General features: G+C 35.6%; 12 protein-coding genes, 1 long non-coding RNA gene, 1 other non-coding gene and 4 pseudogenes across 34 annotated transcripts; 6 read left to right on the forward strand and 12 right to left on the reverse strand.

Moving 5' to 3' along the window:
• The first annotated feature begins 3,139 nt into the window (after positions 1–3,139).
• LOC125203171 (glutaredoxin-C11 pseudogene) lies at positions 3,140–3,647 on the forward strand (annotated as a pseudogene).
• Positions 3,648–9,434: 5,787 nt separating this feature from the next.
• LOC125208093 (glutaredoxin-C13 pseudogene) lies at positions 9,435–10,052 on the forward strand (annotated as a pseudogene).
• Positions 10,053–12,943: 2,891 nt separating this feature from the next.
• LOC125204241 (membrane-anchored ubiquitin-fold protein 3-like) lies at positions 12,944–15,217 on the forward strand. 2 transcript variants are annotated; one of them, XM_048102841.2, is made up of 5 exons: positions 12,944–13,134; positions 13,654–13,735; positions 13,887–14,107; positions 14,510–14,680; positions 14,897–15,217. In XM_048102841.2, the coding sequence occupies exons 3-5, from the start codon at positions 13,975–13,977 to the stop codon at positions 14,950–14,952; spliced, it is 360 nt and encodes a 119-aa protein (XP_047958798.1). In that variant the 5' UTR covers positions 12,944–13,134; positions 13,654–13,735; positions 13,887–13,974; the 3' UTR covers positions 14,953–15,217. The 2 variants fall into 2 exon arrangements, with proteins under 2 accessions (XP_047958798.1, XP_047958797.1); XM_048102840.2 differs by lacking the exon at positions 13,654–13,735.
• Positions 15,218–16,367: 1,150 nt separating this feature from the next.
• Positions 16,368–20,219, reverse strand: LOC125203682 (protein TRANSPORT INHIBITOR RESPONSE 1-like). The gene is made up of 3 exons (XM_048102086.2): positions 19,683–20,219; positions 17,915–18,407; positions 16,368–17,616 (listed from the first exon to the last, which is right to left on the reverse strand). The coding sequence occupies exons 1-3, from the start codon at positions 20,135–20,137 to the stop codon at positions 16,792–16,794; spliced, it is 1,773 nt and encodes a 590-aa protein (XP_047958043.1). The 5' UTR covers positions 20,138–20,219; the 3' UTR covers positions 16,368–16,791.
• A 20,247-nt stretch (positions 20,220–40,466) lies between these two features.
• Positions 40,467–44,315, reverse strand: LOC125206516 (tubby-like F-box protein 3). The gene is made up of 5 exons (XM_048105765.2): positions 43,246–44,315; positions 42,281–42,368; positions 41,989–42,118; positions 41,731–41,910; positions 40,467–41,189 (listed from the first exon to the last, which is right to left on the reverse strand). Exons 1-5 carry the CDS (start codon positions 43,585–43,587, stop codon positions 40,712–40,714), a joined length of 1,218 nt encoding a protein of 405 aa, XP_047961722.1. The 5' UTR covers positions 43,588–44,315; the 3' UTR covers positions 40,467–40,711.
• A 4,824-nt stretch (positions 44,316–49,139) lies between these two features.
• LOC125207253 (sodium/hydrogen exchanger 1-like) lies at positions 49,140–54,602 on the forward strand. 2 transcript variants are annotated; one of them, XM_089061923.1, is made up of 15 exons: positions 49,140–49,338; positions 49,884–50,090; positions 50,203–50,321; positions 50,454–50,551; positions 51,048–51,107; positions 51,614–51,660; positions 51,794–51,988; positions 52,363–52,409; positions 52,878–52,944; positions 53,066–53,166; positions 53,243–53,344; positions 53,480–53,618; positions 53,689–53,751; positions 53,834–53,917; positions 54,009–54,602. In XM_089061923.1, exons 2-15 carry the CDS (start codon positions 49,908–49,910, stop codon positions 54,339–54,341), a joined length of 1,638 nt encoding a protein of 545 aa, XP_088918049.1. In that variant the 5' UTR covers positions 49,140–49,338; positions 49,884–49,907; the 3' UTR covers positions 54,342–54,602. The 2 variants fall into 2 exon arrangements, with proteins under 2 accessions (XP_088918049.1, XP_047962474.1); XM_048106517.2 differs by having other exon boundaries at positions 49,142–49,338; positions 49,887–50,090.
• A 919-nt stretch (positions 54,603–55,521) lies between these two features.
• LOC125207256 (protein NETWORKED 3A-like) lies at positions 55,522–56,723 on the forward strand. Of its 3 annotated transcripts, none has more exons than XM_048106520.2 (3): positions 55,522–55,648; positions 55,723–55,858; positions 55,965–56,723. In XM_048106520.2, exons 2-3 carry the CDS (start codon positions 55,753–55,755, stop codon positions 56,504–56,506), a joined length of 648 nt encoding a protein of 215 aa, XP_047962477.1. In that variant the 5' UTR covers positions 55,522–55,648; positions 55,723–55,752; the 3' UTR covers positions 56,507–56,723. The 3 variants fall into 3 exon arrangements, with proteins under 3 accessions (XP_047962477.1, XP_047962479.1, XP_047962478.1); XM_048106522.2 differs by having other exon boundaries at positions 55,752–55,858; XM_048106521.2 differs by having other exon boundaries at positions 55,529–55,648; positions 55,729–55,858.
• Positions 56,724–58,198: 1,475 nt separating this feature from the next.
• Positions 58,199–66,821, reverse strand: LOC125207254 (protease Do-like 2, chloroplastic). The gene is made up of 21 exons (XM_089061922.1): positions 66,588–66,821; positions 65,760–65,939; positions 65,124–65,174; positions 64,527–64,600; positions 64,343–64,406; positions 64,212–64,256; positions 63,773–63,880; positions 63,375–63,452; positions 62,936–63,002; positions 62,734–62,792; positions 62,434–62,533; positions 61,319–61,398; positions 60,954–61,010; positions 60,303–60,406; positions 59,947–60,034; positions 59,768–59,853; positions 59,643–59,670; positions 59,474–59,545; positions 59,272–59,322; positions 59,141–59,201; positions 58,199–58,730 (listed from the first exon to the last, which is right to left on the reverse strand). The coding sequence occupies exons 1-21, from the start codon at positions 66,750–66,752 to the stop codon at positions 58,483–58,485; spliced, it is 1,866 nt and encodes a 621-aa protein (XP_088918048.1). The 5' UTR covers positions 66,753–66,821; the 3' UTR covers positions 58,199–58,482.
• A 535-nt stretch (positions 66,822–67,356) lies between these two features.
• Positions 67,357–67,428, reverse strand: TRNAP-AGG (transfer RNA proline (anticodon AGG)). Its single transcript has one exon. It is a non-coding gene; the product is annotated as a tRNA-Pro (tRNA).
• A 552-nt stretch (positions 67,429–67,980) lies between these two features.
• Positions 67,981–69,677, reverse strand: LOC125203120 (U1 small nuclear ribonucleoprotein C-1-like; annotated as a pseudogene). The gene is made up of 5 exons (XR_016132586.1): positions 69,523–69,677; positions 69,358–69,400; positions 68,936–68,977; positions 68,634–68,838; positions 67,981–68,352 (listed from the first exon to the last, which is right to left on the reverse strand). The product of XR_016132586.1 is annotated as a U1 small nuclear ribonucleoprotein C-1-like (transcript).
• Positions 69,678–74,031: 4,354 nt separating this feature from the next.
• On the reverse strand, positions 74,032–74,622 carry LOC148923309 (fasciclin-like arabinogalactan protein 10 pseudogene; annotated as a pseudogene).
• A 1,226-nt stretch (positions 74,623–75,848) lies between these two features.
• LOC125204460 (rho GTPase-activating protein 2-like) lies at positions 75,849–78,868 on the reverse strand. The gene is made up of 4 exons (XM_048103125.2): positions 78,333–78,868; positions 77,062–77,182; positions 76,574–76,924; positions 75,849–76,490 (listed from the first exon to the last, which is right to left on the reverse strand). The coding sequence occupies exons 1-4, from the start codon at positions 78,617–78,619 to the stop codon at positions 76,014–76,016; spliced, it is 1,236 nt and encodes a 411-aa protein (XP_047959082.1). The 5' UTR covers positions 78,620–78,868; the 3' UTR covers positions 75,849–76,013.
• A 10,030-nt stretch (positions 78,869–88,898) lies between these two features.
• Positions 88,899–90,809, reverse strand: LOC125203216 (protein SLOW WALKER 1-like). Its single transcript, XM_048101526.2, has one exon. It carries the CDS (start codon positions 90,750–90,752, stop codon positions 89,166–89,168), a length of 1,587 nt encoding a protein of 528 aa, XP_047957483.2. The 5' UTR covers positions 90,753–90,809; the 3' UTR covers positions 88,899–89,165.
• A 396-nt stretch (positions 90,810–91,205) lies between these two features.
• On the reverse strand, positions 91,206–98,430 carry LOC125203215 (serine/threonine-protein phosphatase BSL1-like). Its single transcript, XM_048101524.2, has 21 exons — positions 97,909–98,430; positions 97,752–97,812; positions 97,531–97,609; positions 97,376–97,455; positions 97,187–97,281; positions 96,679–96,778; positions 96,323–96,392; positions 95,769–95,870; positions 95,210–95,291; positions 94,939–95,106; positions 93,992–94,178; positions 93,679–93,877; positions 93,422–93,589; positions 93,079–93,317; positions 92,884–92,968; positions 92,692–92,790; positions 92,415–92,614; positions 92,267–92,342; positions 92,033–92,168; positions 91,737–91,876; positions 91,206–91,653 (listed from the first exon to the last, which is right to left on the reverse strand). Exons 1-21 carry the CDS (start codon positions 98,108–98,110, stop codon positions 91,570–91,572), a joined length of 2,652 nt encoding a protein of 883 aa, XP_047957481.1. The 5' UTR covers positions 98,111–98,430; the 3' UTR covers positions 91,206–91,569.
• Positions 98,431–100,192: 1,762 nt separating this feature from the next.
• On the reverse strand, positions 100,193–109,338 carry LOC125205509 (uncharacterized). Of its 16 annotated transcripts, none has more exons than XR_016132266.1 (13): positions 109,169–109,335; positions 108,998–109,097; positions 108,810–108,918; positions 108,061–108,149; positions 107,857–107,913; positions 107,623–107,731; positions 107,446–107,547; positions 107,252–107,316; positions 103,731–103,834; positions 103,591–103,655; positions 103,071–103,125; positions 100,613–100,747; positions 100,193–100,513 (listed from the first exon to the last, which is right to left on the reverse strand). XR_016132266.1 is itself a non-coding variant. In XM_089059915.1 (13 exons), exons 1-12 carry the CDS (start codon positions 109,224–109,226, stop codon positions 100,655–100,657), a joined length of 1,068 nt encoding a protein of 355 aa, XP_088916041.1. In that variant the 5' UTR covers positions 109,227–109,335; the 3' UTR covers positions 100,193–100,513; positions 100,613–100,654. The 16 variants fall into 16 exon arrangements, 11 of the variants coding, with proteins under 11 accessions (XP_088916041.1, XP_088916039.1, XP_088916040.1 ...); XR_016132265.1 differs by having other exon boundaries at positions 100,193–100,518; positions 109,169–109,331; XM_089059915.1 differs by having other exon boundaries at positions 100,613–100,809.
• LOC148923310 (uncharacterized) lies at positions 102,243–102,761 on the forward strand. Its single transcript, XR_016132270.1, has 2 exons — positions 102,243–102,380; positions 102,477–102,761. It is a non-coding gene; the product is annotated as an uncharacterized LOC148923310 (long non-coding RNA).
• A 441-nt stretch (positions 109,339–109,779) lies between the features above and the next one.
• Positions 109,780–110,703, reverse strand: LOC125203835 (histone H2AX). Its single transcript, XM_048102311.2, has 2 exons — positions 110,404–110,703; positions 109,780–110,095 (listed from the first exon to the last, which is right to left on the reverse strand). Exons 1-2 carry the CDS (start codon positions 110,605–110,607, stop codon positions 109,874–109,876), a joined length of 426 nt encoding a protein of 141 aa, XP_047958268.1. The 5' UTR covers positions 110,608–110,703; the 3' UTR covers positions 109,780–109,873.
• An 8,191-nt stretch (positions 110,704–118,894) lies between these two features.
• LOC125206324 (protein VAPYRIN-LIKE-like) lies at positions 118,895–120,631 on the reverse strand. Its single transcript, XM_048105595.2, has one exon. It carries the CDS (start codon positions 120,494–120,496, stop codon positions 119,096–119,098), a length of 1,401 nt encoding a protein of 466 aa, XP_047961552.2. The 5' UTR covers positions 120,497–120,631; the 3' UTR covers positions 118,895–119,095.
• Positions 120,632–142,513: the final 21,882 nt, after the last annotated feature.

The raw sequence follows: 142,513 nt of genomic DNA on the forward strand, positions 1-142,513 counted from the left end.
TTACTCACTTCCGTTCAACATATAACATTAATTATATACTACATATAAAATTAAAGGTATAAATTATACCCACCTTAATCCGACAGATAATTTAGCCGAGCTTCTGGTTCTACTCTCTACTACTTTCAAAATTATCTCCTTTCTCATTTATCATGTCACGTTTTTATCTGCCGAAGATATCTTCTCTTTTAAGTACAGCTAATCGTACTCTCGTGTGACCCTTCTCTCTCTCTCTCTCCCCCCTTTGTCTTACCATGCGAATATATATACAGGCGAAGTCGGCTAAACCGACTTTAATTTGAGATATTTTTATACACTATAATATTATATATACTTTGATACCATTTCTTAATTTTTAAGCATTTGGAATTATCTTATAACAATGACTCATCCTGCTTGTAACACATGTACAAATTCTAGCTTAACAGGTTCAATATACATATAATAGAGCATGTCTTCATTTCTCTTTCTTGTAAAGTTGTCGTGGAGTATAATGTATACTTATATACATTTCATGCACTAATATTCTATTTATATTTTCATGCATGTAAACCACTATATATATTCATATTTGATAATGACACTAATTTAATTACTAACTAAATATGTAACTATATTTCTTTTATATTTCGTTCATATATAGATAAAAATAATTCGAATACTAGCCATGGTTATGTCAACTCCACATAACTAAATAAAATAACGTCTTCTAGAATATCGGAAAAATATATTTATAGAGCCAAAGAGAAAATAACATGCAATAATAGCACAAAAACAAAATATATATTGTTACGCAAAATTTATATTTTAGGTTCGAGATGTTACGTAGGGCTGTAAAACTGCAATTCGAATATAAATTCGGACTATTCAGTTCGAGTTTCCATTCCTAACACTCCCTTCAGTCTCTTGACCCATTCTTCTGCCACTGCCAAAGTCATTAGTGTTCTAGTGCAAAAAATGTTGTCCAGTTGAAGTGCTCGCCGTCAAAGTGTTTTCCATCTAATAAAAGCTTTGTTGTACATTGCGGGTGAAGTATGTTAATATGATTATGCTGTAACGCAATGAAAGGGATAAAAGATACCCTCTCTGTCCCAAGGTAGATGTCGCACTTTCATTTTCTGTTGTCTGAGTAAAGATATCACATTTCTCTTTTTTGAAGGACATTTTTCTTTTTCGTCCGTCCTATAAAATTATCTCATTTCCATTTATGAAAAATTCTCCCAAACTCATTACCCATATCATATACATCAATTTATTTACTCCCTCCGTCCATGATTTAAAGTCTCACTTTGACCCGATGCTGGTTTAAAAAGTGTGAAGAAAATTGAGGTGAAAAAATTAGTGGAATGCGAATTTTATTTTATATTGGTTTTATATTAGTATGTGAGAATAATGAGTTACTGGAAACTGGGATCCACTTACTTAGAATGAAAAAAAAGTAAATATGGACATGATTTTGTGGAGGGATTAAAATGGTAAATGTAGTTATTATATATCAACATGTGGAATCAAGAGAAAACAATTGTGATAGTTAATTTTTTTGAAAGATGTTTGATCCGATAAGTCTGACAGGTTAGATTCAAACCAGAAGTATTAGGGTTATCTGGTTAGCGACGAAATTTTAAAACCCAAAAGGTTTGCAATCTGAATAGTCTAAAAATCTGAGAGGATTTGCGGGGAAGGTTTGCTATGTACAAATCCATCCCACATCAGGAGTCTGAGAAAAGTTGGAAGGTTTATATAATAATGTCCAACTAATCAGTTTGAGGACTTTTGGAGAGTGACCCAAAAAACAAATCCGTGCGAGTTTGACCCAAAGAGGACAATATCAAACGTCTGTTGCAGTCGGCAATCCGAACAAGTGGTATCAGAGCCAGTTCGAGTTGGGCCCAGGATGACTCAAGTTCAAGTCGGGCCCGTAATGTCTCGACATGTCGACGGCGTCAAATCTGTCTGCTCCCGATGTGATCTGGTTCCCAATGTGATTTTATTTGAGGGGAAGGTTTGTTATGTACAAACCCATCCCACATCGGGAGTCTGAGGGAAGTTGGAAGGTTTATATAATCATGTCCAACCCCTAATCAGCATGAGGACTTTTGGAGAGTGACCTAAAAACAAATACGTGCGGGCTTGACCTAAAGCGGACAATATCAAACGTTTGTTGTAGTCGGCAATCCGAACAATTGGTATCAGAGCCAAGTCGAGTTGGGTTCAGGGTGACTCAAGTTCGAGTCGAGCCCGTAATGTCTCGACATGTCGACTGCGTCAAATCTGTCTGCTCCCGATGTGGTCTGATTTGAGGGGAAGGTTTGTTATGTACAAACTCATCCCACATCGGGAGTTTGAGGGAAGTTGGAAGGTGTATATAATCCTCTCTAACCCTTACTCAGTTTGAAGCCTTTTGGGGACTGACCCAAAACAAATCCGTGCGGGCTTGATCCAGAGCGGACAATATTACGTCTGTTGAAGTCGACAATCCTAACAGTTAAGTATCCCTAATAGTAGAAGTTTGTATCTCAAAGTTTAGTATTCATATTTGTAAAAGTATGTCCTATTTTGAGTAAAAGCTTTTACTATGAAAAATCAGTCTCTATTAAAGTCTATAATTCTCCATTAATGTTTAAATCCCTCTTCTCGTCGAAAAGTTAGGGAAGAGTTGAAAACCGGTTTGTTAAAAATATCGGAAATTGAATCAGAAAATACAGATTCTATACTTATCCCGAAAAGTTATGATCAGAAAGTGTACATAAAAACAAGAGAATATTGTAACGTTTAATTTCAACTCCCCAACTATACTTGTTATCACTACATCACACATGCATAAATCATACAGAAGGTTGTTGGATGATAAAACTAATTCTCCTGACTTTGCCAATGTCAAAAACAGCGTTGCGATAAAGTGTTTGATAAAATGCGTGTTTGTGGCGTCAGATTCTAAAGTGGCATTGCAGTGGATAAGTTCTTATCCTTTTAAATTCCTACACATCAGCCACACTATCCCACAAAGGTAATCACAAGAAGAATAAAGGATTTTAATCCATAATTTACCTCTATTTGAATATAAATTACGAAATTATGCAGAGGGACTTTTGTTGGTATAAAATTTGTGGTGGAATCATAATGAGTAACAACTGTACTTGTAAATGATGAGAGACCATTTTTCTTATCCAAAAAATCCTAGTCTATCTATAAATAGAAGCATGGACAAGCCTTCTTTCAACAACAACGTAAGTAGAACTAAACACAAGTATTAAAGGGGATTAATGGAGATAGTGAGAGAGCTAGCAAGGAAGAATGCAGCAGTGATATTCACCAAGAGCTGGTGCTGCATGTGTCACAGTATGAAGGCCCTCTTGTACGAGCTAGGCGCCAGCCCGGCTGTGTACGAGCTCGACCAGCATGTGAATGGAGCCCAAATGGAGCGGGGCTTGAGGGCTCTTGGCTGCTGCCCCGTCGTCCCTGTTGTGTTCATAGGTGGCGCCTTGGTGGGCTCGGCCGAAGACATCATCTCTCTCCATGTTGATGGATCACTCAAGCACATGCTCATCAATGCCAAGGCTATTTGGTTATAATCAATCTATTTGGGAACCCCCTCCCTTGTAATTGTAAATTCATACTTACTATATAGATCACCAGTTTTATCTCCACTTTCGTTTCTAATTCAACTCACATTTCTCAAAATTCATGTCAAAATATAAGGGACTCCTAATTATTGAAGATAGAGGGAACATTAAATTTCTAAAATTTCAAGTATTCTTTATTCTCAAACTGAGTGTTGTTGAGCACGAGCATTGGCTCGACTAACTATGGACTTCATTATTTCGTCTGTGAATAAATGCTCTACTTAAGTGAGTGCAAAAAAGTAAGCAAAATTTAAGTCATACTTATAAGAAAATATAAGTGAAATGTATTTGTAATATTCATAGTTTATTTATTAAATATAGAAAAACTGAAACAAAACATTTGAAGGTAGAAAACTCAAAATGATAATAGTATGAGATATTTAATGGCGAACATGTGCATTCTATGACCGCTTAATTTAAGTAAACAGTGAGTCTACTCAACTCATTTACACTAATTACTCTGGACATTTATTAATTTAAATAGAAAACATTAATTTTTGTCTCTAGATGAATCATGACGCTTCGAAAAATGTCACGATTGTTAATATCCCAAATAAAATTAAGGACTCAAAAGAAGCATCATAAATTAATTATTGGACGCTTATAGTAGGACTGTTAGACAAAATGTAACTTAGAGATGTACACAAAAACTTTCTTTGATCTGATTGAAATTTAATCAAAATTTATCAAATAAACCAATTGAGTATATTATAGTAGTACATACTACCTCGTCCAGCGTCCAGAGTACATTATCAATAGTCATGTTGTTTTTATTTTGGACTATCCATGATAATTAGTTATCTTTATCTTTTATAAGTTTCAATCTCCAATGAAATTGACATTATTCTCTGTTAATAATATTTAAATTACTTTTTCGCTCTAAAATTATTGGTAAAAGATGCTGGATATGGAGGTAGTATGTACTGTATATAATATATTCCGACTTAATTGGTTTATTTGATAGATTTAGATTAAAATTCAAACAAATAGACGAAAAAAGTTTTTTGTGTACTGAAAGTTAATCAAAGAGGTATACTGCAAATTAATTGACGCAAATTGATTTGTTGGTGTAGCTATTTGCATTCGCAAGGGAAAAACACTAAAATTATTGTTACAACTCGAAATTCCAGTTTAATTTCTTCATAAATACTACTCCTATGAGAAAAGGTGCAGTAAAGAAAGGTAGATTCACTTGTAAGGTCACGGAATAAAGGCCTAAAGAGTCATATATATAAGGATTCATAATATTCCTAAAAGCTAACCTTTAACAGAAATCATTCTTGGGATGGCCTAGCTGATGAGTTGGCAACCAATTTCACTATACTATCCATGTCCTATGTTATTATGATAAGTATTACAACAACAAAAATACCACATGATCATATCGTATGTGAATCAACACTATATTCAGAATTTCAGATGGTCAACTTATATATAAGAGAATATAGTAATAGATCGAATTTGCTCTGCCCCGCAGCTACTTTGGTTACACCCTCTAAATACATGGTACAAATGAGGTTTAACTCAAAATTAGTCAAATCTCCATTCTCTATATCATCATCGCAAACATCAGTAGTACTAGTATATATATACATGTAACGTATGATACCAAAATTAAACTTGAAATGCATTTTCTAATTAATAATTTAATGTAATTCTGGTTATCATTAAGCTCGCCCCTGTCAACACCATGAAACTGTGGAACCTCTTCAATAAAGACGTTATGTTAGTACTAAAACACATAGATTCTACATCAATAAAACTATGCAGCTACCCACACAAAACTTTTTTTTTTTGTAGATATACAAAATTAAAATTTTTAAAATTACCCAAAAAAGCTTTGATTAGCATCGGATCAAGCAAAAATTAACTAACATATCAGGTCAGGCCAGATGGGCTTAGGCCTATAATCTTATTGGTTGTTCACTCTTTTTCTTTTTTTCTTGAGAAACATATAATCGTTACAACATCACTTTAAGCCCAAATAGTTCCAACAAAAATTCATACTACCTCCGTCCCCCAAATTTTAACTTTGACTCGGCACGAGTTTTAAGAAATGTAATGGAAAGTGAGTTGAAAAAGTTGGTGCGATGTGGGTCCTACTTTTAAAGTAGTAGTTTTATAATAAAATGTGAGTAGGAATGAGTTAGTGGAATATGAGATTCACTACCAAAAATGGTAAAAAGTGAAGTGTGTCAAATTTTCAGGGATGGACCGAAATAATAAAGTATGTCAAAATTTAGTGGACGGAGGTAGTAATTAAATACGTGATTGCAGTCTCTAGTTATGCCCCAATTAATTTCACTTAATACCTCAAAACTTGTAGTTTCCCGACGGAAATTATGTAAAAACAATAAAATTTAATAATAAAGAAAACTTAGTTAAGGTTTTAATCAATGACTCCAAATAAAAATAGAGTATTTTGTGAGCCTAAAATAAATGTTCATCCAAATTTCAACAAAAGTTAGGGGATAAAACAAAAAAATGTTTTCCCCACACATATAGTATATTGGGAAAGAGATTCAATTGAAGCAGATGCAAGTTGTTCAAAGATTCACAGCGCACCGAAGTTATTCGTGATCACTTCAAAGACCAAGAAAGAATATATTATTCTCTCTTGAAATTATTTTTCAAGAATCCTGTTTCATTACTAAATTGACCACTCCATTTTCATTATATTATTCTGCTTATTTTTCATAAAGTGCATTCCAATATTATTTCCTCAAATAAATTCAGTACCTAAATTTATGGAATAATTACTACTCCCTTATCTGTAATTCTGCATATCACACGGTCAAAGATGTTACTTTCACAAAGAATTTATTCATCATCATTAATTCAGTGGTCTAACTCTAACCACAACTACCTATCTCTCATTTTCTTCTTTTAATCGCGCTTTCGAATCTTCCTAAGCATCGGCCTCACAAACTTTAATTTTACATTAAATATATTATATTTGTCATAGTTACTCACTTTTTTCAAGCTTAATTTCGATTTTTTCAATTTATGTTGTCAAAATTTTACAACGGATCTAATTAATCATTTCTCCCTTAGGCCTTAAAAGCTGCCTTTAATTAAGAGTTCTTCACGTGTATATATATTCAGAATATATATGTATAGATATATTTTTAAAAAGGCCACTTATATTATTATTTGAGCATTTGCCTGCATTTTTTTTAATAATTTTATAGGCCTATATTTCGGAGAAAGTGATAAATTCGTATTGGGACGCGATATATATGATTGAATTTCACAAATATATGACTGATCAAGTCGGTTTGAACTGGGATTGCATAATTTGAATTTTGAACAAGTAAATTATTATGCAAGTGTAATCAATTTCATCTGGAACGCACCAATGGAGGAACGATTCCAACGAGAATTAGATTCAATGTCCCACTATCGTATATATATCGATTATTATGGTTCACCACTTTATTAATTACTTTTAAAATATCTATTTGTACTAATATAAGTATATAACACTTCGTTAATGTGCCGCGCTCAAATAACCACATTTTTTTGGACATATGTATTAAGCAAGGGCATCGGTAAAAGTGCTTAAACGCCACATTTCAATGGAACTCTGTGGGGCGGATGGAGCCGCACGTGGGAGTGAATGGGGCGGGTCGTTATGCCACATTACGTAACCCCCCTCTCTTGAGCCAATGGAGGTAGTGCAAATTGTCCACTCGCTAGGTATGCGAGTGGGTATTTTTGTTACCCTAATTTAAAATTTTAAAATATAAAAATCATTTTTAAAAATAAAAAATTACTAGTACTAAAATTTTACAATGAACATGCATAAAGTCAGAACCGTAAATTAATAGTATATTTTTTTTTGCATACGATCCTTTGCATTAGAGAAGTAATTAAGTTCTTTATTGCATGGATGCGGATGAAGCCTTTTATAGGTAGTTTTTCTGCTCAAACATTCCTTATGTAATTTTGCATTTAAGGGAAGCTTTTATTGCTTTGTAATCGTGTATGTAATTTTGCATTTAAGGGAAGCTTTTATCACTTTGTATAAAATATGTTAGATTTATATACAAAATCAGTACTTAGCTTAGTAATAGTTGTGCTTTATTAGTTAAAATCTAAAGATTTAGTGAAGGAACGGTGTAAGAAACATAATTGTAAATGGTCTGCGTGCAGGAAAATAAGAAATATACTAGTAATAAATACAAAATTTAACTAAAATATACCCAATTGAAAAAGTGAACAGTATATACAGTCTACATAGAATAAGACAGAGAAAAGTAAACCACATATATTGAATCTCATGTCGTCCAATGGTGGTTTATATACTGTAATAAATTACAAGAAAAGAAAATTATCATTTAAATCATAAGGAAATATTGAATTCATCTATTTATATTAACTAGAACTTAAACAAAAATGTATTGTCTTTTAACATGTGGATTTCTAATATATTTTTAATAAGACATATTCAATTCATCTATTCCTATTAACATTTAAATTGTACGTATTTTAAATAACTCAGTAGAGTATACTATAAGCACTCCTTAAATGCATCAAATTAGTAACTTCGGCCTTTTAAAAATGTACGAAATATGTCGGGTGATCATGAAATGGTATAATTATTTTTTATCCTCGATGCTATCCACAGAGTTATTAATTAATATTGACGGGATGTAAACTACTATGTACTATGGTGATGAAACATGCGTCTTGATGCTTTGATTAATTAAATAATCGCATTTATAAACGCGTGGTTTGCGGCATGGTTATGATACTCCAACTGGAATTTATAAAGATTATTAACAATTTGAGGTTTAGGTAATGATAAATTTTGCTCCATTTTTCAAATAATTGATCGGCTTGAAATTTTGACTATACACGTCGGAACAAAGCAGATCCTGTCCTCTTCCTACAACGATGAACCATGAGTTGCTATACATTTAAAACTAGTTTGGAAATTTCATTTAATATATTAGAACTCGATAACACTAACTGCAACGGCGGAAAACTTGCAACTTTACACGATTACTCTAATCCATCTCTACTTAACTTAATCACGTCAATTCTTTGCATCCTAAATTTTGATAATTTTTTTAAAAAAAATTCAATGCAAGTAATTGCATCTCCATTTTCGCATGAATTCTTTAATTAGAGGATAGTTGTTGTATTGCATGTACATAATTAAAAACAAAAAAAATACTTTTTTATATGTATATTTTTATATTTGGTCAAAACAACTAAAAAGTTTTATACTATAGTAAATTACTAAACCCTCATTAAAAGTTAAATTACAGTTCTCAATGAATGTTTTAAAGATTAATACACATATATTTATAGTAGTATAGATATGTAAGTTTCAAGATTCAATTGAATGAGAAGCAATGAAAGATCGATGTCGTCCTTTATATCTACATGTAATTGTCTCCTCTCAATAAAGGTTATAAAACAATTTTTTTGCAAAAAAAACTTAATTCCACACTTGTAAAATTTAACTATTTTCATGAAAAATCTTTTTCCTTCTTCTCCATAAACCATCGTCTGTTTTATCTTTAGGCGTGTACCGTTCTTTTTCCCATAGAGTCGTCGACAAAATAAATATTTTTATACGCAAAACAACGGAAAGAATTGAAGTATCAATATGGTTTTAAGTATCTTGAAAAAGTGCCATTCTAGCTGTTTTTTATAAGCATCAAAGAGGTGAAGCCCACACCCACTTTTCAATGTTCTTTTCTTTCCAAAAAGAAAAACAAATAAAAGTAGTCCATTCTTTTTGTACCCTTGTTTTAATATAAATAGAGCTACAAATCCACCTCAAATTCAAACAACAAACCAACCTTAATCTCCCAAACCCATTTTTCTTCTTCCCTCCAATACAAAAAAAAAAAAATCAATAACAAACAAACTCCTCACACTTTGTTGAATATACTAGTATTAATTTGGAAATGGAGAAAATAGTTAAACTTGCATCAGAAAATGGGATCTTGATATTCAGCAAGAGCACATGCTGCTTATGCTATGCAGTTCAGATTCTGTTCAAGGAGCTTAGGGTGCAGCCTCGCATCGTTGAGATCGACACCATTCCAGATGGCGTTGAGATCGAGAAGGCGCTCAAGAGGCTGGGCAGCAGCGGCCCTCTGCCATCGGTCTTCATCGGTGGTAAGCTTATCGGATCAACCAATGAGGTCATGTCGCTCCACCTCAGCGGCAAACTCGTACAACTTCTCAGACAGCATGGCAGTTTGATTTGAGGATTTTATCTTCAATTGTAGAATAAGGTGTTGCCATGGCATGATGTTCATTACTGTTGATTAATTATCTTTAAGTGTGATATACTTGGTTTAAATATAGGGTTAATTATTAGATGATCAAGAATTATACTATGTATATTTATGTCATAATGTGTTGCATTTGATTATTCTCTATTAAATGAAGTTAGTTTTTTAATTACTACTTTGGTCGTGTGAAGTGTGGTTTTCCAAAGCTAATTTACTTTTATGTATAGACGAGAGAATAAGCGACTAATGAATCTGGATATAAAGTCTCACTGATAGTTACTCCTACTAGCTAGTAAGACAATATGGCCATGCACCACTAATTATCTAGTAGTATTAGCTAAATAGGACAGACAGATAGTATAGAGGAGTAACTAATAATTAATGGAGCTAATATAAATTTATTGGCAACAAGTTAACTCAATAATATAACACAGATTTGTAAATTATGCACTAAAACTATTGAATTACTTTCTAATTGTGGTGTGTTTCTAAATATATAGGTATAAAATTATTTATCCACATTTTGTTTGTATAGACGTAAGTCTTATGCATTTTTATTCATATCTTGTAATTCTACTATATAAACGTTAATATATCTATTATTGAAAATGTGATTTGGTAATAACTTATTTGTTTTTTGTAACATTAATATCACAAATAATATTTCAAAACTTACAGAAACATAGTAAATGGAGTATTTTTATACCAACGATATATCGGGAGTATTATTTATAAATAAAATTAAATTATACCTCTCTAACATAATCTTTGGCCGATACCAAACCCATCTTCAAATCAATCATTTCACCTCAGGGACGGAGCCAGGATTTGACGATAGGAGGAGCAAAAATATATTTATAAACAAATTTTGTTGTAATGAGAAGGAGAGTTTAATGCCAGAATTTAAAATAAATTTTAAAATTTGAAAAAAAATATCATTAGCATAAACTTTTGTGGAGGGGCAAATATCCAACCAAACATTGTATTGTAGATCCGCCCATGTACCAACCAATAAGTTGGGCATATGTGCGAGTAAAATGTCCATAATTCGAATTACTGAACTAAATTGATTTTAATTGAAATATGAATTTTGTTTCTAATTTATGGGGGATGCAATTGAGTTAATAAGATGTAATTCCTCCAATTACTAATAAGTTAGGAGTACGCGCAAGTAAAATGAATTTTGTCTGAAATTTGAAATTCATTTTCATATTAGAACTAAGCGCAAGTAAAACATCCGTGAATTGAATCTATCTGAAAGAGTATGAAATTCCTCCAAATATAGTAGTATTTCTAATAGTATAATTGAATACTTTTAATCAATCCACCATTGTTTCTTAATAAAAATATGTTTACTAGTTCGAGTTTTATAACATTAATTAATTAGACCTATTTAATCCATAACAAGAACTCCAGTACTAATAAGGAGAGTAGGAGACCCTTTAATTTTTAATAGTCACAACCCACCCCATACGAATCTTGAATGCCAATTTTGTATATATTGTCATAAAATACCTTAATGCAAGAAAGTATGTTGGCAACATAACAAATTAATTGTAAAGTTTTGAATTGGAGACCTTATTTTGAAGAATGAACGGCACAAAAAAGCCCTAACTTTTTGAGTTGTTACACCGTTGACCCCTAACAAAAAAAATCCTACCACAGGGGTCTAACAAAATATAAAATCACAAACCTTGCATATTTTGCCATTTTTCGGACGAAATTGCCCAAATTGCTTGAAGGGCAATTTCGTCTCGTTATCCCTGAAACTTGCCACTCTGCACACCTATGTTGAGACTACAAGTTGGTGTGTAAGAGATGTCAAAAATCAAACAGGCTATTAGCTTCCACTTTTTTATGATGTTGAGTTAGACTATATTATCTCTCCCTCTCTGTTCAGTCCTCTTCCTTCTTCCTTCCTTCTTCCCCTTTCGTTTTTTTCTTCTCCGTCATCGTGTTGTGAACCCCACGAATCACCATCCCATACTCGAGTTAGTGTGCTTCTGTTTATTTTTTTGTAGAGTGAACTGCTTCCCGTTTAGGCTAATCGATTGGCAACGCGAATTAGGGGTTTAGGGATTTCAAATTTTAGGGTTACCGTACTCTGCAAATTTTGGGGGATTTCATTTGAGAGAGCAATATTAATTGCAAATAGTGAACTGTTATTGTTTTTTTTTAACATATGATTCATTTGTTGACTGAGAAATGAGTAGTCACTTATTCTTTGTTAACTGCTTTTATTTTCAGTATGAATGTTAATACACCTAGAGCTGAGACGAATGTGTGATAATTGATTAGAATTTAGTTGTCGGAATTAGTTGTCTCTTTAAATGGGAAAATTAGTTATGCTCTTTGATCTATTTTGGTAAGTAATTTGTGGAACAAGATTATTTGGTTAAATGATGAAGTTTCGTCAAATTAGTGTAATAAGTACTAATAATGAAATGTTTCATTGGATACAATATTTGTATCTTACGAAATCACGCACAATTAATAATGTGTATATGCGATAAGTAAACACTCATTTCCAAACGTAAAACAAAGGAATTAAAAAAATCATCTAAGAAATGAAGTTAATTAAACATTTCGTGATGATAAAAATCAATGTAGATAATTAAAAGGGAAAAAAGGGTAAAATGAAATGCATCAGTCAGTAGCCATGGATGATTTGGGAGCATTTATTTTTTATCCAACACAGACCGTTTCTGAAGGAAGCTTTAACCCTACCTTCAACACTGTACACTTTGTATTTAGCATTTATTTTGCAATTTTTGAGGGAGGAGAAGAAAGACATGACATTTCAGTCACATCATTGGGCATATGTCAACCAAACTGCATGCTACAGGAGGTGCATGCAGAGGCGGCGGGTAAATAGGCGAAAATGCCCTTTAAGGGCAAAAGGGTGTTATTGTCCGAAACTACCTGATTTGTGATTTCATATTTTGTTAGACCCCTATGATGGGATTTTTTTTTGTTAGCGGTCAACGGTACAACAACCCAAAAAGTTAGGGCCTTTTATGTAGTTCACTCTATTTTGAATTGTGTTATAACTTTCCCCTACAAATCTTCAATGGAAAATAAAACAGAAAAGGACTGATAAGCTGAAAACAATAAGATTCAAACACCACCGTTTTCGCTCTGTAATCTTTGGCGGTCGTTCCACTTCTTTGGAACTGTATCATAATCTCATTTCACCGGAATTCGTTTATTTCCCCCCCGATTTCTGATCTTCCTCTAAATGGGCTCTTGATCAGGTTATTCTACACTTTACTTTTCCTCTTCTTTTTTTTTGTCTCAAGATTTGATTTTTACGCCTTCTTGTTTATTGTAATCGGTCCAATTTCTATATGATTTTAGAATTTATTGCCACGATCAAGATTGTTTTTTCGGCTAATTCCGTAGGCTCTGAAAGAAATTTTTCGAACTAGGGCTTTGATCCTTAGAGAGGAGGTGTTGGATTGAGTATTAAGTTTCAATTTCTATACGAATTTCTGGTTGCTGTTGTGTGTGATTTATTTTGGGAAATGTTTTTGCTAATTACTTTTGAAGAGGAAATACTTGTGTAGGAAGGTACTTACTGTACAAATACAATTGTGGCAACCATGGTGCAAGTGAAGTTCATACGATTCATTGAGCTGAAGTTATGAAATTCTTGAAACTGGACATTATGTGTGTATGTATGTATGTGTGTGAACTGTGAGGAGACCTTCCACACACTAGTAGATTCCTTAGACGACCACTTTACATGTAGTGTGTGGTGGTTTGTGATGCAGGGGCCTCTTTTGAGTTTTGTGCTAATTGGATCATATGAGGTGGTTACTCGGTTCATTGGGCGATTCACATGTACAATTGCTGGTGTGTTTTTACTCTTCTTGAATTTGCGTGTGAACGGGATTTAGTTTTGTTGTCCTTCAACTGGAGTATATTACTTTCAAGCTTCAGCTTCAGTTTTGTTGTAAGGTTATGGATGATTTATCTTCTTTCTCAATTAATTCCTTTTTGACAGGTGGATTTTAGCGAATTGAATTCTTTTACGCATAAGCCTGTCAATTTATCACATTGGAATTCCAGTAATATAGCAGAGGGAGGCTACTATGGCCGAGGGACTCGAGCAGCTTAAACTTAAGTTCAGAATCTTTGATGGGACAGATATAGGTCATGGTTCCTATTCGCCATCCGTCACTGTTGCAACACTTAAACAAAGACTTCTTTCCGAGTGGCCTCAAGGTTGCGATTCTGCTCTTTATGTTTACGTTTGTTTACTTAACTTGTGTCAGTGAGGTTGTCTTGTTTCCTCTTGGTATGTGTTTTCTAATAAATTCTCTGATTTCATTGCGTTGCACAATAGTTTTGTGGTATGTTAGTTTATGTTTTACCTTTTCTTATTATTATTAGAAAAAAGTTGCTAGAATAGCCAGCTTGCTTATGTGAAGCAGCGGTAGAATTTCCATCCACAGTGATTTTATGTCTAGAGAAGCAACATGCATCGTAATAACTCCACCGTGAGAGCAATTAGGTGCTAGGACCAGTTTTTGATTGTTTAATAAGATGAGCTGTTTATAACTTATGTCTGTTTCACCAAATTTAATCTAAGATTTTGGTCGAGCCTCTTTCCGTCTTCATTGACAGATAAATCAGTAGTCCCAAAGTCGGTAAATGATATGAAAGTAATCCATGGGGGAAAAGTTTTGGAGAATGACAAAACACTTGCCGAATCTAGAGCGCACACCAGTGACCTTCCTGGTGGAGTTATTACAATGCATGTTGTTGTACAGCCAGCTGTTGTTAAGAAAAAGACAGGTTCGTTTCGCTGTACATTTTTGGCATGAAAATTTTCCAGTTTATTTGCTACTTAATCGAAATATCCCCACTTTCGTATCATCCCAAGTTTGATGTGATGACAGTAACTATCAAGCATACATAAGCCTGTTTCTTGATCACTATTTACTCGTTGCACAATAGGGTCTAATCTCGAGCAATTGCCTTCTAATTTTCTTGTTCTTCTGCTCAATTCAGGTAAAAATCTATCCGGGAATCAAATACAGTGCTCGTGTTCCTGCACTATCCTTTAGGGCCTGTCTGTAAAGAGCTTCACAATGGTGAGGCTATCTTTCCTTGCTTTTTTTTGTTACTTCCATTGAAATATAATAGTGCACGGGAGCATCAACGATGGAAAGGTCGTTGAGAAACGAAACAAATTGGCTTCTATAAGTTGAAACATTGCCTTCATACGTCACGATGTGGATCTAGATTTCTCCCCGCTCTTGTTTACTTATTCATTTATTTGTCTATTTATGGATGTAATTATCTTTCAATAAATTAATACCTTTACTTCTATTAGAAGTTTTTTTTTTTTTTACCACAAAAAGCCACTATAATTTCACTGTTCACATGCTAATCAAATATATTTTGATTTTAAAAAAGAGTGAATTACATAAAGTGCGAGAGCGAGAAATCAAATAACCATTGTCCATTGTTTTTGCTATATATTTTCCCCCCTCTAAAAATTCTTCGTCTCTTTCTCTCTTCAAACAAGAGAAATAATCCTTACTGATTTACTAACTGATTCACTAACTCTATTTGTGAAAGGAGCGTCGGATGGGTAAAAGGAGGCTCTGGCTTCACAATTGAATTTGTTCTTAATTAAATGTGATAAATTTTCTTTTATTATCTCTGTCATACTATATATTGTAAGTACATATTAATATCTATACATAGGTACTGTTCGGTTTCCTAAATATAATTTAGGATTAAGTTGTGAGAACATTTTAGTTGGGAGGGGTTGACTATGACTAATTATCTGAGTTGTGGGATTCAATCTCATAAACTAAACACAATACATAATTAATCTCAAGATACAATCTTGCAAATCGAACAACCTCATATAGTATTAATAATAAGCACAATTATATGGCTATAATAATATTTGTGTTGTAATGAAATTTTTAGGAATTTTTTTGGATAAAATTGCAACTTATAAATTGTGAATCCCAATTAACTGTAATACTTTAGCAATATGAAAATAATATAATTGGAAAAGATAAGTAACCGAAATTGCATAGCCACAACTTAGAGAGATAGTGCTGGCCCTGGGGAGTAAGCTTTTTCTTTTCTTTTTTTTTTTGTTAGTACTTTCTTTTTCGTTATTTCTTTTTCTTTATTTATATCTTTCGTTTTTTTCAGTGGTCACGTTACTCTGTCTACATATGCATCAGTTGTTGTCCCTCGTAACCTCTCTGGTTCACTGTCAAAAAATAGAAAGTTATATTCAATTATTCCTTTAATTAAAACTCAGTAAGGTTTCTTAAAATCTAAAGTTTTCTCATCTGAATCCTTCACATGTATTTTCTGTCTCTTTCTCTCATGGTAAAAGTGATAAAAATTGACCAAGCAAAGATATAGTGAGATTGTTATAAACAAGATATAGACCCAAAATACCTAACTTATCAACAACCATTTCAATATCAAAAAACAGCAAATCAGAATCTGAAATGAAATTTGAACGCTTTATTGCTGGGCATAGACATCTAATAATAATGGAACAAAATCAATAATACAAGTACAATAGTGGAAGTTTCTGTAAAAAAAAAGAAAACAATCAGCCTCCTAAAAGATTGAATAAGTAAGTCTACATTTTAGTACACGAGTTACTCGTACAAACAAACTCATACAACACAAGATACAACAGAGAGTTGGGCCTCAAATGGGAACTGAACGGGTGGTGAATAATATCTCCACCAAGCAAAACCCAATGCAGACGAGATGCCCATTTAGGCGTCTCCGACCATTATAACTCCAAAGCTCATTCCCACTTCCACTGGCAGTTCGGTCACATAAACCTTTTTTCTGACATAAAAAAACTTGAACAAGTGTAAATTAGGAGCAATACCTGCTTCAGCTGAAGGAATGTTTTATAGCTCAACAGCACCATTGCTCACAAACACCTCTGGGCTTCCTGCGTTTTTGTCCATCGTCCAGATGAAATCAGGCATGTCGACTCTCCGTCCTGCAACTGTCCGGTAGATGTAGAGTTTCTCAACAGGGCAATTTTCTGGCCGGGAATTAGGGTGACCTCTCTCATCTATAACTTCAACATTGAGCCTGGGCATCTTTTGAGCAAGCAGCTTACACGCTCCATAGCTCACCAAGCATGATGACATCCAAAGGGATCGCATTGTCTCTAGCTTTGCAGCATTTGCTAAGAGAGCTTTGTCCCCAAATGGACAGTCCCTGATCTCCAGTTTCCGCAGGCTATCACATCCAGACAAAACATGATGGAGGCCCATGTCACTATCCCCGGCAAAAGCTATGGACAGCATCTCCAATTTCTTAGCATGCTTTCCAATATATTCAAAAACTCGATCAGTAAGGAGGCCGGACATGGAAAGGCGTCGTAATTCCTTGCAGTTCTCTACTATGGCTCCAAAACCAGTATCAAGTGGTTCGAGAGTCAGGTAGTCAGGAGCTTGAGGCTCAATGATACAAAGTCGAAAGCGGACCATCTCTGGCCGGTTCCTTGCAATTGTAATCAAGGCAGCATTTGACATTTGACGACAAAAGTATAGAACAGACTGGAGCTTGGGGCAGCCTTCTGAAACGGAGACAAGCCCCTGTTCTGTCAAAGCAACGTTAGCTTCTGCCTCAAAAGGATCAGAAGGGAACACCCGAAGTTCTTGCAAATCCTTGCAAGATGCAGCCAGGGCTTCCAGACCAGCATCTTCAATGTAATCCAGAACCTGTTTGCAGTAACAGGGTTGATTAGCCAAAGGAAGTAATGCAACAAATGACACGCAACAAAACTGAATATTAAAACCGTAGAAACATAAAATATTTAGGCACAGAAGGCATAAATAAGTTATCATGAGCCAATGGAGCATCTAAATTCAGAGATGGGGTACAAACAGGTCTTCCAACCAGAGAAATGCTTTATTTTGCTGGTAGGTTCTTTACAGTATATTTAACAATAACTATCTACTACAGTCAATGGAAACTCTATGGAAGATAGCATTAAATACAGAAGGAAGAGTTGCATACCCAGAGACACTGTAAATGCGGACATAGGCTAATAATTTTTACAAGATCAGGACTTTGAATCGCTGCATAAATCAAGTCCAGAGAAGTGATTCTGGCACAGGCTGAATACATAGCAGGAAGATAAGCTGGAACGACATCCCAAAACCCGGACAAGCCTCTGAGTTGCTTACAGACTGAAAATGCTTCGGCCACGTTTGAGTATATATCAGGTCGGATTTCAGCTGAGTAGGCCCCGGTTCCAAATTCAACCAATTGGGGGGCCCGGTGAAGCAGGTTCGGAAGCTTCTCAAGGGGTACAGCGCGGTTTAGCTGAAGAGTCCTCAAATTAGGACACCGGCCAACCAGGCGCTCCAAGGCAGGGAAATTAACCTCTGAGCCTAAACAAGACATGTTAAGTGACACCAGTGAAGTGCAATTGTCGGGGAAATGGCTAAGCCAATGCCCACTTAGGTCCTCCACTTCACTCTCCCGCAAATCTATCTCTCTAAGGTTCCTGTATGCAAACAATACCCTGATTATCAAGAAAGTTGAATGCTATGAAAGAACAAAGTACCTAGAAAAAGTAATAGCTACAAGAGCACAATAGTGTGGCAGTTGAAACATTATTGTTGGTCCCAGAGAATCTTAGTCGAGCAACACTGCCTTTACTGCAGATAAAATATCATAACAAGCAATATCAAACATGCCAGTAACATTTTTCAAAGTCAAAATAATGCAGTGAAATTATTTGGACAGCCAGTAGAGCAGAGATCTATGCTCCATCCAGAGCCATCTTAAAAGAGCATTGAACCCTTACAGAGGAAAAGTAATTCCTTGTTATGCATGTGATAATGGGTTTACAACAGTAAATCAACTAGTCCCAGAATGGGCATTGGGCCAAAAAAAGAAAAAGGAAGTAAAAGGATGAACTTCATTTCTCATTCGCTGTATTTCCAAGGTAACTTTTCAGGTGCCCACACAAAGTATCTTATGTGGTACAAGATGACACAACAAATTACAGCATCCCATAATCCTTCCACTAAAGCAACTCTAATATTATGAGTAAACAATAAAGAAAAGAAATTATTGGTGTCCTAATTCAATCATTTTCGTAAAGAAGGAAAGGTAGAATATTAGAATCTACTCAATAATCCAAAAAACCACACATCCACCAAAGAATAATACAGGTCACAATATTCCATGGACAACTGACAAGGAATCTTCCTCAAATGAGAAAATCAGACAAGCCAATCAAACGGTTGTGTCATTCAAGGATCCCGTTTATTCAATAATCAATACACTGAACTTACAATTAAGAAGGGAAATCAGTTTGACACAATAAAATTCCCCCAACCAAAACTAACTATTCACCGCTACGGAAAGTATGTAAGTATGCCACGAGTGAGAAAAAAATCTAACTCACAACATTTTGTGATCTAATATACCACAGGAAAGAGAATGGAGCAATGAGTTGAAAATGAAATGAATTATAGAATCAAAAAGTAAGCTTTAACAACTTCACAGTCGCAGTTTGAATTTATCCAAATGCTGGACTTTCAACTAAATCCATATCAAAATCTCCAATTTATCACACAGACACAAGAACATTAACCAGATATCAAGCTTGGACGCCGATGACAGATCTATAAGATAAAATTAAAAAAAAAACACTGAACCCCATGGAAAAAATTACCTTCATTCGTCCATTAGAGAAGGGTAAAGTAAAATTTAAGAGAGAGAAAATAGTAAGAATTGAAGACATTATAACTCCAGTTTCAAATTGAATAACCTGCAATTAGCAGCAATCGAAGCGAGGCCGTCAGTAGTGAAGCCCTCACAGGAAGAGAGCACCAAAACCTTGAAATGTTTAAACGATCTGGCGATCAGGTCGAGGCTCTCGTCCGTGACGACCATCCGCTTGAGCCTGATCTCCTCGAGCGAGGGGTAGGAAGCCGCCATCGCCCTAATCCACGGCTGCACATAGCCGCCCCAGCCCTCCGGCACGAGGTTGAAATCCGCGAAATGCGGCTTCCCCTTCATCTCCACCGCCCGCACCTTGGGGAACCGCCGAATCACTATCTCCGGCGACACCGCGTAGCAGTTCCCGATGAAGACGCGGCGGCGGCACCAGCGCTCGATCTCGTACCACGAGCGGCACACCAGCGACACGGCGTTGCGGTCACGGTCGGACCTTAGGAAAGAGAAAACATGCTCGAGGACCTCCTCTGGAAACGAGTACGCCATGAGCTGGCGGTTTCAGCTCTGGATCTGAAAGATTCCTGCAATGGCGAGTGAGAGAGAGAGAGAAAGAGAGAGCTAAGATTGAAAAGATAAGGTTATTTGGGGTTTTTAACTTTGATGAGCTAATGACTGAACTAGGGTTTGAATTAACGGCTCGCGGTAGCAACACGTGGCAGTGGCAGATCTTGGCCGCCGATTTCGGAGTGGGCCCAGTTATCTATTTGAAACGAAGCGCGACCGTAGAAATTTGCAGTAAGTGTTGTCTGTGTGACGTGGCGCCCAGGACCATATAAATTGCGGTAATTTAATTTCACAATAATAACCACCATATTTTTAAATATTTTTTAATTATAATTTCAAAAAAGAATTAGGACTGTGGGTGACAGCTCCAAGTATGGGTTGATCTTACACAAAAGTTTTTGTGATTTACTTTACAAAAATGGAAGAAAATACTACTACTAATTTGTCATACTTTCTGAAATCACATATATTTTGAGTAAGTTATCACTTAACATTGAAATGTAAATCCAAATATGGGGCTAAATAACTACTCATAGTACTCCAATACTCCATATCTGATGCAAATACTTACATAGATAAATTTCACATAATTATTTTCAAAAGTTGAAAAACCTCTGTACTTGTTTCTAAGTACTAATACTAGTAATTAGTAGTACTAGAGGATCTTAAATAGTTATGTTATTTTTAATTTTTTTTGTAAAACTGGTATAAATGATGGGTAAAAGAAGTGAGGGAATCTCATGATTCTAAAATCGAGAATGTATCTAACTGATTTGATTGCGGATGAACAATGCGGAAATAAAGTGAATATAGAAATTGTAGTATTCAAATAAATTTTGTTGCATATATGTAAATTGCAATAATCCATGATGTACTAGTACATCTTTCTTTTTTAGATTATTTCAATCAAAATGTCATCTTTCTTTGTTTAATGGCGTACTATAAAATTTATTTTCTTCTCCCTCTTTATTTAAATATATTTAATTACATTTTTCTCTTTATTTCATTAATTCAATTTAATACTCTTGTGTCATTAGAATATGTGGTGTATTATTTGAATTTGATGAGTTTGAATTTTTGAAAAAAGTATCACAAATATTTAACTATTTTGTTTCAATAAAATCACATTCCACTTTTCATTGGAATTTACTTATACCGAAAATATTTTTTTTCGCTTGAATTCAGTTCCCTCCGTCTCTAATAATTCGTCACCGTTTGACCGGACACGAGTTTTAAGAAATGTAATAGAAAGTGAGTTGAAATGCGAGTCCTACTTTTATATATTAGTTTTATAATAAAATGCGAGTGTAAAATAGTTAGTGGAATGTAGGGTCCACCAAAAATTGTAAAAATGAAAGACAACAAATTTTTAGGGACGGACAAAAAAAGGAAATATGTGACAAATTTTCAGTGACGGAGTATTTACTTTTTACAATCAACGGAGTAAAGTTGGATATTGTAAGAACCCTATCAACGGAGTAAAGTTGGATATTGTAAGAACCCTAATAATACTTTGTTTGTGTGTGATTACCTAAAATGTCTATGTCAGCCAAACTTCAATTTTGTTTTTAGTTTTTCACTTACCATTAATTTGATTCTCAACAATCCAATCCCACTTTAGAATTACTAATTCCGTATATGCAGTGTTACTGTTACATGATTGGTATAAGATGCAACTACCATTATAGGATTATTGTGTTTCAATACTCAAAATGTTGAAAATTATAAGAGAATATTAATACACTTAGGGCGTGTTTGATTGGCAATATTAAATCCTATGATTAAATATGTATCATGTTTGGTTCATAAGATTGACCTTATAACATAATCCTAGATGGATAGTGGTCATGATAATTAGTCATAGACTCCCCTCCCAACTAAAATAATCTCACGACTTAATCTTAGATTGATAATCTCATGATATTAGTCATGTCAACCGAACACCACCTTACAAGTTAAACCCCCAAAAACTAATAATTGACTTATTAATGGTGTATAATGAAAAGGAGGTTGATAAGAGACATAATTAATGTAGTGGATCCTCATGAATTGTGACGAGTCCCATTTTCACGATTTGCAATCGACCATCAATTACTTACAATTTTTTTATAGCGTATACAGTATATAAAATGGAATGTTTATTTGTGATCCTTAATTGAAAGGAAAGCTACTTTGCATTTGAGGTGTCGTTGGAGATGGGTCATCACTCAATCATCTCCAGTGAGGAAATATTTGGATGATATAAACGCTCAAAAATATTCAAGAACGTAGTAATCAACAACAATTAAACTCGAATAACTTATTTTTTGCAAAAGCAATGTTATTTTGTATTTTTGTTGGAGTATTTGACTATATTAGTATAATTTTCTTTTTTAACCATTCTCGGACAGTAAAAAAAAATTATATGAGTAATTTTGTATTCCATTTTCAAATGTTATAAAATTGATTAGAAATCAACAAAATACTATAGATAACAATAATTCTTAATTAATTAATTTAGATTATTTACAATATGTTCATTTTTGGGTATATGTCATACTAAAACGTAATTTTACTCCAATCATTTACACCAAATTTATAATTTACACAATTTTTGAGTTTTTGTCTCACAAAATTTTTGCAATAACACCATATTTGATGTTGTTTAACAAAAAAACACCGAAAATGGGTTTGAGTTTGGTGCGTGGTTGGCGAAGATTTCTACATCAACTCATTTTTGGAGTATGGTTGGAGATGGTCTAAGGGCATAATGCCAAGAGAGAGATTAATGCCAACGGCAACACCAAACACTTAAACAGATCCAATCACATAACTTCTGATAAAAATCCATGGATTCCATCCTAAAACTAATTGGTGATAGGAGGAGTGGCCTATGAGATTTATATACTAGTTTCAGTTTGCTTTTGACACCGGTGTGGGATAGTTATATGTTATATTTTTAGTTTCAATTGCCAACACCCTCCTCCTTCAAACTCTTCAAGGTGAACCTTGGAGGGGTTGGACTTTTTCTGATTGATTGGACCACTTGGCCCAATTTTTTTTCAATCGGTTGGACCACCTGGCCCAAATTTAGTCCAGATATACTGTTGGATCAATCATTTTTTCGATTTCGGCCCAAATATACTGCCAGATCAGTTAAATTTGACCCACAATCGGCGATCCGCTCTGATACCATGATAAAAATCCATGAATTATCCTAAAACCAATTGGTGATATAGGAGGAATGGCCCATGAGATTTATATACTAGTTTCAGTTTGCTTTTGACACCGATGTGAGATAGTTATATGTTATATTTTTAGTTTCAATTGCCAACAACTTCAATGATAAGTATAAATTGAACGATTGTCATACTCACTAAAAACAAAAGTCATGACAAGCGCAGACTTGTAGTAGTATTCAGAACTTTAGAGAGCAAACTGCTATCGGTCAAGCGTGAGGTTATTAACTGAGAGTCACTCCATGTACCAAGTGCAACAAAGTGCACATTGGACTTTTGTATAGATCGGGATTTGTATTTGTTGCAAAAGCGGACATTTCAAAAGGAAGTACCTCGTTTAACCTTCATTGTTGGATGCAAAAACTGTTACGTGTTAAATTTTGCATCGAAATTGGATTACTTTTTCATTTGATGTTAAATTTTGTCAATTCTGTCCCACATCGACTTGGTGATGAGCCAATCTAATCTATATAAGTGTGGATAACCCTCTCCCTTATGAGGCCTTTTAAGGGGTGAGTGACTCATTAATATGGTATCAGAGCGGTCCCAAGTCGATGATGGATCTCTCTTTATTTCTTATCTACCTCACGAGTAGAAGACCGATGTCCTTTTCGGCCCACACGTGAGGGGGCTTGTTAAATTCTCTCAGTTCTGTCCCAAATCGACTTGGTGATGATCCAATCTAATCTATATAAATGTGGATAACTCTTTTCCTTATGAGGCCTTTTAAGGGGTGAGTGACTCATTTCTAATATTTGATTTGATGGATTACTTTTTCATTTGATTTGAACTAAGTACAGTCATATGAGTTGTAATGCACGTAAAATCGAATATTTAGCTTACAATTAGGAAAGAATAATCTCATACTATATGAATATTAAGCACACGCATGGCTCTCCGGAAATTTCTCTTTTACCTCTAGGCTCTAGTGATGGCTGAATACTGAAGTTCACCTATGATAAATTTGTTGTATGTATTAAATAAAGTCCAAAATTAAAAAATTTATTTGTTTCAAGCTGTCAATTTTTTATACTATCAGATTTTATCTGCAATATGAATAAATAGCAATCACTACATTGATATTTAATACTATAGTCCATAACGTTTGTGTGTATACTATGCGCGCCTCCCTTTGTTGATTTGAGTATTTAATTTGTTGAATGAAAACATATATAACTTGAAATTGAGCATTTTGTTGATTCGAAAAAATATAGAACTTGAATCTTGTGGTGAAAAATATGTTAATTATGATTAAATCAAAGTGATTTTTTTTCGTGATGCATCCGTAATTGCATTCGTGACATAAAATGATAAATAACTATCACGAATTAATTGTCGTTTGAATTATGAATTGACAAAACAAGATGTACTATATAATAGTTTTATTTTATTTTTATAATACCCGAGTAGATCGGACTGATGCTTTATTCTACTCCATTTCTTAGTAAATGGATTCATGTTTATGAGAATTCAATAATTGGAGTATTTTAATGATATTAAATTAGTAATTAAATACAAAAAAATTACAGACTTTGTATGCATTATTTTAATTGGCCGTTATTAAATGCTATTGTATTATGCTATGCAGTATTTTATTATGGACTATTTGCCCATTCTTGGAGGTTCATTGTTGTTTATGCACATGGACTACATGTTACTATAACTTGTACACTTGTTTGTCGTATATAGTACTTTATTTTCAAACTTGTTAGTAACAGATGATTAAAAAAACATTGAACTTTTAATTTTTATTTATTTTTCTTTGATATATCAACATTGGACTTTTAATGATTTATCAGTCCATCTCAAACCTCAAAACTTTAATTACAAGTAGATAGTGCAAGAAACTCAACTCGTATATTTTACCAATCCAAAATACTTAATAATTGACATGATTAGAGCATTGTTTCGGTTTTGAATTCGGATTAGGTAAGCTTTTTGTGGGCTACGAACCACTTATTGATCACACCGGAAAACTCAGTTTGCAACAAAAATTTATTAAGTGTCCTGTCAAATTATTATGTGGGACTTTAAAATTAGTGTCATTCATTTGAGTAACTTTTAGTATCCTTTTATTAAAATATGGTGTACAACCAATTAATATTAGTCGTCATTGATTTAATTTGTTATGTTATTTAATTAACATAGGTGTATATAGTATTTACAATATCTTCGGAATTTGCTAGAATCTCTATGACGAAGTATTGGTGTCAGACTGTATATAATTCCACCACTTAAATAGGTAATGGAGTAGTACATGACAAATAAAGGAAAATTGTACGAAAATCACTTGATTAACACCATTACTTAAATTTACTAGATTCGTCTTCCCTATACACGATAAAAATTAGTAAAATTACTAAGTAAAAAAATACAAATTAAATGTAATCAGATATCATAATTATATTAGTCAAACTAAAATATATCCTAAAAATAAAGTACTCAATTTTAATTTTTATAATAAAATATTAGTAAATAACAAGTGTAGAGAGTTGGAATTTTTTGAAAGAATAACTAAATGCTCCCTTGTTAACTCATTAAATGTGTGTCTATACAAAAATATACCCTCCGTCCCTCACTAAGTGAAGCATTTCTTTTTGGCGTGGAATATAAGAAAATTAGATTTTACTGTATTAGTTAAGTGGAAAGAAAAAATTAAGATGGATGAAAAAGTAGAGAGTAAAAAATAGGAGATGGAATGCCAAAAAAAAGGAATTACCCACTTAGCTTGTGACGTCCGAAAAATAAATATGAATCACAACAAGAGACTTCCACTAGGACTTCCCACAAAAACTCCATGTCACGTCATCACTAGGACTTCCCATTTTACTGCCGCATCACTAGGACTTCCCCTGCACTAGGACTTCCCACTAGAACTTCCCGCAATAAAATTAAAATTCACAATTATTTTATTTACGGAATTAAAATTTCAACACGAATACGAACGGGGAAATGCAAATATTTCATTAAAAAAAAAAACATACATTATTCGAAGAAAAAAAAATTACATAGTCAATAAAAAAAAAGCAACCACATCAACGTCCACCCCTCCGCGTCTAAACCTCTTCGATGATATCCTCCTGAAGTCAAACATGGGTATCTCTTTGCCGCATGTCGGCAAATGCGCGCAACCTCTCAACCTCTCCATTAGGTACCCCCATGTTCACATTCGCGCTGGCCACGCCGTGGCTTGGACCGGCACCCGTATCATCTTCGTTGGTCCACTGAGTCAGTTCGTCCCCTTCACTTTCGACAATCATGTTGTGCAAAATGATACATGCGTACATGATGTCGCCGATGTTGGGAATATACACTTGTCGTGCAGGACCCTTCACCATCCCCCATCGACTCTGGAGCACACCAAATGCCCGCTCAACATCCTTGCGCGCTGCCTCCTGACGGCTCCCAAAGTAGGACTTCTTTGGTCTGATCGCATGCTTGATCGTCTTCACAAAGACGGGCCAGTTTGGGTATATCCCACCCGCCAAATAGTATCCCATATTGTGCTGGTTGTCGTTGGCGACGAAACTGATGGCGGGACTAACGCCATTTCACTGATCGTTGAACAGGGGCGACGACTGGAGGACGTTGAGGTCGTTGTTCGACCTGGCGACTCCAAAATAAGCATGCCATATCCACAACCGGTAGTTAGCTATAGCTTCAAGGATCATCGTGGGATGCTTGGCTTTGAAGCCGGAAGTATGTATCCCCTTCCAGGCGGCGGGGCAGTTCTTCCACTCCCAATCATATAATCTATGCTGCCCAACATCTCAGGGAACCCGTGCATATTTATCAGCCGCTGGCAGTCTTCGGGCTCGGACTCCGAAGATAGTGATCCCCGAATATCGATCTAACGCCCGCGCAAAAATTCAGCAGACACTCGACGGCTGAAGACTCGCCAATATGGAGGTACTCGTCGAACATGTCGGTCGGGCCTCCGTACACCAGTTGCCTGATTGCGGCAGTGCACTTCTGTAAGGGCGTGTGTCCGAGTTTGCCAGCCGCATCCTCCCTGATCCTGAAAAACTCGTATCTTCTCTCTAAAGCACCCACGATATGCATAAACAGCGGACGATGCATCCTAAAACGTCGCCGGAATAAGACATCCCCAAAATGCGGCTGCGAAGTGAAGTAGTCCCGATACAACCGAATATGTGCAGCAATGTGGTCCCGGGGTACATGACATCGGCGATGGATCGGCCGAGGTACCGCCGCCGCCACCTGCTGCCACCGCTGTTGCCTCTGCCGTAGCAATCGATCAATCGCCCCTTCCACAGCGAAATCCAATTCACTATCACTATCACTATCACTAGCGCCTCCGCCACTACCACCCGCACGACTACTAGTCATTCTAGATATACTTGAAAATAGAGTTTAGAGAGAGAAACTTGTCAACACAAGTGGTGTGAATGAAATGAAGTTCAACGAGTCCTATTTTTAGAGTTTCTTTTTAAAAATAAAAAATATAAAACTCAGACGTCCGACCCTCGCCACAGTGGCGGACGTCCGTCCGCCCGTGGGTCGGACGTCCGAGCCCATCCGACGGGCATATGGGACGGGCGTGTCCGCCCTTCTTCCCTACGGCGGACGTCGGCGACGTCCTACCGCGACGTCCGCCGTTAGAGATGCTCTTAGTAAATAAAAAAAAAAAAAGTTTACTCCGTCCGTCCGTGTAATAATTCATATCAATACATTTTATTTTTTCTGAATTTAATTAAGTTTTCTTAACTTTTTCAAAACTGAATCGACCAAAAACACGTCTCTTTGATTCTTTTTATTCTAAGAGCAGCGATGTGAATCGTGAACCAGTCATGACCTGATAAACTAGAGTTAAGTTTAAAAAAATGATACTATATTAATAAGTAATAACCCCACTAAATACTGGCTTCATTTTCCACTCATTGAGACAAAACATGTTTCTTCCAGAAAAGTACAGATTAATTAATTTAGGACCTAGAATCCTATTCTTAGTTTTTATGATTAATTCCATTTTGTGCATGCAGCTGGTTTAGTAGGGTAGGATGGTAATTAAGAGTTTAGTATTATTGGACTTGCCACAAAAAGTCTACTCCTAACTCTCCTTAACCCAACGATTAGGCATGCTCATAATTCATTATTATGGGTCTTTATTTTTCTAATATTTTCCCAATATTTAACTTATGTATGGCCTTCATTTCAACGAGTGCAACTGAATAATAATTGTTACTCCACTTTTCTACCTATGAGACTCCGCCGTCATACATTTATTAAGACAAGGGGTTAAATGAAAGTTAAAGATCTTAAGGGAATTGATTATTAAACACTATTGTATTCCATATATGAGATGATAATTATATTTAATACTTATTTATTACATTGATTATATTTCTCACATACATGGGTGTTAATATATTGGAAGGAAAAACAAGAAAAAAGGGTAACGAGATTTTGGTATGGAGAAAATGTTTGGTCCTACCAAACTGCGTTATTTAAGTTTACTATAGAGATGTAAGAAGAAATATTAAATAATCGAAAGGGAAAGAAAAAGAAGTTAAATTATGAGGCATGGCCCCATCAATGAGTGAGTCAATAAATAAGGTGAAAATAATCTTCATCTACCAAACCTTTTTGGTACATTTTCATCATTTTGCATATATAATATTGGAGGGTCAATTTTCTTCTAACTTGCTTGAATTTTGGTGGATAACAATTCTGAAAAAGTTAGACTAAGAGCATAAAAATGATTAGGCACAAAATTTTTGCGAGGTTGTCGCACAGAACAATATGCAGTCTTAGTAAATGTATTTAACGTGTTGATATTTAATTTTAATTTGAAAATCTTGTTAGTTTGAAATACTTGTTAGTTTGAAATACTTGTTGCTCGTTATCTAAATGAAACAATGAATTGCAAGAAATAGATAAAAATGACTACAACAGGAGTATGAAGGATGAAAATGGAGTAAGTATTAGATTTTGGCTTAATAACTGAATTGGGAGTTATGACGATAGATTTAAGAACACTTTTCTCAAACTCTTCATGATTTTAACAAATTATGATAACTTTATCAGGAACATGTGATGAGCCAATGGGAAGATGATAGATGGATTTGGAAGTTTACATGGAGGAAGAATATGTTTGTCTAGGAGGAGAAATTATTGGGAAGTTTATATCTAGTCGTGGATCACAAGATTGATGTGAGAGTTTGGGCTATTGATAAATCAAACACTTTCTATATTTTTGGTTTCTATTTGCAAGTTAATCATATTATCGAAAAGAATCAACCATTTCTTTTATGATTAAATGAACATAAATTTAAAGGTCACGTTAAGGATAGAGACGGACATATGCGGTGCCATGGGGTTCCATGGAACTCCCAACTTTTGTATGTTTTACTATGTATATTTTAGGTTCACACAAAGCTAATATTCATGTGTTAGTGCTAGTGGTTGAGAATTCAGCCTTCAACTATAGAGGTTTAGAGCATCCGCAGATGTAAAGTTTTTGTCGTCCGTCCGTCTGTGCCGCTGAGCAGGCCTCGTCCGTCCGCCGCTGCAGCTCGTTCGTCCGTGCCAGCGTCACGACGCTGCTCTTAGCTAAGAGCACGTCCATGCCGCTGAGCAGCCCTACGTGGCACGATCTGATTGGCCAACGGCTTAGCTGTTGGCAAATTCAATTTTTCTTTTTTAAAAAAAAAATTCATAAATAATTCGAAATAATAACAAAAATAAAAATATATATATTTTTAGATTCCCAAAAAATAGAGCCGTTTAGAACATCCACAATAAGAATAGGACAACCATAGGCCATCCACTCTCTCTCTCTGCCACGTCATAAGCACTAAAAATCCACCTGCCACATCAGCATGTTACTCAAATAGGCTAGCCTTAGGCCAGCCATAGGCCAGCCGCAATAAAAATAATTCAAAACAACTACATTTACGAAATTAAATTTACGATTAAATTACGGAATTAAATTTACGAGACATATACGGGAAAATTCATTCATTTCATTAAAAAAAAGGTACATAGATAAAAAAAAATACATGATTTTTTTTATAAAAAAAATGGGCTTCTACACACGAGCCCCGCCACTCTCTACTCCTCGTCGTCGCCGCCGCCGTCCTTACCGTCGCCACCCGGGGTATCTGAGCCCGCGTCTGAACCCCCCACCAGTGCCCTCGAGGCATCCAAATCCACCTGCATGTTCTCGAGCATCGAGTGGAGAAACCTCTTCTCCATTGGGTCAGTTGCGGCCTTCCACTCTTGGAAGAACTTGTACATCCGTTCCTCCGTTTTTGCACGCGAGAATAAGGTGTACGCGCGTGGGGGGAGGGGGTGCCGAGATGATTGTTAGGTTTGGTATACTGAAAAACATGTTTCGAGCAAGTTTCGCTCGAATAGAATCTTGCTTGTATACGTAAAACTCTATAATCCACTTTTAACCCGATTCAGTATTATTCGAGCAGTCTCGCACGAATAGAATCACTATTATTATTACATTGTGTTTGCTTGTGCATTTATAAGATGTTTTACAAACATTTAAATGTATAAGAAGTAAACAAAGTCTAAGTCTTTTGTTTAGTAGACCGGTTGTGGGCGTCGTCCACTTTAAGGTAACACGGTCAGATCTATGCAATGCTTTGCAAAAGAAAAAGAAGAATTTCACAACCTAGATAGGCTTTGGCTACCTATCGTGAAAGGTTGCAATGTCAATCCGCATATTTCTAAGCCTTACTGAAATAAGATGACATTGGTGTGGTATAGCACTGAACGGATCTAACAGCAAGACGTGTCTTTATGCTATCTACTGAAAGACTAGGTCTTGATAAAATGTTATTTCTTAATCTACATATGTTAGCATTGAGCATACGGTATTGATTATGCACTACTTTGACTTATCAAATGGTGCGAGTTTTTCGCAACCCAATAATCCTGATATATTGGGTAGTGGTGTTTAATATCTAGCGGTGCTAGGATTGCTATTATGTTGAAACGTGCACGAGGTGAGTCTCGTTTGATAATGTCCTCAAGAGGAGCTCGAACAAGGTTTTATTATTCGGAAAACTGGCCAGTTGGAGTATTATTACTCTATGGATAATAAATAAATGTTTCTTGCTAAGTCCACTCTTGGAATTACTAAGATATTAATTAATTAAGTCCATAACAGACATTAATTAATTAATGGACATTTATATCTTAAGCGCGGGAAATAAATAATAAACAACGGAAACCCGGATTACTTATAATTTTGGATTTGGATGGGGAGAGTTCAATATTACTTCTGTAGTGGCTGCTCGTAATATTCCAATATAAGCTTGTATTAAATTGTGGGTTCAATTTAATTAGTAAAAAGCTAATTGGGCGAGCCCATATCCAAAATCTTCCATAGATCCCTGTCTGGGCCCAAAAGGAACTTAATATAAATAGGAGAATAAAGGAGACAGAAAAAACACAATTTTCATACATAAAATTTTCGAAATTTTCGTTCCCCAGCTGAAGGAGATTTCGATTTCTACTCCTTTTCCCAAAAGGATTTCTTTTGTCTTCTTTATTCGAGTCCTAGTATTTTGATAAGATCAGCCCACCCTGATATCGAGATATAGTTCGGGAACCAGAGAGAAGATCCGTGGTCTAGTATCGAAGATCATCACGTGGAGAAGGCGCGAGCAATCGTCGATTCTTTGGAGAATCAAATCGGTAACTCTAAACCGTAGAATTCATGTTTTAGGATTTACTTTTCATGAGCCTGAATTATTTGCGTTCTAGCATGCAATTATCTGTTTAACATGTGAATTGATTAATCGCATAATCGGTCAAATAGATCCGTGTCTGATTTATTTGTTTTATACAAGTCTTCCGCTGTGCAAGGGGCTCCTAACCCCAGCAATGACCTCCTGAGGCGATAGGGGGGGATCCTCCCCTCGCTGCCCGTTGCGCCCGCTTTTGGCCAACCGGGCGAGGGCGACGAGTAACGGATGGAGGGGACGGAAACTCATCAGCATCCGGGGGGAGGTCATGGGATCCGCCGCTGCTGCCGCTTTAGTCACCAGAATAGTTCAGCCTCTGCTTCTTCGGCCACCCAGCGTCGCACCCCGCCCGGAACTTCTCGGAGTCCTTCAGCAACATATAGCATTCCCAGAAGGTGAACTCCTTATACTTCCCCGGCAAGGGGAACTGACTCTCTGCTATCCTCCGGACGTCCTCCTCATTCTCCCCACTAGTCAGCTGGCGGAGGGCGTTGGCGTACAACCCCGAAAATCGGCCGACCGCAGCCCTGATGCGTTCCCATCCCTCCGGCACTCCTCCCCGCTGTAGTCCTTTCCGTGCGGGCCGTTCCTCCTGTAGGTTGCTCTAATCTTCGTCCACATGTTGACGACCTGCTGGTTGTTCGCAACCAGCGGATCGTCGCAAACCGACAACCACGCCTTGGCCACGCCAGCGTACTCATCCACCATCCACTTCCTCCGCGTGGGGGTGTCATGAACAGTGGGTTGCGACGACTCGCCGACCACCTTGCCCTTCCCCTTGGCCTTGTTCTTCTTCGGCGCGGCCCGACCCGCGGTCACGGGAGTGTCCGACTCCCGAGATCGATCCCCATATCATGCAATGACAAAAGGTCATCGCCAGTGAACTGCGTCTCCACTTGGGTCGACGTGTGAGACGAAGCCGTCAAAAAATCAAGAGAGGGACGATAGACCGTGCCCCCCTTCCCGGTGACCCCTGTATCCCGGGATGTATACCGGGCCGCATCCCTCCCTGCCATACCGGCATCATCTGTTAGAGTTTGTATACTAGAAATCACCTTTCGAGTGATTGAATACTGTTAAAACTCTTATTTTATTTTCCAAATGAATAAACAGATTATTTTTGTCATAATGTTGTTATGTTTTACATTTAATGGACGTTTATTGCATATTTAAATGTATAAGTAACTTAACAAAGTCTAAGTCTTTGTTTTAGTAGACCAGTTGTGGGCGTCGTTCACTTTAAGGTAACACGGTCAGTTCTAAACAAAGAAAAAGAATAATTTCACAACCTAGATAGGCTTAGACTACCTATCGTGAAAGGTTGCAATGTCAGTCCGATTATTTCTAAGCCTTACTGAAATAAGATGACGTTGGTGTGGTATAGCACTGAATGGATCTAACAGCGAGACAGTCTTTATGCTATCTACTGAAAGACGAGGTCTCGTAAATTATTTCTCAATCAATGTACGTTAGCATTGAACATACGGTATTGATCATGCACTACTTTGACTTACCAAATGGTGCGGGGTTTTCGCAACCCAATAAGCCTGGTATATTGGGTAGTGGTGATTAATATCTAGCGGTGCTAGGATTGCTATTATGTTGAATCGTGCGCGAGGTGAGTCTCGTTTGATAACATCCTCAAGAGAAGCTTGAAATAAGGTTTTATTATTCGGAACCTAGCTAGTTGGAGTTTAATTACTCTATGAATAATAAATAAGATTTTCTTGCCGAGTCAACTCTTGGAATAAATAAGATATTAATTAATTAAGTCCATAGCAGACAATAATTGATTAATGGATGTTACTATCTTAAGCGCGGGAAATAAATATAAAGTATTGGAAACCCGAAGTACTTATAATTTCGGATTTGGATGGGGAGTGCAATATTACTTCTGTAGTGGCTGCTCGTAATATTCCAATTTCAAGCTTATATTAAATTGAGTTTAATTTAATTAATAAAAAGCTAATTGGAGGAACCCATATCAAAGCCTTCCATAGATCCCTGTCTGTACCCAATATGTGACTTATTATAAATAGGAGAATAAAGGAGACAGAAAATACACTTAATTTTTCTCTAAAATTTTCGGCCCCCCTACTCCTAGTGGTGGTCGAATTTTCTCTCCTCCGAGGGAAAGGATTTCTGTCTTCTCTATTTAAGTCCTAGTGCACTGGTGAGATCAGCCCACCCTGATATCAGTTCACAGTTCGGGAACCAGTCAGAAGATCTGTGGTTTTGTACTAAAGATCTTCACGTGGAGAAGGCGCTAGCTATCTTCGATTCTTTGGAGAATCATCAAGGTATAATGGCTGAACCCTAGAAAAGCATGTTTTAGGTTTCAATTAATTTAAAGCATGTGATTATTTGAGTTATGAGCATGATACGTGAGATAATTACGCGAATAGAATTTTTCTAAATAATCCGCTAAATAGATCTGAATTATTTGTAATTGATTTATGTGAGCGCTTGCGCTGCCAACCCCTTCATCATCCCCATCATCTGCTGCATCATCTGCTAATGCATCTGGGGCATACCTCCCCACCCCGGCGTTGCCTGCCCGCCGTTGGCCTGCACCCCGCCCGGCATCCCCCACGGCATCACCCCTTGGTTCCCCCCTGCATCCCCCCTGCGCTCCAGCCATCATCCCCATCAACTGTTGCCAAGGGACGTTAAACCCTGGGCCCATCTGCACGCCCATCTGACCCCATCTAGATCCCTCGGGTACCGTGGGAGTCTGAGATCCGCTCGTCGTCGGACATGACTTGTTGTTGTCCATCGCTCGATATTGCTCTTGTACAGAAAATTAGAGAGAGAGAAAACTCGTTAAAACAAGTGGTGCAAATGAAAATGAAACTAAAATCGCGTATATATAGGTTTTCAAATTTTTTTTTAAAAAAAACGAAAATTGGCGCTGGCCGATCGGCACGCCACAATGGCGGCCAGCGCCCTCAAATCGGCTAGCTCACGCCGATTTTTTTGCCTATTCGCCGCTGGCCGATTACAATAGTTCGGCTAGCCGACCGGCTAGCGACGCGAATCGGCTAGCCGCTATTGTGGATGCTCTTATGGACATTTTTTTTGGATTTTTGTGATTTTTTTTAATCCCAAAATCATCTATAAATACACACATTCATCATCCACTTTTCACATCAAATTATCTCTCATTCATAATTTTTCATACTAAATCACCTACATCTTCCTCTCTCACCCAAACTCTCTCTAAAAAATTCAAAAATGGATTTCACCGATCTCATTGCAGAAGCGGAGTGCGAAGAACAAGAATATTATGAACAATATCGTGCCGCCTATGAAGCTTATGTCGCCGCCAATACCCCAGCCCCTCCTCCTCAACCAACTAGATCAAAACGTCGCTACATCCCTAGTGATTGGGAAGGAGCCCACGAAAGGCTCGTTGCCGACTATTTTTCCGACCAGCCGTGGTATCCAGAAGATTACTTTCGGCGCCGTTTTCGCATGTCAAAACGGTTTTTTATGCATATTGTCAACACATTGTCCACCCGTGTTGAATACTTTCAATCAGGTGTAGACGCAACTGGTCGGCAAAGTCTCTCGGCGTTGCAAAAGTGTACTTGTGCCATCCGACAACTTGCTACTGGGCAAACGGCTGACCTCTTCGACGAGTATTTGCATGTCGGTGAGTCAATTGGAATCCTATGCCTCAAGAGTTTTTGCGACGGCGTTCGTTCTGCTTTCGACGAGGAATTCCTTCGGGCACCCACCATCGACGAATGTCAACGGTTGCTTCATCTTCACGAAACAGTCCACGGTTTTCCCGGTATGCTAGGCAGCATTGACTGCATGCATTGGAAGTGGAAGAATTGCCCGACTGCTTGGAGGGGGCAATACTTAAGCGGCCACAAAAGGCAGCGGCCCAACGCTTATCCCTGAGGCGGTCGCCGACTACCGCCTATGGATTTGGAATGCATATTTCGGTGTTGCCGGATCCAACAACGACTTGAACGTGCTATATTCTTCACCACTCTTCGATGATGTTTTGAATGGTTACTATCTCGCCGATGGTATCTACCCAAGGTGGTCGACTTTCGTGAAGTCGTTCAGCAATCCACAAGAGCCGAGACGGATTTTTTTGCGTAGCGTCAAGAGTCTGCTCGGAAAGACGTCGAAAGAGCTTTTGGGGTCCTTCAAGGCCGATTCAACATTGTGAAGTCCCCTTCTCGGCTTTGGTACGTTAAGAAGATCGCCGACATCATGTACACGTGTATTATCTTGCACAACATGATTATAGCTGACGAAGGACCGATGGCGGCTAACTTTTATGACAAGGATGAAGCCGGAAGCTCAACCGCGAGGTCTCCCCCACGCCGAGGTGTGCATACGACGGTGAACGAGAGGATCGAAAGAAGACACACAATGCGCGATACAAGAGCCCACACTGAGCTACAAAAAGATCTAATCAATCACATTTGAGCGAAATTCGGCAACGAGTAGTGGGTCTTTTTAATTTTATGGATTTTAATTATGTAATTTTTAATTTTTAGGATTTTAATTATGCAATTTTTAATTTTTAGGATTTGAATTATGTAATTTTTAATTATTTTGTAATTTGTAATAATATTCCGGATATTTTTAATGCATTTTAATATTGTGGAAATGTTTTTATTTAAATTGAATAATAGAATGGTGGGACCCTTGAGCTTGTCCTTAGCTAAGAGCACGAATGTGGGTGTTGTGCTCTTAGCTAAGGACAAGAAGTAAAAGTGGGTCCGGACCCACTTTCGTGCTCTTAGCTAAGAGCACGGATGGAGATGCTCTTAGGGTCTAATCTTGTTAGGGCCATAGTTTTATTACTATGTTTTCCATTAGCTTTTTTTTTTTAATCTTGTCAACTCTATCTTTTTCTTCAAATAGACAAGCTATTAATTTTAAATTATACACACTATGCAATAATTTTTTTTATTTTATTAACACTTTCCATTTTTCAACTACTTTTAACGATTACATGTATAAGTAGTTATTGTCATCACCCTTTTAATACTCTACAACTGTTAATACTCACTTCGTTCAATAGCAGTGGATGTATTTTTTTCAAGCACGAAGATTAAAAAAGATTGTGTTGAATGAGTTAAATAAACGAATAATATAGTACGAAATGAAAAAGGTTGAAAGATGAAGAGAGAATAAAGTAAGAGAAAGTACACTAAGTGAGAAAAAATATATGACTTTTACTAAAAAGATAAATGATTCTACTATTATGGAATGTACCAAAATGGCAAAATGACTGCACTACTATGGAACTGAGGAAATAATAATTTGGACCCCCCAGAATCGAAATTCTGCGTCCGCCACTGAACTTAAGGAGGACTCGAACCCTAGACTTTTGGCCTCGGACATTGTTAACTAATTTTGTAATGAAAGAAATAGAGGCCCTAGATTCGGACCACGTGGAATTGCATATGATCATTGTGCATTTTTCAAGAAAGAGCAAGAAATTTTCGATCACATTATTTACAAATTTCAAGGACCGGTTCACCTACCTTTTTAGACGAGGGAAGATGAGAATTAAAATTGAATACTCCTTTTGTCCTATAATAAGTCAATAAGAATCATATTTTATCATTTCAGTCCGTCCCACAATAAGAGTCACATTTCACTTTTATCATAAATGTTAAGTAAGTTTCGCATTCCACTAACTTTTTCAACGCATTATTCTTTACATTTCTTAAAACTCGTGCTCACATCAAATGCGACTCCTATTATTGGACGAAGGAGGTATGATTTGTGGATGAGGGCCCCACTTAAATAAAACTCAAATCAGATGTTCACTGAAAAAGATATAGCCAAGTTTTACGTTCTGAAAATAGTAATCATTAGGCTTTCAATTACGGAATGACCATAAAGCCCCTCCGATGTCCACTAATTATTGGAACTGAAGAGGGACGTGAAAATGATGAGGGTAGAGGTGTAATCTTCCTCCCATTTCTTGGTCTGAATTTCAACGCCAGGTTAATAAACCAACCTCGCTTGATTTCATTTCTTATTATCTCACTCTTCAATAGTGTGGGCCGACATTTATTCTAGAGATGACTAGATATAAAAATAATACACTGAGGGCGGATGCAGATAAGAACAAGGGGTAGAGTGTACCCCCAAAAGCTGCAAGTAGCTTAATGGTATTATGCTCATCTTTCACGGTAGCAATCTGGGTTTCAACCCCAGCAGGCGTTTTGTAGTACGTTTGATTAAAGATTATTTTTATTATTTATGATTTTTAATTATACTCATAATACTAGTTTGAGATTATATAGAAATATGATGTGTTTTATTTTAGTTTAAATATTAAAACTTTCTCCAAACTAAAATAAACTTTTTGTTATATAAATATTTAAGAACTTCTATTTTTTATATTTAAATTTTTTTAGTAAATAATGCCTAAAAAAGTATCTTTCATACACAATGAAGGACTCATTGCAAAAGAAAAATTAATGGAGATAACCAAAGAAAAAAGTTTGATTAAACTTAAAAATTTTAAGTAAATGTAATTATTTATCGTACCCCCAATATGAAATTTCTGGATCCGCCACTGAATACTACAGTAGTCGAACAATGCAAATATGACGTTCTTCTTGCTTCTTTTGCCCCTAATGTGGGTGTTGTGTTTTCTTTCAGCCTTTGGTGACCATATGGTTGGCTACTTCTTTTTCTTCGTGCTTTTTTTTGTGTGTGGTGGTGGTAGGTATGCTTACTTGTTTTTGTATTTTGTTAATGTTTGTTGGTTTTTCATTTACCAAGTTAAGTGGATATTGTACTAGTGTTTATGTTTTTTACAATAATGAGTTAATTGCACATACATAACTCTTGCTTCATCAACGACTCCATTTTTTGGAGCAAGCAAGAAATTAATGCGTGATGTGTATCTTTTCGAACTCTTATCACAGGTAGCAGACAAGCAACCCTAACATGAAACTACGAGAAAAACAAATCTTGTATAAGAATAAAATGAAAACAGAAGATAATTATTGTTATGAAATTAACAAACACCCTAATAAATACAGAGACCCCAAGATTAATTGTTTTGGACCTACAAATCGTACGTTATTTACGTTTTGTAATTCGCTTTTTTTTCTATTAACAAATACTCTACTAAGTCTAAAAATAAGTAAATGAGTTCAAAACTGCCGACTTTTCCCCCAATTTTAATACTCCTCATCGTTTTCTTTTCGATTTTGGCCCAAAGATTCCAAACCGTAACTATCATAAAAATAGTACATTAAATATAAGTGATAAAGTAATTTTTAAGAAACATCCATTTATACATGTATAATGTATTGACAAACTTTTTAATTTCTAGAACAAGAGTTTCGACTGTTCATATATTTTTCTGCAATTGATCGCACTTTACTATGATCAACGCAGCCATACCATTGAAATATGATTCTCTATCATAAATTAAGTGCACCCATTATATTCATTGATCAAATGAAGAATAAAACATTATACTACTAAGAAAACATTTAAAAAAAATAAATTCAACAGCTTAATGCGTCGATATGAATTGCAAGCCTAGTAGAGTAGAATTAATAAAAATGAATGAATTGAACCTAGCCAGTATGCAAATAGAGTTAAAAAGGTGATAAATGTTAGTACAAAGTGTGACAAAACTATTCTATAATTGAGTTGCAATGAAAAGAATTTATAGAGGCAATAAGAGGAAATAGGTGAGAAAATGAATGTGGGGGGTCGCTATCAAGAAGGAGGGCCTAATTATTTTTATTTCCCTTCCACCAATTAGGAATGTGGTCCTCAACCACAATATCCACACTCTTAAATTCAATGATTGATATTCATTTGACAATTTATAGCTCAACTCTTAATTATATCATGGTGGACCACTTATGTAATATGGAGTACTACACAAAATGGTAAAAAATAATAATAAGTGGGTCACAAAAGTTATTGCAAGTAAAATTTACCATGTTGAAAAGTGAGGGGAAAGGGTGAAGATATGTGCTACTCCATAAGCAAAATATTTGTCACGCTTAGATCATAAAATTTTTATTAGTTCTGATATTTGGACTGATGCAAATTTTAAAAGTTACTATACTTAAATAGTTAAATTACATGTCCTTTTATAAATATTAGCTCGACTCTTAACAAACGTAAGATGTTTTTATTTTAACTATTCTTATTTCAAATGGATATCAACTAGTTAGATATTTGAGAGGTCATTACAATGCATCTACTAGTACGCCATGTTATCTTTGGAGTCTGTTTTTGCTACATGTATTGTTTCTCACTAGTTATAGGCCTAGGCAAATGGGGAACATATCAGTTATACTATTATTAATTTCACAGAATTCAGATATATATATTTTAAAAAAGAAGAAATAAACTCAATATCAACATATATGAATTATCAGCTGTTGCTGCAAAGTAGTAACAAGATCGGCTCATTTCCTATAAATTCAAGTTGATGATGCTCAAATTCAAATTCATGACAAAAAAGAAACATTTCTTTTCTGTTTTCTGTTTCTTCTGCTAAATTAAGGAACAATTCAGATATGTTTTTCACTGTGGTCAGATTCACACACCCCTTGTTAAGTCCAAAGACTAGGAAACTCACACCTGGTTCGTCATTCGCACGCAATCTTGGTGTCAAAGCTGCTGAGGCAGATGGCAAACGCCTGGAAAGCAGAAATCGGGTACTGATAGTCCATGGTGAAGATGTCCTTCCCGACCTTCCCGAATTGGAGGACAACATTCTCCTGCTGCTGCTCTTGCCCTCCAGCTCCATTCTCCAGGGATGCAACGAGCTGGAAGTTCTTCACTGAGGCGACAGTGACACGCCCGTTAAAGTTGAGGCACCAGCATTGGAGTTGGTCATGCCATCTAGGAGTCTTATTTTTTAATACTAGCATTTCTTCTTTGGGTGTTGATAGGGGTCCAGATTGGAAGCTATCCGAGCGCATCGATTTTGACCTAAAAAATGGGAGAGAGGGAAACGAATCGAAGTTTCCTGGTATGAATGCCGTTTGTGTTGGAGCACTACCTCCTGTCTCAATTGCAGCAAAAGGGATAGTATCCATGACACACTGCATCCGCCTTGGTCCCCTATATGATGAAGCTTATGTGAATTAGCAAGAAGAGAATATTATATTACAGTCATGGCATGTTTTGTGCAGGCATAATAACACCCAACACAATTTATCCAAGCACAAACACGACCAGAAACAAATTATGTTAAATAATAGTACAATAGTAAATATTATACACATTGAGGCACCGTATTATATAACAAGAGAACTATAAAAGCCTGTAATAAATGTAAACACAAAAATAATTCATACAAATTTGAGGAAATGAAATCTATATCATTCCAATAAAATTGCTAAATAAAATGATAACTTGGTGTCCCCAATCGTTTGAACAATGATACTGGCATACTCAATACGTTTGGCACTAATCCATTTTATTGTACTGAGTCAAGAAATGACAACCCTAACTATAGTGGTACCAGAGATTCAACAAAGGTAAATCATTTTTGGAAGCATTAGCAATAACACAATTATGATCAATCCAAAGTACTAGTATCATTTTATTTTTAGTTATAACTCGAATATGACAATTCTAACTGAGGGGTTTTAGTTTTCACCTCGAACCTAAAACATTCAACTCGTAAGCAATGTGGGCCACCGGAAAGTTGCCAGCAGGGACCCTAGGAGCAATTTGTCTCATTCCTACTAACCTCGTTGAACGAGATTTAGTAACTTTAGCTCCAGCATTTGGGGGCTGAGCATCAAAGACTGTGAACTTGGTTCCCAAAAAATTAGACCTGTCATGACCGGAACAAGATGAAAGCTTAGTCTTTTAAAGCTTTGAAATAAAAAATAATCTAGTCCAGAAGATTCACCTCAACTTCCCGATGTAGTTGCTGCTGGTCTTAGATATGTCTCCAGCATTCAGAGATATTATGTAGTCAGTGTAAGTTGGCCGTCGACATCTTCGAGCAGCAAGAAGAAACTTCCCATTATCATTAGAAGCTGTAGCAAGATGAAGACATGAATATAAATACGACTTAAAGCTAAATTTGTAATCAATCATTTCATGGAAATAACTCTAGACTGAAGTAGGTTAGTATTATTATCAATAAACAATGGTGGGCAGGAAAAAAGAGGGGCGGGGAAATCAATTTAAGCAGTTACCTTGACTATAGTTAAGGTATAGGAGATATGTTTGAGAGCTTCGATTCCGCTTAATGAAACACTGAATTAGGGTGTTTCTTGGACCAGGCTGCGATGGAAGAACAGCAAAAAAATATTTCAGCACTCACTTGAGAGAGGAGATAAGGGTTAACAAGGATCCAGGCTCTACCAAAACAGGTGAAACAGACACAGTTTTGATTAAAATCAAGTACTATTAGATTTTCTCAAAAAGCTATAATTCCTATACATACTAAAAAATTCAAATATATGTCAACTCTCATTACAGAAGGTCAGCTGGATTAGTTATCTTTTGATTTCAACATTAGCAACCATCAGCTACATCTGGACTCTGAATTTCTTTTAATTTGTGAATATTAGAAATAAGAAATGACATTCACTTTCCATCAGAATGGGCTAAATTGAACAATTTTGTTATATAAAACATTTGGAAGACATAGAGATATAGAGAGGGGGTTAGATACATTATATTCCGTAAGACTTTCTTTTTAAATTGATGGGCACTTTGTCGTCCATACAAATTTCAAATATGGCAATGATTATATTAGCACCATTTCAAATTAAACAAGGGAGTCGACATGGATTTTGATTTTGAATGAGGACTAAACAGTGATCCTAAATCCCAACAAGTTGTACAAATCCACTGACCTTCCTTCCTCATTTCGAATGCATTTCACTTCTCGAACATCTAATTTTTAAACTAATTAGCTAGTGCATCTCCAAAGAGTATGTTATGATTCAAGATGGCATTTATAAACTATACCATAGATTAAAAAAAAAAAATTAAAGGTTTTGAGCAATATTATGAGATTAATCTTTGAAGGGAACTAAAGAGAGAGCTCTAAAATGATTACAGGCTGTAAACATCACATAAATGGGAATGGAAGACAAACAAAATATTAATTCACACCACATGAAAAAAGGACATGAAGCATCCAAACACGAACCTGCTTCACAGAAATAGGAAAGGTAATCTTTCCAGACACTTCCAAGTTTCTAACAATCTCCTTCATGTTATCCCTCCAGCTTCTACAGACACCAGCACAAGCAACAACATTCTGCCTCGAGGGCCAATCACAATCTGATTCCTCAATACGCATAAGCACGTCCCTCAAGAGCTCTGGTGGCATATTCGCCCAGCAGCTCTGCCTCAGAGCATCCACAGCAGTCACCGTAGACTCCTCGACTACCCGGTGAGACCTAGACCTCCCAAATCTCCCTTCAAACCCCTTCCTAGATATGCTCCCGAATTCACCCTTCATATCCTGAAGTATACTCTTGAATGACATAATTGACAAAAAATGATGTATCAACTCAAGAAACTGATTCTCTCTCCTGCTTCAGCAATCAGCTAATACCAAATATCATAACCCTGTAAGGCTAACGCCTAAAATTCCCAACTTTTGATGAAAAGTATCATCAAAACCCACCAAAATTACTCCAGGAATGCTGTAGTTAACAAAGATGCCTGGCCCCATAAATCATGCTAAAAAAGCATTTCTACTAAAACCCCGACAAAATCAATCTTTATAACAAATCAAAAATATTCCAACAACGGCAACTAGTAACAAGAAATTTCGGCACACAATAACCAAACTCGATCTTCAAATCGAGACAAAATTAGGTTCGGCACAAGACAAAAAAACCAAAATTTACATATAAAAGTAAATGCAAAACAAGCCCAAATCACAAAAATATCAGCATTTAGGCGTGGAATCCTCTGACGAGCAAGAGCCACACAGATCTGTACAGAAACTATTCCTTCAAAAACTCAATCTTTTTCTACATGGCTTAATTCAAGATAAATAATTACAAAAGGGGGGGTTCACGCGAGAAGGAAACGGTTACAGGAGACCCATTTGATGCTTAATTAGAGCTTGATGAAGAGTTTATGAAGAAGATTGGAGTGGAAGTGAAGATCAGAGAGATTAGGGTTGGTGAGCCTTTTTGATACTATGGGTTTCTCCGCGGAAATGATTATGTTTTTGTTTATGGCGACTACGCTCTCATACTCCATTTCAACTAATTACACATAAAAATAGAAACAAAATTAAAGCATGATGGATAACGTTACTAAATTTATTGAAATACTTTTACCAAAAATACAAATAGACCATTTTTTATGGGGTGCAGATAATATTTAATAAATCTATTTTTTATAATAATAATAAGGGTAAATTGTCTGTAAAGTCATGAACTTTCAACATAGTTTGGTTTTTCCCGTGAACTTTAAATATTGCATGAAAAGTCATGAACTTTACCGTTCTATGTATATTTCTCATCTGACACAAACTTATCCTACGTGACGCGCCGGAGGCGTGATTTGGCAAATGACAAATTTAATGTTCAATTCGAATTGTTGAATTAATGCTACTTTTATGTTGAATTCGACTTGTATATTTATGTCGATTTTTATGTCGAATTCGATTTGTATGTTTTCATTATTCTATTTGTATTTTTGTGATAAGTCTAGGGTCAGATATTGCAAAGATAGAAAAGAAATAATCGGAATTAGTGGAGTTTTGTCAAGTTACGCCTCTGGCGGGCCACATAGGATGTGTCGGAAATCTATCGGGTCAGGTCAGATGGGAAATTTACACAATCCGATAAAGTTCATGACTTTTCATGCAACATTTAAAATTCACGGAAAAAATAAACTATTTTGAAAGTTTGTGACTTTATAGGCAATTTACCCTAAGGGCTCGTTTGGTAGGTCGTAGAAACTCATATTATCACATAAAAGCCCATAAAAGACACTATTATCCCATCTTCTCCGGTATTTGGTAGCGGCTGATTTTATCGGCATACCCGGAACAAAAGTTCCGGATCTCTGTGATATCCGTAATAAAATCGGTGGCTCTAGGATAACACTATGGGAGGAAAGTGGTGGTATAAGCTTTTCTCGGTTTCGCCTACTTCGCAGTCTCTTGTTTTATGCCCAAATTGCCCTCGTTGTTTTCGAGCTCTACCCAGCATAATACCTATCCATCACAAGTCGCTCATTGGCGGGGCAAAATTCAGGTTTCCGACCTGCACAAGGTAAGCCGGTACACAGAAACCCTCAAGTTTCAATTTTTGGGACTTACACAGTAGTATAGAGTCGATTATTTCAGATCCCCAAAAATTGAAGTATCAATTGTTATTGTGTCTGTTATTGCTGATTTCTGGAGAGAATTTGTTTGTTCAATTTCATTTTTTAGTATAATGATTTGCACTACCCAGCAGATCGAGGTGACCAAGTATGCTTTAGTGTGCTTCTGCAACATCTGTAATGTCAAATTCAAGGGATTCTTTCCTACTTTAATGACAAGTTTACTCTTTACGACGACCTCCCAATTCTGTTCCGAAACATAAAAATTCGTCGTCTAAATTGGCTGTAAATCGACCCTGTTGTGTATAAAGTTGATGTTCGCATGGTTCTGTGTTTGATTGCTGGTGTTTGTGGTGATCGGATGTTGTCTTTACCATAACCTTTTTGCTGTGTGGTTGTTTGTCGATTGCCCCTGATGTGTTTGCATTGTTGTTTTCGAAATGGCATTTTATTGGCTGGTGTGGAGTATGCTACTTCGTGATGATCTTTTGGTGCACACGATAACCATGTGCTTGTGTGATTGAATGCCGGTTGGTTGTGATGTGGCTGTGTGTTTGATTAGGCTAGCCCTTGCCATTGCTTCTAATTTCATAACCTCTCCTTATAGGATGGTTTATATAGGCTTTCTTATGTTGTGAATGCAGCAAAAGGTGTATGTAAAAGATGAGGAGGAGCAAGCGGTGGAACTGGACGTGTACAATCAAGGTATGTTGAAGTGAGCTGTGCAACAAATGGCAACAAACTGGAGAATGTTCCGAAACATTGCTCATGGCATTGCAGAGCTCCGGATAGTCATCTGCCACCCTCGTTACAAGCTGAGGTCTGTCGCATGGTCTTGCACGACGTCCCTTGCCCTTATGGCCACCGCTACCACTTCCGCCACACTCTCACTGAGGAGATGGAGGATGAGGAATTCCAACTCTCTTCAACCTATGAGCTGCCGGTAACTGCTCTTTAAAGTAGAATGGGATTCGGTGCTGTAAGTAAATAAGCATCAAACAGAGAGGCTTTCTTTCCATAGAATGTTGAATGGCTTAGGATCTGAAAAAGAGAATTATTGTGTGCTTTCAGCATTTTGTGACGTTTCTTTACGTTTAAAATGTCATTAGTCGTAATAATGCATTGCCACGCTGATTATTAGTGCATTTTCAGTTGTGTAATCATTTGTGGCCAATGTTTGTTGCGTCTTGTTTATATTGTCACACATTGCTATTGATGTCAATTAAACGTCAGTTGAGTATTTACTTTGCCGAACTATTCAAAAAGTGAGGGCATATTTGTCATGACAGTGTTTAATATAATTATCCGGTATAATGACTAATGCCTACCAAATGATGGATTAAGACACAAAACATTTCTACCAAACGCCATTATAAGTATGATTAGCTATTTCAAATATTGGGAAAAACCATTATCCGGGAACTTAGTAAAACCCCATAAGATGAACCAAACACACCCTAATAATAATAATACTATATTTTATGTGCATGTCGAGGGAAAGTTATACAACACACTGCTGTTTGGAGGGTCGAAAATTCATATGCATGTCTTTTTACTAACAAAAGAAATTGAGGTATTGAGGTATTTGACAAGTTGAGATTTATCAATGGGCTAAAATTGAAATCAAAATATTAGTCAAACATCTGTCAAATAATATTAGAAGTATTCAAATTATAGCTAATTACATGTTGTTAACTAAAAATCAATCTTAATCACGCGATTTCAAAATCGGACTGCTGCAAGTGGCAAACATGTAGTTTTGCCAAAAGTAGGAAGAAAAAAGCATATGAGTTTTTTTGTCAATACAACATTAATAATTATCTCAATTTTTTTCGTACATATTATATATACATTATTTTGCATACCATATAATCACATTTATGAATTTTTATTTTTTAAAAAAAAATTGAACACGATAGTAAAAGAATATAATCAATGATATATCTACAATTTGCATCTATATATACGACATGGATGAAGAAGAGTCGTACGAAGTTTTGTTTGTCAATTAAGGCAGGCATGCATCGAAGAGATGTGAATGCAAATGAAGCGTTTCATGAGTTCAAACTGCAATATCAGCGAGATTTATAAAAAAGAGTAGTATAATGGATTTTGGGAATGCCGATATTAGACCCACTTATTCATTTAAAGTGATGAGTGAGTTATTAGATGAAAATGTTTCAATTGGATGTGAAGTAATGGATGTCAGAAAGTATGAATGTACGTTGAAGGTGATTATGTTCATAGGGTGTTAAATAAAATGCATAAAAATAAGAAAACATGTGAGACATTCATGTTTTAATTTGAAGTAGACGAACTCGTCAAATTATACGGTGTGATGACACTTTAAGGAGAGATTGTCATATGTTTGATCACATAGTAGCTTTTGACTTAAATATTCGACAAACATGTAAAAAATTAATATGTACTACTATATACACATTATGATATTACCTATATTGATCGGAAATGTAATATTTTAAAAAGATGTGGTATTTGACATATATTCCATCATTCTAAAATTAGTGAAAGTATTTCTTCTGGATATTAAATTTAAAAAATTAATGTTTAAAGATTAAAAAAATAATAATAATAAAATAAGAGAGAAAAAATAAAATTTGAAAGATAAAAAAAAAAAAAAGTAGAGTATAATATAATAACTGTTTCATAAAAAAATGACCTGATTATCTTGGAATATCTTGGAACAGTCCAAAAGAAAAATACTCCAAAACTTGACTATCTTGGAAGGAATATTACTCCATATTTTATTGACAACATAAAAATTTTTGTGACCAACGTCATAAAATTTGAGTGAATCTCCACGGTGAAAATATGATGAGTTTTTCTGTGCATGATTATATTTTTTTTCATTGTGTAAAATATCATAATTATAGAATCATTAATATAATAACATAAGAAAAATAACATTTGGTTGGTTAAATTCATTGGTCTAATATATGGCCTGTGTTATTTGAGAATTAAAGTAATACTATTAGACAGATCACATTTGCTCTAAAAAGTTACATGTGGAATTAGGTAAGTATGTTATTAATACAGGATGAAAAATGTGACTAATGATGAAAAATAAATAAATAAGTTGAGGGAAAAAAATGAATGAACGAAGATCCATAAACATGCCAACCTAACTCCTAAGAATGACTATAGAACCATCAATTCTAGTACTATGACATATACACTTGTCAATTGTCATAAATACAACTATAACAAAAAAATTTAAAACTTGCAAAACACAGAGACCGCAATATATTTTGCTTCCAATTTCCTAAGCGGTTGAAATAGCATGTAGTTTCATAGGCAAGCCAATTTTTAAAAAATTTTAATTGCAATATTTTAATTACAATCTGAAATTATTTTGAAATATACCCACGTCAATCCAAAATTGCGACAATATTTCATCTATTCCAATATTTTGAGACATCTTTAATAAATTTTTACTTTTTAAAACAAAACTGTTTAATCTATCTTTGACCATTAGGTAAGGATATAGAGTACTAATAAGGCTTCTGCATATATATCTTTGTCGTAGTATATTTTAAATGCATATTTTTAATCCGTGAAACTCGGTCAAATTTTATTTATTATTCTTAAAATACTGTTATTATAATAATTTATTGTTGATTCAGTTTTTAATGGAAATCTTATTTGAGTTTTTTCAGGGAGATTTGATTGTTCTACTCATCAACACCCTTCCAAAAAAGTAGTACTACTAATATAAAAATTCGTTTATTTCGTTATTTAAAATAGTGTTATAGAAAAACCGGGTAGCTGAGTTATATACTGTTGTGGTTCAAAATCAACTGATATTTTACTTGAACTGGAGTTCTTCGCCAACTCACTCTTACGCATTAAGAAACCCAAATACATCACGAATCCAATTGGAAACTTTTTATTCTGTTAGACTTCAAGTTTTAGGAAATTCTCGGTTGAGGTAATTCTTTTTTTCTTTCTTCTTTTTTCGTGGGGTTGCTTTTGATCAAATTGACATGTTTTTATAGAATTATGAATTATCCTTGCGAAGTTTTATGTATATTGCTTAGTTTTTTTTTTTTTTTTTGAATTCTGAACCGATTTTTGGGGGTAAAATCGTGGTTGATGCCAATGTTTTCCATGAATAATCATTTTTATTTATTTGTATTTAATTTTTGTAATTTGTAGCTGCAGATTTTAAGTACTCCATTTTTTATGCCTGCAGATTTTAAGTTAAATTGGATTTTGTTGAGATTTTCTGCATTTAGAAACTATTAATACAATCTTAGTTTATTTTTTAGCTTTTTTTATTTCGATTAGCGCATAATGCACGTGAATTCTGAATTTTCCATGGTTTTGTGTTTCTGACTTTACTAGGTGGATTGAATTTGAATTTATATTTATAGGTTGCATTAGCATATTTTTGTTGGATAGTAAAGATCGTTTTTAGTTCGGCATTCTGCAGTTTTATGTGTCTCTAAATTGGTGTATAATTTTTTTCTGAAGCAGAAAGCTCAAAAGGGAAAAACTATGGGTGTTGGTCTAGGTTCTGTGTCGACGGCCATTTTAGGGAAATTGGCCTCTAGTGATCCTGATGAGGTTTCAGTTAGTTCCATTACGCTCTTCGTCACGCTCCTCTGCATCTGCGTTGTGCTCGGCCATCTACTCGAAGAAAATCGGTGGATTAATGAGTCTGTTAATGCACTTTTCATTGTGAGTTACACTCATTTGAATTTGGAGAATAATTGCCTTGTTTATGTTTTTTTTTTAATTACTTGGTGTAGTTATGCTGTCTTAAGAGATTAACTAGATGGTTTGATTGCAGGGTTTGGGTACTGGAACCATTCTATTGCTTGCTACTAAAGGAGTGAGCTCGCGGATCCTGGAATTTAACGAGGAGCTCTTTTTCATATACCTCTTACCGCCTATTATTTTTAATGCTGGGTAAGCTCTTGGTCAAACCTCGAGTTCTTGATCAATGAAGATGATTGTTTACTTTATGAGTTAAAAGGTCAAACCTTGGATGATCCAGATGTTCAGAGTGTTTAGTAATAGTGTCATTTTATGGGTTTTCAGGTTCCAGGTGAAAAAGAAGCAATTTTTCAGGAATTTCATGACCATTACTTTGTTTGGAGCTGTTGGGACGATGATATCCTTCTGCATTATCTCATTCGGTACTTGATTCACTTTGAACTAACGGATTAGGAATAAGCTGAATTAAATGCTGTTAATGTTCCAATTATCTTACAACCGATAAGAGTATACAATTCCGTAAGATCTTCGCTTTCAACAGTCGAGTACCTATCAATCATCATAATGATAATTTTCACCATGTGTTGGATCTCATCCTGTATTGCTTCTTAATGTATTTTCCCCAGAGCAGGCGCTCTTTATGCAGTTTTAATGGTTTAGTTGACTTTTTGAGTATAAATATGACTAGATCTCATCCAACTTGCACGTATTACCTTAGACATTACAGGATTGCATGGCTGGATTTTTGTTCCACCCAACTCAGGAGCTGTAAATAGTAGCACTTCAGTATAAATAGAAAGTTTGTATTGTATGCATTACAGCCTCTCTTTGTCTATTACATTTAATCGAGCTTTTTGTTCTTGTATCTCATCTATGGTGTCTGATGTGGCATATTCACGAACTCTTTTACTGTATCAGGTGCAAAAATGCTTTTCGACCAATTGAATTTGGGCTATTTGGAACTTCAGGACTATCTTGGTGAGCTTCATCCTCTCTGCTTTACTTTTGTCTAGTATTTTACTGTCCACCGTCCTCGTGTTACAAATACTTTTTTGATATTCCAAAATACCATTGTCTGTTTCTCTTCCATTTAGTTACCCCCTTGACTGCCAAAATCACAGAATACCAGATTATTACTAATCCTAATTATCTGTCTTTAATGCTAATGGTTACTTGCTACTGAATCACTGATCTATATGATAAGTTGGAAAGTTGAAACCTTTCAGTTATTTATGCAGTTTCACTTTTTATGTTAATTTCCTCAAAAGGTTTGCAAGTTTCTGCGACAGACTGGTTTCCATGCTGTTACTGATTTCGTTCAAACAAAGTTCAAACCCTGCCTATTTACTGAACAAGACATGTCCTATAGTTTTTCAATTGTGTAATTCGTTGTTGTCTGCATATTGTATTTGTGTTGTGTTGTAACTTGCAAAGCACAGGCTTGAGTCTGGACAGCTAATAATTTATATACATCATTTGTGCAGCTATTGGAGCAATCTTTTCAGCTACGGATTCTGTATGCACACTGCAGGTATTGATACACAACTTATTGTGGTTCCTCTTCCAAAAAAGTTGAAGGAAGACTTCGTGTCAAGGATAAGGATAGCAGACCTAGACTCCTGGGAATTAATGACTGACATTTTTTTGTGTGTGGTGACTGGCAGGTTCTTAATCAGGATGAGACGCCATTTCTCCACAGTCTAGTTTTTGGGGAAGGTGTGGTCAATGATGCCACGTCTGTGGTGTTATTTAACGCAATTCAGAAATTTGACCTCTCAGAGATTAATTCCACAATGGCCTTTACGTTTGTCGGAAACTTCTTCTATTTGTTCGTAACTAGTACGCTGCTTGGTGTCTTGGTGAGTTTTGATCTGATTCGTTCATCATGATTAATCTCTCTGTAATAAAACTCTTCGTTTTTCATTTATCAAAATTTGTCACTTAACTATTGCTAAGGCTTCAATTGAAAAAATAGGCACTTGGTATGACATAGGAATTCGTTTTTATCTGCGAACTTCCAATTGGTTAGGAGTTAGCGTTTTCCACACATCAATGCATCTGTGTTGGATAAGAAGTTTCTATGCACCACTTGTTCTGGAAAAGCATAAATGTTAGTACTTCATATTCAGAGGCAAAAGTTGTTTTTAAGCATCCCTTGTTCTGGGTTTCTTTCATGACAGTCATTGTCTCAATTTTTTCTAACCATTTGGATTTCCTAACTGCTTAATTTCAGATGGGATTGCTGAGTGCTTATATAATTAGAAAGTTGTACTTTGGAAGGTATGTAATTCAAGCCAATTATCTTCAGCTCATCTTTGATTACTACGTGGTGTCACAATTTCTCATTCACTGTTGAAGCAAATCACCAATTTTCATAATCAGGATTCAGGAATTCATTCAGTAATAGGATAAATAAGAATGGGACTTATCATGGTTTATTGTCACTGCTTTGGTTCTGAGGGTCGAAATATGCTCTATAGGCTTGGACTAATTTTGTTCTTAAGAAAATATGTAATAAAAAATTTTAGTTCTCATCTAACTATAAATATCTATGCCATTAGTCTCCTGTTTTATGTTCCAGAATCTGTGTGAAATGTGCTGTTGTAAGATTCACACGCCATCTAATGAAATTTACCAAGTGGATTTGCTTTCTTAGTTCTTATAACTGTACTTATCATTTATGTCAAAATTAGATATATGTGTGGTTTCATGTGCAAATTGTTGAAGATATTTGTTCCAAATTTTCAGGCACTCAACGGATCGTGAAGTTGCTTTAATGATTCTCATGGCTTACTTATCTTATATAATGGCCGAGGTACTATGTTTTAGCCTTTTCTCATGATCCCATTTCTATGCCATGTACAGTGATGTTTTTCTATCAGACAATTCAATAGTTTCTTTGATTGCTAATCATATGATCCACTTCCATCTTGCAGCTCTTTGATATGAGTGGGATCCTGACAGTGTTCTTCTGTGGAATTGTTATGTCGCACTATACCTGGCATAATGTTACAGAAAGTTCTAGAGTTACGACCAAGTAAGCAACTCTTTAGGAAACATTCCATGCTGCTCTCAGTCTCAGAACACTGTCTCATGTACCAGCTTCTTTGCAGGCATGCTTTTGCAACTTTGTCCTTCATTGCAGAGACATTTATCTTCCTCTACGTTGGTATGGATGCATTGGATCTTGAAAAATGGAAATTCGCAAGCAGCAGGTATCCCATTTACACAGCTAAAGAAGTAAACCATGTTATAGTAGTAGTATTACTTGATTTCAAAAATTGAAATGATAGTTTCAATCTTCCATCAATGGTCATGTTTGACACCATTCGTTCTAAAAACGTTTGCAGCCCTATAAAATCTGTTGGAGCTAGTGCAGCTTTATTTGGTTTAGTTGTTGTTGGGAGAGCGGCTTTTATCTTTCCGCTGTCCTTTCTATTTAACTTTACGAAGAAATCTGAGAGCAGCAAACTCAACCTCAAGCAGCAGGTGAACTTCTTGAAGAGCTTACAAAATCTGTTCGGTTGCAATAAACGTATACTGATTATGACTTACACAGATCACAATTTGGTGGGCTGGTCTAATGAGAGGCGCTGTTTCGATGGCGTTAGCTTATAATCAGGTAAAAGGAAAGAAGAGAAAATCGAATAGTTTATGTTTCAATGGTGTAGCACTCGTGTTGAACTCGTTGATACAATTTGCAGTTTGCCAAATCTGGCCATACCAAGCAGCCGGGCAACGCGATCATGATCACCTGTACCATAACTGTGGTCCTCTTCACTACTGTGGCAAGACACTAATTCTCCTCTCAAACGAACATCGATTTTTTTCTAGGTCATATTTTTTTGTCACCCGTGTCTCATTTTTTTGTTCTTTTAGGTGTTCGGATTGTTGACAAAGCATTTTGTGAGGTTTATGTTTCCTCCATCGGACCACATTAACGATGCCGATCTTTCGGAACCTTCAAGTCCGACGTCGGCTCTGTCATTACCACTTCTGAGCAATGGGGAAGGATCGGAAGTGAATGGAGAGAAGAGGAACATTCGGCGTCCGTGTAGTTTGCAGATGCTTTTTAGTGCTCCAACCAACACTGTCCACTATTACTGGAGAAAATTCGATGACTCGTTCATGCGGCCGGTGTTTGGTGGTCGGGGATTTACGGAGTTCGTGCCGGGCACACCAAGAGTAGACAGTGACAACCAATTAGTATGAGATGAGATGATGAAACAACTGAAGACCAATCTTTGTGTATAGTTGTTGACATCTAACTCGTTAGGGAGAAAGATTTTCTGGATCTGAGCGGATATTATTTAATACTCCATGTGTTATGTTTAATGTGAAGACGTTAAATGTTACATTAGGTAGATTCTTGAATCTTGATAGTGAATAGTGAGAGTGGATATCTATATAGAATCTACCGATTTTGTACATATCTGTAACGGCTTTTGTAGATATAAATTCTCATTCACTTTACTTGGATTCGGATAAAAGAAATATACTGTTCCTATGCTCAAGGTAAATTATGAGACAAGCAATTAATGAGGAATTTGTTGTCACCTTAGATATCGTTTTCATCAAGTGTCGGAGTTTGTATTTTTGACAAAAGAAAAATTATACGTATTGACTAAAAAAAGTACTAGTACTATTGATTTTCATGGGATATTTCTGCTCTTTCATTAAAACATTAAACATTGACCCTAAGTTTAATGTTTTTTTGTTTGGTTGCTCCAAGTTTGTTGTATATATGCCCATGGATCTAATTTTTTTTAGAGTATTTTATTTTGGATGTTACACAAATATACTGGGTGACTTGGTCGATTGGATTGATTTTCTTAGAAAATCTATTTTTGGTATGGAAAACTTACCCATTCATACTGCAAATCCACTTATTTTTGCGTTTTTCTACAAAACAACACTAAATATGGGTGTTTACTATAGCCACCGTAAAAATTTTATGAGACATATAGTATTAAAAAATGATGTAAAATTTGAGTTAGGTGTAAATAGTTAAAGTAAAATTACTTTTTGTTAAGACATATGCTTGAAAATGAGTAAGTTTAGCGTAAATAAATCAAGATGACCTGAGCAATTGTATGACTTGAGTATGGATTGAAATCTTACGAATCAATATCATAATAAATTAAAGTAAAAATTAAATGAGATGTTCTTTAATGTTTAGACAAAAAACAGTCGAGTCAATTCAGTATAGAATAATAAAATACTATAAAGAACGCAAGACACTAACAAATGTGGAGTATAAAAAAGGAGTAGGGTGGCGCCGAATTTGAATTGTAGATACATAGCATAATCATTAACAATGACGCTCCTCATCACTTCTATAAAGTTAGGTACTAAGTAATTCAGAGCTCCATGCAACTCATTTTCAAAATGTTTGATTTCTCCTTCTTTATTTAAAGGGAGGCAATCTAATAGCATTCATTGACTCTCAAACATGAATGTTTCCTAGAGAGAGTAAGCAATAATACGACGCCGTTCCTCATAGAATTATCAATCCCCAGGTAAATAATGGTGTGGCTTTAGGTCAATAATCTTATTTGCTAGCTAAATTGATGTGATTTTTGAATGTTGTAAGTAATAGGAGCAAGTTTGATTTGATACAAGGATGTTGGAGGGAGAAGACAAGTGGAGATCATCACAGTGGTGGTGGCTACACATAAACAATAAGGCTCGTTCCAATCGATCCCTTTCACTCAATTCAATTCTTGCAGGTACTTCAAATCAATTATTACTACTCACATATAAATAATGCAGTTATTTTTGTAGTGATATTCAAATCATAAATGTTTTTAGTAAACTGAGCGATTTGGTTGACAGAGCTAGATGAGAAGACTAGTTCAACACGGAAGCTCATCGAGCAAGATGTAGAGTCATTTTCAAAACGTGCGGAGGCGTATTACAACATGAGGCCTAAGCTAATCAGCATGGTTCATGATTTCCACCGAATGCATACTTCATTAGCTGAGAGTTATGATCAACTCATCAAGTTTGAAATTGGGAAACACCTTTTAACATCTTCTTTCGGTCCACTTTATGTTGCTAAAAACCGACTGAGGAAGTCGGTGAGCTTGCAAGAAAATGTGCTGCATAGCTACTCCAATGGCTGTAAGTTGGTGGAGTTTGACGAGCCTGAAGTTGATGATCCGGAGGAAAAAGGAGGAGGAGAATTAGAAAAAGAGTCGAGTGATTGTGAATGGAAGAGGTTGAAGGAAGAGTTGGAGAGACTTCGAAAAGAAAATAAGGTTCAAAGGGAGGAATTGATGCAGAAGGATGAAGACAAGAGAGATGTTATTCGACAGCTGAGTTTGGCCATGGATTTGTTGATGGAAGAGAATTTGATTTTGGAAAAGAGTCTCTAACATTTTTTTCTAGACTATGTATCATCTTTTGGATAATCTAGTACCTCACTGGCGAGATGATACAACCTATTCATTTCATCTAGTTATTGATTCTCTTCCGTGTTTTAGTCTCTCCATGTATGTTGGATTTTTGAAGGAAATGTACTAAACTGAAATTGTTCCAACATGGGGTACAATAGAGAATCTATACTTTAATTTGTAGTATGTACTTCTGATTTAAAGTACAAAGATATATATCAAAGAAAAATAATTGACAATTTAAGACTAAAACTTATGGTTTTTTAATATATTCTCTTCCCAAAATTCTAATTATTTTACTTAATTGGGATAAAATAACTAAAACAAAAGGAAGTATATGATATTTCCAACTTCCAAAATTTGATGGTTTCAACTTTCAACTTTCCATTCTTCCTAAAGAATATAAGTTCTTTAATTGGGAGAATTCTTTCCCAACGAGAAGAATCTCTGTCTTAGCTCATGGCACTTTAGTGCCCTGAATCATGATGTAATTTGTGGTTGAGAAACAAATATGTGTGTGTGTGTTGAGAGAGAGAGAGAGAGAGAGAGAGTGAAAAGCATTCTTTTCCTCGAAGGCCATTATTGCAGTACCAGAATTAGTTACATGTTCCACACCACTCTTTTCCAACACACTTACCTCAAATATATCTATAATATCCATAATATGGAGTACTTAGTAGTAATAACTAAACATGAACACAACAAATTTATTCACATTCTACGCAATGCAGAAAGCAAGTATATGGCAAACAACACTAAGCTGATCAAAGCTGCAGAAGAGCAAATGGAAGCAAAAGCACGAGTGAGGTGGCGCATCCCCGGCAAGTTAGTAGCCTGAGAGAGGAAGAATCCGGCAAGAATCCAGACGGCGCAGCCAAAACCGGGGCTTCAGCTGCCATTGCATCATCATCGGGCTTTGGAGGGCTAGGAGTTGAGGGAATTACGGGGAGAGATGATTCAGTTGGAGAGAGCTGAGGTGTGGGGAAAAGAGGAGAGATATCAGGAGGTAATGAAGGTGAGAGAGGAAGAGAAGAGGGCGCAGCAGCAATGGTGGAGGCACTGCTGTCTGAAGCTAAGAATGATAGAGAGATTGTTGTAAGAAGAATCATGAATGCTGATATTGATTGAGCCATCAATACTCTTTTCACAAGAGAGGACTTTTTGATCAAGATATAGATGCAGCCTTCTTTTTTGTGAGGAGTGAATGGTTAGAGACATGAGTTGTATGTATAAGGGATTGGGGTGAAAGTGTGAGAGGGGTGGGGCATGTAAGTGGTGCATCTTGTGACATGCATTGAATGCATTATTTAGCATCTATGGTCCATCCCTTCATATTTCAAACTTCTCATTTTATTATTGTTTTCAGTGTCAATTTTTTAGTTAGTAGACTTTTTTATGTAAAGGCATATTTGAGGTAGGGGACATGAATTGATAAATAGGACTATGTTGTGGAAACATATCAAGTGAATTGGTTGGTGCTATCGTTTTCTAAATTGGCTGTTTTCTTCTGACATAAAGCCACTACACTCATTTAGTGCAGAATTAGTGCCTCATTCTTAAAAAACACACACACTCTCTCACTCACACACACAACAGTTTTTGGACCTTTTGGTTCACCAGTGTCTGAGATTCATGAATAAAGATAATATTAAGAATTGAGGAAAAATCACCATCGCCAAGCAAAAATCACTGTTTCAAAATTTGGGAAATCTTATTTGGTAGTACAGAACATAAGGAATTGAATACACTATTCTATTCAGCCAGAGCACAGATACAAATAGGATACAAATAAAAGAGGAAAAAACCTAATGTTCTAACAATTGGTTAGAGAATGTGACTATGGAGAACAATACCTACAATCTCCAAAAGAATAGTTTTCCATAATAATGAATCGAGGTAAAAACATGAATAATAACTCATATAAACTTGTAATGCAAGTGAACAGATTCTAAGAATGTTTATGCCCAAAGAAGGCCCTCGTACCCGAACTCTGAGCTTGAAATGGGACTGTCACCAAACTCCCGTTGATCTGCAGCTTCATTCTGTCCTACTGAGTCCAAATATGGTTCCATTAGATCAGGAGATCTTTGGGATGGAATTCCATAGGCTTTGAGGATGCTGGGAGAGGCCGCTTGAGCTGATTCACGCTCCAAAACAACCAAAAAGTTGTCTTCGAATTCAAAGACTAGATATTTGTCCTTGCAAGCTGATACAATTGAAATGCATGCCATAGTTATCATTCGTAGAACTATTCCGTTTCTAAGGAAATGAGCAAATGTCGATTGAGAGCTACTCTAACAATGTATCAACAGTTGATAAATCATACTCAACTTGATACTCAACCTTTCAACATTTTGACAATTATACCCTACACTTGAAATGTCACATGATACACTTGTGGAAATACATGCTCAAATACACTTGTGGGTCCCAAATGACAGCATGTCACTTGACATTTTAGGTATTGGGAAAAATAATTGTGAAAATATCCAAAAACTGAGTATCAGTTTATAATAATTTATTAAAAATTATGACTTTACTAGGAAATGTACAAAGGTGGGGACAAAATTGATGTGTTTCACAAGGAAATAAATCGCATGAGATGTTACAACTTACAGTCAACTAGATGAGCCAGGTGGTGAATATTTTTAATCCAAGTGCCATTTAACTTCAAGACCTGATTCAGATTTTATATCAGTAAACTGCAGAATGAGGGGAATTTTTAAATTTAGATGCATTTGACTTGCCTGCTCATTGCATATTTCTTCGTATCCAATGTTTTCTTCATTTGCAAACACCTGTGAATAGTACAAAATCACAGATGGGCCGACAATATTTTGTGAGCAGAATCACGATATTGAAAGAATACACTGTTGTAATTACTATTAAGCAGTCTACCAATCTGAAGGAGAAAATGTGTATTTTGAACTAATATAAACTCATATGTACCTGTGATAGAATCACAATCTGTTCTCCTTTGAACCTCGCCATAGAGTATCGTGCTTTAGCCAACAATTTCATCTGATCATAAAACGAAGCAGTCAACCACATAATTAAGCAAAAAATGCAAAATGATCTGGTGAAGGCCTACAAACAAAAAAAAAAGGGAAAAAATTACCCCGATGCTATCATCTTCACATTCTTCCCTTTAAAATAGGACCAAAACTGATCATGGTTAGTCTTGAACATCACCAAAAATAATAGGAGGATAACTGGAGTCAAATAAACATGTATATCACATACTCTATCAGTGGCTCTGAAAGGGATGTAAAGACTAAACCAGCTATGATTAAGTATGATGGCTGATCTCCTTCAATGTGGTATTGAACCTTCAGATAGTAAGGAAAAAGTTGATGACAGCGATTTAGATCATATTTTGTAAAGTAAACAGTTAATCCCCACAATAAAATCCTTCTAGTTACCAGGTGCACTCGTGGAATCAAAACAACTTGAACTTTCATAGATTGCCCTCCCCTGATAATGCCAAGTTCAGCTTCATCACCACTAAACCTGACATTAAAAATCAGTATCAGAGATATGGCCATCAGCTTGCATAAAACTCAAGGCACTCTAATGCAAACTCAGGGATGCATGCTCTTTTTTGAATTATAGTTGTTTTCATTACAACAGGATAAATTAGGTGAAAAACTAAACTTGAGGATTTAAAGGTGTTAATGCAGCCACAAGTCCATTGTACATTTGAGTGAATAGTGATCGATGCTGGACAGCAAAAATAAGAGAAAGAAAAGCAAAAATGAAACTGATAAGATATTATTACATTTGACTGATAAGATAGCGAAACGCAATGCGCTCAGTTGACCGGAAAGGTACTGTCCCTTCACAGCCAACACGGATATTACCAAAGCTCACAATGACATCACCCTGAAAAGGTAATCAGAGAAATAATGATTATGTGCTCTACAACAAACCCATCTTCTGATTGTTCCCAACTTGCAGATAACTAGAAATGGTGTGCACAATGTTAGGGAATCACCTGATCATGCAAATAATCAGTATCCATTAAACAAAAACCTGATCAGGAAAAGTTTAACTCTAAATTAAGAAAATGCTCCATAGATTTATTAACTTAAATCTTTTACCGTGAAAAACTAAATCTAATTGCAACAAATCAATTTCATGTAATGTAGCTTCACATTTTTTGTGCACAATAAGCATGGAAAAGGGTACATAATCCTGTCAAGAAGATGACATGTAAGTTTTTTTCCAGCTTACTGCATACTAGAATTTATCCATTTCTTGAAGATCACAATGCTCCAGTAGTAGCAAAGAAAAACTGTCCAATATTTTCTTCCAATTTTGGTAGCAATAATAGCCAAGGAATAAGGACACATGTGTGATTATCTAGGCTTGATACGAGTCCAAATTTAAATAATAAATAATTATATGAACCTATTAAATTATAGATTACCTCCTTCAAGACATGACTGGCAGGGGAAGTAGGCTCAACTTTCCTCACAAGTACACCCTGCGATGCAATGTAAGGTCAGACCTCAAAGTTAAAAGGAGTAAGGAGTCAATAAAAAAATGAGCCATTCATCTACCTATTAATGACTTGGCAATTAAAAACACCATGTCTAAAAATAACTTTCTTTCTCCAGAGCCCAAACCAGCCCCAATGTTTTACTACTAGGGGTGATATAAATGTGATAAGGAAAATTGTTTTCAAACAATGACCCACAGACTACAACATTTAAGCATATAATATCAGCATATAATGAGTGCTCCAAGGCACACAATTTGGATCTAACAAGAACATATAAGTTTGAGAGTAACCTCATTGGTTGGAACATTTAAGCACGCCCTCAGAGCTGGATTCTCCAATTTTTGCAATAGCACTCCAAGACAAGGGAAACCTGATTTTATGAAGATGTGATTACTAATATGCTTCCATCAGTATCATAAATTATATTCTTCAGGTTGTATTAATTGCTGTCTCTAACACAGATAGAGATCATATTACAAGAAGATGAAGTAAATATATCAGAACAATCAAATTATATTGCATGAAGAGAGCACATGAAACATCTCCACCATATCAATCTGCTAACTGAAAATCCCTAGTAACTAGCCAATTAAGTCATTAACTAACTCATCAGATTGCAAAAAGTTGTTATATATGTGGTCGTTTAAGGTCAATCACTACCGCACCCCTAACTAATTTTGAGTGAAATGCCTTGTCTTAAAAGGCAAACATATTATGGACCGCTGGAATGTATAAGAGCAAGCAATAAAGATATAACCATAAAAGCACATCATATATTCTATGGAAATTTACAAGAACGTCAACAAATAAGATTGAAAAGGCCCCAGAAAGGCTTTGGTATTTTAAGGAATTCCAAAAAAAGATGTTTGATATTTTAAGGAATTCCAAAAAGATGTTCACGGTCATCTTCCTGCTTCTGTCTCAATATCCATGCTTTAGGAAATATTATACTCCCTCCGTCCCATAAAAGTTGAGTCGTATTCCTTTTTAGTGCGTCCCAACAAAGTTGAGTCAGTTCCTTTTTTAACAAAAGACAAAACATCTAATCACTCTACTTTATTCCATCATTTACTTTACTCTCTTTTATCTTTCCTACTTTTTTCATCTCTCCTATTTATTCAATATAAATTCTTAATCTCCGTGCCCAAAAGTTTTGTCTAAACTTTTATGGGACGGAGGGAGTACCAGCTAAAGTACACAGCCCTTTCTCATTGAACTCCTCAACTCAATGAATAGTTGTCTAAGAGACTAGATTGTGTGACACACTATTTACTTCTAAGAGATCGCATGAATTTAAGCAACCATGTAGTACTAATAATTCTAAATTAAGTAATTACACATGCGGTAATTATTGGAATTAAATTTTGAACATCACAATCATTTCTTCAGAAGAAAGAAGCCTCACCAGTGTATTTCCCATTTTTTTGGTAGTCTTCAAGAAAATGGGACACGACTGTCGTTGGAATTACATATCCTATATTCTCAACATCATTAGATCTGTATACCTAGAGGAAAGATCCACTGAGAATATGATATTCATAAGAAAACAGCTGATGATGGCCCCAAAAAAAGAGCTGGCGTTGCAAATCAGGGCCAGGAGAATAGCTTAAGGAAATATGCAAGAAGTCACAAGGCATCGTGACTTTGTAAAAGAGGAGCAGCATATAACATTTAACCTCTATGCTCATGTAACAAAAAAACCTACCTGGAAGGCGACTCCGATGCATTCTCCTTGGTCATTGAATGCAGGCCCACCACTATTACCTATAAATGATTAGAAAAAAGATTCAGAAGTACAGCATACAAATCAATATAACTAGATATATGCATCTCGAGACGTTAGCAATAGAAACAAAGAGTTCATCACTCATCTACATATACAAGCTGACCATTGCCTAGTTACTCACCAGGATTTATAGCTGCATCAATTTGAATACCAAGTAACTCTGAAGACCCATGAGCATATGATGTCACCTGAGATTTATGGCAAGATTGGCACATACATATGAGACAGTAAACTGAAGTACCAAACTGCGAAGCTGTATTACAGCTACACTATTTAGGACAGCCACTACAGTGACAGTAAATATCGTGTGCGGCTATTCAAACAAATAGATTGGTTGCATGAGTTATATAGTTTCACATTGGACAGATCAAAAGTAAGGAAATACCAATATAGATACAACAAGTTAATCTTTTCAAAAACTATATTGGTAGTCAACAAGGGAAGGAAACCTTTGCTTAAAAGGTTCAATCCTCAAACAGAACAATGACTAGCACATTATACAATACTTGCAGTTGCCATAACTACAAAGTCAAATGTTACACAGATATTTTTGAACAAACCTCAATTCTTGATATCACACCTTTAGACACAGATATCGTTTCTCCTCCAAGTGGATATCCGACAACAGTGACAGCATCCTTAAAAATCGACCAGAAAAAAGAGAAAATACATAGAGATAAGTGAGAAATAGGTCTCCAAGTCCAACTGTATACAAGTGAATAGATGCTATCAATTTTTAAAAAAATGTAACTTTCTTCTGCCTCTTTGTGAGCCAGATCCTCATGAAGGAAAGGAATTATTGTTCTAAAATAAGTCCTTTCACTTGCAGTTGCTGGCACGGAACATCAGACTATGGCTACCCGCTAAGTTTGATACTCAAATATGAATACAAATTATAAAAAAAACAAGCCCAAAGGACATCAAGCTGAAAGTTATGAAAAAGATAAATCAAGCGAACCTGTAGATTAGGCAAGTTTCCAAGCTGAATTGGCTCAGCCCCTTCCCAGAATTCCTTGCTTTCAACAGAAAGCAGAGCTAAGTCACATTCAACTCCTCTTGCTAGAACCTATAATAATAACTTGCTTCAGGGTAAGCTCCCATGAAAGATTCAGAATAAATCTATATCATTAGCATGGGAACAGGGTGATGTGAGAGGAGCTTGTGTGTTTGCTCAAAACTAGTCTTTTGAGAACAATATAAAGGTCATATGCCTTTTGGTTGGCAAAGGTGGTTTTAAATAACATTTGTGCCTTTCAGCCATTATAGAAAAGACATGTAACTGAGGTTCATTACTCTTAGGAAATAATAGAGTATTGTGAGGGCCAAATGACATTCCATGTAACAAAAAAAACAAAGGGCATAGTGGTAGACAAACATTCAAACTTAAAGATAGCTACCTTTGCAACATATTTTGTGTCATCTCCTCTTCTTTTCACTTTCACCTGCAATCGCAAAATAACACAAGAAATAACTAACAATTATTTGCACATGATGCCACTATTGCAGTGGAAAGATTTTCAGTGATTACCTGTGTATCATGTTCCACGCAGTGAGCATTTGTCAAAATCTTCCCTTCCCCAATCATAAAAGCACTGTCCACAAGTAATTTTTAAGAGGGGGGAAAGAACATTGAACCTTGACACATAATTAATATTAAACTGTAATGTTCCTGCAAAGGAAAAAAAATATGTAGGCCATACACTTGTAGATACCTTCCAGTACTTGCATACTGTCTTTGCTTCTGCCATGGTAGGGAATAGTCTGGTGCAGTATGGGTGCAGTAAACCTAAAAGAAGAACAGAATTAGCAATAGCTCAAAACATATTATTAGACCTAGCAAGAAATTTAGACAAGTATTTAATCATGACATTTCTGGAAATTGCAATTATTGTTGAGATAGACATTGGCAAATGATGATTAGCAAAAGGAAAATGATACTTACAGTCTTACCATTGATCATTTTACATGTAATTTGGATAACTCAGTGTTTACACAAATAATTATCTCATGTGACATTCAAGAGTAATACACACGGTGAATAGAAATTCAGAATTAAATCATTGTAACCCATAATTGGTGAATAAAAGTGTTATCATGGGAGATCTCAGGATCAGCCCACTTTTAACCATGTTCTTAAAAGTTCTTTGAAATGCAATGCAATGTATAAATATGTGCATATGAAGCTATTGTTCAAACCTTGATTGACTCTTCTGCAAGACAAAACAAAGAATTTAATTTTATAATAGCAAGCAAATCCTAGAAGTCACAAACCGTTCTTACTAAGACAGGAGAAAATACAAGATATTTACCTTGACAACAGCATTGAGGAAAGCAGCACCTTGAAGGTTTCCTGTCTCTACCTGGGACAGATAATTAGTTAAGCTAAGTAAAAAAATGCAATGATACAAACAGCTGCAGCAGAAAAAAATGAACAAGGTTCTAATTCAGAAATATAACATGAAACCAAGGGTATATAGTTTCCATTTATTACATGATATCATAAATAGAACGTAAATGAAATAATTGGCAGAGTATATTAAAAATATTAACGTATAATGACAGATTTAAGATAAACCGTAGGTTCAATTTTGTACATACCACATAATAATATGACTAAAAATACAAATGACTATGTATTCATTGGTTTTTATGTATATCTGAATAAAAAATGTAATTACGCATTATTATGAACTTCATCATAGAGTATCAATTATGCAAGGGCTTAAAGAAAAAGGAAAATGAATACTGGATATGTTTCTTGCAATCCATTTCCACCAAAATTATGAAAAGTGTCGCCAGATTTCATCTCTCCAATTCAGAATTTTAACCAGCTGCCTGAAAAATTATTCCTTGTATAATGGAATCTATACGTCCGATGATTCAAAACAGCAACTTTTGATAAAAACATGCCTACAGCCAATAGATTCACTTGGGGTTCCATTTACCTGTTTTTCTACTGAGTCAACCACATTGCCCTTCTTTCCTTTCTTCTTCTGTATGCCAAATGACGCAAGGGATGAAGGCTGGGTTCTTCCTGTTGTAGCCTTGGTACTTCTTCCTCCAGCATTTGAATGAGGATATTCATCACTTTGACTTTGTTGAAATTTCAGTAACTTAGCTTCATCCTGAGTTCAAGAGACCGATGTGTAGATGCTACATTGGCATTAATATCCTCTTTTTTAAGGTTAGGGGGATAGATTGTGCTAAGTTTTGCCTCTTTCAAAGAAATGTATGTAATAGTAGGACATGTAATGCAAAAACCTCACACATTTGCTTTACGAATAACCTCTACAAGAACGAAGATGGATGATTGCTTGGTCTAATCCAGTGTTTCTAGAGTAATGTTATCTATAACAACTTAACAGGCAGCTTATATCGGGGATAGGATACACCTCTTCAAGCATAAAAGAGTGTTCCACGTAATTCTTTCTTCCATGTCGTTGGAAATTCATGAGTCTTACCTACTTACTTGCTCTTTAAAAGCAATACTACTACCCATTCGAATATTAGAACACATTGAATAAAAATTAAACATCCCAATTCCTCAGCCCCCCCCCCCCCAAATAATTTAATCTTTCGCTATCACAATTCAATTAACTTCATAAATTAACACTTAATTACATTAATAAGAAATACTTGTAATTCAAAAACTATATATGCTGAGCTAAATAAATCATAATTCAAGTTACCTGACTCCCGTAAATTTGTTTCATAAATAGTACTACTACAATTACTAACTAGGAAGAAATAGAGCAAATGAAACATGGCATTACCTCGGGGCCGGATTTAGGCAGTAATTTGGTGGTTTTCCCTCTAATAGGATAATGATTCGGATGGTGAGATGATTTGAAAACGATAAATGAATGAGGTGCAGAGCGGCGTGAGTTAGATGTTAAGGAGAGGGCAGAAAGCCAGCAGCTTGCAGCTGCGAGTGACATTGAGAGAAGAAGGGAGAAAAGAGAGAGAGATGGTCTCCTTATCCTGGTTTCAAGTTTATTGGGTAACGTATTAAATTATCTCTGTTTTTTTAATGATATTTTAGTTGATGAGAGAATAAAATATTTAATTTAAAAATATGCTATTTTATGTCAAATATCTTGAAAATTAAAATAAATGGCTTTAAATACAGCATATTCTAAAAAGAGAGGTTTTGCAGTTGAAAATGCGGGAAAACTGTGGTGATTAAAAATAAATAAATTGAAGTAGAAAACTTAATGCTCAATTTCTCATAGCAATGGTCGAATGGAGATTGGAGACGACGGTGCGCCCTTCTATACCAATGACCCATCTAATTATTTTAGAGTTCTTGTTGGATCAAGCAATATATGCAAAGGTGAATCGAATGTGTAAAAATGATTTCTTCACATCAATTTTCAATGCTTCTACTCTACCGAATTAAAATCCATCGTAAATAGGTTTTCATGATATATGTCATTCTTCAACCTAATAAGAGTAGTAGTACAAAAGTTTTAATCCAAATTAAATCAGAAAATATATATAGGGACTAGAAATAATATTGGTTAAAAAAGGGTATCACGTATTGGGGCATTCCGAGAATTGAACTCGGGACCTCTCGCACCCTAAGCGAGAATCATACCACTAGACCAAATGCCCATTCGATATTAACGTTTTGCATTAAATAAACAAGTTATACCAGAGTGAATATTATCAAAACGATAGTAATAGTATTATGTTTTTAACAATCTCCAATCATTATCAAATTCAAGCCTCATAAGGGATCAACCTGAAAGGAAAATTGAAAAAGTAAGAAAAAAGGGAGTGACCATTTTCATTTTTCAGAAATACTTCGAATTTCTTTCCATCTTTACTGATTGAGTTGGCATCACTGATTTTCTAATATCTTTAAATTTGTTCCTTTTCTTTTGGGGTTGGGAAGAAGTTCAGTACAATCGAACTCGAATTCTCTCGTATTAATACTATTAGTTCCACCATGTCATAATTCAGAGATTCCAAATGAATGGTACTCAAGCAAAACTATTGCAGAGGCAAGTGTAAAGTGTTAGTACTTCTCAATTTTTTTATATGTTGCGGAGTATTGCATGGCATTAGTATTAGTTAATTGTCCAACTGTCCAAGACCCAACAATTTTTCATACTAGTATATTTTTTTATCAATGCTCCTAAATAGTACATTTGAAGGCCAAGCTTCTCGGAAACAGAACACAGCCTTTCTTCTACAAATCAAAAATTCTTTGTACAAATTCTCATCAGCATGACAACATCTTAACATAAAAAAATTACCAAAGAAGAATACAGAACAAACACAGGACTACTGATTAGCCTCAATCCGGAGCGCTAGGCGCAGAACCATCACTGCCTCCACTGGTAGGTAATGACGACATGTTACCTTGATATGGCGGAGGAGGAAACATTGGTGGGGCACCGCTTGTGGGGATTCCACCACTTCCAGGAACCATTGGATGAGGAGGAGCTGTCACGGGTCTTTGGAGCCCGTTCATTTGACCAGGAACAGGCGCACCAGGTGGAGGCAGCATGTGTGGTGGCATTGGTGCGTATCCTGTTGGCAGTTGAACATGAAAAGTTAGACTACATTTCACGCTAACTATCATACCACACAGCACAGAGGGTTTCTGTCGTTCATTAGTTAACTTGGGACTGTCAAGTCACACATATGCATGCATATGAACTAACCCCACAGCATTGATGATCCAAAACGGTTTCCCGGAACTGGTGTATTAACTCAAACATTCATGAATCGGGATGCAAGCAAGTTATTATGCAACAAAGGATAATGAGAAAGAAATAAAATGGTAGCATCCTGAGAGAAATGCAGCATACCAGGAGGTAAAGGCATTGGTCTTGGCAACACCGGAGGTCTAAAAGGGAACTGCCCCGGAAGTGGCGTAGGCAGAACTGGAAGACCGGGCCTTGGATAAGGAGCAACGGGAGGCCTGAATGCCCCAAGATGCTCCTTCACTTTTTGGTCTATCAAACTTTGATTCAGTTGTGCTTCGTACTGTTGATAATAGCTACGTACATTTGCCTGCTCCAGTCAGAATATAGAACCATATGTCCGTCATATAACATAAAATTGCTGAACGCAAAATAAAAAGTAAGCGAGGGATGGGGGCAGATTATACCTTGTGCTTGTATCCTGAATTATGTTGTTTCCTAACAGAAGGCTGCAATGACAGCCAACAATTTCAAAATCAGAATTCGCAAAATAAATCAAGCATCATCATAGCAGCGCTACCACGAATAAGAGATACTGTCACTCAATAACCCTGATTATAAATATTTACTCCTATAGTAGAAGAAATGAAAAGAGCCACTGTTTTTCTCAAAAAATTCAAATCCCGAGCAAAGAAACATCAAAAGTAATCGAACAACCATACATTTCTACATTGGTCAAGTACCAATTCCAAACATTTTCAATTTCAGCTCAAGAATTCAAAAAACATCACTGAAACCTAATGCACCTCAACTAATAAACAATAAGACAAACGAAAATTCACAAGCCAGAAAATAGTGGGATTAAAAAAAAGTTACAAGAGAAACTTACGGAATCGTGCGTGAGATAAGTGTCGCAGTAATCGCAGTAGTATCTGAAGAAGGAGAAGAAGACAATGGGGGAAAGATCAAACTTAATCCAGACGAAGAAGAACGAACATCTTAGCACTAATAAAATCAATGGTCGTTAAATTAAAGAAAGAAACAAAAACAATACCTCGGCATCTCGGAATTGGAGCTGAGCGAAATCGGAATTCGCGAAGCTTCCGATCAAAATTTGAGCTCGTCACTGAGTAAGTAGTAGAACCCTAGATGAGAGAGAGAGTGAGAACTGAGAAGCGCTTTCACTGTTAAATTTCAAGCTTAATTTCATAGACGGTCAAGATTTCCAGCGCTTTTATTGTTTAGAATTAATCAGGAAACAACTTTTTCTATAAATATTTATAATAATTGAATGAGTATGTTATTTAATATTATTAATAATGCTATAACATTATGATTGATTTTTATTTCGTGAAAACAAATTGACATCACTTCGTATATATAGCTAATTACCATAATTGTGGTATTATCAGTAAGATGAAGTTTGGTAATATTAATAAAAATTATATTATTCCAAACAAATCACATTCTTTTCATATTATTATATACTACAAATTTATATAAATTTGGTACATGTGATAGAGATTGACCTTACCTTTGTTGAAGCATGCAACATCAATTAAAATTGATGTCATTTATGGGGGAATATTCTTCCTTAAAATTTTCTAATAAAACATGTAAAGCATTTTTTTGAAGTTTAATTATCATAGGGGAATAATAACCCTTCTAGTGTACACTCGTGCTATAAACGGATCATTAATTTATTTTTATATTTGTTCAAATTTTAAAAAATTAATGATCATCTACATTACATTTACATATCTGCACAATAGTTTATGTAAAAATATTGCATAAGTTTTTCTATTTCTTATAATTTTATAATGAAATTGGCTGATAAACTAAAAAAATGATTATTAGTGCAAGAAAGAGATAAAACAATTTGGAGGAAATTGTTAGTTAAATTTGGTTAAATTACCTTCAGTTTTACTCCTTCCGTCCCACATTTGTAGTAAGTAGTACTACTAACATTTAGTTATGGCACGGGTTTTAAGGAATTTGTGGAGTGTGTAATTAATGAAGTGAGAGGTGGAGTGTGTAATAAATGAAATGAGACGGTGGAGTGAGATGATGGAGTGTGTAATAAATGAAGTGAGTTGATTGAAGGTGGGTCCCTCTTTGACTTTTTGGTTTTTTATTTTTGTTTTGATTTATTTTAATATAGATAATGACATTTGGGTGTAATTTTAGTGAATATTGGGGTAAAATTTTATGTGCAAATAAATTCTAAATGTTACTCCAAATGTGAGACGGACTTTTATGGCAAAATATTACTATAAATCTGGGACGGAGGGAGTAATTACTAATGATTCTTACCGATTTGATTCCTACTCATTGGGGATACAAAACAATTCCCTTCAATTTTAATTTCTACAAATTCCTATTGATTTCCACATTAATTTCGACTAATTCCTCGGCTCAACATTAAAAAAATACCTACTATGAATTACATTGCTAAAATATTAAATATAATATATTTACGGATTGTAGTCAAAATGTTTTATGTAAAAATATTGTATAAGTTCTTCTATTTCTTACCGATTTTGATTCCTACTCATAGATTTTATTTAGTTGAATGTTATAAATTCAAAGTTCCAGTTAAGACCTGCTAAATAAATTCTAGCAGTAGTATGTTTTGTAGACTCAGACTTATCGGAACAAAATCCCTTTTTTATTTATTTTTAAATCATTTTATTTTCCTCTTTCTTCTATTTAGAGTGCTTTTGAGCACAATTTATCCTAGTATGCTATTGGTATTAGACTTGAAGATATTGATATCGACATGGATTTCCCACTTTCTATGTTCTCCCTTGAAGGCTATCTAGTTTCTTATTCTCCATATCTTCTACTGCTATCATCTACTATTTCCATTAGCTTTTGTTGGTAACTGCTTCGTTCTTGTCTTTCTTTTCTTTTCTCGGTTCTCCACTTCTGTTATCCATCAAATCTGCTAAAAATGAGCAAAAAATAGAGACAATTTATATCTTGAAATAAAGAATATATATGTGAAAACTACCCAGTGAAAATTAGACCGTGAAAACAATATAAAAAGTAAAACTCACTTTTTCACAAACCTTTATTTTTGGTATTATCAGTAGATACTTGTTATTTCCTCATTTTCTCATCTCAATCTCCCATTCTTATTTCCTCCTTTTTCCTTTGTGCAGTGTGGTTTTACAGATATATGCAAGAAGAGTGAAGATATATTAAGAATAGAATGAACTACAAAAATGGTCTCTGGATTATGGGTTTATCTCGCCCATAGTCTCTGGACTTTAAAAATATCGCCAGTAGTCCCTGGACTAAGGGTTTATCTCGAAATTGGTCCTTTTGGCTTTTTTTGATACGAAAATACCCTTTGATATTATTTTGGGGGATTTGGGCAATTTGGTCTTTTTACAGTTTTAACATTTTAAATCTGATATTATTTTAGTTATGTACTAACTTTGATATTATTTCAAAATTATCATTCTTCTTTCATTTTGTTATCCTTCACTGAATTTTTTTTTATTTCAATATTAGATTTAATTTTATAAAATTAAATTTAATATTTAGATTTTTAAATATCAATAAATTTTTTAATGAAAACTATTAATTCATGGACACTATAAATATTGATTAAAGCTATTAATTTTTGTTATTTAATATAATATTCAATTGAATTGAAGAAGTACAGAAAAATAATATTAATCATGATGGAAAAATAAGAGTTATTCTATTTAGCCTCCGTTCGGTTGTTATAATTGCTTGTGATTAAATATTATGAAGTTGACTAAAAATTTGATCCTACTTAAAATTTTTATATAGGAGTATTTTTGTTAAAATTTTCTAGTAAATTTTGATTGTTTTCAAATTAATAAAAAAAAATTATATTAGTCTTACATTAGATGCATATTTATTTCAGAATAAATTGTGTTATATAATCTATTTATGATTAAAGCTATTTAAATATTGATTAAAACTAAGGCGTTGTCATACCTTATTGATTACATAGTACTATACACTATCAAATATTGATTATAACTATTAATTTTTGCTATTTAATAATTTTTATAATTAAAAAAATTTATTGATATTTAAAAAATAAAATTTAAAATTTTGTAAAATTAAATCTAATATTGAAATTAAAAAAACAAATTCAGTGAAGGATAACAAAATGGAAGAAGAATGATAATTTTGAAATAATATCAAAGTTAGTACATAACTAAAATAATATCAGATTTAAAATGTTAAAAGTGTAAAAAGACCAAATTGCCCAAACCCCCCAAAATAATATCAAAGGGTATTTTCGTACAAAAAAAAGTCAAAAGGACCAATTTCGAGATAAACCCTTAGTCCAGGGACTACTGGCGATATTTTTAAAGTCCAGGGACTATAGGCGAGATAAACCCATAGTCCAGGGACCATCTGTGTAGTTCACTCTTAAGAATAATTCATCATTTTTTATTTTTATGCAGTACCATATATGTAATTGTTAGGGTCATAAACAAATACAATAGCAAAAAAACTAAAAACCAAAAATAAAAAGGTACAAGAAAGAGTAAAGAAGTGCAAAATATAAAATGCTCAGTACTTATATTAAAGATTTTATTAGAGGGAGAATAAAATTTACTGAAATAAAAATGTAACAGTAAGATCGTACTTATATTAAAGATTTTATTAGAGGGAGAATAAAATTTACTGAAATAAAAATGTAACAGTAAGATCGCATAGAGAGAAGTACTAACCCGAGGAAAATGAATGTTTGTTGTTGGAACTGTTATATATAGGGCAACTTGTAGTTAAGTTTTGGGCCTTTTGGCTTTTAAAATTCAAATTTCAAAGTGAGATATGGCTCTTGAAACCTTGTTAAACGTTGTTGCTTTTGGCACTCCCTATACATGACTCCCTCCGTATCAAGATAAGTGACTTGTATTCTTATTTTGGGTGTTTCACTATAAATGACCTATTTCTATTTTTAGCAAAAAGTCATCTCTCTTACTTTATTTTTCACCTACTTTATTTTCTTTTCTCTCCTCTACTTTTTTCTCTCTCATACTTTACTCTCTCCACTTTAACTTATTTAAATACCATTCCTTAAATTCCGTGCCAAAAAAAAGTAGGTCACTTATCTTTGGTTAGGGTGATTGATTGATATTAAAGTCAGCTTTTGTGGGTAAAGAATGACCCAAGAATCTTTTGATTTAGCATGTTATAGAAGTTCTTTAAAAGCTAATTGTATTGACCGTTGGTTTTAAAACATTTTTGTTGCTTCTTGCTGAATTCTTTAAATAAAAAATTTTAAATGACAATAGAGTGAAGAATTGCAAGATGGCGTGAAATAGAGTAAATGCCAAAATTGATCCTGATCATTTTACCTTTTTGGTCCTAAACATTATTTTTTGGATTTTCTGGTCCTAAACAATATATGAAAATTTGATCATTTTGGTCCTAGACTAACTGTTCCGTTAAAAAACTAACGGTCAACGGGCTTAATCCTGATTTTGACCAAATTAGACTTTTAATTCTGATTTTTTACTCCCTAATTAATTTAATAATTATTTTAGTAAATTTTCATTTACAGTTATTAATAAGGCGACGGCGCGGCGGCAGGCTTCGGAGCAGACGCAGGGGTAGGAGCCTCTGCCGGAGAAGGAGATTGAGATGTCTCCGGCGCCGGTCCAGGCGTCGGAGAAGGAGCTTTCCCGAAGAGCTCGACGAGGAAGAGCAAAACTGTCGACGGTGAAAATGCAGAGAGGAGTGGAATCAATGACAGTGGAAGCAATCCTGGAATCGTCGACTTCGGTGACGAGACTGACCGAATCGCCGGCGGTTTTCACGTCGAGGTCGTATTTCCCGGCGCCGTTGGTGGCGAGCGTGGAGATCCTCCCTTTGGTCTGCTTGAGAGTTCCGACGGGGCTGTACGCGGCGAACGCGTGGTACTGGAGGAGAGAAACGACCTCCGCATTGGTGAGCTTGCTCAGATCCGGCCCGTCCGCCGCCTTAAACGCCTCATCGTTGGGGCAAAAACGGTCAAACCCTTCCCCGCGGCGGAGGCGTAAACTTTGACAACTCCGGTTGAAACAATGAGAGAGACGAACGTCTTGCAGCCTGCCTTGTCTACGAGCGCGGTGATGTTGACGTCGGGGGGAGGGGGAGAGGACGGATTGTATTCCATTTTGTTTTTTTTTTAAATTATTTATTTAATTCTAATTTTAAAATAATATTTAAATAAATAATTAGGGAATAATTAGTGACTTAAAATTATAATTCTCGGTTAAATTTGGTCAAAATCGGATTAAATCCGTTGACCGTTAAGTTTTTAACAGAACTATTGACGGAGGACCAAAATGATCAAATTCTCATATATGCAGGACCAAAAAATCCAAAAGATAAAATTTATGACCAAAAAGGTAAAATTGTCATATGTTCAAAACCAATTTTAGCCTTTACTCCGTAAAATATTACTGAACCAATTAACCATGTCATGTTTGCTCACAAATTCCCTCTCTCTTTAATTTGAAAATTGGCTCCATTCCTTGAAACTTCCCCCCTAAAAAACCTTGCTTTTAAGGTAGTAGATTAGTCTATTTGTCAAATACGGAGTAAATATAGAGAATAACAAAATACTCCTATACTATTAAGCTAAATTATGTTAAATAGAAAAAACACCTTCAATGTTCACTAGAAAGGTAAATAAGTCTATATCAGTTAATATTATGTGTGATTAAATTGCGGCCTGTAATAAAATACTTTAATGGCATGAATTAATCCTTACAAAATTCGAAGTAAGTGATCTATTGCATAACACTCCTTTTCATCCATGAAAATAAGTCTTTTTTAAAAGATATTGATTTTAATGCACAATAAAAGAAAGTAAAAAAGAAAACAATGACTGAGCAAGAAATGAAAAGAGAATATTTGGTGAGAAAATTTCTATAAATAAAAATGAGACTAGTTTTAGTAAAGCGATTAAAATTGACTATTTTTAATAGATAGAGATAATACTAAAAGGGAGTACTACTACACAATATAAATAGTTATACCACGTTCTTAATAATCATTGTTCTCATTTTTTTCATTCAAGATGAAAATTGATTTAATACTAACAATCAATGTATATTTTGATATGGGTGAACTATTTCTATGGTATGGCAAGAAAATAGAATTAGTGTTTATATTAATGAGATGAATGGAGTATTAATTGCCATATTATGTAAGCCACCCTCTCTTGGGTAGCCTCGTGCAGATGAATGTTGGCCTAATGGGAAAACAAAACCAACATATCAACTGATTCTTAGCATTCATAAAGTTTAATTGCTCAACTAATGTTTAGTACTCCTTATAAAGGTAGTTTAGAAGATCCTACACCTAAATTGGGTGAAAATGATAGATTGTAAATAATGGCAACTAACGAGTTAGCTCTCCTTTGTTTCAAAGTTGAATATCTAAGAAGTTAGAATCCAACACAAACAACCAATGTCTGAAACTATACAATCTTACTAGGAAGAGACTTTCTTCACTGATGTTACAAACAACCCACACCCTAAGTTGATGAGATGCACCGCCTCACTTCAGGTGAAACATCGGCTTCTCAGCTTTTGATCTCGATCTTGAGCATTCTTCATCACTCGTGCTAGTGCTAGAACTCCCTATTCGGCTCCCAGAAAATGAGACACCTGAATCAGCCTGCAAGGCTGAACCATATATGGGGCTTGACTGATCTCTGCACAGAATCCTTTCAAGCTGTTTGCGGAAGCCATCTTTAGCACCATCATGCTCGCCTAGCTGTCTCGAGAAGCAGTACTCAATGTCACTCAATGAATCAGACTCGTATTCATATTCATCATCAGAGGCTAGATCTGCAGAGTACCACTCATTTTGATCATTAAGATTCTTGTGTTTTCTCCCATGAGAGGAACGAGGAGGGATGGGCGCATCTCCTGTAGCTGCCTCTGCACGCTCTCGTACTCTTCTGTCAATCAATGTCCTCAGCAAGTTGGTTACTTGCACAGCATGCATCAGAGCTGTCAATGGGTCAGGCATCTACCAAGAGAAAACTTGTTATGATTCTTGAAATGCCAAATCAGTTAAAAAGTGTGGATTTTTTCATGATTAAATCAATTCACCTTTGTCATGTTAGGAGCAAAGACCATGGCAATGTTTCTTACACTCATCTTGTTAGAATCCTCATTCTCAGCGACGTCTGCCATGAGATCAACGGCCCATCTCAGGAGACAGCTCTCAGTCGGCCTAAGCTGATCAACTAGTTCGACACAATCATCTTCTGCTTGACACTGCAAGACCTGCTGAGGTGAGAGGCCATCAAGGACACCGGATGGAAGCTCCCGGAACCATGCCTTGATCAGGCTTGCCAAACAATGGACATCAATTTCATCGGGCACAATGCCCTTGTTGAGGTGCTCTCTCACATGCCCCTCTTTGCTGTTATCTGGATTTATCCGGAATATCCCTTCTGCCTGTTGCGAGATTTAATCATTTAAGCAAAAATTATATGAGAGGGCCTTGAATTAGTGCATCCAAAGTGGTGTAGTGAAGCAGTAGTACTCAATATGTCCATATGTTTGTATACAAAGAAATTTGAAATGTGGATTACCTTTAGACCACCTAGTGCATATAACTTCTCCTGCATCAGCAGCAGAATAGTCGGGACACTGTTGCGTCTCGCGTCATAAGACCATTTCATTGATTCAGCCGAAACACCACACACGCTAATACTGCAACATCAAGTAGATTATAGAGGTTATAACAGCAAACATGTGATAAAATCTTGTACACATGAAATGGGAGACCATATCTATCTGTCAACATCCATAAATGATAGTAGTACGTGAAGCCTAAGAGCAACTCCAAGGGAAGAAGGTAAATGAAAAGGGTATATCATGCTTATACCTTCTCAAAAAGTGCAATATTACCTTTCTAAAAAGCAATCAACTCCAAGGATAAAAGGTATATAGAAAGGTATATCATTTAAAAAAAATAAAATAATAGTACAAGATGCATTAAAAAACATAAAGTGTAATACCTTCTCAAATACCTACCCCCTTGGAGAATGATATTTTATGAAAAGAAGGTAAATATGGTGGTTATATGATTTTACCTCTCCATTGATGGAGAGGTAAAGATACCTCTTCAAAATGGGAAAAGGTATAATACCTTCTCAAACCCTTGGAGAATGATTTTTCATGAATGAAAGGTAAATATAGTAGTTATATGACTATACCCCTTCATTTACCTCTCCCCTTGGAGATGCTCTAATTGAATATCATAAACTATATATGAACACCCATAAATGCTTGAAATAACTCTCCATGTGACCAAGAGCAGGTTTTAACTCAAATTTGACTGACTTTATTTATTTCAATACTGAAAAATCAGTTTTTCAGGTCTAGGTAGATGCTCGAAAATCCCAATGTGCAAGAGCAGATTTTGCACAAATCCATATATTCCATTTGAGAAATCCTGAAGCATCAACTGATTATAAATCAGATCTAAAGTATGGTGCAAACAAAACCAGAGAAAATAAGGAAGACACTTCACTTTCAATGAACTCCCTAAACTTTAGTTGAAACAAAGTTACAGCAACAAAAAACAGTCTAAAATTCCAGCAAGAAAAGCATCCCTTTTACCTTTAGGATTAGTTTCTTTTCAATTCTGTAACATTTACATTCACTACGTGCAAAATTCCAGCAAGAAAAAGCAAAAAAACTTTCCTATTTTAGAAATCCAAGAACAAGGGCTAAAAAAGGACAGCAGTTAAACTTTAGACCAACTCTGATTTGTTACCCCTTTACCAATAAAGATTAGATTTTTTCAACTTCTTTAACATATACTCCTAGTACAAATATAACGAGAAAGAGATACTACCTTGCACTAGGAGCTTTACATGGAATCTCGACCTCAAACTCAAGAGGCAGCCCCAAAAAGCCATTGAATCTATCGAAAGTTACATGAGTTATGTGCTTGACGTTGGTGGGCCACCCGATTTCCATGTCATGGGCGGCTGAGACGGCCTCTTTTTCATCGACGGCGCACATGGATTTTCTCAAAGCAGCTAAAATGGAGGGCAAGTAACACAGCTGCTGCTTCTTCTTCTCAGCCGCACCGGATTTTGAGCTCCTCCCCCTTCCACACCCACCACCCCTTCTCACCATCTTCTCTCTCTTGCTGTCACTGAGTTGCAAATTGCATTCAAGAAAGTGGGCTTTGGAGATTGAGCTTTATTAAAACGGCATAAATTTCAAATTTTGAGACCACCACTCTGGAAAAATCGCTTTCGGCAAGTATTTATGTTTTGGAAAAGCTCCCTTAAAAAGGGATATTGCATTAAACGAGATTTTCTTTTAAAAATAGTACTCTCAACCTATGTAATCCTAGTGATTACTCCACAATTTTTATGGAATTACTATCATTAAAATAGAGTAACATTCAAGAAAATAAACATAAAAAAATACTCAATCACTTCAAAATTTATTTGAACTTAACTTTTCAAACTTAGTAAACAAAATAGAAAAGATGAATTTGTAACAAATGGAAAGATTGACACATCATTAAAATATTTTAAAACGATGGAGCCTTATCAATAATAAGTTTAAAGTTTGCGATTCAATTGTTAACTATATGTCTATATCTATACTAAAATAGGGACTTGCATTGCATTATTATTTATTTATAGATATTAATAGTAGAAAAGTTCAGACAGATGCAACTGTTGAGCTATCTTTGTCATGGTGAGGTAGTTTGGTCACCTGATTTCGTTATGATTATTACACAATTTGTTGAATTTAACTTTCTGGTTTCTTTATGGTGTCTTACTGTTGACTTTCTACATTTTAGAGAGGGTTTTAGTTGACAATTTCATGTCAATTCTGAATTTTGGAGCACAAATGTTACTATTAAACTATGAAAATAACAAATTGGGACACATTATGTTAATTCAATTAGCATGAAAATGTAACTACTATCAGTTGACTATTACTCGAAACTAAACATTGCTTGATTGGTGCCTAAACTCTTGAAAATAAAATTTTGGAATGCACACGTAAGTTTTAAACAACTTTTGCATATTAAAATAATAATAAAACTATAGTCACAATCACACAAGATTTTTTAAAAGATATACATAAATTCATAATTTGATCAGCTCAAATATTATGTAATTGTTCTATTTTAATCATTTATCCATAGTTTAAACTAACATTTTAAATTTTACTTTACAATTTTTTTAAAACACAACCCAAGATAAACTGGACAATTTAGACTCCCCATACTCCATAGAGTTGACATTGAGCCCAAAAATCCCGTCCCGAAAAAATAAAGTCCATTATATGCCTAATTTAATTTATTTGGATAAATGTGTACAGTACATAATAACAATAACAATCAAAATTTCTATTTATTTTTGGCCAATCCGGGAATTATGGCGGAAGGGGGGCATATTGGGTGTGGTATTTTTTGTTAGTGAATCAAATAATGGAGTATCAAGAACACCTTGCAAAGTTGACTTTCTTTATCAAATTTGTTGAAGAGAAAAATCATATTTAAGGCACATATAAGTTTCCTAATGGTAGGTTAAGTATATTCATAAGGAAGTTTGACTTCTTTAGGACGAAAAGTTAATAAAGTACCACAAGCCGTAACTCACACATGAATACAAAGAATGACTTTAAGATATACACAAAAATATTAACTTAGGCATCATTGATTTATTTGAATTATATTCGAAGCAAATTAAAACCTAAATGCTTTGAATGTACTTTTTTATTATTTAAGTTAGATAACATGAATCTTTTGACACTATAAGCGGGTAACAATTTTATAATGATATAGTGCTTTGTATTGGGTAGCTCAATACTCAATAGTAAGAGACATTGCAAATTGGCAACTTTGTAATGATATAATAGGTCCTCGTGAAATCATACGCTCATACTTTAAGCGAGTTTACTTAATACTACAAAATAAATTAGATTTACAATCATTCCATACATTACGAATCATAGAACTCTAAACTTTAGTTTCGTAATGAATAGGTTTAAAGTGAATCGAATTTTTATATCTAAACGGGATGAAATGTGGTTCATTAGTTAAGAATGTGCATAGCTCATTCAGTTTAAAGTTTAAACAAAGTTTTCATCACACTACAATCCTGCTTGACTAGAGATAATTAATGATAGTGAGAGGAGGGAATAACTTCAAGATCCCACACATGAACAGAGACATGCATGTAAGGAATGATGCTCTTGTTGATTCACTAGATGTGAGTGAGGTATTGATCAAAGAATCTCCGAGAAGGAGTCCTCTAAAACCTTCTCGCCGCGCCGACCACCGTCTCCAAAAACTTCGACGGTCCAATATTCTTCCTTCGTCGCGGGAAACAAGAAGACAGAAAGTTGGAGAAGTTGGTTTCGAATGAAAGAAACGAGAGAAACAAAGATAGATAAGGATTCTTATTATTGATTATTGAATTCAGATAACAAGATTCCTAAATATATTAACTAAGGACCCTAGGTTGGTCCGACTCTCTTTTGCATACTGGGAATGAACCAACGAAGAAAACCAGACATGAAGCTTATAAGTAGGCTCGATTCTCTAATCCTATTACATTGGATAACTGACTAAATTACTAAATACATAACTAACGACCTACATAGTCGAGGAAGCATGATGGTGGACGTCTTGTGCGTTGAGGCCTGTTTGGTGCTGGTTTAACAGGTCTGGTGTGTATCAGATCATGAGTTTGCTAGAGTTTGTGTTTGGGGGGGAGGAGAATGACGACACCAATTAGGGTTTGTGGGTGAGGGAGCTTGACGGGGTTTGTGGAGAGGGTAAAAAGAGAAGTTGGAGAAATGAGGTGGTCGTGGAACCGGTCACCCAAATTTTTCCTTTTTTTTAACAAATTTAGTAATGACATTGAGTGTAATTATTGTATAAGGGAGGGACAATTTTTTTTCCTAAAATGGAAAGGATGAAAGTGGACAACATTTCGTGGAGGGACCAAAATTACTAAAGTGGACAATATTTTGTGGACAAAGGGAGTGTCATTTTTCATTGCACTTTCACGGCTACGAAAACACTGCACCATTTAACATATTACAACATTTTACTATTTTTCATTGTACCAATTACCAACTAACTACTCTTCAACTCTAGCAAAAACACTTAACGATTTGTTGACAACAAAATCAAGAATCACACACAGTGAAATTCCACTAAAAAAATATAGCTGAGTTCCTGAGCAAGTAAAAGGGATAGAAATAGATGAAATTTGGGGATAATAGTGGGAAACAAGCAGATTTTGTTCAGGGATACATTATAGGAGTTTGGAATCAGACATGGAGTTAAATATTGGGTAACGAGATCAAGCTAGAAGATACCTTAACGATTGTTTCCAATCTACACATGCTTGTTGACAACCTCTAGGATGGTTGCTACTAGCCATATTAGCACGGGGCTAATAGCTGCTAATTGCATACATTCTTAGTGTCAATCTTGGAAATTGCAAGGAGCTGGTGCCACTTTTGATCCTTTTATGATTCAGAAAAATGAAAATTATAAAAATGTCTCCATAGACTGGTTTCTTACTTTCCTCGATGCAGTGTCTAATTCTTTTGATTCTTGGTATATCATTCCATTATCATTTTTCAGTGATAATATTGGATTATTGCTATGTTGCCAAGGGTGAGGTGTGTTAAAGCCCCAAGCACGAGAATAGAAACACATGAATCTTACCTTGCTATCGACTATTTCTACTACTTTTTGTTCATCCATATGGTCCCAAAGGCCATGTGATGCAAATATAAAAAATTTATTATCCCTTTCCATTATCTTCGCGCGTGTCCATGGTATTTGAGAAATAGGCGGGAAAAGAAGATGATCATCGGCAAAGCCGGACATTTATTAAATTTGCACGTTTTCAAGAAGGCATCTCCTATACTTCAATACATATGACCATTTTACCCTAGGTATATCAAATGTAAAGCAGTAATGCCTAAATCAAATTAAATTCTCACCCGAATGCACACGATATATTCATTCGTATCCATTATCTACGTGTTGTGTTTAAAAATCTTGGTCCCCAACCGTTACACTTATGTTGCGGTTTATAGATTAAGGAATGACTTGGATGCATTTTTTTGGGAATCGGGATGATATATATTAATATTTTAAATATTGTTAGATTATATATTTGATTGATTTATAAGATATATCAAAAAAATTATTAAAGTAATTAACTATTAAAGTCTTTTATTAGTTAAATGTTGGAGTTCATATACAGTTAGGAATTGCATTAATATTAATACATGGATTAATTAGAGTGTTATTTTTTTATATTCATATGAAATTAATTATATCTTCTTTATTAAATAGTAGTGCACGAAGTATCCAATGGTGTTATTTTTTAAATCCAATTGGTGTCTTGGAATTATAAGAGAAATAAGAACTAGTAATATTATAGTGCCATTTGGCCCAAAAGATAGTTATATATGCGTGTGTGTTTTCAACGAGATATAAAACAAAAATAAGATCTTCTAGAAGTTGGAGAGAAACAAAAAGGTTGTAAAGATGAGATGATAGGTTTGTGTTAAAATGACGACCCCTCTTAAAGTGACACTGTGGCATCACTTATACAGCAATATTATAAACACTACATAGCAATAGATTGTTGTATATCGTGTTAGATATTGCTGGCCGAGAAAAATTGATATATAGTGTACAACATATTGCTGGCCATCTTTTTAAGTTTTTTTTTTGTCATGTGGCAGCTTATTATTCGTCCACGTGTACAAATGATTGGCTAGGAATGGTGGTATGTTGTTATTTTAAGAGGTGGTGGCACCCTAACACTCCCTCGAGATGATATTCTACAAATATAAAGATAGATATATATGAATAGATTTTAATAAATTTAGTAGGAGTAGTAAGCAAAGAAAATTATAGAAAATGGGATATCCCTGTAAATATATCCAAGCCTTTCATTTTAGGGGGGGCTTCGGCACTAAGAGTATCCACAATAGGGCGGACGTCCCGACGGACAAGCACAAGGACATCACAAAAACACCCGCTGCCACGTCATAAGGATATCTCACTGCACTGTCACATCATAAAGACATCCCACCTCACAATAGTGGAAAAACACTAGGACATCCCAAAAAAACAAATTTAGAAATACGGAATTAAAATTTCAAATATGGGCGAAGAAAATGCAATCATGATTTCATTAAATAAAAAAAAAATTAAAAGTACAATTCAACAAAAAAAATCGATTTCCACAAATTACATTATAAATATCAATGTGCACTCCTTCGCGCTCACAACTCTTCAATTAGGTTCTGTCAAGGTCGATATGAGCTTCTTGTTGGCGCATGTCGGCGAATGCACGGACCCGATCGGCGTCCCCATGAGGTATACTCATTCGTACATTGGCGGTGGCCACGCCATGGCTTGGACCGACAGCATCAGCATCTTCATTGGCCCAATTAGTCAGTCTGGACCTTCTTGTTCAACGATCATGTTACGCATGATAATACACGTGTACATGACATCAGCAATGCAGTCGTCATACCAAAAACGTGTTGGACCCTTCACCACCGCTCATCGAGCCTGGAGTACACCAAATGCCCGCTCCACATCCTAGCACGTTGACTCTTATCGTTGCGAAAATTTGATCTTCTTTGGATCTATTGGGCAGCTGACCGTCTTCATAAAGACGTGCCACCTAGAGTATATCTCATCCGCCAAATAATAGCCCATATCGTGCTGGTTGCCGTTGGCAACGAAACAGATGGTCGGACCACCGCCCATGCATTGCTTGTTGAAAATGAGCGACGACTGGAGGACGTTGACGTCGTTGTTCGACTCGGCTACCCCAAAATACGCATGCCAAATCCACAGTCGGTAGTCAGCTACGGTTTCGAGGATCATCGTGCGATTTTTGCCTTTGAAGCCGGTCGTGTACATCTCTTTCCAGGCGGTGGGGCAGTTCTCCCACTCCCAATGCGTACAATCTATGTTGTCCAACATCCTGAGAAACCCATGCACCGACCTATGCATAGCCATTAGATCATGGCAGTCTTCGGGAGTAGGCTTACGAAGATACCTCTCCCTGACGCCCTGAAAAAAATACTTGAGACATTCGCGGGCAGTCATCTCGCCGATGTGGAGGTACTCGTCGAACATTTTGGTTGCGCCTACGTAGGCCAACTGCCTGATTGCGGGTGCACTTCTGTATAGGCGAGCGACCGGGGCTGCCGCTCGCATCCAACCTGAATCGGAAATACTAGTATTGGCGCTCTAAAGCGTTCACGATACCTATAAATAAATCCCGGTGCATCCTAAAACGCCGCCTGAAAAAGTTGTCCCCAAACCGCAGCTGCTCAGCGAAATAGTCTTCAAACAACCATTGGTGTGTAGCGACGTGGTCCCGGGGTACTACAACTCGATGTTGGATGGGGCGAGGTACCGCCGGCTGCTGCTGGTGCAAGGCCGTTTGTATCAGGCGATTTATCTCCGCAGACATATAGGCCGACAACTCTTTGTTAATTCGCCGGTCTACGTCATCAGCATCCCCACCACTACCACTAGCCATTTCGGGATGTAGAGAGAAATGTAGAGAAAAAAAGAGAAACTCGTAAATACAAGTGGTGCAAATGAAAATGAAGTGCAATGAGCCGTATATATAGAGTTTTGAATTTTTTTTGGAAAAAGGTCTCGTCCGTCGGGAACCCACAATAGTGGACGAGCGGACTGACGAGCGCCTTATCCGACGGACGACCTTTCGTCCGTCTGGCTCGTCCTATCTCTGCTTGCCGGTCTCGCAGTAGTGGACGAGCGCGACGGACTAGCGGGTCGATCGTCCGCGCGCTTGTCCACTATTGTGGATGCTCTCGTAGTAGGAAGGAGTACGTGCAGAATAAAGTAAATGAATTATAGGTGCATGTGGCATCCCATTTGGCAGTAAAAGGAAGGGTGCGTGTGCTCGTGACGGAGGGGAATGGACGTTGGTTGTTTACTAACAGACGTAAGGAATTGCAGACGGCAAACGAGATATAAAAGATGGGGGACCACCACCTTTTCACTCATGTTAAGTGTTACGGCCTTAATTCCCACATCGATTGTGAGAACAACAGGTGTAGGGTAAATAGACTAAATGAGTTCTCTCTCCTAATAGACTAGTCTTTTTGGGCTGAGTTCTCCTATTTGATCCGTACCGTTAATTGTGTGATTACTCTTAGCCTAAGGATCTGCGATCCGAACGAGTAGTTATCGTTTTTCTCACTATTTTATTGTCATTTTTATTTCGTTCAGTTATCAATATATTATCATTCCCCTTAGCTCTCGTTACGATTACTTTTTCATCATTATAATCGTGGTGTTGTGTGTTTTGCGTGGGTGTAAGTGCATATTCTAGCTCGAGATTGGCTTATACCCTATCAGCCTCTTCCAAATCCAACCCCGTCATTTCTAAACATGAATCTTGCAATTCAAGTGGAGAAGAGTACGAAGGGGGAAACTGTCATTTGTGGGTTGACATCGGAACTATGGGCAGAGAGGGATCGCGAGTCGGCTAGGGTTTGTGGAGGGGAATGGCGGCGCCGGTTAGGATTTTTGGTGGTGATTTTCGGTGTCGATTAGGATTTATGGATAACGTAAAGAGAGAAGTTGGAGAAATGACGTGGTTACTAGAATTGGTCACCCAAATTTTACCTTTTAAAAAAAATTAGTAATGACATTAAGTGTAAATACTGTATAAGCAAGGGGCAAATTTTTTGTCCTAAAATGGAAATGATGACATTTCATGGATGGAAAATGAACAATATTTCCTGAACGAAGAGAAAAGAGTGGATGGCATAATTCTTGTGGTTAATCACCATAATCTAAAGTATCTAGTTTGACTTTAGTTTGTTTCCATAGAAGAGGTTTTATTTTGATCCATACCGTGATTGTTTAAATACAATTTAGGAGCCGTTTGGTTTCTTGTAATAGGTATTTTGTACTCTTTACGTTCTACAATATATGACACACTTGGATAATGACACGAGATTTTAGGAGATGTTAATTTATATAATAAGTGGAGAGAGAAAATGTTATATTTATATTAATGTGTGAAACACTTTTTCCGAAAAGGAAAATGTGACATCTTTTAGAGCATCAACAACGCCGGACGTCCCGGTTGGCGTCGGACCGGCGTGCCGGACGTCCGTCGGCGACGTCCGCATTGGGCGTGAGGGAGGCGGACACAGACGTCCGATGCGGACAAGGGATATCCGCGGCGTTAACGGGACGTCCGTCGCGACGGCGAGCGGACGTCCGCCATTGTGGCATACCGGTGGACGTCCCGAATTTTTGATTTGTTTTTAAACTCTCTATATACGGCTCGTTGCAAACTCTAAATATACGGCTCGTTGCGTTGCAAACTCTAAATATACGACTCGTTGCAAACTCTATATAAACGATTTTTTTAAAACTGTAACGCATGTATAATCGTTGAAAATAAAGGCCTAAAACAAAAACATATCATACCGTCAGGTAAACTATATAGATTCAACGCATATGTATGCTTTTTAAAAATAAAAATAAAATCATTGCATTTTCCCTATATTTGTCGCTTTTTTTTAATCTAATGAAATTATTTTGCACTTTGTTTAATTCCGTATGCGATACGAAATTTTAGTTCCGTACATTGTTTATTAATTCCGTAAATTGTTTAATTTGGTGAATTTGTGAGTTTTTTTTATTGCAGGATGTCCGCACGGGAAGGGCGAGGGATGTCCGTCACTGTGCAGTGGGAAGTCCTTATGACGTGGCAGTGCTGTGGGAAGTCCTTATGACATGGCAGGAGGTGTTTTTGGGAAGTCCTTCCGGAAGGCTATGGGACATCCGCCCCCACTGGGGATGCTCTTATGGGACAAACTAAAGAGGATAGTGTGACATATGAAACACACGAAGTAAATTTTATCTATGCATTACATATGTTTGGTTTCGCTTAGAGTTGGCAATAGTGTGGATTGAGTTATTATAAGATCAACCTGATAATGATCCAACTAGGGGTGAGCATTCGGGTTTTGGTTCGGTTTTTTGCCCAAACCGAACCGAACCTGAAAAACCGAATTTAGGCTAAAATCAAAATCGAACCGAAACCAAAATTCAAAAAACCGAAATCCAAAAAACCGAAAACCAAACTTTAAAAACCGAACTAAACCGAAAAACCAAAATTTTATACTCCGTCTGTCCCATTAAAAATGAAACGTTTTTCTTTTTTGGCTGTCCCATTAAAAATGAAACGTTTCCTAAAATGGAAACAACTCTATCTCTACTTTTTCATCTTTCTTACTTTACTCTCTCTTCTTTCACTCACAAAACAACACTACATAAAATATCGTGTCGATTCTCAAATGTTGCATTTTAAGTGGGAGAGAATATATAAATGTATAAGAAAATGATACTGAACAGTAGAAAATTAGAGAAAAAAAAAAGTTTGAATCTTGGACAGCAGATCTGGATGATTAGGGGCATCCAATTTTTAAATATCACAACACTTAATTTAAGCATATGAATTCAGCTTCAATACTTGCAATAATCATCTTTAAATATCAAAGTTTACAGATCCAAATACTTATCCTCTGAAGAACACATTAATGCCTAAACACAAAAACTTAGGTATTTTAATTTTGACCACTAGTTTGAGAGCTGTGAAGAAAATAGACGAGTCTGAGTTTTTACCTTCTTCTGAAGGCGGTGTAGATGGCTGGAGAGCACGGCTGCACTGCTGGAGGGCGGAGACGGCGTGGATGGCTTGAGGCGATGGGCTAGAACAGAGATAGGAGACAGGTTGGAGGCTTAGAGTTAGTGAAATTCAGCCTTTAGGGTTACAGATTTAGAGTGGAAAACGGAATTGAGAACGGAGGCGGAGAGATTGAGAAAGGAGGCGGAGAGGCAGAATTCTATTAGGGTTAGAGTTATATATAAATAATATTTAAATATATTTATATTAAATATAATTCGGTTTTTCGGTTTTTTTTTCCGTCCGAACCGAACCGAACCGAACCGAAAAATCGAAATTTTTGCAATTTTAAAACCGAACCAAACCGAAAAACCGAAAAAACCGAACCGAATTTCAAAATTTCGGTTCGGTTCGGTTCAGATATTCGGTTTTCGGTTTTTTTTTCTCACCCATATATCCAACCCAATAAGGCCTAACCCGAATCCGACCTGTTAAATAAATTGTTAATCCAAACACAAACCCGACCTGCTATCTTCAAACCCGAACACGACCCAAACCCCTTAACAACAATATGTGATAAAAACCGGAACCCAATATTACACGATTAAATCTAATTTAATTTAAACTTAATTTACATTATAAAAACCACTCAAAAATTGAAAATGGACTAATTTATTATTGAAGAACAAAAGTCAATTTATTAATGGCAGGAATAATAGTGGAGAAGAAGACTTAATTTATTAGCAAGTGGACTATTTTTGGCAACCGAGAGAGAATACAACGGTATCGGGTAAAATGGAGTTCTGATGAAACAAAGCAGTTTTCATTGCAACCTATGTGAACCAAAAATGATTCTATTTCAACAAAAAAATTGGCCTTAGACAACAATAGAACAGAGATCAATCCTACAAAAAACATAACGAGTCTTTCTCCCAATTCCAATAAAATCTTGGTAGATCAAACACATAATCTCACTAACTTCAGCTTCTAGCAGCAATCCTCAGCATCGGTGAAATAATCCCCTGTATTTCTAGCAAAGATTGTTGTATTCTGATCTCCTCTTCAACATCCCTCTTCAGATTTCTAATATAACTTCTTAGTTGATCGGAAGATTTTATATCCTCGGCTCTCAACTCAACAACCTTATTCGCCAGCCTCGTCAGCAGCCCTGCATATCTTGGCATGGTCGAGTACTTCTGTAGAAACGCCAGCAGCAACGCCAGCTCCTCCGTGTCCAAATTGGACACACATTTCATCAACTTCTTACGCGCCACCAACTCCTCCATCACAGCCACAACACTCTCTGGATTTCTCCGATTCAAAGCAGCCACCAGCGCCTCCCTGTGCCTAAACTTCTTCAAGAGCTTATCAAACTCAGCCATCTTCAGTTTCTTAGGCCTCTTGATCAAGTAATCGCCTTCCGAGGGCTTCAAGTTTTGCCCTCGTTGGAAGTACCTAAAATAGGAAGGCCTTAGAACCTTCCTGCCAGGATCATCCTCCACAATTTTCCACTGAAAACCACCAACCACTTCCTCACTCTCCACCTTCGCCTTCCTTCTACCGATATACAAATTCCCTTTGGATGTCCCTATAACACGAGTCGAGCAATCAGGCGAAAATCTAACAGATAGAAGTGGCTCCGGGAACCTCATGGAATGGGTGATCTTCAACTTTGCATAATCAAAAACCTTCATATATCCATCTAATGCAACACTCAAAATCCTATTCTCCTCGGCCTCCTCTCCACTCCCTCGTGCAACCTTGCCCATACAAAGTGCAGTCACAGTCTTGATATGGCTCTCCATCGAATACAGCAACTTCCCACCACCAATCACATCCCATATCTTAACAAAATTACCACCCGCGGTGGCGATTAGGCCACCGGAGGGAAGGTACAGCACACTCTCCACGGGCTTCTCATGATTCAATTCCATCACAGAGCTCGCATTCGACACTCTCACATCCCAAACCCTAACCCTATGATCGTACGATCCAGAAACGAACATTTCATCGCTAATAGGCGAAGCATCGCCGCAGCGCACATAATCCTTGTGGCCTAAGAGATTAAGCACGCATTTCTCAGTCGTAACATCCCAATACTTAACAACAGAATCATCTCCACCTGAAAAGAGGTGGAGTTTATCGGCGGCGCGAGGGTAACTTACTGACCGGACAGCGGCAGCGTGGCCCTTCAGACGGCGGAGGTGGCTGCGGGACTTAGCGTCGAACACGTGGACGGTGCCGGTCAAGTCTCCGGCAGCGAGGAGCTTCCCGTCGCAGCGGAAGGATACGGCGGCGGCGGTGTCGGAGAAAGAGGAGATTGTGGGTTTAGGCTCTAGCGTTTTGCCGGAGAAGATGGAGACGCTGGCGGAATGCGTGGCAACGAAATCGTGAGGGGCTAGCGGCGAAAATGCGATGGAATTAATTGGGAAAGTGAAGGATTTTGATGGTGTGGTTTCGATATCTTTAGGGATTTTGAATGATCTCCAGTACTTGGCCTCCGGCGTGGGAGTGAGTTTGCTGGAGGTTGGACGGAGCTTCGGCTTAACCGGGAAGGCTTCCGCCATTGTTGAACGGCGAAAAAGGAGTGCTAGGGTTTAGGGGATTGGGGGATGATTGCTTCTAAAAGACGACTATATATACATACATACACAAAATTACAACACTACTTTATTTTCTTGGTATTTTTGTTATGGAGTATACAAATTTAAATTTTTCCTTGTTTATTTTGCTTCTTTCAATTGAATCTTAAAAAAAGTTTGGGACAATTACACCACATATATAAAATATTTCACCAATATTTTAAATTGATGCAATAAGTTAAGAAATTTTTTGTAATAACAAATATATTAACTTAAAAATATTTATGCAACTTTTTTTATATGTGGTGTAACTATCCAAAGAAAGTTTAGGTTTATCTTTTACATGTATCTAAATATTTTACTACTATGAAATAACGAGTCAATTGAACTTTAAGAAAAGGATCATATTTTTGTGGACGATGAAACTCACATACCCCATAATTCAACTCATGCCTCAAATCGAAACCAATTTGAATCTGCTAATTACATTCTCTCTATAGAAAATATCGAAATCAGCCGCACAGCACACACCCATCTATTCTACACACACAGATTTTTCGTTTCTATCCTTAACTTACAGTAAATGTTTCTGTATTTTACCACACTCAGACAAAATGTAATCCATTTTCTTGTCATACCCCATCACCATGTATATGTATTTCTCTTCTATACACCAATAATCCTATTCTTCTCTGAGTGAAATACAACAGAGCCGTCCGCACCATGAAAGCAGGGCCGACTGCTCCGTCCCGTGCCAGCCCAGCAGCATTGGGATGCGTGCAAATACCAACGTGCCGCAACATCATATATAGGCAAGTGAGCCTCGGTCGAGGTCAGGCTGCGGGCGTCCTCTAGTAGGAGTTGGAGGTCTTTGGATGTTAAGCTCCTAAAGAAACCAAAATTCAAGATTATCTTCTACTAAACGAGAACTGCACGCACCTCAACAGGGATAATCTGAAACCGACATACCTGCATCCATGTCTCCTCTGTCATACGTTCTGGGGACGTTTCCGGGGAGTGGAAAGGTGGTGGAAGTGGATGAATCAATTTCGGGACAATAACCAATCCTCTGCCAACGACCAATATTGCACCAGCATTGTTTGCCGTTCCTGAAGGTGTTTGCGTAAATCAGATTAGTATTCACTACGAGAGTGTGTAAAAGATAACATAGATGCTACAATCAATCTTGAGCTCGTTTTATCATGCAATCCTACAACATAATCTGGAATGCTAGCATGATGAGTTCAAATTACTCAAAGTAATACCGCAATAGTTGGTTGCAGAAAAAAGGGTGATCAACTGGCCCTGGGCGAATCGTTCGAATCCATCCATAACACACTCGTGGGCTCTTATGATCATTTGCAGCTTGTTCTTCTTACAGAAATCTGTGACTCGATCAGGCTGCAGGCAGGAAATTAATCGGTAAACAGACAGTATGTCATTAATCGTGACAAGAAACAGAATATTGTGATGACAACATGAAATCATCAGATGCATACCCCGAATGTCACAAGTCCGGGTCCTCTTGCATTCGGTCTCAAGCCCTCAACGCTATCATTTTCAGTGGGATCCGACCTGAGGAAGGCACGTGATAAGCACAACATGGAATCGGATGTAGGCAGAATAAGGCTGTGAAGCAAAATATACCATAACAAATCCATTAGCACTATCGACCCAGCATCCATCGTTATGGGTCTCTCCAGTTTCTCTATCTGTTCAACTGAATTAATCGACCTCCCTATGCCACCATGCATGCAGATGATCTTTTTCTCTATCAGTGCAGCAAGTGGGAGATAATTAAATAACTGGTTGAATCGCGTCCAAGCCCAAATTCCATCGCTTTCCCCCTGCAAGAAATGTCAAGCAGCCTTTATCAGACACCACATATTGATCGGGGATATTACTGTAGACTCGAGACGTATACCATTCTTTCGATACATTCGATGCGAAAACCAAAAAGTGCATTGATGTCAGCAGCTTCATGGTTTCCTCGTATCAGGTGAACATTCTCCGGGTATTCGATCTATGGCCCACACAAGTCAATAGTTAAAATAGGCAAAAATGTAAATATGCAATTCACAAAGCAAATGTTCAGCTATCAGTTCATAATTCTTGCCTTGAGAGCAAGAAGCAAAGTTATAGTTTCCAAGCTGTGCTGTCCGCGATCGACATAATCTCCCAAAAATAAATAGTCTATGTAACTGAAATAGGAAAGCTACAAATTAATGTCACGAGTAAATTAAGAACTTGTCATTTGCAGAGTGAAAGAGGTAATCATGTCAGCCACCACAAGCTATAACATAAAACTTACGTAATGTCTCCAGCAGTCGAAGGAAATCCATATTCGTCAAATAGCCGCATCAGATCACCAAATTGTCCGTGTAGGTCACCGAAAACTTTTACAGGAGCTTTTAATTGAAGCACCGTCTGCTCTTGCATGAAAATCTGCTCGGCAGCATAACAAAGCTCACCAACTTCATAAGAGTCCAAAAAGAATTTTCTGTTTACAGGAGGCTTCCAATTTCGAGGCCTGAGCAAAGTTGATATGATCTGCAGCATAAATAATAATCAAATACCCACATAAGCATCAGACTGACATTTTTCTGCGTCAAGAATTTTGCTTTTAACAGACAGAAGAAGACAGTAAAGCTTGCCTTTTTATGCAAGCCTTGAGGTGACTTCTGCCTTGCAAACTTTTTAGTAGGATTTGATAGGTCATTATGTGATGGTAGCATTCGTCTACTTTCATTTTCAAATTGGTCCAAGGATAACTGCCGAACCATACCCCCCAAGTTTCCAACAGTTTCTTTTGCAACTACAACCTGCAATATTTGAACAATATATGGTTTCATGGTTCCCAGGCATCCATATACAATATATTGATGCACAATAAAACGAGCTCAAAACATACCGCTCTAGGATGAAGGCGGACATCAACTTCTGTGTCACTACCTTCAGAAGTGGTCTCCACAGACTGTGAATTGACATCTGACAACGAAGCTTCCTCAGGGGTAGCTGACGCTGCCTGAGCAGATTGCCAGACAGCACTCGCAACCTCAGCTTCTGCAGCAGATGCCTCTGCGAGTTTCTCCAAGGAGTGCTTGTCCATTCTACGGAAACCAAGGCAAGAGAGAGAGAGATTGAGAGACATACATGTTATAGATTACTAAAGTAGCCTGTCTGGACTACAGAAAAAACCACCATAATGGACAACAATAACAGACCCATATTTTCCAGATGAAGGTGTTTCAAACCCGTCATCTGGGGTTGATCCAGGGGAAAATGGTGCAAAAGTAGCATTATTTGACCTTGGGCTAGAAGTCATCGAGGCTCTGTCTGGGGATAATGGTGGATTGATTTCAGATTGATACTGAGAGTTCTCTGCCACCAGCAAATCATCTAGCAAATTATCTGCAACACAATAAACTAAATATCTTAAAGCAGGTCACAAATACGAAAAATGAGCCATCTTGTGTGCATAGACATTCACTTTTAGCTTTTAAAAGCACAAAGAACTATTGGAATCATTACCAATATATGCGAAACATTTCAGCCTATACTCACTAGTAAAGATCATACTGACAGTGAATCATCAACAAAGACACTGTAAGATGGAAACCTCAGCACTAGATTTAGAAACCATTAATTCTGCCATTTGCCTAAAAATTTAATTTGGGATACAGAGTAAAGCTGTCAGCTCAAAACTCCATTGACTGTAATTCCTATAGCCAGAGTTAATTCCCATTTTTCAATTCTAGTAGTACTAAAATATTATCCAGATGAAATGCAAAATGAGTTTTTCATGTACACTTCTAGTTTCATGGGATCATATGTAAAAAGAGTAAGAGAGCAACTCAAATTATCTAGATGAATGCATACAGCATATAGCTGGAGTTAATGCCCTTTTCTGGATATCTAGATGAAATGCAAAAATGAGTTTTTCATGTATTCTTTAGTTTTATGGGTTCACATGCAATAGGAGCATGTAAGAGCCAAGACAGAGCATCTCATATTAGATCCATAATCACATTCACGTCCCAAAAGTGTGAGAAATTTTCCTATCGGAAAAAGGTGAAATTTCTTTATATTGTGGGTCTTGATGATACATTATTCCAGATAAGAAAAGGGCATGCAGCCAAGAAAATAAGATATGTCTAAAGGCAGACTTCACCTCCTTTCAGACCACCATGAACATATATTCGGAAACCGACAGATGCAGCTGCATGGCGACATCGACGCATAATCTCCAGAGAAGGATCAGGATCACTCTGTGCTTTGTTTCCCCGTGCAGTGACCAGACCATTTCTGTCAAGCCAAACTCCCGCGGCGGTATCCAATACTTCATACAGAACAACAACAACATCATGATATTCTTAATGGAACAAGTCCCAAAACTTGCAACAATTTCCAGTCAACAACTAAAAACAACATTAAAAGGTCACCTGCAATTACAGCATCACCTTCTACTGATCGCCCACCTCTAAGAACACCTCCAGTTACATGCAATCTAGCACCTACAAAGACCTGGAAAAGAGCAGCATTCTCAAATCATAAAGTGGAGCTAACATATAGATAAGGCATATTGCCACTGACAAGTGATCCAACAACACTAAGCTTCTCAGTTCTCATAATAATTGTATGACCTCCAACTCTTAACAGTCTTACCAACAAAATAAGAATTTAAGATCAAGCTGCTTATGGTGTAGAATCTGGAATGGTACAAAGAATATTGACATCTACAAGTCTTCTACAGTCAACCCATTTCTTATTGTTAAGGCCATACAAATGAGATTATTTAGAAAAAGATAACCAACCTTATTCAATAGTAGTATTTATTAACAAAAGAAACTCTAGTCAATATATTATAAGTGATCAGATAAAACTGCAGGTGTTATAGATTCAAAACCATTTTTCTTATGATCGCATAAAATGACAAGAATAGATAAGAAGTCATCTCATTTTGACAGTAGCAAAGAACAAATAACTGGATCAATGACTTACCGCGGCATGCTGATACCTGGGCGAAGGCGACACTCCCGGAGCAAGCGTCCATTCCCACAGGCCATTGCGATGCATAAGTAATCCATAGGCATCTGCCAGTGGCTGTATAGGTCACATGCAACTAATTCATTAGTCACATAAAGCCTTGGTAATAGACCACATTTATAAAACTACCTCAACTAATTTTGGAGAATAAGCAAATTATCAGTAAAAAGTTGAGCAATCAAGCACCTCATCAGAGCAAATTAACAATAGGCTAATTGTTTTCTAAAATTGGTACTAAGTGCCCAAAAAATGTCTCTTGCCATAAGTTTACAGAGATTAGTATTCCACTCTTTTCCCAAAATAAATGCATGAAGATATCAGATGAGTTTATCCAAAGGCATGCAAGCAAATTGAAGCCATCTTCGTTAAATTGGAGTTGGAAACACCTTGTGGTTTGACAATGGAGGGATTCATTTATTAACTTCATGAAAATGAGGGAGCTATTTTCGTTGTGAAGCCATTTACATGACAAATGAATGCCTTCTATCATCACAAGAAACAAGCCATACCGTGCCTGATGCATCTCTTCCGCCACAAAGCAGAAACATTCCATCTGACCGAGCACTAGCCGTTGCATACCTATAAACATGGTAAATTGGTATGGTAAAATACTTATTGTGCAAGGTAATGAACGTGTAAACAATTAGTAGAATCTAAGGAGTCAGATGAGAAAACAGAAGCCATTTAAACTTGTTAATTAAATACATCGAAGGGTCCCTTAGTGAACTAGTTCAGATATAGAAGCAGACTAAACAATCTGCATCAGGAAAAAGGCATTCATTAAAAGAAAATTCCAACTTTAATGTTCATAATTTGTATTTATGCCAATAATGCCACAAATTAAAAGATTAGCAAAACTACTCACATTCTTGCAGAAGGTCTGTCACCTTCTGGATTAAGCCTCTGCCACGCATATGGTTTCTGTGCAGTATCCAAGGCCCAAGCATCTGATAGCACTCTTTTACCTGCAAAATCTTGTACAGTTAGTGCCAGCATAAGAAGAACAAGATATTGAAAGCCATTGGTAAATAAATGATGGACAGTTTAAGGATACATTATAAACAAAAGATTCAAATTATTCCAAACCAGATCAATCGAACAGGTGAGCATAGCAAAACAGCAAAAGTGGTAGAATGTGCCACTGTTTGCCTACAGCAGCTAAGGTATAAGTTCCCTTAATTAACAGAAATATTTCAATTGAAGCTTTCAATAACAGCCAGTATCATTTTAGATTATTAGAAAACATTAGTACATTGATAAAGTTCTTCACTGCTATACATGCAGTAATTTCCTTTGTTTAAAGTGATATTAACTGCCAACATATTTTTCTAAATGTGTATTTTTTGGATAAGAAAAGGCTTGCTAGCTCTCACCATCATTGCCACTAACAGAGACAAGATATCGTTGAGCGACCAAGTCCATGACATGTCCGTATCTAGGCCCGGGCCCCTGTCCCTGAACTACAACTCTGGCCTCGGCAAAAAAGAGTTACAAGTCAAATAAAGCTCATTTACTGCAACACCAAATAAAGTAATAAGCAACAATATCCCATAGAAGCTTACCGATGCCACTTGAACTTGTCATTTGTCAAATCAAGCACATAAAGGTCATCCGTCGAATGCCCAGCCGGACCAATCCCACCCTGGCAAAGAACAGACCCTTAGTAATTTTACAGAGCACAATTTTTCAGCCATTACAAACTCCAAACTCCAATCACCTGAAACACAACCATGGTGCCAACAGCTGCAGCTGCGTGCGCAGCTCTAGGTGATGGTGGCTCCCCAGCTGGCCGAAGCCTAATCAAATCAGTCACAAACTAATGAGCACTAATTCCCCTCTGGACCAAATTTCACCAATCAAGTAGAAACTAAAATCCAAAAACTGAAATCAAGATTTCAACTTAAACCACAACACAGAGAGAGAGAAAGGAAGAGAAACCTGGTCCATTTCCTAGTAAGTACGTCGTAAGAATGAATAGAATTCGTCACTCCATCCAACCCTAAAAAACACCCGAGCTTAGAACTTCAACAACTAATCAGTTCAGTACCAAACAACAGCAAAGCCAGCAAGCACAAATCAAAAGAGAGAGCATTACGAATGCCAGGGGCGCCACCGTTGCCACCGCCAATTGCGGTGGCGCCTCCGAACAAAATGAGGCGGGGGCCGTGGGTTTTAGTCGCCGCGACGGCGGTGAGCGTGTGACCACAGCGGGGACCCGGCGCGTCCTCATCGGTGTCCCAATAGCTCTCCAAATGTCGATATTCCGGCGCCGGATGCAGCCACGGCTTCGATCCCATCCACAAATCGAATCAATCAACTCAGCAGAAAAGCTGAATAACAAAGGAAATCCACGAAACTGGAACCCTAGAGCTGATTGAAGCACAAAGGAACAGTGGGATCCAGAGCAGCAAACTGGACCCTTCACTGAGAGTTGATGCCAGATAATTCCAGTTCAATTTTTCCCAAAGTAAAAAAAAAACGGTTTTTTACTCGTGGATTACCAAAAAATTGTGTAATTAGAAAAAGAGGGTTTCATTTCATGGATTGAGATGAATGAAGTTGCGATTGACAGCTGATAATTGAAAGATTTTTTAGGCAAGAAATGAAGAAAGCCAACTCGTCTACAGTCAACCGTTATTTTACGCTTTTCAAAAAAAGTTTCAATTTTTTTTCCTTTTTCATTTTCTTAAGTAATGGAAATATCTGGATTTCACAAATATTGCAAAGACAACTTCTAAATATGACTATTTCAAACGAACTGAGTACATCTACTTTTCCAATTTGATTCACAAATGTTGGATATATGTAATTGATGTGAACAAATCACACACGTTCATCTATAATGTTTTACTACTTAGTAAGTTAGTATAATAAGTTCGTTGTTCCATATTTCCCTAATTGGCAACTCACAATAACTTATAATTTTGGTAAAATAAATTGACCCTGGACTTGATCGAAGAAGTACAGAAATCCAATACAGATGTTGTATAGAGGATATCGACGAGTTTAAGATTTTATTAAAAAATTGCATGTGGGAATGGCATACTTCCATTTATTTACTTTATTTAATTTGAGTCCATATTTTCTTATAAAATGAGTTTATGTTTTAAGTTATTTTTCCTATTTTTAAGTCATGTTTGTGATGCATCGAAAATCTGATGTTAGATAAATGAAAGTAAAAGGAGTTGAAGTAGAATTAGACTACCCAATAGAAAATGAAAATATCTAGATTCTAGACTCATTTCAAATTAAATTTGATTGTGTTGGAACTCGGGTTTAAGACAGAGGGGGCCTATTAAAAGAATAAAGTACTAACTTGATATGATTTATTCATATTATACATGAGTGTTTCCTCTTATTTAGAAAAAAATAGTGATGAAAAGATATAGATCGATTCAAATTTATATGTGCTCAATATGAATCAAATGTTTTTTTTCCATTAAGGGGTTGTGATAACAAAGTCCTATTCCTGTAATGTATCAGTCATTTACATGAATATATATTAATTATAATTAGAGTTGGTGATTGTTTTAGACCTCCAAAGAATCAGTCCACGTACATAGGTACATAGATTCATAGACCTTAAATTGATTATTAGAGGAAATTTTACTGCAGCTGTTCTTTGAGTATTAAAATTATAGAAACGATCACTAATTGGTAAGAGGGGAAGTAATTAAATATTTACTCATACCTAAAAGGACGGCAATTTCTGTATCTGTGATATTGATTATCAACATGCTGCATTATTTATTGGATTGTGATAATAAGCTGGGAATGTTGTAAATCTTGGTCAGATTTATTATAGTAGATCACATTTGTTCATGATGATGCACCATAACTCGTACATTATTACCTAGTAATGACATTGAATCTTTTTTTTGGAATAAATAGTAAAATCATAGGTAGCGTGGAGAGTGTGAAATAATTTGTTCCAACATCTAGCAATAGATTATACAAACATTTTCAAATGATTCAATTTGGGGCAGCTTTTACTCTCTGACCAATGTCTTTCCAATACTTGTTCAACAAAAAGAAAAGATCGCTAGTGAATTCACCTAGTCAACTCCACTCATTTCTTTATTTCTTTTCCTTTTTGGCTTTTTCTTAATGTAGTCACATTTTGGACTTGGCTTTTTTAATTGCTGTAAGATTTTTAGGTTCTAGAGTTCCTCCTAAATTAATAGTGACATTTAACAACAATCACGAGCAACTATTAAGATCAATTAAAATTTGTGGCCCAACCCACCAACACAAACACACTAACTTTATTCCAAATGGAACTAAAATTCATGGGTCTACACGTGAAAGGTGTACCTAATTACAATAACTCCAATAGTCCTAGCTAGTGTTTTTCGATAAAAGGAAAGCACAAATGCAAATCTCAGGAGAGAAAGCCAGAAACTTTATTGAGTCGAGTTCAAAATAGTATAAATTCATTTCACAATATTCTTAGCATCGACACATAAATGTATGAACGCATGTACAAAACTAACACCCTTCAAACACCTTCTACATCAAGAATTCCTCTTCCAATATAACCAAATGGAAAATACCCTTATACTATAATTTCCAAGCGATGGCAAAGGGAAGACTATGATGAATGGATTAACTAGCAGCCGATCTTTCTGGTTATACTACGAAAGTATTGAGAATGCCCTTCACTCTTCTAAGCATGGAGACTACTGTGTTACAGCATTTATCTGAACTGTTCCCAGTATAACTTCTCAGCATATAAAACAAAGAAGAGTATTGATTTTTTAGCTTCTCTACGTATGGGAAAACAAAGGCGGAAGACTGACCTTTTCTAGGGACAGGGATTGGGAAATGCTGAATGCACCTCATTAATTTCTGCAATTATCTCTGGAGTAAGCTCGACTCTGCAGCCATCGAGCACCTCTTGGAGCTGCCACAGCTTTGTAGCTCCAAAAACAGCACTGGCCACAAGAGGGTGTCTCAAAACAAAAGCTGCCAAATAGTTTCATAGGGCACAACAAAGCTGATTTGAACATCAAACAGGAATGTAGTACAGTGATAGAGAACACTTTATTAAGCTTAATGCACAACAAATCATAATAGGAAATGAACAAACAGCTGAGATTCTTAGTTTGAACATTGTTAGCATCTCCACATCTTGGAATGTTGTGCACATAAAATTACAGTTACGGGTAGAAGTGCAAACAAATTGAATCAAGTCAAAAGCATAATCATCCAATTTGTCCGAACTTGAGCTTGAACAACTTTGATGAAGAGCATCGACCTAAGTTATAACTTATGAGTAAATAATGTGTAAATTGAATTAAAAATAATGTGTAAATTGGAATTACTACTACTACCAAATATGAGTATCTAAATAAAAAATGAGGTTTCTGATAATGTTTGGCTAAGCTTAAAAAAGAGCTTCTAAAACATGAATAAGATGAATACAAGTCTATACAAGCTTAAAAAATCCACAAAATAAGCTCTATAATATCCACAAATCAGATTATGGTCTTTTAAGTAACTCATCTAAAATTAGAATGTTTGATTGAATGTATTAAACATGCATTTAACCATACATACATTGAATTTCTTGTTTGGTTGGATGTATTAAACTGCACTATCATATTGCACTTACTAAAACTCATTTGTACTAGTATGAGAGCAAGAAGATGGATAGTTTATCAAGTTAGTTACACTTATCTTTCGTAATACGTAACACGTTTAGGAATACAATACTTTATCAAGGGCTTTTATTTTTGAATCAAACAAGATATTAAATTGTCATAGATATTTATCACCCTCTTCTCATGCATAGAAAACAAGGCCTTGCGGTTTTAAAACAATAAATGAAGACCTTACTGCGATCTCAAGATAGCACATCCCAAAAGTGCAAGAACTTATCAATGTAATAATCTAATCAAAGACAATCTTTTACTAAAAGAATATTGGGAAACACAGGTTCGAATCTAATTGATATAACTCCGTACTTGGAAGGTCTCCCCCATCCTAACAAAACACACAAACATGAGGATTTTAAAATATCCGAGAAGAAAGTTAGTATTTTAGCTTTTAGCACGAAAAAAAAATCATTAGCTACAAGACGCACAATGTGCACTGAGAAATTTTATTTTCTTTGACTAGCTTCATAGCAAATCAAAATAAGTTCACACTAGGAAAGGAGGTCCTCTTTAATCTTATTGCACAAATGCTAAAAGGATTCTCCAATTCAAAATTAAAAAGCTTTTCTTTTACGCTATATTAATTGCCTGACTACGTGGCAATTTGTGCCACGTACCTTTAACCAATCAAATCCACCATCCATCGAACACTTACCGTATAAATCCCGCTTCATGCACTCCGCTGCCTAACTTAGGGTTTCTGACTACCTAAAGTCAAATTGAAAAAATGAAATCCTCTTCCAGAGCCGCCTCCAACAGTACGAAGAGCAAGTCCAAGGCCAAAAGATCTCCCCTATATTTCTCCATTAGCAGAGTTTACCGATTTCTCAAGAAAGGGAATTATTCCAAGCGTGTTGCTCCTCAAGCACCAGTTTATTTAGCTGCAGTCCTTCAATGCATGGCTGCTGAGGTGATATAATAAATGTGCTTTTCATTTGCTTCCATTATTATTTCTATATTCATTCTCGAATTTGCCTAATCTGTTTAAATAAGTTTCTTGATTTAGGTTTTGGAGCTCTCTGGGAAAGAGGCTAAGAATGAAGGAAGGAGCAGAATTGAGCCTCGGCACATAGAGCTGGCAATTAGGAGTGATGAGGACCGAAGCAAATTGCTGCCCCATGTTACCATTCCGGGTTCAGGTTCAGGAAGGAAGATCCACTTTCATGAAGCTCTCCTGCCAAAAAGAGCAGGAAAGAAGAACAGAGACATTGGTCCCAGCTCTAAATGAAACTGAATGTTAAGGTTGAATAAATGTTTCTCATCCAAATAAATAAATCTTTCCTGGGCCCAAGATTATTTGTTTTAATTTTCATGCCATTCTAGTTAAGATCTCCTTGGTCACTATGCTAATCAGTAATCACAATATGGTCATATATACCTAATAACCAAATCCACATCAAATGAAATTGCTTGAATGAAATTCCAATGATCTACTGATTAGGGTAAGCCAATAGTTCAAAGCATAATTCCATTGAGTTAATGCCTATTACCTACTAAGGTTCCTAGCATAAAAATTAATACGTAGTACCAATTTTAAGCAGATTTGATGCATCAGATATAAGATTCTAACAATCTAAATACGCTAAGAAAATGCTCTCACCTATAGCAAGTGATACAGGATGAACATCATACTTCTTTGCAATGGAAAAATATAACTGCAAAACAGTGAGAAGTGACATTAGCAAAGCCATTATATTCTCATTGATGCAACTAAGCAGTGATAATATATAACTTTACTGCTTACATTGCATTTCAAATTATGGATTTGATTTGAGGGACTTCTGATAAGAACTCAAAAGGTCTTCATACAATGTCATACACAGATCTACCAAAACCACTCATAAAATACTCACAACAGTGAACTCACCCTAGAAAACTCAACAAATATATTCTTCAGGATTTCAGATTTATACTTAAATAATGCATTATATAGTTAATAACTAAGAGATATGGGACCATATTTTACATGGGAATAACACTGTGGTCTGTGAAGACCACTAAGTATGCTTATTTAAAGTAGTACAAAAACATGGAAAGTGAAATATTCAAAACCAAAACAGAACACATATTCTTAGTACTTTGTAGTATAATCAAGTAATGAGAAAAACACTCTCACTTACCTTGGCAGCTTTTCCAGTGATACCATCTGACAGATTGTATCTTGATTCCCCTTCAGCATACCTCCCTGAAAATGATACAAGTAAATTGTCTGATAAAAAACCAATCGCAGTTGCTCAAACCAAAAGGCCTGGACAAAAACCTTTGAACAAATTCAAACGAGCATCACTTGGACCTCCATCGAGAGAGAGATATTTCCCGGAGAGAATACCCATTGCCAAAGGGCTATATGCTAGTAAGCTTACCCTAGAGAAAAGTAAGACACGTGAGAATTGATGGCCAAACTATTATGAACCAAACACCAAGAAGGCTTGTAAAGATACAATCGTATCAGTTCACATTAGGTGGCCAATGTACAAAGGAAGGGCCAATAACATTCAAGAATTAAAGAGAAAACTAATCCCCTTACTTTTTGACAATTTAGAACATACAAATGCTTAAGAAATTCATATTTCAACAAAGTTTACATAAAAACACAAGCTGAAAAAATATCTCGTTCCAAGACCGGAAGAAGAGATCAATGAATGCCGAAGAGATCAATGAATGCCGAACATCAATAAAACCCCTTACCATACAACATATAAAATTTAGTTGATGAAACACAAAAATAATGGAAAAAGCAGTCTATTATCAAATATGGTGATTTACAAGAGACACCATAAATAGCATACACTCATTGAAGTACATGGCAAGTTCATTTAGTGTAATATTCATAATTAGGGAGTGAGGGAATGCCTGCACTGTGGTTGGGATATGATATACTCCTCATATATGATACTATTGTATTACTGTCTTTACATTACAGTGTAGATTTATGCCATATCTTTTAAGTATCTTCATCCACAGTTATAGTTTTTTATTTATTTTGATGCTATACATGTCTTGAAGAAAGGTATAAATATCGTAAGAACATTTCTTGAAATTTTGAGCGGATCAAAATATCCCTTTGAGTTTTAGCAAAACCATATAATTCCATATGAAATTAAATAAAATTATTGTAATTGACCCTAGAGAATTTCTATGCAATGCAACTTCAAAACTATATAGAGCACATTTAGTTGTGCTTAGACTGAGGAATTTGACAGTAATGAATTCATTTGAATCCCTAGTTTAAGTTTGAGTGAATTTGTCCAAACAAATCAAGTTTACATAGTGTGCGCATGTCAGAGTGCATGAGTGACTATGTTAGTGATTTTTGTGTGTAAAAGGAAGGGCATGGAATGGCTAGGTTTTGAGATCCAAACCCATGGATGCAAAATTCGTTGATTTGGGTTTTTTGTCAATTCTATTGAGTGGATTTGATTGTGGGTTTCAAATACCTCCATCCAAACACAACCTTAGTTGTGATGCTCACTCAATTTTTAGTTGGCTAAATATTGGTCAATGATTTATCTCTTTTATCACCCACACAAGACAATGTTCAGTGCCTTCTCATGTATATATGATCCCCATATAACAAATAGAAGGCAAATAGCTAAGGAATCAAGGCTGAATAAATACCCTTTGACATTGTCTACTTGAAACAAAATACAACTTAAAGAGAAATGTTGTACTCCCTTCGTCCCAACTACGTTGAGTCAAAACTTTTGGGCATGGAGATTAAGAAATTGTGTTGAAAAGTAGTAGAGAGGAATCAAGTAGTTAAAAAAAAGAGAGTAAAGATGTGATGGAATTAAATAAGAGTGATTGGGCATCCCAAAAAGGAATATGACTCAACTTAGTTTGGACGGAGGGGGTATGATTTTTTCGAAATACAAAATTAGCCCTTAGATACTTCAACCAACTTACTTTTGATATTTCACGATCTATGTTACTCATACAAGATATTGATCTAAATCCACAAGGCCCTGAGTGCAAGCATGAGTCATCTTATTATAGAGCAATTATCTTTGTCCAGAGGTATAAGGTCATGCATCAAACATGTGTTGTCCAACTACTTGACAAGTTGACATATATTATCTCTTGCCTATTTTAGCTCTTTCATGTCCAGTCCTTCAGTATGGTAATTTTGGAAATTGAACAACATGCTTGAAAGAATCTTACACAGAAAGATGGCATGCTAAATGCTATAGAGAAGAATAAGACTTGAGGATGAAGTACAAGGCCCAGTTTGAGAAGTTTAAAGAGTTTGAGAACAAGTCGCATAAATGTTTGTAAGATTTACCCAAAGGGAAGGTAGCCATATAACCGTGTGCACCACAGCACACAAAGTAGAGATTACTAGCTTGAGCCTATTGAAGATGTATCTCAATAGGGTTTGAGAATTGACACTAAGGACTTAAGTTATTTAAGCATATCCTTGATCCATAAATAAATTGATAGACAGGTACATATTCAATCAACCCTATCAAAATTTTGGAGATAACAGGAGTGACCTTGTAGAAACATCTTTATTTCCAACATTGTTTACTAAATTCAGGGCCATATATTGCAGTGGGACAAACATGTAAAACAATAAAAAGCAGTATTTCAAGTACTTGGAAAAGTCCTTCAAAGTCCTTCACCTGCCAGTGCAGATTGAGTTGGTTTGACTACTGAATGATTAGGATATTCTAGTATCTATTTGGGGTGACATGTCACTTGATAAAGTAGGAAGCAAGCATGATGAAAATGAAGCCAAATCTTCATAAGCTGCTTTAAATCACATATGTGATGTCATTGCGTGAAATGGGTATTTTAGTAGAGCTAAAGATACTAATCAAGATGCAAATAGAGTTCCATTGCCATAATAAGGCTCCAACCAGTTTTAACCTTAGTGCATATGTCATTTGCTCTGGAAACTCAATTAATAGCTAATACACTAGCCAAATGGTTTTTCTTACACGACTTTTAACTTCTTCTCAACAACTTTTGCATGATTAACATCTATGGAACAACTTAAGGTTGACGCTGATGATTTTGGTAGTTAAAGCAATAGAGCATTTTGAATTATTTTCTTCAAATGCTTTTATAAGTTAGGTTGTTTCCAATTTCTAATTTTCTAACCAGTAACCATGCAATGAATCTTGTCCTAATGTTGCACAGGAGTATGGAATTATTATTACTTGTCTAATTTCTGTCTAAATTTGATACACATATACTGATTCTTGAGCACATAGATGTTGTGCATGTACTTTTTAACAAGTATTGAAGATCGAAGCAAAGTTTATAAAATCCATAAATGCAGGACATTGTCATCCATCAGAGTTACACATGCCCAAAAAAAAGAATCAGCTAGACCAAGTGGTAAGTTGCATATATTTTCTTAGCCATGTCACAGCTTAGGTTATGAATGCTAAATAATTTCAATTCTTATCAAATTTTACTCAATCATTTCTTACTGCTAGTATTTATTAATAGATCACAACTATCAACAGGAGGTTTATCTGAAAAACGAGTGCTTTCTCATTTGAAACTAAACCACAATGATACAAGCACCAAGTGAAATATACTGCTTCTCGGATTTATTACCATATTTACTTGTATTAGTAGTATACAAATCCATGTATTATGAATGTATATTTTACACGTAGTGGAACCAAATTGCATTTCAAACTATGACATTGTCAACTCTAACTACCTATTAATAAGTTCTACTGTTCTAGACAATTTACATTATCATGATTGTAACTCACAAAAGATGCATTCTCTATTAATACAGCCAAAGAGGTTTCATATAGGTACCTCTCATGGTGACAGCATTCTGCCATTCCGGAATCAAAATTTCGGCAGAGGAGGTTATAAGCATTCTGAAAACAAGAAAAAAAATGTAGATCCATATCTAATTATCAATAAATCATGTAACACACACAAGCATACACAGAAGGTTTTATAGGACAAGCCTCACTATTTTTAAAAAGGGTTGAGACACAAACCACCTGCACAGAGACTACTCTAGAATTGCGAGAGAGACCTTCAGCAGCATGAAGGAACTTCATAAGACCATACGGTGTCTCATTACTTAGTCCGATATATCTTATCTGCAGTAATATGTCATTCCCCCATTAAAAAGTACAGCTCCAAATATGTTAGTAACAAGGTGCAGAACCACTGACCTTACCAGAACAAATAGCCTTCTCTAGAGCAATAAGTTGTTCCTCAAAACTAATATAGGGAAAGTTCCGGTGAGAATCGAACTCAGTTTCTCCAAACATAGGTACATAGCTGCAAGAAAACCATGGTTGTGACAACTAGCTTCAATGTCCCGCAGCTCTAAAGTCATCTTTTAATGTGACACATTATAGTGATCTTTACAGACAGAGGCTACAAGAAAGAAACAACGCACGAACCGGTCTGGCCAATGAACTTGATACAAGTCAATGTAATCACTTTGTAGGCGCAGCAAACTGTAAAAGCACAAATCTCATTGAGTGTTAAGGCCAGACAATCAAGGGCAGATCACAGAGGAATTGGCGAATGACAACAGAATTATTACGAGTTAACAACCAAGAGAGCAAAAGAACTTGATATATGCTAGTACAGCGCAGATCAACCTATTGTCAAGTGCCTCTGCTATATTCCTGGAATCAACACTTTCTGGTCCATTTCGTATCCAAGTCATTTTCCCTGATGGCCCACAAACCTATCTCCTAGCAATTAAGCAATTCAGCAAAAGTGTATCAAGGTTGAAAAATCAGGGTTAGCCTGGGAGACTATATTCTAGTCTTCTAGAACAAATAAATAACCACAGTACACTTCTGAATTATACTGAGACATGTCAATGACATTTGTTTACTTGGATACCGGTACTACAAGTTAGAAAATAAAAAACCTATTTTGAGATTACATGGCAAGGAGCACTGATACAACATGGATAGGCAAAGAAGTTCGAAAGCTAATGCCTGTGGCACTATCTTCTAGATAGTCCTAGCTGGACTAGCATCTACAAATAGAACCAAGTGAAGCAGAGTCAAGCGCTCGATTCTCAAGCACTAACCTCAGGATCAAAATTGAACATGAATGCCAAAACCTTACACAGTGAAAAATAGATAAATAATGGCTAATGTTGCCATGTGACTCTTAACCATATGCTTCAAGCAATAGCTTCAGCAGAAGTTCTAGAAACTTGATTTTAGAATAAAATTTTACTACTCGATTCTACAAAATTATAGGCGATTTCATTCTGACACCTAAAAGAAACACTAGTTTGGGCAGGAAAATGGTGACAAAAAATCGTGTAAATCCAAATGAAACACTACGAGGTACACTAACTGTGTTTAAAACTAGACTGAGTTAGTAAGACCTTCGTAGCAAGCACCAAACGATCCCGTGGAATATTGCGGGAGCGAATCCAATTTCCGAGATACTCCTCGCTCTTTCCTTGTGTCTCTGCACACTGTGGCACCGGATACCTACAGCGAGTAGCGCAGCAGGAAATCAAAACCATGGACGGCGAATGAAACTGAAATAGTATTAAGTAAGTAAGTATACATTTCGGCGGAATCGAAGAAATTGATTCCGGATTGGAAGGCTTTGTCGAGGAGCTGGAAGGACTGAGACATAGAGTTCTGCTCGCCGAACGTCATGGTTCCTGAGAAGAACGAGCAATAATGTTGCTAGAGAGAGATATGAGGTTGCAGAGAGAGAGAGAGGGAGACCGACCTAGGCAGAGTCTTGAGACAGCCATATCGGGAGCGAGATTGAAAAGCGGCACCGTCATGGTTGAGCGCAGGTAGTGGAACACCACCGCCGGAGGGTTTTAGATAATGTCAGGCATGAAAGGACGTTTTTCAAGAAGCGTGTGCGAGAAAGACGGTTGAGCAATTTTCGAATTCTTTTCCCATTTAAATTGCGTGGGAAATTTATTTTTTGACCCGCCAAATATAATTTCGGGTATACTCTATTTCGTTCCAAAGAAGTGACAATTTAAGGTTGTAATTTAATTTCTTAAATAATTTTCAATATAACCTTTAATTCTTAAAAATCGACCAATTTTAATTTACACAATTCATGTAAATTCCATGCTGGATTCAAAAAACTCAAAATTTATATTTGCATAACACCAAATACAATAGTATAGGAATCATTTTTAAAATAAAAAGGATGAAAAATGATTTATTCATTAAATAAAATTAGATATTTTTTAAAATTATTTGCATATTAGCAAGAGAAATGAATAAAAAAACGCATTAATCGCATTAACCCTAAACAAAATAAAAAAAATGTAAAAGGCGAGCACAGCAGAATAGAAATGTTGAAATGAATAGGATCTGTTTAATAAAACGTCTATTTATATATTCCAGCCAGAACAAAATTAGGGCCCTTCCAACTTAGCCCATCAGCAGCAATTTAATTCACAACAAAACCCTAAAATTCCTGCGATGCAGAACCGATCTCCTTGTCCCTTCCGCCAGCCTTCTTTGGCAACAAAGTCTGGTGAATGTTTGGCAGAACACCACCATTAGCTATTGTGACATGGCCCAACAGCTTACTCAACTCTTCGTCGTTCCTCACTGCCAGCTGTATGTGACGCGGAACAATCCTGTTCTTCTTGTTGTCTCTAGCAGCATTTCCAGCAAGTTCCAATACCTAGAAAAGGGCAATAGATTCAATTTATCAAAAATTGCAAAATTTAGGGGAATAGACAAAAGACCGATCAAAAATAAAATAGAAGTCACAATCTGAGATGATTAAAATCGACTGAACATACTTTGCGTTATTTTTCCAGTTTACACTTAATTTTAAAACAGAATCTCAATAATGTGAGGGTATGCTCTTTCCAACAAATCAAATTTAGAATCAGAAATTCAGAGAAAACGGATCGCATTCGGTCTACATACAGACACTCAGGGCAAGCAATCATGGATGAAAATGCGGCGAATCTAAAACCTAATTACCTCGGCGGCGAGGTACTCGAGGACGGCGGAGAGATAGACAGGGGCGCCTGCTCCAACGCGCTCAGCGTATTTACCGGCCTTAAGAAAACGAGCAATTCTGCCGACGGGAAACTGGAGACCAGCCTTCGATGAACGGGAGACAGATTTGGACGCCTTAGGCTTGCCCCTTCCGCCCTTGGTGGTAGCTGCGGCGTTGGAACTCATTCTTCTGGAGGCGGCGATCGGTGAGTCGGAAACCCTAGAGGATGATTTGAATTGAGTGGATTTTAGAGAGATTTTGGCTAGTGATGAATGAGAGAGAGATTGAGAGTAATGGGGATTATATAGGAAATAATGGTGAATTTTGATTGGCTGGATGAGGTGGGGTGCGGATTGCCGCGCTGGCAGCGGGAATGAATAAATCGAAAAGGGAAAAAAAATTGAATTGGATGCGTAGAATAATTTTGGCGGGTGCGAATTCGCTGAATTCACTATCCTTTCTATTTTTACCAAAGTAATGGCGTATAGGACCAGAAGCCCATCACAGGCCCATTTATTTTAATTAAGAGTAACTCAAAATTTGAATTTCTCAGTTTAGCATCACGTGAAATCGAAAACATTGGGAAAACATTTATTTCTTCAACCCCATATCAGGCCCATCTATTTGATTTGTTACTATTTCTTTTATAATTTTACTTTGTGAATCATTTACAAGGAACATTAATTTAATGAAGTGTGCACGATTACTACAAGTGGAGACCATATCATACCACAAATGGTCAAACTAGACATTTACCAATTTTACAAAAAATAATCACTAATTATCTAATTTATGCATTGATCAACTTAAAAGTATTAATTATTGTATAAAAATTATTAGAATACAAAAATCTTGTTTCTTTGACGATTATACATCGATAATGTAGAGTAGGAACGAAAGTTGGCAGTAGAGATCTGATATGTCAATTAGAAGAGTCATCGTTCAACAGATAAAAGTTACCACAAGGTTTATTATTAATTCGTCCGGCCATATAATAAATATTTTTTGGATCCGTCGTAGAACATAGATACGTATGTGAAAAATGAGTAGACAACTAACGGAGTTGTATTATTTATCAGTTTATATTTGTAATTGACATACTTGGATTTTACATGGTTTTAGAGGGTGGTTTTGTATGAATTTGATCATATTTTGTGTATTATTGAGCGTGTTTATATCTACTTCTCTATTGTGTTGGTATGTTGACCATTTTGGTAAGAATGTGTAGAAAAAGATACTCCCTCCGTCCCAAGATAAGTGACTTGTATTCCTTTTTGGGGTGTCCCACTATAAGTGACCTATTTCCATTTTTAGCAAAAAGTCATCTCTCTTACTTTATTCTCTACCTACTTTATTCTCTCTTCTCTCCTCTACTTTTCCCTCGCTCATACTTTACTCTCTCCACTTTAACTTATTTAAATATCATTCCTTAAATCCCGTGCCCAAAAGAAGTAGGTCACTTATCTTGGGACGGAGGGAGTACAAATATGTGGATGTGCAGCAATCTTGGGTTGAGACAATTTTTACTGAAGATTTTGAAGTCCAATCGACGCCTAATGCATATCAATCTCTTCGTCTTTGAAAGAGCTTCGCATGGGTATCTCGCACGCCTCAATCGAAATTCTGTAGAAGAAGTTATGGCCGTTATAAGAACACTGCGCAGTCCAGAAACTTCCACGCGGCCGGGTGAATTATTACCCTGTAAATTCACCCGGTCGGGTACAGCGATTCTGCGCGAATCAGACAGTGGTCGAAAATGACCACCTGGCCGGGTGAATTTTACTGTTTATAATTCCACCCGGCCGGGTACGCTATTTTGGCGTAATCTTTTGCCAAAAATGCGATTTATTTTATGGGAGATTAAAGGGAAAAACGCCTAGGGTTCACACATTCTGTTAGAGTTTGTATACTAGAAATCACCTTTCGAGTGATTGAATATTGTTAAAACTCTTATTTATTTTCCAAATGAATAAACAGATTATTTTTGTCATAATGTTGTTATGTTTTACATTTAATGGATGTTTATTGCATATTTAAATGTATAAGTAACTTAACAAAGTCTAAGTCTTTGTTTTAGTAGACCAGTTGTGGGCGTCGTTCACTTTAAGGTAACACGGTCAGTTCTAAACAAAGAAAAAGAATAATTTCACAACCTAGATAGGCTTAGACTACCTATCGTGAAAGGTTGCAATGTCAGTCCGATTATTTCTAAGCCTTACTGAAATAAGATGACGTTGGTGTGGTATAACACTGAATGGATCTAACATCGAGACAGTCCTTATGCTATCTACTGAAAGACGAGGTCTCGTAAATTATTTCTCAATCAATGTACGTTAGCATTGAGCATACGGTATTGATTATGCACTACTTTGACTTACCAAATGGTGCGGGTTTTTCGCAACCCAATAAGCCTGGTATACTGGGTAGTGGTGATTAATATCTAGCGGTGCTAGGATTGCTATTATGTTGAATCATGCGCGAGGTGAGTCTCGTTTGATAACATCCTCAAGAGAAGCTTGAAATAAGGTTTTATTATTCGGAACCTAGCTAGTTGGAGTTTAATTACTCTATGAATAATAAATAAGATTTTCTTGTTGAGTCCTCTCTTGGAATAAATAAGATATTAATTAATTAAGTCCATAGCAGACAATAATTAATTAATGGATGTTTCTATCTTAAGCGCGGGAAATAAATATAAAGTATTGGAAACCCGAAGTACTTGTAATTTCGGATTTGGATGGGGAGTGCAGTATTACTTCTGTAGTGGCTGCTCGTAATATTCCAATTTTTAGCTTATATTAAATTGGGTTTAATTTAATTAGTAAAAAGCTAATTGGAGGAGCCCATATCCAAAGCCTTCCATAGATCCCTGACTGGGCCCAATATGTGACTTATTATAAATATGAGAATAAAGGAGATAGAAAATACACTTAATTTTTATTCAAAATTTTCGGCCCCCCTATTCCTAGGAGTGGTCGAATTCTTCTCCTCCGTGGAAAGGATTTCTGTCTTCTCTATTTAAGTCCTAGTGCACTGGTGAGATCAACCCACCCTGATATCAGTTCACAGTCCGGGAACCAGTCAGAAGATCCGTGGTTTTGTACTAAAGTTCTTCACGTGGAGAAGGCGCTAGCCATCTTCGATTCTTTGGAGAATCATCAAGGTATAATGGCTGAACCTTAGAAAAGCATGTTTTAGGTTTCAATTAATTTAAAGTGTAACGCCCCACTTTTTCAAACCCTAATTTTCGGGTTATAAAATTTTTGCATTAAATGCCTTAAATGCTATGATATGTGGATTATTTGATGAGTAATTAATTGCATGGTGTCTTTGTGACCTAATTGCGTATGTGAATTGGGATTGAGTTGAATAGTCAACTTGTTGAAAGTATGACGTGGCTATTGAATAGTCAAAGATGTGGAAAATATGACGTGGCCGTTGAAAGGTCAATGCGTTGAAAAAAAGAAGAGGAAGTAAAGGAATGATTGATTTGGTGTGAATATTTGATGCGGAGAAATATAATTGTGGTGAATTATTTGCCTAAGGGATGAGTGAGAATTAAATAGGAGCATTATTTAAATGTGTGGAATTTTCGGCCATCATTATTATTGGAGAAGGAATCCTATTTTTTTTCTTGGATTTAATTATTTGTTTGGGATAATTATCCAAATTAAATCCAAAGTCCGATTATACTTTAATTCCATCTTGGAATTTTCGAAACTCCACCCTTTGATTTTCTTGAGATTTTCGAAAATCTCATATATTGGAGAAGAAGGAATTGTTATTATATTATTTGATCCCTTATTTATTCTCTTCCATGAATAAATATAAATATGCTAGAATATCTTACCATATCTTGCTATATCTAAGAAGATATTGCCATATCCTAATTAAATTAGGATTTGATTTTTGAATCCCTTTTGAAGAAATCAAAAGTCACGCCACTTTTCCTTTTAAATTGGGGAGATTTAATTATTTATTCTGCTCCGTGATATCTTATTCTACTCCGTTTGAATTAAATCATAGGCTAATTTAATAAGCCTAGAATTCGAATTCCCTACTATTTCTCTTCAAGTTTTCGGCTACTCCAACAAACAGATCCCCTCCATATCTTTTATTATTTAATTGTTGGAGTATATCTTAACCTCTATAAATAGGAGAGAAATCCTAAACCTAAATCATCAGAAACCGCCGCCCCACTCCTCATTATTTTCGAAATCTTCTCTCCCCACTCTCTCCAAAATTTCTTCTACTTTTCTTCAAGAATTCTTCATCAATTGAGAAGAATCCAAGTTGAAGTTCAAGATTTTATTAAAGAACCAAGGCTATAATTTGTTTCTACCGTTCGTTCTTTTGGAAAAGATACTTTAATTTTGATCTCCTCTTCTTCTACCGATTAATCGGTGTTCTTGAGCCACATGCATTTAGATTGAGTGAAGGGGAAACTAAATTGATGAATTTGGGATGTATGGATGTGTGTATGTGTATGTGGCCGTGTGTGTGGTCGTGTGTGTGTGTGCGCACGCCTCGGCGTGCGTGCACATGTGTGGTGTGCGTGTGCGTGTGTTGTGTGTGTAGAACACTCATGCGTGACACGATTTAATGGTGAATTTGGAGTGTTAGTCGAATAAAAACGATATGCTAATCGTACTTCGATTTTTGAATGATGATGTTAAAGATTTATCGATGGGAAAAAGGGAAACATGGGAACATGCATGATTTGAGATCAATGATTGAAACTAATTTATGATACGCCTAATTTAAAGGTGATACTTCGCGCTTTCAGCGTGATAAACGAGGAGAAGAGAATACTATCGAGCTAAGCCGACGAGGTGGGCTTTCTTTAAAAATAAGGACATTGTCCTAAACTGATATTGATGAGAATGAGATATGTGTTATCATGCCTTGATTTGTTTTGTCGGTGCCTATCCCTCGTGGCTATGCCACTATTGATTTAATCGAATTCGGATCTTTGTAGAGCCGCAAACTCTACTTGGGTTAGTGTACACCAATGTTAGACCGAGTGTCAGCGTACGGGTTGGCCGGTCTAGTGACCTGAATTGCCGCATTCCTTGTCATGTAGAATGAGGATATGGTAAACGTCGATGTGAAAAATGGTTGCGCGACCGTGATATTTGATAAAGAATATATTTTGGTGCCTTGGGTCTTTCTAAAGTTAAAACCCCGACGGACACTTGAAAATGGCATGATAACTATAATTGTGATAAAACTGTTTTCGGCAATGAGCCCACTGAGTATGATTATAGTACTCAGCCCTGCATGTGTTTTCCCTATGTGCAGGTTGAGCGGTGACGAGCGGGTGGCGGTGTTGAGTAGGAAATAATAAGATGATCTGTTGGAACTCAAGTGTCGTTGTGTCTCCATACATAGCCTCACTTCTTTCTTGGTCGCTTCCGCTATATTATGAAAACTTGTGATCTATTGGTTGGGTTTAAACTCTCTTATTTCGTGGGAATATTTTGGATATGGAACAGTTGAGAATATTTTGGAATCTTTGATAAGCATTTATTGCGATAGCCTTTTGTTGGATTTCTTTGCTAAAGCATTATTCTTCTTCTACTTAATTGTTCATTAAATGCTTTGGTTAAATCCCTTTTTAAATGGAACCCTAGCCTATGATCTTTGATGCATTTAAGTCCGCCTAGTTAACGATCGCCGCATTTACTATACCCTAGATGGGCGGGTCGTTACATAAAGCATGTTATTATTTGAGTTATGAGCATGATACATGTGATAACTACGCGAATAGAATTTGTCTAAATAATCCGCTAAATAGATCTGAATTATTATGTAATTGATTTATGTGTGCGCTTCCGCTGCCAGTTCCTTCACATTCGACACCTACCGCCTCCAACACTCACACACACACCCAAGAACACTTTGAGAGAGAGAATTGAAGATTGAAGACTTCCAATCGGAAGATTGAAGTTGTCATTCCATAGATTCATTCTCACAGGAGAATCTTAATCTTTTCTCCATGTATTTCATAGAATCTTTTATTTCAAACATGGTTTTTGTGAAGAACATGAGTAGCCAAACACCTTTTTTTTCAAATTCTTGGTGATGATGCATAAATTTCATAGTTTCTATCCAATTGATTTTGTTCTTATCTTGCTCTTGTAGTTATTTGATTATTCTTGGGTTAATTCCTTTTAATTTTTTAATCACCATTTGATTGTGTAGGATTAATTAGATTAATCGGGAGATGATATAATTAATCTGAAAATAAGAATAAATCACACCTTAATGCAATAAAACTCGGGAGAGTTGAGGTTTTGAGTGAGGTCTTTGTCCTAGTCGTGCTTTTGGTAGTTAGGGGTTTAGAATTAGAAGGGGACTTCAATCCTAGCACCTAATCTATAGGTTTATCACCTCGAGAGGGGGTTTAATCTATAATTGTGGTCGACTTAGTAACTCTAGAGACACCAAAAGTTAAGGCAACTTGATTGGATAAGAGCTTGGAATTGTGGGCTGGGTTTCAGGTACCAGTGAGCAAATTCTCATCTCGGTGTAGCCACCCTTGCCTTCAGTGGGCTGGGTTTCAGGTACCACCGAGCAATTTGGGCACAAATCGACCGACGGTGGGAGAGTGGGTGGAGGTGACGGAGTAGGACTCACCGAATCAGGTACCACCGAGCAATTCGGGCACAAATCGGCACCGATCAACTCAAAATTGGAGTCAAATGAAAGATTGGCTGACGTTGGGAGAGTGGGTGGAGGTGACAGAGTGGAGCTCACCGAATCAGGTACCACCAAGCAATTCCGGCACAAATCGACGCCTATCGACTCGAAATTGGAGTCAAATGAAAGATCGGCCGACGGTGAGAGAGTAGGGCTCACCGAGAACTGAGTTTCAGGGACAACGGTGGAGAAGGTGTCCGTCTCTGTTTGATGGCGGCTGCATTTGGTGGAGAAGGTGTTCGTCTCCGTTTGATGGTGGCGGCATTTGGTGGTGGGAGACATGACAAAGCGGTGGTGGTGAAGAAATGGGTGGGTAGAGCAGAGAGATGAGTAAGAAATGGGTGGGGGGAGTTAAAGGGAGGGTTGGGGGGAGGGTGTTTAATAAAATCTAATTTTAAATTTTGTTTAATGGCATTGCTGGTAATTAATTGGAAATTGAAGGGTAATTGTTACGTACAAAAATGGAATGTCCAACCAGGATTTTTAAAGTGGGACACCTCAAAGTAGTAAATAAATGGGACGGAGGAAGTACTATATTATATTCTGATTATTGTTCTTTATACCTAACAATCACAACTCTTGCTTCTATCGTTAATTTATATTTTTGTTTGTATTCTTTCGAGATCTTGACTTTTATCATTGGTCATACTACATGTATTACGTAAGTATGAATGTGTAATGCATTCTCCATTCGATTGCACAACTCACACTTTCAAAATAGTGTATAAAACACGAATGCAATTAATTTATCAAGTGGGCAAATAAAAACTTGCGACTTGTTATTTTTAAAGATTAAAATATCAGCCAATTATGTAAGCAAAAAAGTGGACTTTTGTTTTTAGCTGTGACTATGAAGGCATGAAATGACATTCCAACAACTCAATAAATATTTCACACATAATATTGAAAATCTAATCTCGCGTCATTGGCTCTTAATTATATGTAATTCCGTAAATAATTGAAAGCATTACTACAACTTATCTGATAATACACGTAACCGCAAATAAAATAAGCACTACTTCTCAGTGAGAATAACTTAATACAAGCGAAAATAAAAAATAAAAAATGCTTCTTTTGTTAGTGACCAAAGCGACAATATCATGAATACCATTGCTACCAATGAAGTTGATTCGTTTGATTGAGGCTTTGTCTGATAGAACAGAAAGAGGGCATGTGAGGTTAATAGGGAATAACAAACAATGGTTTTGATAAATGCAAAAATTGTGAATTAGGTTGTGCCACCTAGCTCGGCCGGATAGATATTGTCCCGTCGGTCGGGTGGCAACTCAGTGGCTCCATTCAGCTGTTTAATCCGATCGGGTGGAGTGCTGCCCGTAATTCACCCGACTAGGTGGAATCGAGAGTTTGTCTCTCTATTTTGAATATTAAATAATTGGATGCTATGTTATATGCTTTTCGAAGAATGGCTTGCTAATTAAATTGCGATTTTTCCAAACCATAGTCTTCGAAATTAATACTACTAGCTAGCATTATCTCGGACTAAGCAGCTGGTCTTTTTCCAACACTTGAGTATTCTTTAAAATTAGGTATTTTGATATACTAATGTTATATGGTGACTATGTCATATAGAAAAGTCGTTTGCTTGTGAAATATTCTACGGAATATCCATATTCAAATTACTCCACTTTCTAACTAAACCACAACTAGCTGGGTCACCAAATTTTAAGTAAATCATAATAAGAGTTTAGATAGAATCTTATGAATCTCAAATACATTCCTTCACATATTTCAATCAAGAACAACAAAAAAGAAATCAACTTACACTTAAGATTTCATTTTGATTTCATTACATGAGTTCAGTATTCAAGAACATCACCCAAAAGAGAACATAAAGAGCAGGGCTAATATCAACAGATACAAAAATCTGATCACATTCTTCTCATTATCTATACTGCACCCAAAAAAAAACCAAAATTTCATATGTACAAACATCAAAACCCCTCTCTCCATCTAATGTAAAGGGTTGACAAGAGAAGGATGTTTCTTGAAACCCTCCAAATCAAACTTGACCACCCCACTCAAACTCTTGAGGCTGGCCTTAGCCCCATGAGACAACAAGTACATAGCTACCTCCACATGCCCCGCCTCGACCGCCCTCAGCAGCGGAGTATATCCCGACCCATCAACCGAATCAACACGAGCCCCGTGGCTCACGAGAAGCCTCACACTCTCCAAATGCCCCTTGAACGCCGCCCTATGCAGGGGACTCCACCCATTCTGATCCACCCCATTCACCTTCGCCCCCTGAGCCAGGCAGCTCTTCATCGCGTGCACGTCGTCCAGCCTGGCCGCCCTCTGCAGCGCATCCCCCAGCTGCAGCACGTCGTAGAGGTGCGAGTTCCCCCTCTCCACCGCCAGCCCAAACGCGGTCTTGCCATCCCTGTTCACCGCGTACTTGGCAAACACCGCCTGGGCTAGTAACCGCTCCACCGCGTCCAGGTGGCCATTCTCCGCTGCAAAATGCAGCGGGGTCCACCCCTCGCGGTCGGTGACATCCACGTCAGCCCCCACTGAGATGAGAAACTGAATGGCCTCAGCATGGCCATTCAGGGCAGCGATATGCAGGGCAGTCCTGCCCTGCATATCCACCGCGTTTAAATCAAGATCCACGAAGCTCAGGCACACGATCTCCATCATGTCCACGTGGTTCGCCGCGACGGCCACGTGTAACAGAAGGTCAACGCTAGGATCAACCACGCATCCGGATTCAATCAAGATCTCCACAGACTCAATCTTTCCAGATTTGACAGCTAAACACATGAGAGTCTCCTCCTCATCACACCTCTCTCTGCGGCTACCAACATCCGCCCCTGCCTCGATCAGTGTCGAAATAAAGTGAGATTTCCCATTCGCAACCGCGGATCTGAGCAGAGAGGAGAGCTGCTTCTCATCACAGACAGAGATGGCCTTGGAGAATTGGAAATCGAGCTCGAGGGAATTGGAACAAGGCGAGAGGAGAAACTGCGCGACGTTTAGGCCGACGAAAGAGATAGGAATGGTGGCGTCCTTGAAGATATGAGGGCCAGGCTTGGAGAAGAGGTGGAGGAGGTGATCATGGCTGGCCTTTCTCGTGGGGAGCATCGAGGAGCGAACGACGACGGCTGGAGGGGTGGAGAGGGGAGGCTGGTGGTGAGGCTTGGTCAAGGAGAGGGAGAAGGAGGCAGTGGAGAGAGGGGGGATGACAGAGAGACAAGGGTGGAGAGAAAAAAGAGATGGATCGGTTGATGTGAGGGAAACAGCAACTGGCATGGTGTGCATTAGGTTAGTGAGGTTGAAGGTTTGGGTGCATTTGTGGCCTTTGGTGAATGAGAAGTTGAGTTCTTGAACTTCTGGTTTGATCAGTCTGTCCATAGCCTTCACCCTCTTCAACTTTTCTTCTTCTCAAATGCTGTTTTGAGGGTTGATTTTGATTGGGAAATGAATGATGGGGTTTGTGTTTTTCTGTTGTTTGTTTGTTGATATTTTGTACTTGGCATTGTTAGAATTCTTACATCAAGGTTTTTGAGGACAAATTATAAAGACTTTTAAAACTTAGTGCCTTATTTGGGGGGTGGGGCCAGGGTCAGTAAAATGACAATAATCTTTTCTTAATATATTGGTGGGAAAAGACTATAGAAAGCCCAACTTCCTTGACCAAGCCTATCAAATTACTAGTAGTAATTATTTATGTCGCCTTCTTCTTCATCCCAAGTTTAATCGATGCATTTTTTTGACATAAAAATTTAAAAAGGGTGTTTAGTGAGCTAGCTGGAGAAATAAAATCTTCATAAAAAATTAAATAAATAAGTGAAAGAGAAAAAGGTGGGAAAATTAAAAATATTAATTTTTGTTAAAAGAAAAAATGAGTCATTTAGTTTGGAATGTTAAAAAGAATATAAATTAATTAATTTGGAACAAAAGGAGCATTATGTTGTACACTCATTTTATAATTTCTGTTTTATTTTATCAGTATAATCACATTAATGTAATCTAAACTAATAGATTTTGGATTCCGTATATTTTGTGCGCCTCACTTGTATTAATACTAATACTTGAAAAATGTGCACTAGGAGATTATTGGTATAATATAACAAAATCTAATTATAATTGTACTTAAATCTAAAGCTTAAGAAATTTGTATAACTCAATTATGAAATGATAAATTATCATGTACTACTTAAATATATATAGTTATAGATCTATTTAGATATATTCAATCATAATTCATAAATGTAAAATAAAATCAGAATAAAAAATGATGTGTAAGAAGAAGATGTGAGAAAAAACTAATTAGGTTGTATTTGAGTAAACACCAAACAAAAGGTTTTAAAATCTTACACAAAATGCTTACAAACATAGGATAGGACGCAACATGTAGGAACAATTCAATAAAATGACTTTGTCAAAGAAACTACTCCAAGAAGCAACTTCTTAGAAACTCACTTATGTCTCAGGTAAATCCAGATTTGGGTGTAATAACATTTTTTTCACAGAATCAGAATGGGAAGATTTGCTACTCCTTGTTAGAGGTACGTAGAAAAGAGAGTATAATTTTAAATTTTAGAATAAATATTAATTTGAATTAGACATTTATGACTTAATCAATGTGTTGGTAACAGAAAAACAAATACTTCGTTCGTCCCATTCAAGATGACCACATTTATCAATGACATAGAGTTTTAGATAAAATTATTGAGTATAATTATAACATAGAGATACTAAAATAATGGAATTAATATTTTAGTGCAAAGAGAAAATAGACGAAATTTTTACTAAATATGAAAATAAGACATCTTAATTTAGACAAATTAAAATGGAAATATACGGCATATAATTTTTAAAGTGTAATGTCCTAAATAAAATAGGGAGTATTTATCCTATTCTCCATAAAGTAGTATAGAACTTTCACAATTCGTTTGTCTTTTCTATTGGCATCAAGAATGGAGATAGAGTGCTTTGATGTCTCTATAGTATTGTCAGTTATACTATATGCCATCAAATAGTGTCATAATCCTGTTTTTGGTTGTATGTACAAAAAGCTCAACAATGTATAATCAATGACATCTCGTGTAGTGCGATGATCATAAGGTGAAACAACGAAGTAAATGATAGAAATATAGGAAAAACAAATGGTGTATTGGTGGTGCTCTGAATTTGAAATCATAAATAACTCAAGTCCAAAAGAGACTCTTTAGTCTTTACATATGCTAAATAATATCATGGCCATGTTAGTTGGTGCTATCTGATTTTTCGTATTGTCCCAAAAATAAAATGACTTATTTTAACACCTCAAACTATCATGGGCCTGTTAGTTGGTGCTATCCGATTTTTCGTATTGTCCCAAAGATAAAATGACTTATTTTAACACCTCAAACTATCATGGGCCTGTTAGTTGGTGCTATCCGATTTTTCGTATTGTCCCAAAGATAAAATGACTTATTTTAACACCTCAAACATGATAGGCATCGATGAATCTGACATAGTTATGAAAATTAAACAAAGATGATCCTAAATAATAGGGGTACTAAATTAACTCAACTTTAACGTGCTGAAATAGTTATTCAATTGGGTAAAGACTAATTTATCTGTCACGAATCTGATCATGTGAACCAAATAATTAATTAATTTTAGTTATTCAATCAATGATATCTATTCATTTAACCTAAACACCATCTTCCCATCCAACAACTATACTAGTATACGAATACGACCATCATTATAAGATATGGAAATTGCAATGCAAATAAATATGGTTGACACTATATTTTCGATCGACTCTGTGTGTGATTTCATGCCCAAAAAATACGGACCGGTTTGTTGATCATAGAATACTTGTTTCATCCATAACCATATGATTTTTCTTTATTTTTATTTCAGACTATCAACAAAAATGAATTATAATTTTATAATTCTATTTTAAATGAATGTCTCTCTTTAATAAAACTAGTATCACCCATGTGCGATGCACGACCCATTCTTTTTATTTAAATTTATTTTATACTATAAAATGATTTTATAAATTCATAAAAATATCATTGTATGAAATCTGAAATCATAAATATATAAAATAAAAACTAATTATTAAAAAATATAAAATCAAACAAAAAAAAATAACACATACGGCGAATGAGAAATAATATTATTATTTCAAGTTTTAAAATCACAAATTTATACAATAGCAATTTATTGTACCAATAAAAACTCATCATAAATATATAAAATAAAAAAAATATTAAAAAATATGAAATCAAACAAAGAAAAAAAACAACACATACACAGTATGAAAAACAATATTATAATTTCATATTCTAAAATCACAAATTTATACAATAGCAATTTATTGTACCAATAAAAACTCATATAACCAAATAAGTTTATAAACTAAAAATTGCACACAAATCACATATCATTTAATCACTTTTATATCTATACTACAAAAGATCAATCTCAAACACATGTCAATAAAAATAATATATAAATATATATTAGAAGATAGCCAATTCGATCAAAATCATCAACAAAAATACAAAAAATAGCATGGAATATACAACAGATATCAATATGCATGCATTTAGCCGGGGGAAACAAAACTATTGGTTTACTTCCCGTGTAGCTGCTACCACCCATACCACGTCCAATGAAAGACAAATGAATAAGAGCTGCCAACCTAATATTCATATAGAGCACTATATGAAAAAAATCATACATTCCACCTATAAAGACCTGCAAGGAGAACAATATAAACAGCAAATGCGGAAGATACACCTGCACCAAAAATTCAAAGGCAAGATGTAAATGTTACAATAATACTATGCAAGACTCAAGCGGACAAACTCAGAGCCATGAAGTTGTGATTTTACCAGTAAAGGAGGCAGGCTGCAACGCACAACACCCCATTCCTATTAGAGCATCCGCAGCGGTGAAATATTTGGCGTCCGTCCGTCCGTTCCGCTGAGCAGGCGGCGTCCGTCCACCGCTAGAGCTCGTTCGTCCGTGCCAGTGGCCCGGCGCTGCTCTTAGCTAAGAGCACGTCCGTGCCGCTGAGCAGCCCTACTTGGCACGTCCTGACTGGCCAACGGCTTAGCCGTTGGCAAATTCGATTATTATTTTTTATTTTTTAAAAAATTCATAAATAATTCGAAATAATACCAAAAAATAATTTTAAGAAAAATTGGATTCCCAAAAAATAGAGCCGTTTATGGACGTTTTTTTGGATTTTTGTGATTTTTTTTTAAATCCCAGAATCATCTATAAATACACATATTCATCATCCACTTTTCACATCAAATTATCTCTCATTCATACTTTTTCATACTAAATCATCTACATCTTCCTCTCTCACCCAAACCCTCTCTAAAAAATTCAAAAATGGATTTCACTAATCTCATTGTGGAAGCGGAGCGCGAAAAACAAGAATATTATGAACAATATCGTGCCGCCTATGAAGCCTATGTCGCCGCCAATACCCCCGCCCCTCCTCCTCAACCAACTAGAGCAAAACGTCGCTACATCCCTCGTGATCGAGAGGGAGCCCACGAAAGGCTCGTTGCCGACTATTTTTCCGACCAGCCGTGGTATCCAGAAGATTACTTTCGGCGCCGTTTTCGCATGTCAAAACGGTTGTTTATGCGTATTGTCAACACATTGTCCACCCGCGTTGAATACTTTCAAGAAGGTGCAGACGCAACCGGTCGACAAAGTCTCACGGCGTTGCAAAAGTGTACTTGTGCCATCCGACAACTTGCTACTGGGCAAACGGCTGACCTCTTCGACGAGTATTTGCATGTCGGTGAGTCAACTGGAATCCTATGCCTCAAGAGTTTTTGCGACGGCGTTCGTTCTGCTTTCGGCGAGGAATTCCTTCGGGCACCCACCACCGACGATTGTCAACGGTTGCTTCGTCTTCACGAAACAGTCCACGGTTTTCCCGGTATGCTAGGCAGCATTGACTGCATGCATTGGAAGTGGAAGAATTGTCCGACTGCTTGGAGGGGGCAATACTTAAGCGGCCACAAAGGCGGCGGCCTAACGCTTATCCTTGAAGCTGTCGCCGACTACCGCCTATGGATTTGGCATGCATATTTCGGTGTTGCCGGATCCAATAACTACTTGAACATGCTATATTCTTCACCACTCTTCGATGATGTTTTGAATGGTGTAGCACTGGCGATCGTCTTCACCGTCAAAGGAAATGCATACCACATGGGTTACTATCTCGCCGATGGTATCTACCCAAGGTGGTCGACTTTCGTGAAGTCGTTCAGCAATCCACAAGAGCAAAGACAGATTCTTTTTGCGCAGCGTCAAGAGTCTGCTCGGAAAGACGTCGAAAGAGCTTTTGGTATCCTTCAAGGCCGATTCAACATTGTGAAGTCCCCTTCTCGGCTTTGGTACGTTAAGAATATCGCCGACATCATGTACACGTGTATTATCTTGCACAACATGATTATAGCTGACGAAGGACTGAGGACGGCTAACTTTTACGACGAGGATGAAGCCGGAAGCTCAACCGCGAGGTCTCCCCCATGCCGAGGTGTGCATACGACGGTGAACGAGCGCGATACAAGAGCCCACACTGAGCTACAAAAATATCTAATCAATCACATTTGGGCGAAATTCGCCAACGAGTAGTGGGTCTTTTTAATTTTATGGATTTTAAATGTGTAATTTTTAATTTTTAGGAAATTGTGTAATTTTTAATTTTTAGGATTTGAATTATGTAATTTTTAATTATTTTGTAATTTGTAATAGTATTTCGGGTATTTTTAATGAAGTTTAATATTGTGGAAATGTTTTTATTTAAATTAAATAATAGAATGGTGGGACCCTTGAGCTTGTCCTTAGCTAAGAGCACGGATGTGGGTGTTGTGCTCTTAGCTAAGGACAAGGAGTAAAAGTGGGTCCGGGCCCACTTCCGTGCTCTTAGCTAAGAGCACGGATGAGGATGCTCTTATACTTGTACATCTGTAATTAGTCATTGACAAACACACGGTAACACGCTTGAGTTTTTGGACACATTTAAATTCCAGATTCCTGCTCCACGGATGGGAGGAGTGGCGGAATGCGAAAGTGGATTGCCATCTCATGGTCTTGCTCTTGGCTGCACCACCAACAAATTAAACAATTTTGACTATGCAAAAAGCTAAGGTTTCAAAGATTGATTGAATAATTAATCACCTCTCGCCTGCGCCTCCGCCACCACTCCGGCGTGAAATTCCCTTTTCCTCCAGCTGTATATCTGCAGAATGAATGATGATGGGGATCTAAAAAGATGACCAATTACCTTGAAAGGAGGGCTCTTCTAAATTTCCAACGTAAAAAACAAATAAAAAATATTGGTTAAATTATAATTTGCAAGTTTGGTGTGAATCTGAATCATGGATTATTGAAGAAAGAGGAAGAGAAATGGCAAAAGAGGTGGCAGGAGTTGGCGTAGTCTCGTAGAAGACAACCAAAGTGCAACTATGGTACCCTTTTTTATAGGTAAGTGACAATGAATATGCCATTAGTAGGTAGTTAATCATGAAAAAAATGAAGAGTTATAGTATTAATATTTCATTTAATTTTCATAACACATATTTAAATTTAATAACATAGTAAATATATTAGAAATTCTTTTTTATATTATCAATAGCATTGATGTTTATTCCCAAAAACTTCCATTTTATAGATTTATAGATAGACGCCCTTCACTCTTCGCTAATAATATTTTATAACATTTTCTCTCTATATCTTTTTATTTTGTCAATTTCTATCCCAAGTCGTGGCACTAACTAAGTGGCCTATCAATAGTGGACGAAGGTACTATTAGTTTATACTCCTCATTCGTGAAAATAGTCCAATTTTTCATTTAGTTCCATTGACCATAATTAGACTCATTTCTATTTATGTAAATTTTTTCATTATTTTTCTCTGTTTTTATTTTTATTTTTATTTTTCAAATTTTAAATTAAAATTCTTATCGTCCAGATTATTTTCTGAGAAGATAGAGTAATAGTCTACTTCTTTCAGCCGTGTATAATGTCCGGGCATAAATGGGCCTAGTTTATAGAATTCCTCACGGCCCATTATAAAATCAGGCCTGGCTCATTATTTTACCCATATTTTGATAGAATGAAGAGTCTCTAAATAAAAAGATTTATTATCGAATTCCAGTATTCCACGAATATATTTTCATTGAAATACTTGAAATAATCAGTGAATAACAGTTACAAATAGCTTTACACAAAATAGTTTCAAATTGTGGAACGATAATGACAACGTTAAACAGTCAAGTGCTATATTAAATTTTCTCTGTCACGTATTTGTCCTCTATATTCAGCTTTTTGTGACATTTGTTTTATTCATCGAAATGTTTATGGATACAACAAAAATATAAAATGTATTTTTAGTTGATATTTCAGGCGACTCTGAAACATGTGTGATTGTAGTATTGAAATAGAGTTGAGTGGTCATAACTCATTTCTTGGCGTGTTTACATTTAAATCGTGATAAAAACCAAAATGTTTAATTAAGTACTACTAATTTTTAGTTAATTACATATTTAATGAAATGTTTGTATTTTAATTTGAAGAAATTAAAAGTGGAACACGTTATATAATTAAGCGAATAAATGATAGAGGGTGGATTCTATTTCTTGAATGAGAAATAAGTAAAGTATGTAACGAGGTCAATGAATAATATGCTGAGTAAATAGTTTAAGAGAACATAATATCTATAACCATTCTTTTATTAACTATTCATCCATTCCATTAATACATTTTTATCATTTTAAATATTTTTATTTATTATGGAATTTAATTAAACTAATTTTTTTAAAATTTGATTAAAAATACGAGATTCATTAAAAATAATATTTTCACATACAAATTGATTTTAATTGAAAAAATAATAAATAATGCCTGACAGCCGACACTCACTCGCGAGCCGGTGAGTGAGAGTCACACACCCCCACCACCCCACCCCCAACGAGCTCCTTCGCACGACGGAACGCCCGAAATGCGAGCTCGCCGCCGACTCGTCCTGGCATGTGGTAAATGCCTCGCACGAGTGGCACGCTGGTACGGTAATTGCCTCGCGCAAGTCCCTATGAGACGAGGCGGCTGCAATGCAGTCTCGCTCATAGCTCGTCTCACTGAAATGAGACCGAGTCATAGGCGAGCCTCGTTGCAAACACCCTAAGAATAAGTATATGGATGCCCTAACATAAATACTATTCGATTTGGCATTTTAGAAACATTTTTTTCTTCACATATTTGGATTTAGGGCGATTGTTTGAAAACCAGTCCACCTCAACAAACTACAAAAAAAGGATGAACCTAAGCAACGAGAGGACAAACTAAAAACAGCAGAGGTTTGGTCATAAATAAGCAATGCCTTAAAGGGTAGAAGAAGCCAATCGCATTTACCTAGTTGTTGATTAAACATTAGAAAAGGCCAAATTTGGAGTGTGTCCCATCTTCTACTTTAATTGTTGTTTCCTTTTTTCTTTCTTATGATCACTTTAACATTAGTACTAACGAATTATAAAACTGACCGACTCCTCACTAAATATCTTTCTAGGGAAAACTGAGCTTCTAGCTTAATACAATATCTTATGATAGTAGTATCATATTATTCTACTCATATAATAGTATCACATTATTATTAATTAAAAATAGAAAATACAAGTCAACAACATATAATTAAAAAATAATAAAATTTTATTACTGGAGTACTATTTACACTTTAAATGAAAACTAAAACAAAATAATAGAACCAACACTTAGGATTTGCAATTTGAATCTCGATGAGTATGTAAAACAATCTTTCCGGATCCAATAACCATACAATAATATTTAGAAATATATAATATCAGACCAAGGTAAAAAAACAAATAAAAATATAGTAATTGGAAAAAATTGCCAAAAACTAATTCATCACTTACATTTTCAATATGTTTGATCTGCACAAATGTCTTAAAAAAAGTAACATTCCAAGCTGTTGGCATTTGTTTTGTTATTACAAATTCAAATACAAACACATTGAACTTTGATAAATAAAATTACATATGGTTGTATATCATTTGAGTAAGGTGAATGATTCTATATTGTCAATCTCCTTTATGTTGTAAGAATAAATATATTAATACGAGTAACATAATAAGTATAAATATAGAATGCATGAAGCGGTGGGGGTAATTAAAAATATACTCCATCTGTCCTAAGGTAGTTGAGTCGTATTCTTTTTGAATTTGTCTCAAAAAATCTGAGTCAATTTTATTTTTGGTAAAAACTTCATTTTCTCTCTTACTTTATTACTCTCACAATTTTAACCTTTTAACAAACCAATTTTGTAAACCATGTGTGTAATTAGTAGTACTAACTTATTTTGAATATAATTCTGAACTTATGTAAAATAATACCAATTGAGCTAAGGGAGGGGGTGGGGGGGTGTTTACATATGTGAGTTAGCTGCCAATTTACGACAAGAGAATCGACCAAAAAATTAATAAAAAAATTCAATAATAAAAGGAGTAGGGATGTGGAGAAATCATGGCTACATGTTGATCCGTGTGTGCGCGGCACACTCCTAGCCACATCCATGTGTCAATTAATACGTCCAAAATTTGCGGCAAATGTTTCCACTTAATTATACCTTCTCTTTAATAAATTAATTAAGAAAAATAGAACTACCAATGTATTGAAATTAGTACTGTGACATTAAATTGCTTTGGTATTATTAATCACGTTTTAGTAATGAATATCTACTTTCATTTTTCCGTTGAACTTTATGATTTTGGCACCATATTTTAACTCACATTAATATTCAATATGTCGTCTACTACGAAGAATTTAGTGCATTCAATACTGATTATGAAGATTTTTTTGATTTTTTATAGGGAGTGTTGTTATATAATATAGAGATTCATCGTAAAACTTTGAGTGAATTTTGATATTTTTATTAATTTTGATAAAAGTGAACTACATAAAAAGTTCATAACGTTTCTGTTTGTGCCACTGCAAGCTTCTAAAAAAAAAAAATATCACCAGACAATTCTAACCTCAAACATAATCACATATCGTGTTTTTTTTCTGACTATATAGCCCTTAAGCCCAAAAAGGGCATTCCGGTCATTTCAGTGAACAGGCTGACATTGGCGGCCTGCATGCTGCGACTTCTACTGTTTATAACACAAGTGATGGTTGGCGATTGAACATATTTAAATATAAAATATTAGTATAATTTTGTTGTCTTTATATATTAACATAGATGAGTTCTAAATCAAATTAGTCATTATAAATTTTAGTCAAAATAATTTAATAAAAAAATAGTTTTCAGCGTGCTCTATTTTTTTCACTTTCAATTTGATTTTATTAACTATTTACAAAAGAAATTGATTTTTCTCTCCAATATTACTATAAAAACTGTTACTACTAGTTTATACTAATTGATTAATTAGGGTAATTTAAATTTATATTAATCTATTTAATTAATATTAGTTATCACATTTTATTTGTCTATAAGAACAATAACTTTTATATACTCCATTATGATCAAAATTTTTCTCTATAAGAACGTAACGTTTTTCACTAAAAGCACAAAAAAAATTTATTCGCAAAAGCAATGGCTTTTAATTATTACAACTTTTATGCATAAAAATAAAATTTTCCATTCACAAAAATAGTACTCCCTCCGTCCGCGAATAGGAGTCCCAGTTGAGTTGGGTGTGGGTTTTAAGAAAAGTTTGAGTGTAATAATTTAAGTGTGTGATAGTGGAATGTGAGACCCATTTATATTATTATTTGCAATCAAAGTGGATTAAAATTAATTGCAGCTTCTAAATTAAGGGAAAAGTGGGGTCATTTTTTATACTCCCAAGATAAAATATCTAACCGGGACTCCTAATAGCGGACGGATGAAAATGGCCAACCGGGACTCCTATTCGCGGACGGAGGGAGTAATTTTTATTCACACAAACTTGTATTCACTAGAATTGTGGAATAACTTTTTATTCCTTCGCAAAAAAGTTAATTTTCATTCACAACTTTTATTCAAAAAAATAACACCTTCCAATGGAACAAAATTATTTATTAATTAAAATAGTACTAACTTTTATCTATTAAACTTATAGTTACTTTTGTTAGAAAATAATATTACTAATTTTATTTACAATAACAGTATTTTACTCGAAAAAATAAGTAATTTTATTTACAAGAATAGTTGAGTTTATTTATAAGCATAAAAACTTTTATTTATTAGAGTAATAATTTTTATTTCTTAGAGTTATAACTTTCAATTTAAAGAAACACTTTTTATTACAATAATTCTTTTATTGACAAATATAGTACAAGGCAGTGGAGGTCTGCAGTGTAGGTGTACATGTTTTTGGTAAGTTGACTAAAATGCCCCTGAAGGCATTTGGACATTTTGGTATAAAAAATGGCTACAAATATATGATATATGATTATGTTTAAGGTTAGGATTGTCTGACGATATTTTGTTTTTGTTAGGAGCCTGCAGTGATACAAACAGAACGTTATGGACTTTTTATGTAGTTCACTCTTTTTATAATGGTCAAAGTTCAAAAATATTTAATTTGATCCCAATTGTTTTGTTACGGCAGATCATTATTTAAATTCAGCATATCTACGTGACATAATGTATGGTATCCTATTTTGGCACCCTTTATTTTTTATTTTTTATTTAAAAATAAAATTTCAGTACTATTACAAAATAAGTTTCATAATTTTAGGTCCATTTGGTACACGGAATTGAAACCGAATTGATATTATAATTATATAAATTCAATTTCGAATCTCATGTTTAGTAAAATGTAGAAGTAGTAATTGATAATGAATTTGTGCACACACTACACACATAGCGTACACGCGCGCGAGCACAATACACATTGCACGTACACAATGTATTGGTGTAGTGTGTGTATTTTGTGTGTAGTGTATTGAAGTATGTCCATTTATCATTTAAATTGTGGAAATTGAGAAATTTAGAATTGTAATCCAATTTAGGAAACGTTTCATTTTTAATGGGACAAACTAAAAAGGAAAACATTTCATTTCTAATGGGACAGAGGGAGTATTTGTTTTTTATAATTTAGTTGGCCTATGACGGGCCTATTTCTTGTCCTGATGATATGGCAGGAAGGATTTCTTATTCTGATGATGTGACATGAAGAGTTTTTAGCTAGGGCCTATAGCTGGCCTCACGCCGTTGGAGATCCTCTAAGTTGGAAAAGATATGTTTAGTAGTAGCACTTTTGTTTATATCGAATTTATTCAATATTTTAGTTACATCGTCACCTATTAAAATGAATAAAAATAAAAAGATGACGTGAGTGGGCACTTCTTGTGCCGTATACGCCGTTGTAAAATTTTCAGAATTTTGTTCGTTATAAAATAGAGATATATTACGGATTATCATCTCTATTTATAATTTATTACGTATTTATTATTTTGAATATGTAGTAAGTAATTAGCAATTTGATACGTGCTGCTCTCAAGAAAAAAATAGTGTATAATCCGACTTAGATAAATAATCTTCTTTTTCTTTATCTTTGTTATCTACTCTTATATTTCTAATTAAATGCACGGATTATTGACGATTTAACAAAATATCCGAACCAAATACTACTTATTGTTTCTACTACTACTAGAAACCTATAACGGAGTACTACCCACTGCAAAACTTCAATTTTGAAAAACAGAAAATTCGGGTTACAAATAGGGCTAGGGGAAAATACCAAAAAAAATAATATATCGCTCGTATCGTATTGAAAAATATCAAAAAATTATCGAATTTTCGGTATATTGTAATTTTCGATACGATACAGTATCGCATCGTAAGTTTTCGATATGATAACGATATGAATTTACTTATATCGTGATATATCGTTTTATATCGAATATACAATGTATATCGATATTTTCGATATATCGTTTTATATCGAATATACGATATATATCGTATATATCGAAACATATTGATATTGAATACATATTGAAGTTTAAAATTATAAATATATATAAATCCATTTAATTCATTAATATATTTAGAAAATATATATGAAACCCTAATAAGAACACTATTTATTTTATTGTGTTGAAGTTTTATTAATTTTTGTGTTATTTTTCAGTTTTGAAATTATATTTTTCGATATACAGGTATTCGATACGATAACGATATTTCGATATATCGTATCGATCTTTGATATATCGTTCTTAACGATATATCGAAATATCAATACAATAATGATATTGATATTATCTATATCGAAAGTTCGATATATCGAAACTTTCGATACGATAACGATATGAAAGATTTTCGATACGATACACGATACAACGTTTTCGATATGATATATCGTATCGACCCACCCCTAGTTACAAATGCCAAGACACAATGACCAACATTTGAATTTTTAAAAAATATCACTCTCTCCTTCTACGAAAAATAGCTTCATTTTGCCATTTTAAATTTCCATAAAAAATAGTTACATCTCTAAAACTAAAAAGTTTCTCTTTCATCCTATTTCCACTTTTTCTCTCATCTCTCATACTTTATCCACTTTTTCTTCCTATCTCTCTTATTTTACCCACTTTTTCATCCATCTCTCTTACTTTATCAATTTTTTACTAAAACTCGTGCCGTCGATAGATGAGACATTTTTTTATGGACGAAAGGTTAGGAGGCAAAAGAAAACGTCCCTAAATAGATTACAAATTATCTTACTCTTTTACTTTTTTAGGACGCTTTTATTTATGTCCCCTAATTTTAATTAAGATACCAACAATAAGGACATTTTATGAAGCATTAGTGGTATGATTGGACATAGTACAGAGTAGCGTCCTTAATAGCATTAAAAATATTTATAGATATTCTTTTTGTCGTAGTGCACCTGCCGCATGAGCAATAATAATTAAATGCATTAGTCGATGCCTTTAAAAAAAAGTGTTATAATTAAATTAATAGTACTCCATCCGTCTCACTTTAGCATTCTCGGACAGTTTAGTCTGTCGCGCATTAGGAGTCCCAATTGGTATCTTCCATAAATTATAATAGCCCTACATTCTACTAACATTTTATTATATAAAATTAATACTCTCTTCGTCTCTTATAATTTATCACCATTTGTCCTGGTACGAGTTAAGAAATGTAATAGAAAGTAAATTGAAAAAATTAGTGGAACGTGGGTTCTACTTATATACTATTAGTTTTATAATAAAATGTTAGTGAAAATGAATTAGTGGAATGTGATGGCTACTACCAGAAATGGTAAAAGTGAAAAGTTACAAATTTTTAGGGACGGACGAAAATGGAAATAAGTGACATATTTTCAGGGACGTATGAAGTAGTGTATAAAAGTGGAATCCACATAACACTATTTTTTTTCACCAACTTTTTCTTACATTTCTTAAACTTACGCACAACTCAACGGAAGTGCTAAAGTGGTACGGAGGGAGTAATAATTTTACATTTATCCGTAATATTTTTTTTTATTTTTTATTTTTAGACGGAAGAGAAACATCTTACGAACTGAGGTACATTTGATCATTAATTTTTTATAGGAAATGAAATTTTTTCTATAGTGTTTATAAATTACATATGCATATATCCTTATACAAAAAATAGTCTCAACTTTTCATTTTTATACGTAATATGTCCACCAAAATTAGTGTCATACGAAAAATTAAAATGATAAACTACACTCAACATATTTTTGTGTTATTTTATCTGATCTCTCCTGCTTTACTCATATTTTTTTTTCTCTCCTATTTTACCCACTTTATTTATTTTTCTTAGAGCATCTCCGACCATTTACACTAAATTCAAACCAATTTTAGAAATGTCACATCAAATAATGATTTTACTCTAACTATTTATAAATTAAATTCAAACTTAAAAGAATATTTTCTATATTATGTCTTTTTTTACTTACAAAATTTGAAAAAGTTTTATATTTTGTTTTAGTGCAAAACTAAAAATAGGTACTCCTTTTTATTCAAAAACAAAAAATGGAACAGGTTTTGGATTACTATTGGCGCTAATTGTCTACTCCGATTTAGATTTTAGTGTACTATGATAGTCTACACTCCCTCCGTCCGCCATCAAGAGTCCCATTTATGAGCGTCACGAGTTTTAAGAAATGTTAAGAAAAGTGGGTGAAAAAAAGTTAGTGGAATAGAGGTCCCACTTGTGTATGTTAGTTTTAAATGAAATATGAGTTGAATGAGTTAATGGAAGGTGGGACCCTATTACCATTATGGTAAAAGTGAACCGAGAATCCTATTCGCGGACGGACTACTCAATGGAAAAGCAGGACTCCTATTCGCGGACAGAGGGAGTACTTTATATATTTTGCATTAAAACTTGTGTCATGCATCAATATAACTATTTTTGGCGAATAAAAGGAGTAGTATCTAGATATGCTCAAGGTTAAGTGAACCGGTGGTTAGCTGTGAAGCCATAACCGCGGGTTACAGTTTCAAACCGGAACCGCGACTTTAAAATGGAACTGAAACCATGAGATTTTGAGCCGCGAGCCTGTTCAGGTTCAAAATATGAATAACCGAAACTGTGTCAGAACCGCCGGTTGCAGGCGGTTAATTCTGAACCGGAATCGCAAAAAAAAACGCCGAAAAACCATGAAACCAAACCGGAACTGCACTGGCGGTTCAAACCGCAAATAATCACCGGAAAATCAGTGGTTTTTTAACCGAAATCATAACCGCAAAATATGCTCAAGCTTGGTCCGATTCAAGATTTTCCGAATACGGCGGTTCCTGAACCTTGTGCATGTCTAGTTGTATCTTCAATCTCGTAATAATTGCCATAGATGCAAGTGAACTTTTACGAGGTTTCTCCCAAAAAATGAGGAGAAAATAAAGAAAATAATGTTACATCACTGATCACTATAATCAAATACTCTGTATCGCTCACCATAAGCGACTCATAGTTCTTCTTGAAACATCCCATCTAAAACTATTCATTTTCTTTTTTTAGCAAAATATAACATAATTGTTCTCTAATATTTTATTCTCTTTTCACTAAACTATTTTATTTTCTTATAACATTAAGATTTGTGTTAAAATAATAACACCATTTAAGTGACACTGTACTACCAATGGCAACCTTTAGATTTAGGAGCAGATTCAACCTTAGCCTGCCACATGTCAGACTTGCTTGCTTATGTACCGTAGATTGCTTGATAATCTTTGATTTCATATCACAGATTGCTTGAAACCATATACTGAGTTGCTTACTTATATATAGCATAATGGTTGCCTATGTATCGCAGATTGCTTGCTTAGATTGTCATTTTAACTATGGTGTCACCATAGTGCTCTGATTTCGTAACTCATACTTCTTGGAACCATATGCCGAATTGCTTGCCTATGTATCACATATTGCTTGCATATGTATTGCAGATTGCATGTTACGTGTTTTCACGATGTCACTTTAAGAGTGGTGTCACCCTAAAGCACCTTATACATTAATCTGTTTTTACTTAACTTTCCAAATACTATTATTTTTCTTAAATTCCATATATAAAAGAAAATTTTCATTTATTGCTGGACGGGAAAAGCAATATAGGAGTATTATTTGTTGTAAGTTATTTTCTTATTTTTGAATATAAATATTGTAGGATCTTTGAATATAATTAATGTAAGATTTTTGAACAACATGTATTTTATGTAATTAACCATATATATAATATGATCGACAACTTATCTTGACGATTCATAGCGGAAGCGGTTCGAGAAGAAGAAGACTTCCTTAAACTCTCTTCGATTGAGTGGCCCAACTTTAATGATTTGTTTCTCTCTATCCCCTTGTTTAGATGTTTTCTGTGATGTGTCTAATTTAATTTGATGAGATCTTACAATGGAGTATATACTCTCTTTGTACCATAAAAATATTTTTTTCTATTTACAATGGAGTATAACACTAACAATACTCCATTTTTTTTTTTTTCTATCTTTATCTTACTTTATCAATTTAACATTAAACCTGTGCCTTTATAAAAGTTGGGGGATGGCAAAGTGTATGTGCATATGTTTTATACTCCATCCATTAGTCATTATTTGTCACAAGTTTCATTTTTTATCCGTCCGCCAATCATTGTCCACTTATTTTTTTACTTTTTCCCTTCCATTGAAGATGATTCATTTTAATTGTTTTGTTTGCCAACAAATTGTCCATTTACTAAAATTGGAAACATATTTATATCTACTGTATTTTCTATATACTACTTTACTCTCTGTACTTAACATATAAAATAAAGTTGCATAAACTCGTCTTTTATATATGTATAGATAAAACCCACTATCAACTGCTATGTAACTTTTTTAACACACTTTTTATTACTCCATCAGTTTGCGAATAGAAGTCGCGATTTATTATTACTAGTGTTAGCCCACGTGCTATGCGCGACACATAATATTTTTATTCTATTAATTAGTATACTACGAATAAATTAAATAAATTAAAAATAACATCATTACACAAGATAAAAAAATACAAAAAAATAATAGTACTACTATATAGTAGTAACAATATGTTAAATAAGTAAAGATATAAAATTAATAAATTTTAAATTAAACAACATGAAATATTTGTTAATTACGACACTTATCGTTACAACATACATACTTCAATACTATCAATATTAAATTAATATAAAATATTAAATATACAACTAAAAAATATAATGAGGACAACAACATCGTCATAAAAAGATAAAATGATGTACAAAACAAATAGAAAATACACATATATAAACATTAGAATAATAAAACAATAGTTTGTAAGACATGAAAAAACTTATATGTGAACAATTTTAATTGTACAATAATAAGAATAGCAAAATAAAGAAAAAATAATAATAAAACACAAACTCCAATATTCCGATGACTCTTCCTCAACCTTATTTTCCTCTTTAATCTCAAAATTAATGATCTATGCATATGCTAGAAAACAAATGTGATACTTTATAATCTTCGTCTTCTTTGCTTCCTTTCGTCATTTCGTTGCTTTAGGTGTTTTCTTTGCATGAAAACTATGGAGTGATGAATTTGGTGATAACTGTGTAATGTTGTAGCTTCAAAATTTTATAGATAGTCATAAGCTTATGTGATTTCTATATTTGTATAAAAATAACTATTATAGCCTGGACGAAAAAATTAAAAGAAAACAAATAGAAATAAAACAAAACTAATAGAAATAAAACATACTAACATCAATAAAAAACTTAAATATAAACTAACATCGTTGAAACAAATTAATCTCATATAAATGTACTACAATAGGTAAAGAGTAATAACCATACCGAGAAAAAATTTCTTTTTGCAAAGAATCCGTGATGAATTTATTAGAAATTCAGTTTTAAATGCAATAGAAATACGAAATAACGTAGTGAGTGAGTGGATGTAAACTACGAATCTCATACTTACATAAAAAAGTTTTGATTTTATGCGTAAGCAATTGCCCCCAACACCATAATTCACGTAGTGTATATATAATTCCTGCAATTACATAAATAATGAGAGTTAATCAAATCTACCAAATCAGGTTCATAGGAGACTGTAGAATAAAGTTTATCGGAAGATGAAACCAAAGAATAAAGTTTATTAGAAATTTAGTGACAAATGCTATAGAAATAGGAAAAAGTAATGAGTTAGTGGATTTAGAGCCACCACATGTCATATATTTATAGTCGAAAAAAAACCTTTCACTTCTCTAATTATTTATAATAACTTTTTAAAAACCTTTTGTTTTTAATGTAATGACATAATAATTGAAATTCAATTATTTTTAATGTATATAAATATATACGTTGCTAATGTGAGTGAATATATCTTTTGACTGGATCATACTATTGTGGTGGATAACGTGCTCATGATGTGAGAAAAGTTATAATCCTTCATTATATTTATTGAAATATAACATAAAATCTTCATTATATCTATTGAAATATAACATGCAAATAATAAATGTCATCAATTTTTAGATAGGCAACGGCCTCATCAATATTTATGTATAAGGTCTAGTATAAATATTTCAATAGGACAAAACTTATAAATATTTTTAAAAATGCCAAAACTCGCCTTTTATATAATAGATTATAAATGATAATAAAGCTTTATATTCCACTAATTCATTTTAATTGTATACTACTACTCCCTCCGTTCCATAGTAATAACGTCATTTCATTTTTTAGTAAAAGTCAACACATTTTTCCACGCCTACTTTACTCTCCGTTACTTTTTTCTCTCTTCATCTCTCTACCTTTTTCATTTTTCACTTTATTCTCCCTTTATTTAACTCACTTAACACAATTTTTCTTAATCTCCGACGAAAAGAAACGCCTTCATTACTATAGAATGGAGGGAGTATTATTTTAGTAAAATATACTCCCTCCGTCCCAGTTTTATAGTCACATTTTGCCATAAAAGTCCGTCTCACATTTATAGTCACATTTAGAATTTTCTATATTTGGACATAAAATTTTACCCCATTATTCACTAAAATTACACTCAAATGCCATTATAAACATAAAAATAAATCAAAACAAAAATAAAAAACCAAAAAGTCAACAAGGGACCCACCTTTAACCAACTCACTTAATTTTTTACACACTCCTTCATCTCACTTCATTTATTACACACTCCATCATCTCACTTCATTAATTACACACTTCACCAATTCTTTAAAACTCGTGCCCTAACTAAATGTGACTATAAATATGGGACGAAGGGAGTATATTTCACTAATTTTCTTTCCTCCACTATTTTTAATTTTCTTTAAATTTGTGTCCATGTTAATATGAATGAACAGGAGACCAGACCGGGGGGAGTAGTACAATTTGCAACTTGAAGAATAGGCACATCCTCACGCATCTAGGCTGGCCCTAGGCGGTTCCACCAAGGAGAGTTGGCCCGCATGTGACGAACACGTGACGGTGGCTTTTTTTTGCTGAACCTACATAACGACAATATTCAAAACCCCACGATAATTTTCTTACTATAATAAATGGCAGTACCATTAAAGATTAAAATTTAACAAAAAAACAATAAGAAGATGAAGAAAAGTAGGAGGAGCGGGCCCCACACTCGGGGTGTCAAGACAAGATAGACGGGGTCCGCCACGCGTCTAACACTACGTGACAAATACGCGTCGCTTTCCGTGGCACTCCCTGTAATCTTGGTCTTGACCTGAGGGCTTTTTCGTCAGTTCACGCCATGTTTGTCGCCACGTGCGTTGGCGTCGGCCGCACGCAGCGAGTACAAGCTACGTACAACCCCTCCCCCTTTTGGCTACCTCCAGATTTAATCATATATTCTTCCAGTTTATTGAATTCCTTTTTTAAGAACTTAGTGACTACCAAATTACTACAAAATCTCTAACCATAAATCGCTTTTTTTTAAAGAGAATAATATAGAAGAGCGTCGATATATATTATTCGCTTACTTACGTTACTTTCTCTTTATTCTAATTATTTATTACTATTATTTTAATAAAATAACGTCTAAATTGAAATGTTCCATTTACAGTGGGATTGAGGGAGTATTTAAAAAATGGGATGGATGGAGTATTTTTTTAAATGGGTATAATTATTTGGTTAAGCATAAGTAGTGACATAAATGGTCTATTATAAGGCGCCGCCTGCTTGAGTTTTTAGTTTTTTTAAAAAATACTCCGTACATGCTTCTTCTAAAATTAGGTATAGTAAATGGCGGAAAAAATAAATAAAAAACGTGTTGGTGTGTGGATTGGCTTTGAATTTTGGTACCTCCAGTCGTAATGGAGTTGTCGTTAGCGGTGGACCGCTCCTATAATTGTAGAAAATAACAAAATAACATTGGGTAGGAAAAAATATTAGTGTACATCCACTCCCAATATCAACAAATTTTGAATGTGCGAAAATATAAAAGCCAATAAGCCTGAATAAAAGGAGATCGTTAATCTCCAAAAGGAGATTGTTAATCTGTGTCATGAATTGTTATCGAGTGAACTGATTGTCGATATTGACATTTTTTTAATTATTTTCAATCTTTCTCTTTACAAATATTAAAATAAAAAAAATATTTCCTCGTTTCCATAGCAGTTAAAGTTATTTTACTATTTTAATATGTTCCATAATAGCAGAGACGGATCCAAAAATTCTATATAGATAGGACAAGAATCTATATAAATATATTTTAAGAATTTAAGAAGGGGCATATGAAAGAATATTTCAAAAAAAAATAGAAATTACTGATAAAATAGCATATAATTTTTTTTGTTTTGAGGTGGGGCATCTGCCCCTTGTGGTAGAACATTAGTTCCGTCCCTGCATAGTAGTGGAATCATTTTTTTTTTAATAGTAAAAGTCAATACATTTATTCTCACTTACTTTACTCTCTCTTACACTGTTCTCTCTTCGTCTATCTACCTTTTTCATTTCCTATTTTATTCTTCCTTTACTTAACACAATTTATTTTAATCTCTGTGTCGAAAAGAAATAACTTCGCTTCTATGAAACGAAGGGAGTATAAATTTAAAGTATTCATTTTTTTTAAAGAAACTGTTCATATGTAAAAAACTTCAAGCAAACTTCATTTAATTTGGTATACAAAAGTTTGTTCATGTCACTAAATATATATCCACATCTAAGTTTACGGCAACTAATAATGATAACGAACTGGTAACAACCACTTCACTTTTAATAAATCTCAGCAAAAATCTCTAACATTAAGGAAGGTAATTGTTTTAAAATGTACTACCATTTTAAAACTGAAATGACGTGTAAAATTATATCTTGAGATTAAATATATGTTGTGTGGGTTCGTAAGATTAAATCACACAACTTAATCTTAGATAGATAATTATATAATAATTAGTCATAGTTATCTTCCTCTAACTAAAATAATCCCACAATTCAATCATGCATTGTTGTATGATAATTAGTCATAGGCTCATAGCAATCGAACGATACCAAAGAGAATACTTGAAACTTCAATGCAAAGAAACTAAGATCATTATTAGGAAAAGGTCAAATTATTCACATCATTTTTGGTGTGTATTTGAAAATATCTCACCGTTTCATATTCAAAGAAACTAAGATCACCCGTAAATACTTTGGCGATTGGAATATCAACGTGACAAATGAAATTGCATGTTGATTACTCAAAATTACACACCGATTACTTAATGATGTGTAATTCTGGTTGACACATTGACGTATTCAATTCAGATTGCCAGAAGGTTCTTGCATAATAATTTATCCTAAAAATGAAATAATGAGTAGAGTGATTATCCAATTAATGAGACATTTCTGGATAAATACCTTATAAAATGAGACAAAATCAATCCTTTACTATCATTATATCAGGGTGTGTTTGAGTTTTTTTA

Source organism: Salvia hispanica, chromosome 6, assembly GCF_029641045.1.
Source record: "Salvia hispanica isolate PSC_SH4W2 chromosome 6, Shi_PSC_v1, whole genome shotgun sequence".
NCBI lineage: Eukaryota > Viridiplantae > Streptophyta > Magnoliopsida > Lamiales > Lamiaceae > Salvia > Salvia hispanica.

What these genes read in the sequence shown, in the direction of transcription:
- LOC125207253 (XM_089061923.1), top strand. Translation starts at nt 49,908, where the DNA reads ATGGGTGTTGGTCTAGGTTCTGTGTCGACGGCCATTTTAGGGAAATTG. An exon ending in ATTCTGTATGCACACTGCAG is followed by an intron (nt 51,661 to 51,793) that starts GTATTGATACAC and finishes GGTGACTGGCAG; the next exon opens with GTTCTTAATCAGGATGAGAC. An exon ending in TGGAAATTCGCAAGCAGCAG is followed by an intron (nt 53,345 to 53,479) that starts GTATCCCATTTA and finishes AAACGTTTGCAG; the next exon opens with CCCTATAAAATCTGTTGGAG.
- LOC125207254 (XM_089061922.1), bottom strand. Translation starts at nt 66,752, where the DNA reads ATGTCACTCGCAGCTGCAAGCTGCTGGCTTTCTGCCCTCTCCTTAACA. An exon ending in TGATGCAGCTATAAATCCTG is followed by an intron (nt 62,793 to 62,935) that starts GTGAGTAACTAG and finishes AATCATTTATAG; the next exon opens with GTAATAGTGGTGGGCCTGCA. An exon ending in GCATCGGAGTCGCCTTCCAG is followed by an intron (nt 62,534 to 62,733) that starts GTAGGTTTTTTT and finishes TCTTTCCTCTAG; the next exon opens with GTATACAGATCTAATGATGT.
- LOC125203215 (XM_048101524.2), bottom strand. Translation starts at nt 98,110, where the DNA reads ATGGGATCGAAGCCGTGGCTGCATCCGGCGCCGGAATATCGACATTTG. An exon ending in CCAGGTATCAGCATGCCGCG is followed by an intron (nt 95,292 to 95,768) that starts GTAAGTCATTGA and finishes GCTCTTTTCCAG; the next exon opens with GTCTTTGTAGGTGCTAGATT. An exon ending in CCTTCATCTGGAAAATATGG is followed by an intron (nt 93,878 to 93,991) that starts GTCTGTTATTGT and finishes TGGTTTCCGTAG; the next exon opens with AATGGACAAGCACTCCTTGG.
- LOC125204241 (XM_048102841.2), top strand. Translation starts at nt 13,975, where the DNA reads ATGGCCGAGGGACTCGAGCAGCTTAAACTTAAGTTCAGAATCTTTGAT. An exon ending in TCTTTCCGAGTGGCCTCAAG is followed by an intron (nt 14,108 to 14,509) that starts GTTGCGATTCTG and finishes CTTCATTGACAG; the next exon opens with ATAAATCAGTAGTCCCAAAG. An exon ending in TGTTGTTAAGAAAAAGACAG is followed by an intron (nt 14,681 to 14,896) that starts GTTCGTTTCGCT and finishes TGCTCAATTCAG; the next exon opens with GTAAAAATCTATCCGGGAAT.
- LOC125206324 (XM_048105595.2), bottom strand. Translation starts at nt 120,496, where the DNA reads ATGGACAGACTGATCAAACCAGAAGTTCAAGAACTCAACTTCTCATTC.
- LOC125203682 (XM_048102086.2), bottom strand. Translation starts at nt 20,137, where the DNA reads ATGGCGTACTCGTTTCCAGAGGAGGTCCTCGAGCATGTTTTCTCTTTC. An exon ending in TCGATTGCTGCTAATTGCAG is followed by an intron (nt 18,408 to 19,682) that starts GTTATTCAATTT and finishes GTTTGCATACAG; the next exon opens with GAACCTTAGAGAGATAGATT. An exon ending in CGCATTTACAGTGTCTCTGG is followed by an intron (nt 17,617 to 17,914) that starts GTATGCAACTCT and finishes TACTGCAAACAG; the next exon opens with GTTCTGGATTACATTGAAGA.
- LOC125204460 (XM_048103125.2), bottom strand. Translation starts at nt 78,619, where the DNA reads ATGGTGAGAAGGGGTGGTGGGTGTGGAAGGGGGAGGAGCTCAAAATCC. An exon ending in TGTAAAGCTCCTAGTGCAAG is followed by an intron (nt 77,183 to 78,332) that starts GTAGTATCTCTT and finishes TTGATGTTGCAG; the next exon opens with TATTAGCGTGTGTGGTGTTT. An exon ending in ATGCACTAGGTGGTCTAAAG is followed by an intron (nt 76,925 to 77,061) that starts GTAATCCACATT and finishes ATCTCGCAACAG; the next exon opens with GCAGAAGGGATATTCCGGAT.
- LOC125205509 (XM_089059913.1), bottom strand. Translation starts at nt 109,226, where the DNA reads ATGACGGTGCCGCTTTTCAATCTCGCTCCCGATATGGCTGTCTCAAGA. An exon ending in TTCTTCGATTCCGCCGAAAT is followed by an intron (nt 108,919 to 108,997) that starts GTATACTTACTT and finishes TACTCGCTGTAG; the next exon opens with GTATCCGGTGCCACAGTGTG. An exon ending in TCGTTTGAATTTGTTCAAAG is followed by an intron (nt 103,656 to 103,730) that starts GTTTTTGTCCAG and finishes TATCATTTTCAG; the next exon opens with GGAGGTATGCTGAAGGGGAA.
- LOC125203835 (XM_048102311.2), bottom strand. Translation starts at nt 110,607, where the DNA reads ATGAGTTCCAACGCCGCAGCTACCACCAAGGGCGGAAGGGGCAAGCCT. An exon ending in TCGAGTACCTCGCCGCCGAG is followed by an intron (nt 110,096 to 110,403) that starts GTAATTAGGTTT and finishes GCCCTTTTCTAG; the next exon opens with GTATTGGAACTTGCTGGAAA.
- LOC125207256 (XM_048106520.2), top strand. Translation starts at nt 55,753, where the DNA reads ATGTTGGAGGGAGAAGACAAGTGGAGATCATCACAGTGGTGGTGGCTA. An exon ending in ACTCAATTCAATTCTTGCAG is followed by an intron (nt 55,859 to 55,964) that starts GTACTTCAAATC and finishes TTTGGTTGACAG; the next exon opens with AGCTAGATGAGAAGACTAGT.
- LOC125206516 (XM_048105765.2), bottom strand. Translation starts at nt 43,587, where the DNA reads ATGTCATTCAAGAGTATACTTCAGGATATGAAGGGTGAATTCGGGAGC. An exon ending in ATACCTTAACTATAGTCAAG is followed by an intron (nt 42,119 to 42,280) that starts GTAACTGCTTAA and finishes ATCTTGCTACAG; the next exon opens with CTTCTAATGATAATGGGAAG. An exon ending in AACTACATCGGGAAGTTGAG is followed by an intron (nt 41,911 to 41,988) that starts GTGAATCTTCTG and finishes CGGTCATGACAG; the next exon opens with GTCTAATTTTTTGGGAACCA.
- LOC125203216 (XM_048101526.2), bottom strand. Translation starts at nt 90,752, where the DNA reads ATGGCGGAAGCCTTCCCGGTTAAGCCGAAGCTCCGTCCAACCTCCAGC.